Consider the following 144,179-nt stretch of genomic DNA (forward strand, 5'->3'; position numbering starts at 1 on the left):
TGCTCAAAGCTGGAGGCATCCTGTTAGATTATAAATCTGAGCACTGTACAATCCACATCTGAAACCACAGCATTTATGAAACTAATGCAGGAGGGTCATAAGTTCAATTCCAGCCTAGCCTGCATCGTGAGAGCCTATCACTGAGAGAAAGAACAGGAAGTCCAATGGCTGAGAATACGCTGGGGCTACAGAACTCTGGCTCTTACTTTCTTTTTCCCCCTCTGCCTTCAAGCTTCTTGGGTTGGCTAAATGATTCAGTGGGCAAAGGTGCTCACTCTATAAAACTGGTGACCTGCTCTTGTCTCCCAGAAGGAGGGAACAAACCATAAAGTTGTCCTCTGAGCTCTACATCCATGCCATGTATGAGCACACACACACACACACACACACACACACACACACACACACACACACACACACGCACACACACACGCACACACACACACTCACACACACACCAATACAAAGTAAAATACAGAAACGACCAAGACTAAACTCAGTGGAGGAACATTTAATTAGCATGCACATAACCCTGGGATTCAGTTCCCAGCACTGATAAATAACTTTTTAAATGGGCACTTAACTAATTGAATATATATTACATGTCTACTCTGTGCTAGCCATTGAGAACAGAATATCATTATAGTCTATTGAAAACTTCCCCACCACTATGAAAGATAGTACATATTTATTTAGATAGATAGTCCAGTGTAGCCCAGGATAGCTTTGACCTTGGTATGTAGTCCAGGATGACCTTGAACTCCTGATCCTTCTGCCTCCACGTTCCAAGTGCTGGCTAGCATTAAAGAAAAGTGCTGCCACACTGTGCTTGTACAGAGTAGGGAAAGAACTCAAGGCATTATGGGTACTAGGTAGGCAGATGCTCCGGGCATTCTACCAACTGAACTACGCTCCCACCACCACCCCAGCCCATTTTAAAATTTTGTTTTAAAGATGGGGTCTTAGGTACTTCAAGCTGTGTTCAAACTCACCAAGTTGACCACAGTAGCCTTGAACTCTGATCCTCCTGCCTGCACATTTCAAGGCTGGGACTTGTATCACCAAGCCAGGGGTGTGTTTCGCTTTAAATGTCCTCTTGCCAAAATGAAAGGCACATTGCATCAGCTGCCTGGAGAGGATCTCCTGCCAGTCAAGACCCACTCTAGATAGAGAAAGCCCCTAAAAATAGCCACCCATGTGCAGACTTAACAGGTGATTGGCTCTGAGCGGGGAGGAGAGCCTCTAGCCTGGGTGAAGGAGACAGAGAAGGACAGTGCCATTTCTAGCCTCCCTTCGACAATGGCTCTGCCCCTTAAGGTCCTGAGCCGGAGCCTGGCCAGTGCAGCCAAAGGAGACCATGGAGGGGCAGGAGGTAAGTGGGGCCAGGCCTGACTGTGATTTAGTAGCTTAGCCCTGTTCTCTTACCCCCTGCTTCCCCTCCCCTCCCTCTCCTGGCTTCCCTCTTCTGATCTACCAGGCACTGATGTTTCAGACCTCCAGGCCCAGTGACAGCTTTTGCCTATGACTCTGGTCTCACCTTCACTTTGCTCTCCCAGCCAACACCTGGCGCCTCCTGACCTTTGTGCTGGCTCTCCCCGGCGTAGCCCTCTGCTCCCTTAACTGCTGGATGCACGCTGGCCACCACGAGCGCCCAGAGTTCATCCCTTACCACCACCTCCGCATCCGAACCAAGGTATGCCAGAGGATGACTGAGTGGGAGCATGCAGGGGAATCCCAGGGGAGGACCTGCGGTGACCTGTCTGCCTTCTTTCCACAGCCCTTCTCCTGGGGGGATGGTAACCACACACTTTTCCACAATCCCCATGTCAACCCTTTGCCCACCGGCTATGAGGACATTTAAAGTCTCAGTGGACACACTCTTCCAACAATCTCCAAGTTGACCTTCTGCATACGGGCTCTGAGAGCCCCTGAGGTTCCAGTGGACAACTCCAAGTGCAATAAAGGTGTGGAACTTTGGTGTCCTCTGGCTCTTTGGGAACAGCATGGTGGAAGGGGCTGGTGGGCTCTGGGGTAGTTAGTATCTCAGTTCAGGTTATTTTTTATATAAGGATAATGTGATGTTTTCCTCCCTGCATTTTCATTTAATTTATTTTTTTTTTGGAATTTTTTGAACATTCATTTTATTTTTTAAAAATTCATACAAGCAACACGTTGAATACTGAGCATATTCCCCTCAGTCTGTATTGTGTGCTAATTCTTGTCCATATGTAAATGTATGCTAACCCCACCCCACCCCCCCCCACCCCCGCTCTTGCAAATATATATATATATTCAGCTGAAGTCTGACACCTGGACAAAAGCATAGAAATCTTCTAGCTCCGGAGGCATGGCATTGTGTCTGGGAAGGTTCCCAGACTAGCCCAGAGCTGTAGGGAACTTGTTCTCATGCTGGTAGATTCATAAGCAAAAGCAAGACCAATCTCTTCACTGTGGAGATGCACAGGAGTGTGGGTCCCTAGGACATAAGATACGGAGGAGTCTCATAGCCGTCTGCCTGGTCGGCTGGGGCGGGATCTGCGGGCTGACCATCCAGCATGTCTTTGTACTGACGTTTGAAGAAGCCAAGCTATAAAATGTAATAGAGTCAGAAAAACTGGGTGAGAGGGATGGGAAGAAAGTTGAGAAGTTGAAGATAAGAGAACCAAAAGAACTCTCAGCAGTGTGGCAGAGCGGTCGTGGGAACAGCTGTCACGCCTTGAGAAAGACCGTGTGCCAAGCAGTGGAAATGCACTGAACGCTGGGAGAAAGGCACGGGTTCGTTGTCAGGCAGATTTACACATAAGGCATGCCTCTATCACCCGAGCCTCTCTGCGGCGTGAGGCTTATTGTTATTTCAAAACGGAGAAACAGAAAGACCAAGCAAATGTAAGCGACAGGGACAAACACGTGGCCAAGCCTTCACCACAACCACGATCTGAGTTCTCACTGTGCATGGCAGAGCTGGTGGTGAACTCTAGTAGTGTTAGGGAAGTGATGTGAAAACAATTCACCTTGTACAGTGCCACTGTGATGAGAGCCAGTAACAGCAGACCTCCCATTGAGCTGCCCGCCAGGAGGAAGATGGGATCATAGACGACAGATTCTTCTAGCATTGTCTCTATCTGATTTGAAAGTCAGTGAGTGCCCATTCTTTCACAAGCCCCCCACACACCTTTATCCATCCCCCTCCTTTGCCAATACCCACGAATGCTTGATTGGGCATACGGAAGCATTCGTGCATTCTGAGTGCCTCAGGATCTTCACCCTCCATGCAGTTTGGCAAACCCCTCAGCCAACACCACAGACACGCATCCAGAGCCCCCTCACCAGCCTGGCTCCTGCCTGCCACAGCCACTACCTGGGCTCTCAGAAATGCCTCCTGTCCTGGCAGCTGGGAATACACAGACGTGTTGAATGTGATTTCACCCTCACTCGTGAGCAACACCTTTTTCTGCAATGTCTGCGAAAGAGAGGGTGGGGGCAGAGCTGGGAATTAGATCTCCTGAGACAAAGATGCCTCAGAGCCACCACGCACACATGGACCAGGGAAGGACCTTGGTCTGCTATTGGCCACAGACCTGACTGACCCAGCCGAAGCTGAGGTTGCCCTTTAGAATGAAGTCAAGCTCATCCTGGATGCCCAAGGAGGGAACGTCACAGCGGAGGTGCAGGCAGTCAGCAATGCAGCAGTCCTGGGGACAAGAGGGGAATAAAGCTGAGAAGGGGCCTTTACTTAGAAAGAAACAAAAAGATGAAATAAAAAATAACATTGAGTAGAGAGTATAAAATCTCAGGCTGATTGCACAACTCTGATTCATCAGTACATTCCTGTGCCCCCCCCCCACCCCAGTACATGGCTTTTCTCACCAGCACAGAACGTCTTTGAATCTGGGTCAGAAAGTCAGGACGCTGAGGAGGTTTCCTCTGCGACACACAGGAGACACCCTAGGAGTGGGGGAAATCTTGATAAGAGTATGGCATTATTTTAGAAAGGGATTCTGGAGAGAAAGATACTTCAGGCTGGTACCTGTGCTGGGCTCCTCAGAGTCACATCCCACACAGCCATACCATTCAGAAAGATGGGGACCCAGAAGTTAACACTGATGGCCAGCTTCAATAGACTCAGGTTATTCACCTGCAGGAATGGAGACCAGATACCGGTATGATCCCTAGAGCACCCCTATTTATTTCTTACCCCCAGTTCTCCAGTCTTCCCCATCTTGAGCTGAGACCAAATAGATTCTCTAGCATCTCACACGATATCGATGTTCGACTTCTCTCCTTCTCTCCCCATGGGAAGATGAAAAGTTGAAATGCTTGGTAGAATCTTCCTGCCTGGAGGAAACAGCGTTAGTGGAAAATCGCTCTGATGCTGTCTGTCTCCATTTGAACCACAGCTTGCTGCAGAGTACTGGGCCCAGCAGAGGATGCAGGGAAACAATGGTCTCCAAATGTATCAGCAGCCTCAGTACCAGCTTCCCCTCCCCTCCCCTCAGTGCCTTTGACAGGCATGGGAATTACCAGCTCTTCCCTGGTGTACTGACTTCTTTATACCCCCCAAGGATCTGTTCCAGCTCTTTCTTTGGCAGGAAATGTTCCTAAGGTCCAGCAATTTTCTCTTAGAGACCCAACATCTGCATGTTTTTTTTGTTTGTTTGTTTTTTTGTTTTTTGTACTGATGAACATTTCCCAGTGGTGAGAAAGCGTTTCTATGCCCCCTCTAGCAGATAGGAAGTGGCCCCAGGAACTACTACAAAGTCTTCTGCCAGAATAAATAAGCCTACGGGAGACCTTCGAAGTGAAGGCTGGATTACTTGGGACAAATGGAGTGAGACCTGTCTCTGATGGCAGATAATGAAGCAGATACAGTCGAGTTGGGGCAGGCGAACACTTGTGAAAGGAAACAACCTAGGGACTCAAGCCAAGAGGGGCCCTAAATGCCGACAGGTTTCTATCTACCAGTTCCTCATTTTTCTTTCTTCTCTATTTATGACATACGCTCAAACCATAGCCCAGACCAGCCTTAAGTTTACAGCAATCTTCACAGCAATCTTTCTACGCCTGCCTTCCAAACGCAAAGGTTGCTTATCCGTGGCTTTCAGTAGACATTTTCTATGTTACAGAAGAGGGTAGAGAGGGGCACAAGAGGAGTAGGAGGGGAGAGGAAGGGAGTAGACTGTGTAAATACATTACTCCTGTATGAAACTATCAAAAATAAAAATTTAAGTTAAATAACGAGGAACATAGTTACTTTTGAAAATGTATTGCCAAATACCACTGTTCATGTGAACAAAAAGTTTCACCCTCAAAAGTCTTTTCACAGGGTGTTTGGATAGTCCTGAGGATTTTAACAGTTAAGTCATGGCCCTTCTCAACGCTTGATGTCTCCGATCTCAATAGAATTAAGCAGGAAGGGCATGGTGGTGCCTGTCTGTAATCCCAGCACTTGGGAGGCAGAAGCAAGTGGCAGGCAGGCAGATCTCTGTGAGTTTGAGGCCAGCCTGGTCTACGTAGTGAGTTCCAGGACAGCCAGGGCCACACAGTGAGGCCCCGTTTTAAACTATAAGAAGGGCTGACACGCTTCACCAGCACCAGAAGCCAGAGCATCTTCCCAGAACTGCAGAGCCCGACAGTTCCACACTATCAACTAGACACTTACCAGCAGGAGGAGACTGAGGATGTGGCCATCTGGTGGGCACTTGCTTAGCAAGCACCAGGACCCAGGTTCAGTTCTCAGAGCCGAGGCACTGCTGAAGAATTACCCAAGCTCGTGCCTCACACCCCCCACTTCCCACTCAACAAAGTAGCCTGAAGAGCGTGTTAGAGTCCTGCAGGGGCTGCAGCGGTGTCCAGCAAACCTGAGGTCTCTGTAACCTTCCGGAGGTTTTTTTTTTTTTCCTGTGCCTCTCAAACCTCTTTGGGCTCTGCTTCCCTTTTCTTACTTTAAAGTCTCCAGCCCCAAACCTCTTTTCTTCGAGAAACAATTATTCCACACATATTTGTTTATCTGGGGGAAGGCGTGTGACACTATGTCCATTTAATGTTCTCTACCGTGTGGGTCCCAGGCTTGGCAGTGACTTCACCTTCTGAGCCATTTCCCCAAACTCAAACTTCTTGTCAAAGCTGAGTAGAGCACCCAGCCTTCCTCAGTCTTGAGAGGTGTGTAACACATACACACAGGCACAAACTCTTTCTGGAAGAAGTCCCTGGGCACACCTGCTTGCTTTGGACCATATAAACAGCCCTGTTACACAGGGAGGCCTTGTCGGAGACATTCAGTGCGGCCTACCCAGTGAATACAGGCGCAGGTTATTAAAGCTCTTGATTTTTTTATTGGTAAAAATAGAGATAACAATATGGTTATCCAGAGTATAAAGTAAAATTAGTAATAGTAAGAAGAATAAGAAGTAAATCTTCCAAAACCCCACTATAACCAAAAAATGCTTGAAATATTCCTAGTACATTTAACTGTAAGCTGTGTTTTCCTAGGAGGAAAGATGAGATTCATACATGTAATCCACGGGTCATGTCACTGAAAATGACATATTTGATCCTGACACCCCTCTAGTTCTACCATACACCCAGCAGCCACAGAGCAAGCCCTACTCATGGGACTCAGCCCGACAGCTCCCCACTTCAGAGTAACAGTCCACTGTGGAAAGTCCCTTGTTGCTTCTGGCTTGCCCTGCCCCTGAGTTCACCAACTCACCTTCAAATCCCATAGCTGCAGCTTTGTATTCTCCCACTTACCCTCCTCTGACCTTGCTTGGACTCTGTGTGGTGACAGACCTATCCTGTTAGGACAAGCTCCCAGCACGCAGGGCCCAGAAAAGCCTTGCCCTCGATCTCATAGCTTCACTCAGAGTCTAGGGAAGCTTCGTGAGAAAGGAAGAGTGAGTACTGGAGGAAGGGGTGGAATTAAACAACCGCAATGAAGCGTGCCGTGTGCCAGCAGCAGACCGGTGTGCCAGAGGGTTATACAGCTTTTCACGGTGTGCTATACAGATTATAGATAAAGATGCTTAGATAGGTCAAAATAGAGTTAGAGATAGAGGATATGGATATGGATAGATTTATGTCTGTAAACCCACACAAGAATTCTCGAGGGAGGAAGATGGGAAAGTTTGAGTGTGTTCTCCAAGGGTTCTTGTGTTGGGAGCTTGGCCCTCAGGTGATGATGCTGGGAAGGTTGAGACTTTTATGAGGGGAGGACGTAGGGAGAAGTGGGCCGGCTGGCACCTCCTTTGCTTTGTCTCCCTATCCTAGCTGTGTCACCCTCTAGCTCACTGTTCTGCCATGCCCTCTGTCATCTGTGGTCCAGGGGACTCTGGTCAAATTTGGCACTGTGCTTCTTAGACTGTCACCCTCCAGACTGTGAGATAAAACAAAACAAAACAAAACAAAACAAAACAAAACAAAAAAAAAACCTCTTCTTTACAAGGATCCTGTCTCAGTCACCATCATGAAACAGGCTGATTCAGAAACCTACTACACAAACAGCCAGCCAAGAGATCCCATGCTTGGCGGGCACAAGGGAAGGGCAAAGGGTTCTTACCTGCTGATGACGGTATAGACAGTGTACTTCACTGGGAGCTCCAGCTGGAAGGCAGTCTTGTTGGTTTCAGGCTTATTATTCTCACTGGGAAAAGGAGTGGAGGATAACTGTGAAGGAATCCAGGAAGCAGATACCCAGCTGGAGACTAAAACTGGGGTAGGGATGACATACTATAGTTCTCCCGGGCTCACCTGCTTGCACTGGCCCTCAGAAGCAACCTGTCTCCCAGGAAGGCCTTGTAGGAGACATCAAAAGTGATCATGAAGGTGCTCTGAGGGGAGAGAAAAGAAGACGTGGAAATGGAGAGGCTCACGGGAGAGTAAGGGAGTCCAGTGCTGAGGATCAGGGTTGGGGGGCAGACAGCACTGACCTTTGCACCTTCTTGGAAGATGGGGTGGTTGATGCTACAGATGCTGCTCCTCAGGCTCTCCTGGCCCGTGGGCTCAGCCTCGCAGGCCAAGCGGAGTGGGTACTGATGAGCTTGCTTACAGGAGAGGAGATGAATTCGAGATACTGTGTTAGTTACTTTCCTGTTGCTATGCTAAAAAAAAAAAAAACATGGCCAAGGCAACGTAAATAGAGAAGAGTTTACTTGGTACGGTTCCAGAAGGAAGCAAGTCCACCACCTAGGGGAGGTATGACAGGAAACAGCAGGCATGGTGGCCAGAGCACAACCTGAGGGCTCACACCTTCAACCACAGTATAAGGCTGCAAGGGTAAGCTGCAAGCAGCCAAAAGCTTTTCCTCTTGACACTAACCCAGCAGTGGCGTACTTTGTTCAGCAAGGCTGCAGCCGCTAACCTCCCAGACAGAGCCACAACTGAGGACCAAGTATTAAAACTCCTAAGACTATGAGGCGGGGCATTGCTCATCCAAACCAGCACAGTTAGCCATATGTGTGTATATAGGACTAGCATATGACAGCGGAGCATTGGGAGACAACAGATTTCTCAATAAGTGACACCAAGGAAAATCATCCCATATTGAAAAATAAAACTACATAAAGAAAAATGAAATTGGATCCCTACCTTATTTATGCATTAAAATAAACTCTAAGACTTATCTGTACAAAAGTAAAATTATAAAGATTTTTAAAGGGAATAGAGATTTTTATAACTTCACTCATGCATGTTAGGCACGTTCTCTATCACTAAACTACATCCCTTCCCTGGGAAACACTTTTTAAAGTTTAAATAACCTTTTATTACATGTTTATCCCACACGTGTGTATGTGTGTGTGCTTGTGTGTGTTTGTGTGCGTGTGTGTGTGTGTGTGTGTGTGTGTGTGTGTGTGACTCAGAAGTTTTGAGGCTTGAGCTCAGGTCATCAATTTTGGTGGTGAGTACCCTTAGTCACCTTTTCTGGGCTGGGGATGTTATAAAGTTGTTTCATGCTTGATTCCTAGAACCTTATCAATTGGGCATGATGGCACACGTCTATAACCCTCGAATTCAGAAGTTCAAGGTTAGCCTGGAACCAAGACACCTTGTCGTCACTGAGTTCCTGATCGGAGTTGTCAGGAACCAGGAGACAGAGTGTCTGTCAAAGGGGGTGGCAGTGACCCTTGGTGTATAAGTCTGGGAGAAAGTATGGACGTGCAGAGGGGAGCAAAGAGCAAAGGCCTAAGGCCTATGGGCAGGTGGGAAGACACACACTGGGACCTTGAGATGTGGCAATATTTCCTAAACAAGATTCATATGCAAAAATACTAAGAATAAAGGAAAAGACCAATAGACTTGAATTCTAGTTGAATTAAGACATGCTTTATAGAGCTAAGACATGATGCAGAGACTGAGATGCTTCACTAGCACATCACCAGAGCAGGACCATTAGAGCATGTAAAGGTCCCTTGTGAATCAGTGTTTGAGACTGGGTCTCTCTAGCTAGTCTGGAATGGCCTAGAACTCACTATGTAGACCAGGCTAGCCTCAAACTCACAGGGATCCCTTTGCCTCTGCCACCCAAGAGTTCTGCCATTAAAGGTGATTGTCACACACCCAGGGTGTTGTCATTGTCATTTTTAATAAACAGGATCTCACTATGTAGCTCTGATTGGCCTGGAACTCATTATGTAAACTAGACTGATTCAAACTCACCGAAATCTGCCTGTCTCCGCCTCACAAGTACTGGAATTAAGGCATGTGCCACTGTGCTGGCCAGATTTTTAAATACAGGAAAGAACAGGAAAAAAAATGTAGATAGACACATCCCAAAGAAAAGACCCAAAGGACCATAAAAGTTCCACAACATTTCTAGAATATTCCAAACAAAAACTACAAGGAGATATGAGATTACATCGATGGTTATAAAGTCTGATAGACAGACAGGCACGGGTGCCCTCACGTGCTGCTCAGAGCATAAATAGGTTTAAAAAAAAGCTATAGAATCCATGTGTGATATAAACCTTCCAAAATATAACCCGTTGTACACCAGGACACCAGTTCAAAAACAGTCATGGCTCAAACCAGGAAAGCAACTATCAGCTGTAGAATGAATAAACTGGGCATCGGTCTCATACAGCAGTAAAACTGTTTACTGTTGCATTAGGGTTTGAATGGCACCCATTTGTATGCTTTGTCCTCAGTGACGTGTCTGTGTGGGGAGTTGGAAACGCTGGGGGAATACAGCCTAGCTGGATAATACAGGTTATTCTGAACAGGTCTTCTTCTTCTTTTTTTTTCTTTTTAATATTTATTTGGAAGGAGGGTGCCCTGCCACACATACAGAGGTCAGAAGACAACTTTCAGGAGTCAGTTCGAGCCACTATGTTGTTTCTAGGGATCAATTTCATATCATTAGTCTTCGGTTCAAGCTCCCTTACCCACCAAAATATATTACTGTCCCTATAAGCCTATTAATATCTGTTTTTTTAATTAAACTTTGTGTGTGTTCACATATGTGTGAGTGAAGCCCCATGGTTACTCAGTTGCTCTTCACCTTACTTTATTAGGTGTGGTTTCTTATTGAACCTGAGGCTTCGCCACTCTGAACAGTCCTGAGGCATATAGCATCCTGTCTGAGCTCTGTTTCTTCTTTGCGGCTGAGGCATAATTGACTCCCTTACACCACAGAGGCCATTTTGCAGCCACTGTGCCTCCCCTACCACGAACAGACCCTTCTGTGACGGGTGCTAATCTTGATTGTCAACTTGATAACATCTGGAATCTACTAAACCCTAAGCTGATGGGTGTATCTGTGGTAGGCTTTTCTTAATATGATGGAGGTAGGAAGTCTCACCCTACATCTGGGACAAACCTCTAGTGGCAGTTGACAGAAAAGGACATTGAAGAAGGAAACCTTGCTCTTTGTCTGCTTGCCCTCACTCCAATGTAACAGGCCCTGAGATCTCAGCACAACTGACACCATGTTAGAGGCAGCATTCTGACCTTCAAACCCAGCACATAGGCTCCGACACTGGCTGAAACCAGACCAAAGGACTAATCTATCAAAGACCTGGTCCAGTTTAGTTTCAGGATCCAGAAAGGTCTTTAAATGCACTAGCCTTGCTCTATGCCTCCTGTGCTTTGCTTCTTTGCTAACTGTTCTTGCTGACCAAAGTGTGTTAGCCAGGATGTTGGTTTTGTTCACAAAAGACAGAAAAACAGTAAACCTCAGGGCTGCATAATTTTGGCAAGTTCTCTGTGCAGAGGCATATTTGGCTCACAGTTTAGAAGGTGTGTCAGTCAGGGCTCTGTAAAGAAATGGAACTGATGTGATGAATATATTTTAAACTATATTGTATTAGGCTACCCTAGAGTGTTGTCTGGGAAATCCAGCAACGGCTGACTCAGGACAATGGGGCAGAGAATAGGGGCGTTTCAGTCATGAAGATGACATCTCGGCAGTCTCAATCTGGTGCTGGTGTCCCAAGGTCATCTATCCTGGTGCTGGGGCTAGTACTTAGCCCATCTTTTTTGGGGGGGATTCCAGCACAGACTGGAGACCAGCAGCTCCCCAATAGATGCTAACTAGTGCTGTGAGGTAGTTCCACCAGAGACCATACTGACACTCTGAAAGCTGAATAGAAAGTCTGTCCTGTTGACCGGTGGCTGCACAGAGAACTTGGCAGGTATTTGGACACAGCACTGTAGCTTACCACAAGCTGCATGTGGCAACATGAGTGAATCTCATAAACAGTGCAGAAGGAAGGGGTGAAGATACAGAAGAACACGTATACCATTTACGTAAAGTATGAGCACTGGCAAAACTGAACAGCATGATTTACAGACACACTCATGGATGGCAGGCAAATCTACAAAAACCTGGAAGTGATTAACAGGAAGTTAAAAATATGATTATCTTACGAGAGAGAATGGGGTTAGGGATAGGGAAAGATACAGAGTTGGGAGCTTTGAGAATGCTGGCAGTTTTCTGCTTTTGTCTAGGTACTAATTTATGGATGTTTGCTCAGTATTGTTTATTAATGGATACATAGGTTTAATATACATTTGTCTATGATGCTATTTGATACCACATACATGGCAGAAGAATTATAAAACAGGAGATCATAGGGCAGGAGAGAAACATTTTGGTTTGAAAATGGCCTAAGGACCCAAGATTTCGTGTGTGAAGTTTTTGTGTGTGAGTAGTGAATTTAATCACTACTGTGAGGTATTAAGAAGGTAGAAACTTAACCAGACTGTGACATTCAAAAGTGGAGCCTTTGGGACATGATTAAAATTAGACAAGGTCATTAATGTGGAACCCCACGGCAGAAGAGGAAAGACCCCGCCGGTCTTTGCCACATCGCTCCCTGAACTGGCATGAGACTCTGCCTTGAGACCACCACCAGATGCATCTCTTAGGTTTGCACTTCCAGAACCATAAGCCCAAATAATCATCTTTTAATATTTCTTTTCAAAATAATTCTTTAGAACGTACTCAGCCAATGGTATTTTGGTATCAGGAACAGAAAAGGCCAAAACTGTCTAGTCGAGTCCAGGGGACCGACTTACCTGGATTCCTGTTACCCGTCGATAAGACAGCCCTGCTGGGTAGTAGAACTTGACTAAAGTTCCATAGCTGTCCTCACCCTCATTCCACACAGTTGCTGTCACTGTGAGCTCTGGGGAGCTTCCCACCACCAAGACCTGCAGGCTGAGGAGAGAAAGGCAAGCCTGAAGGCAAGCTGAAAATTGAATCAGGGGCAGAGGCAAGATGGCAGGAACTTTTGAACCATGCGCCAATAGTATTCCAATAGAATTCCTTTTCTTAGGAAGTCAGGGATCGCAAGCACTTCATCACATGAAAGGAAACTGCACTCACCCTGAGAAGTTAAAGTTGACACCCAGGTCCCCCTCACACAGGAGTTCCCGCTTACAGTTCTTCTCAAACGGCAGCTGAAACAAAATGGTTTGGTCCTTTTTCCCCCAAGTCTAGATGAGTCTCTCTGAGCACCTCATCGGACAGTTAGCATGCCTGTCCTCCCGTGACTCTCATAGACACTAGCAAGGAGTAGACATAGGCTGCAGTCTGGAATGGGAAAAACAACACAGGATCTAGACTTCACCACAAGGTTGAGCTGGATCAAGTCCACGGTGCACCACAGGTGCTACTCAGCGGACATTTCTAAATGCCTATAATAGACAGGAGTTTTCCACTACGTGGAAGTTTGGGGAAGTAAAACCTTCAGGTGACTTAGATATGGCTACAATGCTCAAGAAATGGGGGTTCCAATGCAGACGCGGATCATTTCGGTCCCTAGTGACACCACGTTGAAATGGGGTAGTCATAGTGAACTTGGGGGCAGGAGAAAAGGTGGGAGGCAGGAGACACCAAGTGTGATCAGGAGCTGAGGTTGACACTTAACTTCAGACAGGGAGAAGGAAGTGTTTCTTCAAAGGAGAATTATAGCAGACAAAGTCTCCAAGCAAAGTCTGAGAGAGAAGAGGCAGTGTGTAGAATGTGTTTATGTCTTATGCAAGGGTACAAGCTCTGCTGGGCCTGAGAAGTTGAGGGGACATTTTGGGTTTGTTGCCAGTGGTGGACAATGAGGATCTATTATGAATTGTTAAAGCAATATGGAGACACAATGTAGCCATCCTGTCCCTGGGACTCCATTGAAAGCTACTCACAGAAGCTGTTATGTGGTCTTGTGAGCCCACAGCCAGCACAGGACGAAGGTTTCTGGATGAAGTAGAGTCTTCTGCCAGGGAAAAGTTGAGGCGCAGGATGATAGGGCTCACTGCATCTTCCACACAGTCCTGAGAAAGAAGTAACTTTGAGGAACCAGCATCCGTCTTCCCCTTCATCGTGGGCTCCAGACAGCCCCACATCCAGGCTGAGCAGCCAAGCTTTCCTCCCAGCTGTGCTCTCTCTGGCGTCACTGCCCTCCCTCTTCCCATGTCACACACTAGGGAGCAGGGACTGACAAGCTAGTCTTGGTTTCTCCCCAACCAATCACTGACCCCTGGCTTTCCCTAAACCCAAATCCTCACTGGCAAAAGCAGCTTCATTGTTTCGCAGTGATCACCAAGCCCCAGAGTCTTCCTTCCAGTCAAAGTGAAGTTCTTAGTCTTATCAAAAATGGCACGAGAAATCAGACGGCCTGGATCCAACACTAGATCATACCTGACAGAACTTTGGACATCACCTGAAATAAAGGGGAAAGGAAAAATGTAAAAACCAACTAGAACCAGAACATCCTGTTTATGTTTATTTGTTTAGATAGATAGATAGATAGATAGATAGATAGATAGATAGATAGATAGATAGATAGATGGATGGATGGATGGATAGATGGATGGATAGATAGATACATGGGTGGGTAGATAGATGGATGGGTGGATGCATAAATGGATGGATAGATAGATAGATGATAGATAGATAGATAGATAGATAGATAGATAGATGATACATAGATAGATACATAGATAGACAGACAGACAGATACATGGGTGGGTAGATAGATAGATGGGTGAATAGATGGATAGATGGATGCATAAATGGATGGATAGATTGATGGATGGATGGATAGATAGATAGATAGATAGATAGATAGATAGATAGATAGATGGTTAGATAGATGGTTAGATGGATGTGTGGGTTGGTGGGTGGATGGATAGATGGATGGGTGAATGGATGGACAGATGGACAGAGATAGATAGATAGATAGATAGATAGATAGATAGATAGATGACAGACAGTTGGACAGATAGACAGACTGATTGTCCCTTCACTCACGAATCTCAATCTAATAAAGGAGCTAAGCACATGGTCCATGAATGAAGTGTGGGAAAAAGAATGTTCCTAAAGTTTGATACAGGGAAGGTTATGCTGGTACATTCATGAAAGCACATGGAGGAAGAGGGTAGACCGAGACAGAAGATTCAAGGAGGGACCAAAGCTGGGACAGAACTCCAGGAAAGAATTTGGGTTTCTACAACTTAAGACAAAGCAGTTTAAGGGAGTTAAGGGTTAGGGTGAGAAGCCTAGTTTTACATTTTGAGATCAAGTTTAATTTCTCGTTGGACAGTGGGGAGACAGTATAAGAATAGGTGTGAGGACTGCTGAGAAAGTCTGCTTTGGTGGACCTAACCAAAGGCCTGGATGCATGAAGAAAGTGAGGGAAAGGTCTCAGACATGATTCAGGCAACTAAGGAAAGGGTTGAGAGATTTGTGTGTCTGGGCTTGCTCTGTCCTGAACATAGCCTTAGAAGCTTCTAACAGGGTGATGCTGGACCCACTTTTAGGTAAACACTTACCTAACAGGTCAGGTGAACCTTTTTGGACAGTAAAACAGACAATGGCCTCTCCAGCTTCGAGAACAGTGGGAGTCCTTTTCCAGCACCGGTACACAGCTTTTGCCACCTCCATGGGGGCAAATCTTACGGAGATCCCCACTTTTAGCAAAGGCAGACTCCTGGGGATGTAAATGATGGTAAAGACATGAGAAAGGACCAGCACACTGGACACAGCGGGTAAGGGTGGCAGGTGGCAGGTGAGGGACTTCTCACCTAAGCAGCAGCACGTGCCCCTGGGCTCCCACAGCCAGGTCCACCAGGCCATCCTGTGTAAGGTCTTGACCCCCACTTAATGACTGCCCAAAATATTGGAGTCTCAGGGAGAGCTGGGAGCCAGTGACCCTCTGATCAAGAAGGGAAAGGAAAATAAAAACCAACTGATGGCGGTATCCAGGAATTGAGAGAATAAGAAAAGAAGGTCCTGGAGTTAAAGCAAGTGATGGTGGTGGTGGGGTCCTAAGAGATGCTCAGAAAAAGAGAAGGGGACCCTCCTACAAGTCCAGTTTGTCCTGAGGGAATACCCAGTAATAATATAGGACTACAGCCATCGGATTAAAATAGATTTATTCATCACTTGTACAGACATCCAGAAAATATTTGGTCTTGGAGTACTTAACACACTCACTGTATTATCTTTAAAGGAAGGAATTGGCTTCCCCAGTTTTATTTCCCAGGAAAACAAAACAAACAAAAAGGCAAAACCACTAACGCTTGCCCAATGTACGTCACTCGTTTAGACAAAGAACACACAGCAAATGACTCAAGACTTCGATGTCAAGCTTAGTCTTTTACAAAGTTGTCCACGACAGAGTGGAGGTTGTGCCAACACAAGAATGCTTAGTACTTAGTTCAGGGAAACAGACTACTAAGAAACCAAGGAAGGCAGCAGTGCTCTTGCCAAAAGCCAGAGGCTGAATTTAAGCAACCCAAGACATGGAGAAGGAGAAGGATCTAGAGCTGGCTGACAACATGGCCTCACCTGGCTGGGCGAGGGAGCGATGTCCTGTCTTGAGGCTCCATGGAATATGTAGACAGCACCTCCGTTTTCCTCCTCTCCCGGTGCACCAATAGCCACATCTGCCAGGCTGTCCCCATTCACGTCCCCTAACACTGTCAAAGCTGCCCCAAAGCGGCCCCAAGGATGGCCCTGCTCCCCATGGAGGGTGGCCTCACACTGCCACCTGCTCCTCTGCAGAGCAAAGGCAGTGTCAGGCCCAACCTGGGCAGACCCCCACCCATACCCAGATGCCACCAGCCAGGATCCTCACCCACTTACCACACCAGGCATGGGGCACACTGATACCTTCCCCCCTCGGGTCTGCTCATAGTAATGGGGGGCTCCGATCAAGACCAGGTCAGTGCTGCCATCTCTATCCATGTCCACAGAACAGAGAGAGGCCCCAAAGTAGGAGCCGATCTGGGGGCCGAGCCTGAAGTCATCTAAAGATGCTGGGCCTGGTCCCTCCTCTCTCCCAGCACCACACACCCTCCATAGGCCCCAAAGCCCTGCCATGTCCTCCACCTTGGCCACACTGCCCACTCTCACACTCCATTCCAGCTTCTTCCGTACCAACCTGTGTCCCTCTGACTTCAGACTTGGGCCTCCAATCCCTGGATTCCTGGGTAAAGATGGCAACCTTCCCCGTGTGCTGGTGGCGAGGAGCCCCCAGGATCAGGCTGTGGACCCCCTTCCAAAAGGCCAGTGCAGTGGAGTAACCTGAGGGACCCAGACCTCAGCACCAAGGCTTCTGTCTTCAGGCAGCTCGCCCCGCCCCGCCCCGCCCCGCCCGCCCCTCCCATAGCTGCCTCTTACCCAGGTAAGAATCTCTCATGTCCACATTGTCCTGAGACATGTTGATGAAGGTGGGTTTCATATTTGGTGGATATAAGAAGGCACCTCCAGACCAGCTGAAGCTTCCCACAGCCCCCAGAACCGGTCCATCCTGAGAGGAAAGGATCCCAGGGCTGAGCAGGCTGGGACAGGCTGGAACAGGATGCTTTTCTAATCCAGAGAAGCCTGTTCCAAACACCTCTCATCTTTTTCTTCCTTAGTTTCCACTGCCAGTGTCTGCCCTTTAACTCCCTGATACATTGCCCTTGTCAGCCATTTCCTTTCTGCCTCTCCTGCCTCCTGGCTTCATGAAATGTGTTCTACCTTCTCCCATCCTGGCATCAGGCCTGCTCACACCCAATATGTAGGTACCATTGTGCTGGGAAACCACCACCTGTCCCCTTGGAATGTCACCTGAGTCCTTTCACAGTGGAACCAAGCTCTTTATCTGTGTTCCCAAACATAGGGGCCCTTCTTCCTCACCACCCCTCTTCCTCTCTCTGCTCCCCTACGACAAGGTCTACCCCAGCTTCAGAGCAATACCTTATCCTCCCCAGCATTCCTTATTTACACCTTTAAACTTTTGATCATAGGGAACTTAGAAACATAAAAACACTGAAAGAAGCGTTTAATGACCTTCCAAGCACCTTTGAAATAGCTCCCATGAGAAGGTCAAAACCAACCTGGTTTCATTTCTGCCATACTCTGCTCAGCCCGAAATTATTAGAAGAAAATCTCTTTAGGTGCTCTGGGTGTACTTCCTCTTTCAAACAAGTCCTGTTGCCCCGCTAGCTCCCTGATCCATGTGGTCTGGTCCCTCCCGCTCTCCAGCTGCTCACTGCCCCTTACCCACTGTGCTCCTGCTCTGTCCACACTGCCTTTTTTTCTCTCTGTGTAGCCCAACACTTTGACTTCTGCCCCAGAACCTTTTCAGTTGCTTTCCGCTCTGAGTGCAGAAACTCTGAGCGTTTCCCAGAGCTGGCCCTTTCTCAGCTCTCAGTGTCATCTGAGCATCTTTATTTTTCAATCCCAATACATAATTCAGTCTGGGAATTCTCCCTGTGTGCTCTCTACCCACTAGAATGTGTGTGAAAGAACTTTGGCTGTCTCCTGCTCTCTGTTATTCCCAGATTGCAGGGAGCAATGATCCATCAAAGAGCCTATGGGCAAATCTACCTCTGGGCCTTATCCCACCCCACAGATGGCCCAGAATTAATGCCCATTTATCAGGCACACATTCCACCCACCATTGTGAGAGCCGAACTGAAACCTTCTTGTGACATCTCATGCTGAAAGGAACTACTTGACGTCGATTGGGTTCCTGTGGGTAAACATGTAACTTAGATTCTCCAAAGCAATGACAGCATGAGAAGTCAGAACAGAAAGAAAATGGGTTTGGGGCCCGAGCTCTACAGAGCAAATGTGGGGTAGCAAAATCTTCAGCTCCAAAGCGGGACCTCATTTCCACTTACCCTCAATGGCAAAGATTTTCTCCTGAAGTTGCCTCTGGATGCTGTGAAGTGCTACAAAGTTGCCCACCTTGAACACGTGGTCCTGTGGAGGCGTGGAGCCAATGGTGTTCAGCTCCTGCAGGGCAGTGGGTTCCCGGAAGGCATCTCCCACCTGCAACAGAGTGGCTTCTAAACAGCAGAAGCCACCTGGACCTTAACTGGGAAAGAGAAGGCAGGGTCTATGAACCCAAGAAAAAAAGAGACTGTACCCCAATAGCATAACGAATGATGCCGGCTTTCTCTGCATCGGGGATGACGTCACTGTACTCCAGGGGGTCTCTGTATTTCTGTCCATCTGTGATGACAATTAGGATCTTCTTGGTACTTTTACGGGCTCCGTTCTTGCTATGAAATAGTTCATTCCTGTCAGATAATAAAACGAAATGATCATCGAGACATAATTGACTCTGGAAAGACAGCTTGCAAAGGCTTCCCTTCTTCTAAATATGTTAGGAAGCCCAGGTCAGGTCAGGCATGGTGTGAAAATTATTCAGAGTTGTCAGTGGTGGCACAGGTGAGCAATCTAAGCCTTTGGAGGCCGAGGCTGGAGGGGAGTAAGTTCCAGGCCAGGCTAGACTACCATAGTGAGTTATGGAACACACACACACACACACACACACACACACACACAAAATTACACACACCCTAACTCAACTACCTATCCCCTTTACTCTTAACAACTCCATTACCACCACCCCCCAAAAATCAGGGGAAAGAAAGGAAAAGAGAAAGGATTCCCTTTTGGAATGCTATAATAGGAACAAAGACTAATAATAAAGGTATTTTATATTAGATATTTACTAAAACCTATACCAGTGAGCTTATTCCTAGGAGGCAATATGGTTTGGAGCAGACGCTTAGGAGTCAGACATGCTTTGTATGTGGTACTTAACCTCTCTGACCCTCTGATTCTCTCCAAGCAAAATAACAGTAGCTGTGCCATAAACTGTTCTCCAAAACTAGTTCCAAATAGTTCTTCCACAGAAAACCTGGCCTGCCCTGTGGCTCACATTCATTCTTCTCAATATAGGGGCTTATTTTGCATGGACAGGCAAGCTCTCTTATCAAAGATCTAGATTCATAGCCATAGTTTTGAGCCAGAGCAAGACCGGCTACTCTGCTAGATGTGGGAGGAACAGCCCACGGAAAGAGACCACATGTAGACATAGATCCAGCTATTCCACATGAGCCCTTTCTCCCCAGTCCTTCACGAACACCAGGTATACGAAGGAGGTCTCTGGGTTCTGGCTACATGAAAGAACATCTGCAGAACCTCATCTGGATTGGGAAAAAGTATATGCATTTTTGAAGCCACCAGATTTGGTAACTGAGACAAATAGTGCCTGGTCACTGGGAAGATTACATGACAGTGAAGGTGGAGGAGTGTCCGACAGGTGGCAGCTCTAAACAAAATGTTTAAAATGTAACGGTGAAGCCCCCACGCTCTAAGCCAGAGCACACCAAGAACACTCGACAAAAACAAGTACCCAACATTGGGAAGGGGATTCAGCAAATCGTAATTCCACTTCTTCAGCTCCTTTGTTGAAAAGTAGAAGTCAAAACCATAGCACAGCATGGAACATTCTCTACATTTAGATTTCCTTTAAAGACAGACGAAATCTCATTTTGCCCTGTTGTAATCATGCACCATTTGTGTGCAGAAAGGCAACTGATCAAATTTAGGCTGTGGCAGGCAGGTGGGATTTACTGATTCATTTAAATGTACCACTCCCTGTTTCTAATATATGGCAGAATGCCTCGAGGGATTAGGGTAACCCTTAAGTTCCTGTAATGCTGTTGCCGTTGTTTTGGGCTATGAGTTGTCATGATGTCTTATGTTGGGCTGAGTTGGATCTCAGTATCGGCCCAGGATGATCTTAATCTTTTGATCCTCCTGTGTCCACCTCCAGGATGAGGGAGGCGTCACTGCCTACTAAACACTCCACTGACTAAGCCTCCTTACTGGGCTTCCCATTCTGTCCTATGGGAAAGAATGGATGAGGGAAGGAGGAGGAGGAAGGGGAGGAAGGAGAGAAGAAATTTAACTCAGCACCGGACAGAACCAAACACTAGCCAAGTTTAAGGCTAGGATGAGCCTGGATCTGGGATCCAGGCTGCTGGAGAAAGACAGTGCATCCTGGCATATGGTAAGCACCCCAAAGTTGTGAACCACACTGTCTCTTTGCCTCATATAATTTCCCTCCCCAGGTCCTACCAGTGGGAAAGCACTGAGTGCTTAAGGGAAGGTTCTAAGAGGGGTGGACTGTGTGGCTTTAAACCTCTTGCATTTTTAATCTTATATTCAAGGTACAAGAGTCACCACATAGGAGAGTGAGTACATTTAGCCAGAGGATCTCTTGTTTGGGACAATTCTTATTGTACCACCCAGGGGTGTGCAGGGATCCCAGGGGTGTGCAGGAAACCAAGGGTCCTAAACACTCAGACTCACAGGAGACCCACACCCTCTGCCAGACCCCATGGGAGTTCTATAGTGACAACCTGGCCCCAGTGCTGACCAGACACAGAAGGAGCACACCAAGGTCTCTCAAACCAGGTAAAGGAAAAATAACTGCAAAGGAGTCTGGTCTCACATCTGGGAACTGGGCTCTGAAAAGGATTCTGGCTACACCCCGTTCTCTCCCCAAAATTCCCCCAGAGCCTCCTGTGACCTCTAGAGAAGAAGGAAGAACTTGGTGTTGACTCAGTGTTGAGAAGTGATTTGGAGGCCACGTCTGAGGCAGCAGCAAGGCAGGAGGGACTCACACCACTCTTTGGATGCCTGTGGCTGTGTAGGTTAGGCCTTGAAGCTGGACAATGGGGTCCACCAGGCTCTGAGGGCTTGGGCTCCTCTGGAATTTGCTGAAGGTGAAATGGGTCTTTAGGATGTTTGAGTATTGCATCAGGGAGAACTGCAAAAGCCAGCAGAAGCCCCAGGTTCAGGACTCCCCAAGGTGCCCTCCCTCCTTCATCCCTCCCTTCCCTCCCTTCTCCTTTGTTCTTATGTCTTCTGTGAGGCGCACGCTCGTGCGTGTGTGTGTGTGTGTGTGTGTGGTATGTGTATGTATAGGGTGTGTGTGTGCTTATATGTGTGATGTATGTGATATATGTGGCATGTGTGGTGTGTGTGTATGGTATGTGCGTGCATGATGTGTGGTGTATGTGTATGGTATGAGTGTGTATGATGTGTGTGTGGTGTGTGGTATGGATAGTGTGGGGTGTGTGTGTGTGTTATGTATGTATATGGTGTGTGTGATATGGGATATGTGTATGGTATGTATGGTGTGTGTGTATGGTGTATATATGTGTATGGTGTATATGTGTGAGTACAGTGTGTGTGTGTGTGTTATGTATGTATATGGTGTGTGTGATATGGGGTATGTGTATGGTATGTATGGTGTGTGTGTGTATGGTGTATACATGTGTGTACAATGTGTAATGTGGTGTGTGTGTGTGTGTGTGTGTGTGTGTGTGTGTGTGTGTATGTGTGTTATGTCATGATGTGCATCTGGAGGTCAGAGAAAAACATTCAGAAGTTGCTGCTGTCCTTCCACTACAGGTCCTCAGGGTTGGCAACAAGTGTTTTTACCCACTGAGCCATCTTGTCAGTGGCCCTGTGTTATTTTCAATTAAGCCTTTTCTCTTGGAAAAAAAAATTTGGATTTATGATTCATTCCCCATGCACTTTAAGATAAAGATATCATTGATTATGTTGAAAACACAATTAGGAAAACTTCACTCACTTGATTGAATTATCTTCAGTGAGGTTTCAGAGTTAAATTGTTAATTTGTTTTTAAAATTCTTCTGCTGTTGTGTTTGTTTGTTAAATTGGCTGCACTCCCTTTCCCCCTTCCTCTCCCTCCCTCCTCCCCCCTCTCTGAGTGTGTTTTCTGGAAAAGGTCATGTTATATTGTCCAGTTGAAGTTGAACTCACATGACCCTGCTGCCCCAATCTCCCAGCGCTGGGATTACAGGCATGTACTGGGATTACAGGCATGCACTGGGATTACAGGCATGCACTGGGATTACAGGCATGCACTGGGATTACAGGCATGCACTGGGATTACAGGCATGCACTGGGATTACAGGCATGTACTGGGATTACAGGCATGCACTGGGATTACAGGCATGTACTGGGATTACAGGCATGCACTGGGATTACAGGCATGCACCGTCATGCTCAGCATTTTCAAAGTTTTTAAAAAGTATGGACATGTGGATACACATTAAAGGCCACAGGAGAAGCTCTTGGGTTAGAGCTTAAATGAGCACTGTATTGGCACACTGCCCTTGTCTTAGCCCTGCATGATCTCTTCCACTTGATTTCCTCCCCCACCAGCTGTGCTGGGCCCCCTTCCTGCATCTGTGTCACCCTTCCACAGGCCACAGTGTCCAGGATTCACCAAGGTGCTGGTGCTCGCAAACTGGCTCATCAAAGCTTTGACAAAGTTCTTCATCTGGGTAAAGTCACTTTTATCAATGCTGCCAGAACCATCGATCAGGAAAGCAATGTCCATCTCTTGTCCTGGACACTCTGCAGTGAAGAGAGAAGAGTCAACTGTCTGTCTCCTGGGGCCCTCAAATAGCTTCTTACTCAGCAAAGAAAGGAGCCCGACTCTGCAATCATTCACTCAAATCTTCATTAGATAATGCTCTCTCGGTGTTATAAAGCGCAGGGGGAAAGGTGGTTCAGGGTTACACTCTGGCACCGAAGTGTCTGCCCCTGAACCCCAGCTTTGCCACTTCCAAGCTGATGAATTTGAGCAAGTTGCTTAATTTCTCTGGACATCAGCTTCCCTATCTCTAAGATGAGGATAATAATAGTAAGTGTGTACCCCATTAGACTATTGCAGCAACAAACATCTACATTAGTACAGGGTACAGCCTTCTGTAATGATCCGGCTGTTGTCCCTACAATCGCATGTGCCAGGAGTTCTCAAGGCTCACAGAACGCACCAGCAAAGAATAATGGGTAAGCTGCCAGGTTCCTCCCCTTCCAGTACTAAGGCATTCATTTCCAGCTACATGGAGCTGGCCAGCAACAGCTCTCACTGTCCCAAGAGTCCCTCTGGACAGGTGTGTTGCTAGGGTTACGCCCTATATATCGGGTCAACTAGTGTTCAAGATCCCAGGTCCTAGAAGCATCTGTAAGTACCCTATCACTGTTTACCTTGCGGTTGTGTGACAGACTTTTCCAGATGTAACACAGAATTAACCCCAGAATGGGAACCCACAACAGACCAAAGTAACAATTGTATCGAAGTCCAGGTTAGAGTTACTAAAGAGTCCCTGACAGGAGCCAGCACATGAAAGCCGCAGGCTTAGAGGCTCTCTGAATACCTTGCAGGCAGCTCATGAGCCTCTCACCCCTTCCTGAAAAGAATGCTTCCGTGGCAAGGAAAGTGCTAACCAGTACTTGCCTTCCCCCCAGACTGCCCTGTTTACCAGCATTGCTCTCAAGAACATCCTCAAAAAGAATCTGTTTCTGGGAAGATCTGGCCTCCCCGAGGTCACATAGTAAGAGAAAAGGCGTGCCACATGCATGTACATAAGCAAGGCCTTTCAGATTGTCCCCTCGTTCACGCTGAGCTATGGGCTATGAGCCATGGGTTATGTGCAAGACCCTGGTATTGCCTCCACTAACACCTACATCCTGTGTTAGGCACGGGGTAGTGAGCAAGCTGACCAGCACAGTCCTGAGCTGTCACACCCAGGCCTCAAAGCTACAACTTGCCTCCTACATGCCATCAGAGTGAAAAGGCTTTTCCTCTCTCTGCTCTCCCATCACTCCCTTCTTCTCTGCTCCTCTCACCAGAACCTCAAGGGTGCTGAGAGAAATGGAGGATCACCACTTCCCTTTCTGCAGTGACCACAGTCTTGGGTATTCCCTCTTCTGTGGGCCTAGAGACGTCTGGTATGTGTGATGATGGGGACAACAGCAAACTGTCACAGAGTGCCACCAGACCCTGTATTCGTCACTTAATATACGTATTAATCAATCTTATTGTTGCAGTAAATGAATGTCGTCTACACTACTGCATTACCCCACACACACCTGAGTAGCCATTGTCCTGTATTTCTGCTCAAGCTTTCAGCCCTATGATAAAATAACCATCCTTGGTTTCTATCAGGTTTATGGAAAGTTCTGCCAGATGTCTCCTCTGCTTCTTTACCCTCCCCCTTTTCCTTATTTATTTATTCACTTTACATCATGTTCGAAGCCCTCATCTCCCTCCTCTCTTCCCAGTCCCACCATCACAAATCTCTTCCCCCATTCCCCCTTCCCCATCACCTCAGAGAAGGGGAAGCCCCCTGGGTACCAACCAGCTCTGAGGTATCAAGTTGTAACAGAACTAAATGAATCCTCTCCAGCAGCAAAAGCCTGAACAGAGCTGATCATCTCACAAAGCAACAAACCAACAGGTGAAGGTTGGCTGAGCTCTGTGGCATCTTTCTACCAGTGGGGCCTCTCTGATCATGGTTTTCTCACCAGTTAAACCTACCCACCAGCCATTAGACTCATAGAGAGGCAACTAGAAGATAACCCCACCCCCACTGCCAGGACCTAGTGCTTCCTGGTCCCAGATGGTAGACAGTAGACCCTAGTTCTTTCTACCAAACCTACCTCTCTTGTACCTAGTTTATGTTCCTATGTTCTTGGCAGCCAACTTTGTGACATTCAGGGATATCAGTGAATAGATAGTAACCTCTGTGGGCTGGTGTCATTGCTGCTGCTCTACTGTGGACTAAACCTTCACTCTTGGTGGCTTCATGACCTCTGCAGTCTAAAGCATTGCTCTCCCTGAGCATTCTATATGGTCCCTGGTTTCCGTTCAGAAGTTAGAGACGAGGCAGTTTATCTGTACCCTCACCTCAACGTAAATAGAAAGGTGCTTGACAGAATATTACTAATAAGGATTATCCCCACCCCCACCCCACTAAGAGAAAGTTGGAGAGTCCGGGCGACTTAGTCAGGAGCCATCGACACTGTCTTCCCTGTGGAAAACCAAGAAGTGTCTAGATACCTGTAGAAACTATGGGACCTTCACACCCTGCTTGTCCAGCACACAAGCTCTCCTCCAATCCAGTCACAACCACCTGGGGGTTCCTGTCCCCTTTGTCAGCCAAAATGTGCTCCCATCCACCTCTTGGGCTTACCAAGGCTCCTCCTAAGCCACAGCCCTCCAGAAGAGAGCAGGCCTTACTCTCTAACTGTAGGGTACCAGCTCTGCTCCCCAGAAGCTTCATCTTCAACAAGCCCACCTGGCATGGTAGCAGGGACTGCCCGGAGGAACTGCAAGCTGGAGCCTAGAAGGAGGCAGGAGCCTTTTGCATACATGTTCTTCGCACAAGCTCTCTGTGCAGTTGGACCACAAGCCTAGAAACAGAGGCCACCTCTGTGAGAATTGCTTCCAGGGCATATCCTTCCTCCCCAACTCCTGTCCCTTCCCCCAGCTTCCATCCGTCGATGCCATGACCCAGAGAACTCACCAGCAACTGGGAGTTATTGGTGGCAGTCACCAGAGACAGGCCCAGGGACATGTTCACTGCGTCTAGAGGACCTGAGAAGGCAGATACACGTAGTCACACTCAACCACCCAACTTCATCGAGGGGGAATAGTCTTAGCTGGAATCTGCTAAGAGGAGCACATTAGGAGATCTGGGGACCCTGATACCTGGGGTAATCACTCACTGTGCAGTAAGATGGGCTGGCACATGCCAGGGGCAGGTGCACAGTCATACAACTGTCCTGTTTGGTTGACTGCCACCGCCTCCAGAGGGGCTCCCACCACGAGTCTAGAGGAACAATCACAATCCACGGTCAGAGTAGGAACAGGGGTGCACTGAGTACAAGGAACTATCTTGCCATGAGGAAGTAAGACTTTGTGGGGAAAGTCTGGGCTTCTAAAGAAGCCATTTAGAAACCAATCCTGTGTTTTATCCACACGCATGTAAGGGATGCTTCCTGGCTTGTTTTATTCTGTGGACAATTTAACACAATTATATCAGAATCTGTATCTAATTCTCATCATAGAAATGTAAATAGTTTACTTGTAAAACACCCCAAGGGATTTTTTTTAATTGGAAATATTTTATCACTAACAACAATCGACCCACACAAGAAAAATCATCAAATATTGGTTTCTTTTCAATGGCCAAGAAAGCCTTCAGTCAATGGGCTTCTAAAGGGTCCTTCTCTCAAGAGTGGTTTGTTACAGAATTCTGTGTGTCATCTATAATTTAGGGGAATTCAAGAGTTTCCTGAGGAAAACCCACCAGGTGACTCCAGGGTGTGGCCCAAGGACACAAAGGAAGAGCAAACTTGACTCTTCTTTGCTGAACTCGTGCTTTCTATAGAAACTCAGCCTTTTGAGTGAGCCCATGATGTCTGTTTATTTGTTTGTTTTAAGTCAGGACAAGCACAGCTCTGTAACAATCAGAAAATTACCAATCGAGCCGAAAAACAGACTTCCGGTGATAGATGCAAGGACAAAATGGCTACCTTTGGGTATTGGTGTCTAGCATGAGGAGGGTGGGTCTGCTAGGACAGGACTGCAGGACAGGACTGCAGGACAGGACTGCATGCTGATCTAAACAACAGCTGTGCTGGCAAAAGTATCATTTAGTTGGACCCTTTAGATTCCTACACCACTGTTAGATTTTTAAACAAAGAGAAAAAAAAACCCAACCCAGAATCTAGAGTCTGTAGCTGTTTTTTTTTTTTTTTTTTTCTCTCCCCAGATTGCCAGCTGGCTGAAGAGGTGGTTATGTGTTCAGGGATCTCTGTGGCTTCCTGTTGGCTCACTGACAGGACCTCTGTGGCAGGGCCTGGAATTCCCTGCCTGGGTTTCCTTCCTTCCTCCCTGGCTTCCCACACTTCGATTATGACCATGTCACATGTGACTTGAAGTCCTTCAGTCCTCATTTCTGGGACAAGAGACCAGGAGCTCCCCAGGTGGGTGGGGTCACCTCTGTAATCTGTGGCTGTCAATGCAAAATAAAAAATATGGGGCTTCCTGGGTTTGGAACTATGTTTCTCCTGTCTCTTAGTCTTTTGATAGTTTCTAAGCACCCCTCCCCCAATTCTTCAAGCTCTCAATACTTTGGGGGTAACTTCATCAACCTTAACCACACCCAGCTCATGCCAGCACAGTGACCACTAGGCAGAAAGTGTCTCTACAGAGAGACGCTGAGAGCTACTCGGGTTTTGTGGGTAGTAGAACAGTAAACTGCAAGCAGACCGAGTGTGGTTACACTGGCCACACACAGAGATAGGCTCCTGTTCAGGGGCAGGTCTTAGCTACACTTTTATGGCCCCTTCTGGACCCATTAACAATAAATGAAAGTGTCAGGAGTGAGACATGGAAGGACTTCTCTCTTACCCAAGGTGCATCTCTCCCAGTTACCACGAGCAGCTGCCCTGCCTACATGACCTGAAAGGAGTTGGCATAAGAGAACAGGCAGGGCCTTCTTACCGAGATCCACCAAACTGTACCACAGTCTGTCCAAAGCTGGGGGCATCTTCTCTGAACACAATGGGCTTCTCCACATCCAGGTTAGACCCATGACAGGAAGCCAAGACTGGAGAAAACAGTAGAAAGCCATCGTAGCCAAATCCCCAGTAGTCTCCTGGTCCCCTGATACTCTACCCCACTCTAGTGTTAGATGTCACCTGCACAAGAGAAGCACCCCATCTCCTCCCACTATACCTCCACTGTGGTTCCAGGCTAGCCATTTGGGTGGTCCTCATCCTTCTCCCTCCCTCAAAAATAGCCAAACCCAGACCAATGAGATGTCTCAGCTGCCACCGAGCCTGATGACCTGAATTCAATCCCTGGGATTGCCCCCATATAGGAAGGAGTGAACTAATTCGTGTAAATTGTCCTCTCACCCTCACCTACACGCTGTTGCCACACTCCTGAACTCTCGAAGCAATACATGCACACAAAACAAATAAAGACATAACACTTAAAGAAAAAACCAGTAACAAAACCCATCAGATGTGGTAGCTCATGCCTCTAATCTCAGCACTTGGGAGGCAGTGGCATGAAGACACTATAAATGTTATGCTGGCCTGGTCAACATAGTGGGTCTCAGGCCAGCCAGGGAGATATGCAAGACCCTGTCTCAAAGAAACAAAACAATGAACAAAGCCACTTCAGATGACAATAGTTCAGGCAAATGTCCCCTCCAAGCTATTTCAAAGGCCATCGGGATCTGGAATTAGGCCATCTACTGTGTCTGCTCTAGAATGCCTCGCTCCCCCTTTTAGGGCTGAAGATTGAATTAGAGCTTTGGCTAGGCTGTTCCCCAGTTCCCCTCAACATTGCAGCCACTTGCTGGTGTGTGCCGGATTTCAGCACACTGTCTGGATCCTTAAGTCACGTCCCTTTTCTGATGACTAAGCCCAAAGCCTCAATGGGTCTCTTTCCTTTAGAGAGCCTTTCTGCTCCCTCATATTCATAAGCAACCATCTTTCTTTCCTGCCCCGCTAGAATTCCCAACTGTCTCGGGATTCTGGAGTCTACAAAGTCAGGAACAAGGACACTCCAAAATGGTTATTTGTCTGAGTAGGTGGCAGAGAGATATTTGAACTTGGAGTTCAGATGTTTAGAGAGCTGGACCCAGTAAATACATGCTCCTTTCTAGCCAGACTGAATCCCTCCTGGGAAGATGAAGTCAGCAGGCACCATGAAACAGGGAAACCACAGAGCTATTTCTAAGGGTGCATCCATGAGCAGACCCAGTACCCATACCTAACTTCTCTAAAGAGAAGCTGCAAACCGAGCTTCTGCATGAATCTGATTCTTAAATGATACATGAATGTGGTTCCAATATAGATTTCAAATTGTGGGCTATTCTCTTGATAGCAGTGGGACCTGCCTAATGGAAGTCAAGACTTGGAGAACACTCAGGTCCTGGGAGGGGGAATCCAACCTTGTCTCCTCCCTGGTGGCGTCTGCATCCTTTCCTTTATACATCTGTATATGAACCTCAGCCATTTGCTCTGCACACAGGCTCTTCTCACAAAGGCAAGTTACCTGTCCTCCTTTTGATGCAGGACCCTGCCCTTTCCTTGACTCTCCCTAAGAACTTTTGGAGATGACCAACAGTGCCCAGTTAACCTGCCAGGCAGAGACGACCCAGAGACCCTCTTCCCCACTGTAAAGCTTACCCCAGCCACACAGGAGGATCACGACTCCACCGGCCATCACTGAGAAGTGCACTGGGAAGTAGAGAGCTGTAGAGCCTCCAGGGTGCTAAACCTCCTTGGGGGTAATAAAATAATGACTCAGGACCTCAAGTGGTGGGAGGAGGGACTCAGTAGGGGAAAGGGCTTTGGTTAACAGAACAGATGTGCAGGGCAGAGGCAAAAGACACCACACAAAGAAATGCTCAATGCTTTCCCACTCATTACCTATTGGAAGCTTGCTTCTCCTGGAGACTAGACTCTTCCAGCTGTAGTTAGTCAGGTGATTAGTGGGATTTGGTACTAAAGGGGTGTGGGTCTCTGGGACTTCGGTGTTTTCTAAGGCTGCATAAGAGTACATCGGGAAGAAACTGAACAGCCAGCCATAGAGGTTGTGCAGCACATGAATGGGAACAGAAGACCTTGGGGGCTACCCAGAGAGTCAAAGGTCAAGCATAGGGGCTGGAGAGGTCTACCCTGGGTCTGGGTGTTGGCTAAAAAACACCCTGCATACAGAGTTGTGATTGTACAGCTTGGTGTTCTTGTCGAAGTCCCTAATGGTGAAAATCAGGGTGTGTCTGACTATACTGCCTGTTCTTGGGACCTTTTTCCTCCTACTAGGTTGCCTCGTCCAGCCTTGGTATAGGGTTTGTGCCTAGTCTTATTGTAACTTGTTATGTCATGTTTGGTGGATATCCCTGGGAGGCCTGTTCTTTTCCGAAGAGGAGGGGTAGATCTGGGGGAAAAGGGATGAGGTAGGAGGGACAGGGAAGAGTGATGAGGGAAACTGTCATCAAGATGCAATATATAAGAGAAGAACAAATAAATTAAGGAAAGAAACAGAGTCTGACTCAGAAAAGCACATAGCTATGTGCACAAGAAGGGAAGACGTTGAGCGTGTACTCTGATGACCTTGAGGACAGAATAGTCTGCAGCCATGTAGGGGTCGGGTGACAGACCCAGGGTTAGCTGCAGAGATAAAGAGCAGGAAAACCTAACCACTGCACCTGAGAGCAGCCTCCTCTGGTGACACAGGAGGGCTGAATTTTACCTTTCTATCCCAACATTTGTTACATTTAGCAATCAACTCTTAACGTTTCGACATTTATAAACAGGGGAGGAGCCTGCCAGGTCGAGAAAAGTATGCCAGGATACTGACTATTTAACTTTATTCTTTTTAATTTTCAGCCGCTTGAGCTGCTCTACAAGCAAGCATCAATGATCATTTTACAAAAACATAGGGGAATGTCGTCTACGGAGAAGGTTGGGACCAGACTTGGATAACGAAAGCACATGATAAGGTTTATGCCTGTACCATACCTTGTGTTTTGTGTTCATGGTTGACAGTTACTTACGCGTCAGATATAAACAGTATAAAAATGGTTTTCCTTTAGGTTGATTTTTGCTTTGTTTTGCTCTGCTGGAGATTGACCCCAAATCCTCAGGAGTCTGAGACAAGTATGCTCTAACAGAGTATACACACAGCCCCTAAGATCTCTTCCCTTTTTAAGATTTAATTTTATCTACTATCATTATGTGTGTTGAAGGGGTGCGCCTGCTGTTGCACACCTGTGGAGATTAGAGGACAATTGTGGTGTCAGGTCTTTTCATCCACACTTGTGTAGGTCCTAGGGATTGAATTCAGGTCATTGGGTTTGCACAGCATACCCACCCCCACCTTCTCAGGCATCTCACTGGCCTCCTGAAATCATTTCCTAAACAAGAAACGCTACCTTAGTTTGCTTGAACTGATATTTAACAGCCAGAATATGGACTATTTAACTGTGTGGATGATTCCCTTGTAGGGGACCAGAACAAGAACTGTGATTGATGACCATGAGGCTCCTTCTGGTCAAAGCATAAAGCGTCCCTTCTCACGTTAAGTCTTTACTACAACAGCTGAAGCTCACCATCAGCTCTGTGGGTCGCTGAATTTCTGTCCTTGGAACTATGAAATATTTTTCATTATCGACCCTACCCCCTGTCTTGAGACTACGTCTCAGTATGCAGCCCCGACTGGCCTGGAATGTGCTATGTAAACCAGGCTGGCCTCAAACTCACACAGATCCATCTGTCTCTGCCTTGCAAGTAACCAGGCTAAGGTGTGCACCACCATGCCTGGTCAATATTTTCTTTAATGTGAAGATAGAAAAGCCCTTAATCTGCTCCTTTGATGCCACATCTTTTGGCAACAGTCTGGAATGGTGCTCACTTCACACATGGTCCTTGATTCTGAACTTCCTTCTAAAACTGTGCTTGGGGCCACCATTTTGCTGATTTCATCAACTGTACAATCGTCCAACTTCGCCTTGGTTCTAGTATCACTTGTCTCAGCAAAAGTGTTTTGTTCGCTCTCATATTTAAAGAACAAGAGTGTCTTAGGGTTCCTAAGGCTGTGATAAGGCATCAAAAGCAGCTCAGGGAGGAAAGTGTTGGTTTCAGTTTACAGTTCCACATCTCATTCCTTCCCGGAGAGAGTCAGAGCCAGAACTGTGGACAGGAAGCTGGAAGCAGAGGTCATGCAGGGGTGATGGTTACTGGCCCACTCCTTATGGTTTGCTTAGACTGCTTTCTTGTACAACTCAGGGTCCTCTGCCCAGGAGCAACACCACCTATAGAGAGATGACTTCCCCCACATCAATCAGTAATCAAAGAAATTCACCATAGACTTGTCCATAGGCCAGTCTGGTAAGGACTTCTCAATTGTGGTTCCCTCTTCCAGGTGAGCCTAAGTTATGTCAAGATGACAAAAAAAAAAAAAAAAAAAAAAAAAAAAAAAAAAAACTTAGGAGTGGAATGTAATATTCACATACTCTCAGATAACACAAATGCAGTGAAAATATCTCCCTCCAGAACCAGGAGTCTGACTCCCACGGCAGTTCCAGTGTTATCCCCAAACTCAGCATCCTCAGGGTACCATAGCTTCAAAAGCCACAAGCCCTAGCAAGGCAAGTAGTCCATACCTGTAATTCCAACCCTCAGGAAGCTGAGGCAGGAAGATAGAGAACCCAAGGCCAGCCTGAGTTACACAGAAGATTGTTACAGAGAAAGCAAGTGCTGGATCTCTTGGTAAAGCACTTGCCTGGCATGTGAGAAGTCCTGAGTTCAATTTCCAATACACAGGAATTGTTTTATCTTGTTCTTTTTCCTCTGCTTTTCTTTTTCGAGACACAGTTTCTCTGTGTAGCCCTGGCTACCCTGGAACCCACTCTGTAGACCAAGCTGGCCTCCTCCTGACTGCTAGAATAAAGCCCAGCCACGGAACTAGTTTTAATACTGCTAATTTACAACATATTTTAACACAACATATTTAATAACCTTTAGGAGAATTTTTGCAACCTTTCACCAATGCTAGCCATGCCTGTCCGGGCAATGGAAAGTCTGACTCATAAGTTCCCCATAGCTGAAAAATCAGCTGTGATTGACAGGAGACCTGATTTTTCAGCCCCAGCTAACTAGAAACCGCAGGCTTGTAATTTAAATATATCCCACAACAGAAAAACACAAAACCAAAAAGGGCAAATAACATGTAGTTCCACTTGCTTTAAATAATAAAGATTCTGTGTAGGCTCAGCAGACAAACGCCCTGAGACAGAATTCAGGCAATTGGTCCTTTAATGACACCAGCCACTTGCAGCAAGAGAGACAGGAATGTGGAGAGTTAGCATCAGCAAGAACTCAGAACAACACACAGTCCTGATGCGTACACACTTCAGAAAGCAAAGGGCTTGTGAGCTCAGCAGATTAGGGGAGGGATTAAATAAAACAACAGGTAGGACTTGAGAGGATTCATGTTGTTATTCCACCCTACCTTGAGACTGATATATGCTGGGACCTGAGAGAGGTTCTAGACAAGGTATGGCTGATCTCTGCCCTGGAACAGGCCTTTGTGATCTAAAACTACTGATACAATTTCTATAAAAAAGGAAAATGAATATAGAATGGTGGTTGTCAACCTGGAGGTTATGACCCTTCTAGGGGTCACATATCAGATATCCTGCATACCAGATGTTTACATTATGATTCGTAACAGTAGCAAAATTATAGTTATGAAGTAGCAATGAAATGATTTTATGATGGGGCCACCACAACATGAGGAATTGTACTAAAGGGTTTTGGCATTAGGGCGGCTGAGAATCACTGCTGTGGAGCAATAGAAGACACATTAGTTGCCTGGATATATAGAATTAGGAGCAAGAGATTAAAGGACTGGAATCATATAAAATATTAGAGTTGTATCTTTACCTTACACCATACAGAAAACTTGGTTCAAGGCAGATCAAAGATTTAAACATCACAAACTAAGCTTTTGAAAAGCTCAGAAGTTTCTCAGAATTGCAGAAGTAACAATGATTTTGTGGCTAATACAAGAAAAATATGACAAAAAAAGAAAAGAAAAACTAGATAAATTAGAGCAAATCAAAACTAAAAATCTACACTTTACAAGAATCAACAGAGGGGAATGTTTGCAGACTTTATACGTGATGAAGTTTTTATATGTAGAATATTTAAAGAAGCCCTAATAACTCAACAATTTAGCAAAAATAACCTGACTCAAAAATAGACAAATGGTCAAACAGTGGTGATATATACTTTTAACTCCAGCACTCAGGAGGCAGAGGCAGATGGATCTCTAAGTTTGAGGCCAGTCTGGTCTACAGAGTTCTAGGATAACTAGGAAACCCTTCTACACACACACACACACACACACACACACACACACACACACACACCTCAAAAACAAAAACAAAAAACAAATAAAGCCTAAAGCCTTAATTTGAGGGGAGGTGCCTACTCTCACTGCAACTTGATATGCCATGTTTGGTTGACATCCCTGGGAAGCCTGTCACTGAATAGAAATGAAGGAAGAGTGAGTGAGTCAGAAGAGGAGAAGAAGGGCTGGGAGGGGAGGAGAGAGGAGAAACTACAGTCAGAATGTAATATATGAAAGAAAAATAAATAATTTTTTAGATGGACAAATGACATTTCTCCAAAGAAAATATACAAGTAGCCAACAAGCATGCAGAGAGATATTCATCCTGATGAATCACTAGAGAAACACAGATGAGAACCATAGTGTTGTGTATCCGGTTTACTTGGAGACAGCAATTGAAGCAGAAGAAACAGAGGCAGCAAGTAGAACTCCTGTAATGTTCAAAGCAGGTTTAACACAGAGCTCAATAATTCTGCTTCTTGATACATTTATATAGTCCATACCCACAACAGCACCAGCAGCATACAATGGGTTAACCGATACATGCTCCAGTCTCGCCATGTCTCAGTAGGTATCTGAGTGAGTTGAAGTCGGCATACCACAAAGACATCTCACATTCATGCTAACTGCGGCTCTCTGCACAGCAGCCAAGACACAGAACTGTGGTTGATGAGCAGGTGAGAGCAGACACAAGATAAGGCAAGGCCTGTGATTGGGCAGTGAAAAAGTAAGGTGAGGACAGAGTTTTGGAAAGGAGGAGAGAAGCAAGATGGAAAAGGACAGAGATGACCCATCTCTGTGTGGCTCTAAATAGCTGCAGGTAGTTATAAATATCTTATAAGGGATGGTTTATTATAGGACAATTTGTTTGATCTAGGTGGGCAGGTTATATCGTATCAATTGTCTCTGAGTTTGTTGTTTGGACATTTTATGGAGTGAGAATTTACTGATACAAATCTGATTGATAGATTACAAGTTTCTAGAGTTTTGCTTTTGTCAGGCTACTGAGAATTGTGACAATAACCACAGAGAGCATCGAGAGGGTAGCCCGCTGCTGGGACTCGAGAGTAGCTGTCAGCAGAGAGCCAAGACAGCTGTCCTTGCTGGCAACAGAGAGCCAGAAGGGTATCCGCTGCCAGGGACAGAGAGTAGCAGTGGGTAGCATCGCAATTACAGGGAATATGAGCAGAGTTTATGGCAGAGAGAGTCGCAGGAGGGTGACTGTCGCGTCCAACTCGACCGGCAAGGAAGACACGACACTCCGGATTCTTCTCAACAGCCTTTATTCAGGAACACCTTGATGCTGAGTACGGGAACCCGGAGCGCTGAGCGCTGAGCGCTCTCTCTATATATCTCCCTCTAAGGGGGAAGGATGATTTGTCCCTCAGGGATTGGCGGAGCGGGGATCACCAAATTAGCATAGCGCCGCCTAATGCCAAGAACAGTATTGCACACTCGTAGTACATTTGTTTACCACAGTGCAAGCTGGATGTCGGTGCCATCTTAACGGGCGCGGTCGGGAAACCGCTCCCTACAGGTGACCGACCACTACGATCCAGACAATAGCGAGGGTTGGTGGCTCACTTTTAGAAACTTAATGCAACATAGAACTGTTGGGGTACATTGTGTGAAGGTGTGTCTCTGTCTGTTCAATTGGTAATTCTACACCAGCAGAGAGCTAAATACTAGCTGGTTCTTGGTATTGTTACTTTTATGACCCATAACTGGTCTCATATTTCATAAATATTTGTTCCTTCCTCACCTATACAAGGCCACCTAGAATTGTATCTGATTGACTTCAGTAGATATCTGGCAGTCAATAGCTGGGCAGGAAATGGAAGGTTGATCTTCCAGACAGAGACAGGAAGAAGAAATCAGAGGCAGGAAGTGGACCAATGGACCACAGTGGAGCAGAAAGATAGACCTGGTCATGTTGCAAGACATAGGCCAGGATTAATCATAATAGAGTACTTAGAAGACTGCCCAGCTAAGGCCTAAGCTTTAAGACCCTAATAAACTTCTGTGTCATTATTTATATCTCTGATGGTTTGAGAAAGAACCACTCTACAGAACCAGCTAAGATGTCCATCAGAGGATGGATGGACAAAGACCATGTGGTACATATGCACACGGTGGAGTCTTATTCTGCCTTAAAGAAAAGCAAAATTATGTCATTTGCTGGAAATGAGGAGAACTGGAAACTATCAGTCAAGCAACATAAGCCAAACTCAGAAAGATAAATGTTTCATGTTTTTCTCTCCTATGTGGAACTGCATGTAACCTAGGATGGCCTCAAACTTGCTATTTAGCCAAGGATGGCCCTGAACCCCTGATCTCTTGATATATAAAATGAAAATAGAAGAGGAACTTCAATTAGGGAAGAAGAGAAACTTTGGGGAAAAGGAGAGAGAAACAAGAGCTGGTAAAGGGAGGAAGGAACAGCAGCATATGTGGTTCTTTCATATGTGGTATCTGGGTGTAAAATATTTACATCTATGAGTCATAAAATCGGAGCTGAGGAAGGTGGCCGGTGGAAACGAGAAGTGGGTGAGAGGGCAGCAGGGTGAGTGTGGGCAAAGTGCAGTTCTATACATTTGTGATAATATCATCATGAAACAGCTGCCTTCTATACTACCTAAGATAGTAATAAAATAAAACATAGAGCCAAACTAACCAAGTCCCCCATTTTGTAATCCCAAGTGGCCATCTTTTCTTTGACATTCTTTTGAAAAGCAATCTGCTACTTGTTTATCTCTCCACAAAAACACTGAAAATGAGACTATCCAACAGCCACCATTTTCCCCTCTCCCACATTTCAGCACGACAGAAAGCTTTGAGCGGATTCAGACTTCAGCATGAAGTAACACGAACGCCAGCCACTGCTATTGGATTGAGACGATGTCAAGCCTTTGTTGGCCTAGGATGTTGTCTTCTTCTTCTTTGTAATCACTGCACCATCAGCTCAGCTACATTCCTTCTGCCAGAAACAGCTTCCTATTTAACTTGTTTTTATTGTGTATTTGCTGTGTGTGGGTGTTTGAGCACATGCGCACGTGGCCACACAATTGTATGCATGTGTTCATGTTAGGAAAGTACACATATGTTCATGTACACAGAGGTCTTAGGTGCTGTCCCTCAGAAACCATTCATCATTTTCCGAGTCATGGTCTCCCACTGGGACATGAAGGTCACTAAGGTCGGCCCACCTGGCCAACAAACCCAAGGCACCCTCTGAGTCCCTGTGCCTTAACACTGGGATTATATGACGCCTGGGTTTGTAGATGATGGTAGGAATTAAACTCCAAGGCATCTGCCCAGGTCTCTCTAGTTATCAGGCTACAAACATCAGATGAGTACCTTCTTAGAACTCCACATAAAAAGAGGAAAAAATTAATATTGACCTAGAGGATATGAATATATATATACATATATATGTGTGTATATATATACATATATGTGTGTGTATGTATATATATATATATATATATATATATATATATACACACACACAAATAAATTACCTCTGATAAGGGGGTAAGAGGAGAAATTGCTCTTCTTGCCTATGGTTAAGTTTTTGAGACTAATTGCCTAGAACTACAGTAGCTCTTGTAACCATAGGGACTGGTGAGGACAGAGGCTCACAAAAAAAAGGTGGTTGAAAAGTTGGAAACAGGACTAGAGAGGTGGCTCAGTGGTTAAGACCACTGGTTGTTCTTCCAGAGGATACAAGTTCAATTCCCAGCACCCACACGGCAGCTCACGATCTCCTATAGTCCCAGCTCCAGGGAATCTGACACCCTTTTCTGGCTTCTGTGTTCATACGTGGTGCAAACCATACATGCAGGCAAACAAGGCAAACACAGAAAATAACCAACGTTTTAAATGTTTTTAAAGTTAAAATAATGTGAGTTTGTGTGTGTGTGTGTGTGTGTGTGTGTGTGTGAGAGAGAGAGAGAGAGAGAGAGAGAGAGAGAGACAGAGAGAGAGACAGAGACAGAGACAGAGAGAGACAGAGGGTGATAGGGTTTCCAGTGTTGCCCAACCTGGCTCACAGACCCTGAGCTCAAGCAACCTTTCTGCCTCAGCCTCCCACATGTCTGGAACCACAGGCACCTGGGGCATAGACAGACCTCTGTGTGAAACAATTATGTTCTTCCCCACTTTCCTGTCTGCCACTTGTAGCTACAAACAACCTTCCTAAGCATGGGGTGTGAGACTTTTCCTACTTTTTTTGCTAGAGAAACATCTCTACTCTTGGCTGCTACAGCTTTGTGGTTATGTCCTAGCTCAGGGGCTAAGTTTTGTGTTACTCTGTTTTAACATGTTTCTGATCCTTTCCTGAGAGGACATGTCTCTTATTTTGAAATGACTCAAAAGTTTTACAACTTTGTGCTACAGTTTCAGAATGGGCAAAGGTGCCACAGTATACACACAGGCATAAGATGAAAACTTAAAGCAGTTTTAATTTGCATTTTCCTGGTGACTAAGGATGCTGAGCATTTAAGTGTTTCTCAGCCATACGAGTTTCAGCTTCGGAAATTCTCTGCTTAGTTCTGCACCCTATTTTCTGTTGTTTTTACTTTTTATACACTGTAGACACTAACCCTCTGTCAGGTGTGTGATTGTAAAGAACTGTTCCCATTCTGCAGGCTGTCACTTTGCCCAAATGATGGTGTTCTTTCATATGGAGCTGTTCAGTTTCCTGCGACCCCATTTAGAGATTGTGGTCTTGGCGCCTATGCTTTGGTTAGCTGTTCACAAAGTCAGTGAGCTCAAACCTGCTCCCCACTTTTTGTTCTAACAAACTCGGGGTGTGCGGTCTTATGTTCAAGTCTATTTTGGAGTTTAGTCTTGGGCAGGAAGTAAATAGAAATTTATTTGCATTTTCCTATGTGCAGCCATCCATTTTGAACAGCATAATGTGTTGAAGATGCTGCCTTTTCTCCTGTGTATTTTTGGTGCCCGTATATGTGTAGACTTATGTCTAGGTCTTCAATCCAATCACACTGATTGACACACCTTTTTTCATGCCAGCACCAGGCTGTTTTTATTACCATAGCTCTGTAATATGACTTGAAACCAGAGGCAGTGGTATTTTGGTAGTTCTTTTGTTATTTGGGATTGTTTCAGTTACCCTGGTGTGTATGTGTTTTTATATGAAGTTAAAGGCTGATTTTTACATTTCGGTGAAGAATAATGTAGTAATTGTAGTGGGGATTTCATTGAATCTGTAGATTGCTTTAGTAGAATGGCCATTTCCACTGTACTAATCCTACTGATCCATGAATATTGCTGATTCATCTTCTGATATTTTCTTCACTTTTTTTATAAATTTAACTTTTTGTTGATTATTTATGAGTTTCACATCATGCTCCCCAATCCCACTCATCTCCCCATCCCCTTTGTACCTTGAAACCTTCCCCCCCCAAAAAAAATCTCACTGTGGAAGCTGTAGTGTGTCGCAGTGTGTCCCACAGTATACCCTTTTGTCCACACTTCTACCCTTGCAAATGTTCATTGCAATGAGTCGTTGGTCTGGTTCCAGGGCTCTGGCTTTTGCTACTCTATCAATACTAGACCCTCATCAGGACTTCTCTCAGATATCCTGTTGTTGCAGCTTTGGATCTGTAGGACCAGCCCCTTCAAATGCTCTGGCAGTTCATAGATGAAATAGATATTGGGGTGGTCCAACTCAAAGCCCTGAATCTTGGCATGGGTGGGAGTTGAGCTGGTCAGCCCACCAGCTCTCCCACACCCACACCACCAGGGCAGGCTCTCTAACACTGCCCCAGCTAACTCATCTAATGTGGAAGCCAGGAAGGGGCAGAGCCAGCTCTCCTGCTCCCATGCCATCAGGGCCACCTCTATTGTGCTGCAACAGGTGAGGGGAAGGGCCAGCTCTCCTGCTCTCATGACTATGGGACCAGCTATCCTGTTTGCCTTAAGTGGGAAGGGGCAAAGGGTGACAGAGCAGCTTTCATTTTTTATTTTTATATTTATATTCATACAAGTCTTTTATTTGATTGGTTGTTTGTTTGGCTTGGTTGGGTTTTTTTTTAGTGTTTGATGTTTGTTTGTTTGTTGTTTGGGGGTTGTTTTTTTTTTTTCTTAGTTTAGATTCGTTTTAGGCTGTTTCAAAAAGTACTAAATCTCTGATTTCTTTCTCAGTCTGTTTGTCATTTGCATATAGGAAGGCTACTGACTTTGATGTGTTGATTTTGTATCCTCCTACTTGCTGAAAGTGTTCAACAGATGTAGAAGATTCCTGCTGGAGTTTTTAGGGTCTGTGAGTATAAAAACATATCATCTGCAAATAAAGATACTTTAATACCTCCCTTTTCTGTTTGTAGCCCTTTGGTCATATTCAGTTGTCTTACTGTTATAGTTAAAACTATAGTTTTTACTTATTGAATAAGTATGGAGAGGGTAAACATCCTTGTCTTGTTCCTGACTTTGAGATGTTTAGGTTGATATTGACTGTGTGGTCTCACTGTAAGCCACCTTTATTGTGCTGAGGCACGCCCCCGGTAACCCCAGTCTCTCCAGCACTTTTATCATGAAGGGATGTTGAATTTGTGTCAAAGACGTTTAAGGAATCTAATGAGGAGATCATGTTTTATCTTGTGCTTAATTGTGCTATTGATTACATTTATTGATTTCTGTATGGTGAAACATGTCTACATCTCTGGGATGATGTGGTGAATAATCTTTTTGATGTACTCTTGGAATCAGGTTGCACATATTTTATTAAGAGTTTTCACATCTATATTTATGGGGATATTGGTCTATAAATTTCTCTTTTGTCAGGTCTTTGTGTTGTTTTGGTATCAGAGAAAAATGACTTTGTAAAAAAGAATTAAGGAATGCTCAGTTTCTATTCTGTGGAATAATTTGAGGAATATTGGCATTCATTCTTGTTTGAAAGTCTACTAGAATTCTGTGTTGAATCCATCTGGTCTTGAACATTGACTTTGAATTACTGCTACTATTTTACTAGAGGTTATATATGGGTCTGTTTAAGTTACTTATCTGATCTTGATGTAATTTTGATAGGTTATATACATCAAAAATGTATCCATTTTTTTCATGTTTTCCAACAGCATGTTAAAGTATGTGTTTGTGAGTCTGGGTTTCCATGGTGTCTGACATATTCCACATATCCTCCTGTTCATCTCATTGATTTGAATCTTTTCTCTTTTTCTTTTCTTTAATTTGGCTAAGAATTTGTCAATTGTGGGGCGCTGCCTGCACATTCTCCATTACAAGATGGCGCTGACATCCGGCTGGAGTTAGCAGTAAACAAGCCATGTGCGCACGTGCTGGGTAACTTTCCACTCCTTGAGCTCTGCCTCTCCCGTGGCGTCATAGGGCCTGATGAGTTTCAACCAATCAGGGGGCTCCGCGTCCAAAGCAAGGACTGATCCCTTTATAAGGGGACGGGCTAGATAGTTCGGGTCGTCTCGTTGGTCTCGTTGGTCTCGTCATCTTGTTCGTCTTGTTCGTCTTCTTGGTCTTCTTTGTCTTCTTCGTCACGTGTAGCAAGTGCTGGTTCTCGAGAGTATTAAAGTTTACCGCAGAAGGATCCTATTTCGTGTGCCGCGTCGTTCTTGCAGGCGAGACGGTTGCGCGGGACAGTCAATCTTAGTGATTTTCTCAAAAAAAAAAAACTAACTTGTCTGTTTCCTTGATTCTTTTAAATTTTTTTCTATTTTACTTATTTCAGCCATGTGTTTGGTTATTTCTTTCTGTCTACGCTTCTTAATTTTATTTCTACTTATTGTCTAGAGCTTTCAGGTATGCTGTTAAGTAACTAATGTGAGATTTCTCCATATTTTTGATGCAGGCACTCAGTGCTATGAACTTGCCCCTTAGAGTAGCCTTCATTGTATCCCATGGGCTTGGATATGTTGTATTTTTATTTTCATTTAATTCTTAAAAGGTTTTAATTTCCTTTTTAATTACTGTTCTTATCAATTTCTATTGAGTAGTGAGTTGTTCAGTTTCTGTGAGTTTGCATACTCTATTGTTTCTGTTGTTAATGTCTAGCTTTAATTTATGGTGGTCAGATATGATGTGGATATTGTTTCAATTTTCTTTTATCTGTTGAGACTTGTTTTGTGTGCAAGTATGTGGTCAATCTTGGAGAAAGTTCCATGAGCTGCTGAGAAGAAAATATATCCCTTTGTGTTTAAGTGACATGTAGACGTGTTTTGATTTATGATGATATTTAACTTCAGCATTTCTCTGTTTAGTTTTTTGAGTTTACTGGTAAGTATGAGGCATTAAGTCACCACTATGACTATGTGAATGTCAGTATGTGATGATAGCTGTAGTACTGTTTCTTATATGAACTTGGGTACTCTTGTGAATAATGTTTAGAAACGTAATATTCTGTGATTTTTCTCCTCAACTATGATGTAATGTCTTTCCTCATCTCTGGATTATTTTTAGCTTACAGTCTAATTTGACATATAAATTAAATTAAAACACCTGCTTCCTTCTTGAGGCTATTTGTTTGAAATACCCTGAAGTAATGTCTACCCTTGATTATGAAGTCTATTTCTTAGATGTGGCAGAAAAAAATGGATTCTGTTTTCTTTCTTTTTTTAATTTTATTTAATCTTTTTTTACACTCCAGATTTTATGCTCCTCCTGGTCCACCCTCTGTTTCACATAACATACACTCCCCCCATCTCCATGAAGATGTCCCCAATCCCCCAACCCCACCTCATGAGACCTCCCCACTCCCTGGGGCCTCCAGTGTCTTGAGGGTTAGATGCATCTTCTCTAACTGAACCTAGACCCGGCAGTCCTCTGCTGTATATGTGTTGGGGCCTCATATCAGCTGGTGTATGCTGCCTGGTTGGTGGTCCAGTGTCTGAGAGATCTCAGGAGTTCAGGTTAATTAAGACTACTGGTCCTCCTTCAGGGTTGCTCTCTTTCTCAGCTTCTTCCAGCATTTCCCTAATTCAACCACAGGGGTCAGCAGCTTCTGTCCACTGGTTGGATGTAAATATCTGCATTTGACTCTTTCAGCTGCTTGTTGGGTCTTTCAAAGGGCAGTCATGATAGGCCCCTTTTTATAAGCACACCATAGCATCAGTAATAGTGTCAGGCCTTGGGGCCTCCCCTTAGCTGGATCCCACTTTGGGCCTGTCACTGGACCTCCTCTTCCTCGGGCTTTTCTTCATTTTGGTCCCTGCAGTTCTTTCAGACAGGAACAATTATGAGTCAGAGTTTTTGACTGTAGGATAGCAACCCCATCTCTAACTTGATGCACTCTCTTTTTTACCAGAGATGGGCTCCACAAGTTTCCTCTCCCCACTGTAGGCCATTTCATCTAAGATCCCTTTGACTCCTGAGAGTTTCTTACCTCCCAGGTCTCTGGTACATTCTGGAGCTCCACCCCTACCTCCTAAGGTTGCCTGTTTCCATTCTTTCTGTTGGTCTTCAGGGCTTCAGTCCTTTCATCCAATACCTGATCATGTTCCCCTCTTCCACTCCCTGTCTCCTTTCCCACCCAGATCCCTCCCTCTCCCCCCCCCCCAGTGTGGTTACTCTCTTCTCTCTCCCAGTGGGATTGAGGCATCCTCATTTGAGCCCTTCGGCTTGTTAACCTTTTTGAGTTCTATGGTTTGTATCCCAAGTATTCTGTACTTTTTTTTTTGCTAATATTCACTTCGTGAGTACATACCATGCATGTCCTTTTGGGTCTGAGTTACCTCACTCAGAATGATATTTTCTAGTTCCATCCATTTGCCTGCAAAACTCAGGATGTCCTCATTCTTAATAGCTGAGTAGTATTCCATTGTGTAAATGAACAACATTTTCTGTATCCATTCTTCCATTGTGGAACATCTGGGTTGTGTCCAACTTCTGGCTATAACAAACAAGGCTGCTATGAACATAGTGGAACATGTGCCCCTGTGGTGGGGCACCTTTTGGGTATATGCCTAAGAGTGGTAGAGCTGGATCTTCAGGTAGATCTACTTCCAATTTTCTGAGGAATCCCCAGATTGATTTCCAGAGTGTTTGTATCAGTTTGCAATCCCACAAGCAATGGAGGAGTGTTCCCCTTTGTCTACATCCTTACCAACATGTGTTGTCACCTGAGGTTTTGGTCTTAGCCATTCTGGTTGTGGAATCTCATGGATTGTTTTGATTTGCATTTCTCTGATCACTAAGGACTTTGAGCATTTCTTTAAGTGCTTCTCAGCCATTTAAGATTCCTCTGTTGTGAATTCTCTGTTTAGTTCTATACTCCATTTTTTGACTGGGTTGTTTATTGGGGAGAGGGGCTAGTTTCTTGCATTCTTTAGATATTTTGGATATTATCCCTCTATTGGAATGGAATTAGTAAAGATTTTAGAGTCTTAGAAGACAAGGTGGAAGCTGGGTGTGGTGACACATGTCTTTAATTCCAGTACTTGGGAGACAGAGGTAGTCCAGAACTATATATTAAAAAATGATAGTCTGACTAACAAATAAATAAATAAATAATAAAAGACAAAGTGTGCAGCACCTGGGGTGTGACACCTGTTTTCCTTTGACCTCCACATCCAGGTGTATACATGTATGTGTTTACATGTGCACATATACACATACACACATCAGAAACACACATGCACATACACTAAACAAACAAACAAACAAATAAATAATCCCAGCTTTGACTAAGCACACAAGTGGGGGGAAAATCCAGAAGGGATTAAGAAATTATGAAAAGAGGTAAAATCTTTTCTTATTTTGCCACGGTGTGAAGAGAGACTGTTTTCGTGCAAGCCTGATAGAGAACAGGTGAGAAGAATCGGCAGATTGCAGACAACACAACTGAATCATATGGCCCAACTGTGCCTGAGGCTAAAAGTCCCCCGTGGATAGATCAGTAAGTCTTGTCTTCTCCCTTTTCTGCATGAAGACATATTTTTAGGTTTTATTTTGCTATATGCATTTAAAAGCAACCTTCCGACTAAAATGTTTAAGAGTTCAAGGTTGAAAAATAACATCTCAAGCTTTACCTGAAATATGAGGAAATAATCACCTATGCTCACTGAGTGGGGAACTTGATTATATCTGTGTCTACATATCACAGTGCCTGATACGATGTCTGCTACACAATGAATGGCATGTGCAGAAGCCATTATTATGGACTTCAGATATGATTCCACTGTAGTAACTAGGGAGATAAATCAGCTCTACATTATTTGCTATTGAAAGAGTTCAAAGACTAAATTGTGGATCTTAATACAGGATGGGCACTTTTCTCAGCATTTTTGCATTAATTCATTTAACCCACACAGAGCCTATGGAATAGGCATGTTATTATTCCAATTTATCCTCATTTTCTGAGATACTTGGAGGTTAAACAATTTCTCCAGGGTCACGCCACTTGCTAGTAATCGAGAGACTGCAGTTGCCAATTTGTCCGATTGACTGTGTCCTTTGCCTTACAGAAGCTTTCCAGTTTCATAAGGTCCCATTAAATTTCCTAAACAGAACTCCATTGGCTTATGCTATGAGATCAAGAATTAATAAATGGATTCTGTTTTCTAATGCAATCTGTTAGTCTGGGTCTTTTTATTGAGTTATCAATGAGAAGTGCTTCTTGATTCCTGTTATTCTGTTGCTATAGTATAAATTTCCCCCTCTTTTGATGTATTGTTCTGGAATTATTTATTCCTTGTGCCTTCTTGGGTATAGTTAACCTCTTCAGAATGAAGTTTTTTTTTTCCTAATACCTTCTGTAGAGTTGCACTTCTAGATGGATAGTACTTAAATTTGGTTTTATTATGGAATGTTTTTCTTTCTCTATCAGTTATGATTGATAATTTTCTGAATATATTAGAATGAGATGGCATCTGTGGTCTCTCAAAGTTTTTAGACCAAATTTCCAGGCCCTTCTAGACTTTAAAACCTCCACTGAGAAGTCAGGTGTTACACTAATAGGTCTGCCTTTATGTGTGACTTGATCTTTTCTTCTCATACATTTTAATACCCTTTCTTTGTTCTGTACATGCAATGCTTCAAGTATTATGCATGATGGGGGATTTCTTTTTCCGACCTGTCTATTTGGTATCCTTCTTGTACTTTGATAGGTATCTCCTTCTTTAGGTTGGGAAGTTTTTCTTCTATGATTTTGTTAAAAATATTTTCTGTACCTTTGACCTGGGTTTCTTCTGTCTATCACTCTTGTCTATAAATTGGGTCTTTTCAGAGTGCCTCAGGTTTCCTAACTATTTTATGCCTGAATTTTTAAAAATTTAGCACTTTCTTTGGCTGATCTATCAATTTCTTCTACCTTGTCTTTAGGACCTGAGATTCTCTCAGGAGCCATCTAGGAGAGGTTAAGGCTAGAGGGTGACTTTCCTGGAGGTGGCCCGTTGTTTTTGCATAGCTTACAATGTGTGAACTCTGAGAAGCAAGGTCCCAAGAGATTTTGTCTCAGGATTGCTTTTTGCAGCTGACATGCCTTTTCCTGTCAATATTATGTACTCTGATTCCTGGGCATTAACCTACCCTATTGGGCAGATTTCATGCAGATCAAGAAAAAGATGAACTTTCATGAATTAATGCTGTTTAGATGAATTAATGATTTTATAAAATTTCTGATTTAATTCAAATAATTTTAAGATATAGTTTTAATTGTTTTTCCATAAAGTTATAATAAAGTTAGAATCAAGAACAGGATGTGCCCCTCCTCATAGAGTAGTAAACAAAGGCTGCATAATAAGGAATTCAATGAGCTTTCACAGTTACACTAAAAAGAGAAATAAGTTTGGGACAAATCTGTGATCAAGAAAAAGCATTCAATCTAGGTCAGGTCCAAGGATGAAGCCACAGGTGTGCACTATGATAAAGCGAGGCCATATTGCTTTGAACTTATAATGAGCTTATAAAATGAAACATTACTTTAAACTTACCTATCAATGTCTTTCTGTAACTCCCCTTTTGTGCAACATTTTATCTATGAGGTAATTTTCTAAAGAACTTTTATCCAAGAATCTATAAGAAGGCCAGAGTAAAGGAATAAAGGGGTGGCATCTGGGGCTCTGCCCCATCCACCCAACAAATGCATGTGTGTGGCTTGGGGGGTTCTGTCTCATTCACCAAATGTATATATGTATATGTCTGTTTGTCTATACATATGTATACAGGTATTTGTGTATGTATGTAAGTATGCATGAACAGTTGTGGAGCTGATAAGACAGGTGGCCGGGCCTGACAAGTGTGTGTGTGTGTGTGTGTGTGTGTGTGTGAGAGAGAGAGAGAGAGAGAGAGAGAGAGAGAGAGAGAGAGAGAGAGAGAGAGACTGTGCATGTGTCTATGCATATTGCCTTTGTAAAAGATTTTAATTGTTTTCCTTTCTTTCTGGTCCACGGAGAGACCAGAATAAGTTAATAAGTTCTAATCCTCTCACCTGGTCAAGAAGAGGTCCTTGGGCTAGAGACAAGAGAAACCAGCAGCTTATTGAAGCATAAACTGTAGGAGAGCGACAGAGTAAAAACCAGCACCTATCAGCACAGTAAAAAAGAGTTAAGTTTACAGAGGCCGTGAGCTTCTGGCCCCCAGAAGAGAAAGTTACAAAGTCACAGACCATCTGTCTCTGGCCTTCATCCAACTCTGTGTCCCATCTCAGTGATGCTGGGAAGAGCCAGGCAGGATTCCCTCTCCCAAGTCTTGTCATCTGTTGGTGAGGCTTACCTCTGAGGTCTTTGTTTGACATCCCAAGTTTTTATTTTGAGTTTTATTGCAATTTGGGTTTTCTTTAGTGACTCTTTTGCTTGTCAAATTCTACTTTCATGCCTTGAAATGTTTTTACCATTTCATTCAGCCGTCTGTGTTTTACAGTATTTGTTGAGAGATTTATCCTTATCCTTTTAAAGGTCCTTGGATATATTTATAATTGGTATTTTGAAGTCATTGTCTTGTGCTTCAGTTATATTGCATTTCCCAGGACCTACTGTAATGGGGTTACTGGATTCTGGTGGAGGCATATTGTCTTAGCTGTTCTTTGTCGTTATTGGTGTGTGTGTGTGTGTGTGTGTGTGTGTGTGTGTGTGTGTTACTAGTGTGAGGGTCTCTGTGACCACCAAGGTCAGCAGAGTAATGATCTTTATGATACAAGAAGGAAATACAGTTCAACACAATTCAGTAGCTTGCGTTGGTTCAATCTTTTAGAGCCTGACACCCAATCGTCTATTTTAGGCTTACATTTGTAAGTACAGTGTGCTTTTGAAAAATGTTTCCTGGTGTAACAGTCTCATGTACACAATGAGGAAATATTATAACTAAACTTTTCTCAAAGTTTACATGTCACTACCTCCATGGAGACAGGTTCTATAGATGGGCTACATCTGTTAAGAGCCTCAGGGAGGAGCGGGTATGCTCTCCATAATACAGATAATGCAAAGGTCACCGAGATCTGTGACCCACCTTTAGTGCTGCCTGTGGTCACTTGAGAGAGCCAAATGTGACCTGGTCATAAAAGTAAAGCAGAGGTCAGCAGGCTATTGGCCACCTCTATTCCCAGCAGAAAACAGACTATATATACATCTCTTCCTTTTAAGGGACAACCCTGTGTGTTCAACATTCATGGTTTCCCTAGGCTTCTCTGTGAGGAACCACAAGGACCTTTATGGTGTCAACAGTCTAAGTATCTGGAATTATGATCTTCGGGGTGTTTCTTGGTGTTGCTCTCATGTCTTGTCTTTGCTGGTCCGGTGATCTGTTCTTTGGTTAGTGTTACCCAGTCTGGATTCTTAGCAAGTGTGGTGGCTTTGGTGTCCCTGGTGGAGCGAGCCTCTGTGGAAAAGAGCTATGGTGACAGGTCCATACCAAGAGGCAGAGTTTCTAGGGAGAGGAGGTGTGGTGGGAGGTGAGGCTCATGCAAACAGACTGCATTAGCAGAAGGCAAATCTGGAGAGGCCAGAATGAAAGTGCTAGAAGGGCCCTGGGTCTGCACAGAGAGGACTCTCCAGCGAGCAGACTTGGGATGGGAGGAGGGGCTCCTGCAAGCAGGCTGTCACAGAAGGAAGAGCAAGTCTGAACAGAAATTAATGGGGGACAGGAGAGATAGTGAGGACCTCCTTCCTGAGGCCCAGTCTGGTGGGGCCACTGAGAGTCCCTGGCAGAAAGTGTCTCTGGGAATCAGCAACTGACACACAGGATTGGAGATGGGCTGGAAGGGAAGGCTGAAGAGTCATGGGAAAGAACTGTTCTATGTCTGTACCACGAGGCAGAGTGACCAGGGCTCTTCTTATCAGTTATTATTCCTTGTCACCTACTGAATTTCAGTTTGCTTTGGTTTTGTTTTCCAATTTCTTTTTTTTTTTCTTAAGATTTTTTTTTTATTTTATTTTCTATATATGAGTCTTTCACCCGCTTGAGTGTCTGTGTACCACATGCATGCCTAGAGCCTGCAAAGGCCAGAAAAGATCATCTGGTCACCTGGAAATTGAGCTATAGACAATTGTATAGTGTCATGTGGGTGCTGGGAACCAAACTCAGATCCTCTGAAAGAGCAGCAAATGCTCTTAACCACTGAGCTATATCCCTCTGCCTTATTTTTACAAACCCATGGGTATATCAAGCCATTTATTTTCGATCTCTCTGTTTTTTTAATGTACAAGTTTAACATTGTAAACTTCTCTCTGAGAAATGCTCTTACTGTGTCTCGGAGAGGCTGTTGCACTGTGCTTGCATTTCCGTTTTGTTCCAGGATTTTTAAAAAAATCTTTCCGGGACTAGAGAGATGACTCAGCAGTTAAGAGACCTTGTTGCTCTTCCAGATGATCCAAGGTCAGTTCCCAGCACCCATATCAGGTGGCCCTTAGCCATTTACAACCGCAGTTCCAGGAGATTCAATGACATCTTCTGGCACCGGCACATCTGGTATACACAGACATATGTACAAGTAAAAATAAATGTAAACATGAGAATCTTTCCTAATGTCTTCTTCAACCCATTCACCATTCAGAAATGTGTTATTTCATTGCTGTACACTTTGGTAATTTTTCACTCTTGGTTTTAACTTCTATTGCATTGTGGTCTAATAGAACACACAAACTTGTCTCAGTGTTTTGTGTCTTCTTTAAACCCCTTGAAATTATTTGATATTGTTCATGATTTTTCTTTAAGCTCTGTATTTTAGAGTTTATCTGGGTAATTCTCGTTGGAGAACATCTCTATTAACACTAGTGAGGTTGGGTGAGGATATCCTGTCTTGATCTTTCTTACAGTTTCTGTTGTTGCAATGAACCCCGGCCACATTAGATGTCTTTCTTGGATAGGGCATCTAGTGTAAGATTCTAGCCTGCCTTGGGCTGGGCTGGTACAGAAGCCGAGAGACTAGATCTAGGTCTGGGACAACAACTGCGTGAGCTGCTTGACGGGAGTGAGGCTTCAAGTGTAGAGATAACACAAGAAAGAGCATTGGGGGCTGAGGAACTCGGCAGACAAAGTTGGTGGGCAAGCTGCACAAGCCAGGCCTTCCAATGTGAAGAAGGTTTGGGGTACACCAGGGGCCGCTGCATTACACCTCGATTCTACCCATCTCTTCATCCTCCTAGTCACCCACCCAACCAGCCAATCCCACGAGTCCCCTCACACTTTCGTGTGCTTTTGCTTTGTCTTTTGCTCTTGCTTTGTAACCCACTTGGTTTAAACCAAGGCAAGTGCATGGGTGTGTGTCATGGAGCCATCCACTGATGCCTGAAGACAATGGCCTCTCTTCCAGCAGCCTTGCAATGCCATTAGGTGGGGCAGGACACCTTCTCTGTGACTGAGTATTTACTACGTCAGTTTTGTGCAGGCCCTACGAAGACAATTGCAGCTGTTCTCGAAAGCCATGAGATGGCCTTTCACAACCCTCCTCTCTCCTGCTCAACTCTTACATCCTTTCCACTCCTTCTTCTGAGATGTTCCCTGAGCCTTAGGAAGGGTGATGTAAGCGTCCTGTTTAATGCTGAGCACTCTTCAGTCTCCTGGTCTTAGCAGCGAAATCAGCCACAAGTCTATGTTATTCACATCTGCTGCAAAGACAGGCTGAGGACAGGAAAGAAAAATGTTTCCTTATATAATGCTAATCCTCAAATGCCCCTAGACTCAGGACAGCATCTGAGAGAACAGCGGAAAAAGCAGTTAAACAGTTTGAACAAAGACACACTTCATTTGTGGGGAAAGCCATTCCTGGGAGTCATAAAATGGCTTACTTCCCCATGAGTTGTTAGTCAAAGAGCTCCCTGCTGTCCCAAAGCCATATAATTTATTGCCACTGCGTTAATTGCATGTTGGAACTCAATGGGATAGCACAGGAAGGCTGTAAGACCTGGGAAACCAGGCTGGAACTGAGTTACAAACTCCCTCATTTGCTTTCTTGACAAGACTTGGGTAGAATAGTTTCTTTGGTCTTAAATCCATACTCTATCTTAGGCAAACAGATGTTTGTTTATATCTTCCCCTAAAATGTTACCCAGCAAAGTGGCATGGGCCTTTTCTGACCTTGAGCTGTGCTAGAGCAATGTCCCTCCTAAGACAATAGGACAGTTCTTCCCAACTAGCAACACTGATGCTAGAATCCAATCCCGTCAACTACATTGCCCAGATGTTTCCTTGCTAATTCGGTTTGAGAAAGCTGGGGTTGGGCGTTTCCAAGAAAAGCTACAACCTGATGTTCACAATACTTTTCTAGAACCGAGGATAACACAGAAACACAGAGCATCCCAGGCTATCTGAAGCTCACCTCTTCGAGATGGAACTCAATTCTAACATCCTGAAAGTAGGTGGGAGGCACTTTATTCTTCATCATAGAAAGTTTATTAGTGTCCAGTGAAGCAAGGGAGCCCTGAGATGCCTGTGTATTCCTAGGTAAAGTCCTACAGAAGTTTCTTGTGCTGTAGCAGAGACCCTGTGTCCCAAGTTCTAGGTAAAGTTTTCGCCAGACAATGACCCTTCCCAAATAAGGCACAAAGCAAGGCTGGCCTGGTCCCAGCATTCCTGCTGCAGAACTGGGCTGACTTGGAGGACAGTACAAGATCTGGGACACCTCTCAGAAGGGCAGGTTCGAAGAAGATGAAGGGGAGGTCTCACTGGGCAACCTGGGGCTCTGGGGTCCCATTTTCTGAGACAAACTGTCCATTTGCTTCCTTCAACATTTCCTTGTACTGACGTTTGAAGAAACCAGCCTGTGGGAAGGAAGAAGAAAATCAGCATGAAGTGAGCAGAAGAAAGAAGAGAGGAACTGCTTGAGTAAAGCACTCGCTGACAAGTGTGAGACCTGGAGGTCAGATCTCCAGAACCCACACAAAGGCTGGATAGGCATGGTGCCCCTCCTGTAAGCCCAGAACTCAGCAGGTGAAGACAAAGGATCTCTGGAGCAAGGTGGATAGCTAGAATAGTCAAATTCATGATCTCTGAGTTCAAGTGAGAGGCCCTGCTCCAATATATAAAGTAGAAAGCGATGAAGACAGACTCAGACAGCCTTCACATGGACACATGTATATGTGCATGTGTTCCCACAAACTCATGTGTGCCTACACACACATGTATGTATGCACACATTCATGGACATCACACACACACACACACACACATGCAAATGAGAGAGAAAGAAATAACTAAAGGAGAAGAAGGAAAAGCATTTTTGGAGTGTCTACTACTTTCAAATAACCTAGTACATTCTGTATCATTTAGATGTGGGCAAAATTATGTGGCTTACATCACCCTTGCTCTGATAAATACCAAGACCCAGACCAGCCCCTGGGGCTTGTGTCCATATGCATCCCTGCCTGGGCTTATACGAGGTTCTTCTGTAAAGGGACAATACAGACAAGTAGAGGAGAATAGAAAGAAAAGGAGAGAGATGTGCAGGCGTCTTAGAGACGGGAGGCACAAACTTGAGAGAAAACTGGGTGGAGGGGTTTCCTCACACAACATGAACTGGGGACAGTGGACCCCAGACACCAGCATGAGCTCTTGCTCATCCTGTAGAAGGAACAGGGTCAAATCCTGCTGGAAGACGGACAAACCGCTCACCTTGTAAAGTAGGGCCGTGATGAGAGCAAGCAACAGCAGACCTCCCACTGAGCTGCCCACAATGAGAGGGAGTGGGTTGTGAACTTTATACCTCTCCAGCATCGTCTTCATCTGGTGGAGATGGACCCATTAGAAAGCCTCGTGTCTCAAGCTGTCTCACACTCTCCCCAGAATCCCAGCTTTTAGTATTCTCTTCCTCTTCCTTGCCAATGCACTGTTCCAAGCATTATTGAGCTATAGAACCATTCATGCATTCTGAGTGTCTCGGGACCTTCATTCATTCTCCCTCCAGGATGGCAAACCCCTCGGCTAACACTACAGACTAAACATCTGGAGCCCCCTCACCAGCCTGGCTCCTGCCTGCCACAGTCACTACCTGGGCTCTCAGAAATGCCTCCTGTCCTGGCAGCTGGGAATACACAGACGTGTTGAATGTAATTTCAGCCTCACTCGTGAGCAACACCTTTTTCTGCAATGTCTGCAAAAGAGAGGGTGGGGGCAGAGCTGGGAATTAGATCTGAGGGCAGCTTAGGGTTCAAGAACTGCCCTGACCCAAGGATGCCCCAGAGCCATCAGTCACACACGGACCAGGACATGGCCACACACCTGACTGACCCAGTTGAAGCTGAGGTTGCCCTTCAGAATGAAGTCAAGCTCATCCTGGATACCCAAGGAGGGGATGTCACAGCGGAGGTGCAGGCAGTCAGCAATGGAGCAGTCCTGGGATCAGAGATATAGTATCAAACCAAAGTATGTCTGGGTAGGAGACAGCATTAATCTATAGAACTTGACAGATGCATGTAGGCGTAAATAGAGCTGGCTATTCAGCAGGTGCCATTTGACATTCAGAACATGAGCTCTCAAGTCCTCTGATGCATAGCTTAATGTTCTTAAATATTCCAGTTTTCCTCACCAGCACAGGACTCTTCTGCATGTGAGTCAGGAGGTCAAGTTGTATTGGCTTAAGTCTATTCTGGTAGCATTGGATGAACGGGTTCTAGAAGGCAAATAGAGAACCCGACTTTAAGCTGCAGCATCAGGGACTCATAAGTAACACAGGTTGTGAGTACGACAAGGGCATCAGGCAAGGAACCATAGGTGGTCGCATACCTGAGGGTGGGAGACCATCACTGTCCACACAGCTTCTCCCTTCAGCTCTACGGGCACCCAAAAGTTGATGCTGACTGGTATGTCTCTCTGTCCCAGATTATTCACCTGTACAGAAGGCACCGATAGCAGAGCCTGTGCCAGGCTCCTCTGTCCCTTGCTCCCAAGTCCCCACACTTGCCTGGTATCTATGTTCGACCACACTGGCCTTCTTCTTTTCTGAGGTTGTGAAGTTAAGATACTTGGTAAATTGGTCGTGGCTGGAGAGAGAAGAGTCATAAAGTCGTACCTGGCCTCCTGAGGAGGGTCTGGAACTAGCATGATGATACAGTAATCAGTTGGACATGGGATAGCATGGAATTGGGTTGCAGGGATGGTTTAAAAGACAGTTTTGGGAGTAGAAGCAGCTTCAGGGTAGGTGAAAGGAACCATGCAGGAACCAGCCAGCCAGAGGACATAGCTGGGGAAAGACTGGGTTGAGGTGTAGGGAAAAGACCTAAGAGCCAAGCCACTGACTCGCTGGAATAGCAGCGACCACTGCCTGCCCCATTTCTACACTTGAGCTATCAGTCTCATCCTTCCTGCACATGTGGGACACAGCAGGTTTTGTTGACCACGTGTTCTGTGTAAGTTTGACTCCTAGGCCCCTACATTTAGGCCCTTTCCCCAACTTTTCTTGCCTTTTATCACCCCAAACCTTTGAAGGATCCAATTAACTCTTCCATAGGTCTCAATGTAACAAAACTTCATGAGACATACTTGGGCCAAGCCTGGAAGTACAGTGGCCACAAGGTCCCTCACATACCAGCTAATTCTACCTCTGTGTCTGACTGCTCCATTCCCCATGTACATAGCCTTTGCCTATATACACCAAGTTCTAACCCACAACTCCTACTCTTGGGGCAGGCTAGCTGGGCACAAGGGAAAAGAGGGGAAACCTGCATGGTTACTTGATATACCTCCAGAGCCTTGTGCCTGCTCAAACAGTAAACAAGACCATCCCAAGCCAACTAGAACTAACATGACTGACTGACAGGGATCATCACCAACTTTTCTTCATTAAATGACATCTCTGTGTCATTAACATACAAGATTAGCTGTCCCCATCATGCATCTGAAGACAGAGCCATATAGGGATAGAAAGGGTGAGTAAACCCTACAAGGGGGGTTTCCTCCACTGCAGTTGGCCAATTAGACAAGCTCTCTGCAATGCCGGGTGACACCACTGTTTCATGAGAAGCTCCCACTCAAATGTGTGCTTCTCTATAGCAAGCCCTCTTCTCAATTCCTTACATCTCTTGTATCTGAATTCTCTCTGGTGGTGACCTGGAAGCATTGGGTAGAAGTCTCAATCAGCTTTGTCGTTTAGACAAAGAGACCCTACCCAGCCTTCATCCAATGACAACACTCTTAGGTGTCATGTCTCCACTACTCAAAGAACTCCTCCCAAATGTTCACAGCTGCCCTGGGGACCTCTCTAAGTATGATTAACCTGTAGGACCACGTAGGTCTACAAGTGGTGTGTCCTATCTGTGGTTCTCTGCAGAATGCCATGAAATCACCATTGTATACATACATAGAGCATGCATCTTTCTACCTGGAGAACCCCAAACATGCAGAGCAATCAAAGTATGAAATACCAGCAAAGAGACCCTCGAATTAGGCAGGTCCCATAACAGACTGGATTAATTACACACAGGAGCTCAACAAATGTTTGTTCTGTCAAATGAATTCATAGAAAGCAGCTACGGGCTGTGCCAGACAGGGAGCAAACACTGAGAAGGTGTCTGATGACTATTCTCTATCCCCTAGTCTCAGTACCTCCTCCCATCTTCCTCAGTCCCCCTCAGGCCCTATCCGCTATGCCGCTCCTCTGATGTTCATCCTCCTCAGGTATATCTTTTATCCTAATTTCTACAAAGGGTGGAAAGGAGTGGTTCTCAACCTTCCTGATGCTGCGACCCTTTAATACAGTTCTTCATGCTGTGGTGACCCCCAACCATAAAATTATTCTGTTGCTACTTCATAACTGTAATTTTTCTGCTGTTATGAATTGTAATGTAGACATCTGATATGTATGATATTCAACCTCTGTGGGAGTCGTGGCCCACAGGTTGAGAATCTCTGCCCAATGAGCTGTATCTGTTTCTTATGGAAAAAGAACAGTTTTACACAAATGCCAATAGACCCACCAATGTTTTGATGTCCCTCCTTGAAAGGACCTCTGTCCTGTTTTAGGAACCCACTGATATAGTTTCATCTTGAAGCCCCTCACCCCCTCCCTACATTTAGGCTTCTCACTCTGAGTGGCACAGTCAGGAGGTAGCAGAGCCTTTGGAGGGTAGATCCTGCTGGGAATTTTCTAGATCAGTGAGGGAGTGCCCCAAAGGATACTATAAAACCATAATTCCATTTTTTTTTTTGCCTCCTTACCATGAGATAAAAACATCCATGACAGCCACTACATCACCACAGACCCAAAGCACTGGGCCAACTCTCCATGGACCAAAACTCCAAACTGTGAGCCTAAAGATGCCCTTTTTACTTATAAGTTGCTTCAAATTCTTGTAGTGACGAAAAGCTGACCGACATGCCCTGTCACCGAGGTTACAGAGCCAAAGGGCAGCCCTGGAACCTCGATCTCCAGTTAGGCTCTAAGACCCTCAAATGCAAGAGTGTGTCTCATACATCCTAGAGAACCCAAGGAAATCCTGTGGATTTTCAAAGCCTTTTGAGACCTGTAACCTGTAGTAAATATATGCTGTCATGATAATGACTTCACAATTAGTGCCAAAACCAGCCCATAACAAGCATCCATTGGTGAGCATGCTCAGTTGTCAGCGTCATCTCCCACCGGAAAGAAAGACAATGAAACCTAAAATATCCCAGATGATCAGTGGTGATCCTTACATACAATGTTTCTATGTGAAGAAGAACTACTCTGAAATCCAGGGACTGTACCTGCTGATCACAGTGTATACGGCATACTGTACTGGGAGCTCCAACTGGAAGGTGGTTTTTCCAGGCTTGGGTATACCATTTTCACTGGGAACAGAGGTAGAGCACAAGATGTGAGGATCCTAATGAGAAGGACACCCCCTGAGCGGGGCTGACCCAGCTTACCTGCTCACTCTGGCTCTTAGAAGCAGCCTGTCCCCTAGCTCAGCATTTGGGGAGACATCAAAAGTTACCAAGAAAGTCATCTGAGGAAGAAGGTGGTGAGGTCACTGAGGAGTGAGGGAGGAGGAGGGGCAGGGTGTGCAGGAGCCAGGCTGACCTGTGAACCTCCACGGAAAATGACGCGGCTGCTGCTGCAGCTGGTGCTCCAGATGCCCTGACTCCGGTCTAGGGTGCTGTCACACATGAGGTGCAGGGAGTGCCGCCCCTGCCGCGGCCACCTCTGGTTCTAGTTAAAAGCCAAAAGCACACAGGGGATAAGTGCTTGCTAGTGTTCCAGAGAGAGGGAGCTGAGGGCGGAGTGTTTGCGAATCCACATCTGGTCAAACTTCCGGTGGTGTAGGTCTAGTCACTAGAAACCTCGCCCTTCATTTCTTGTTGGGTTTCTATTCTTCTTGCTCTTGTCCTATATACCCTAGGCTATTCTAGAACTCACTAGATAGCCCAGCCTAGTCTCAGACTCAAGGTGATCCTCCTGCCTCAGGCCCCAAGTGTTAGGATTATAGGCATAAGCCTTGTTACTTATTTTTTTTTAAGATTTATTTATTGTATGTATGTAAGTACACTGGGTCAGACACTCAGAAGAAGGCATCAGATCCCATTACAGATGGCTGTGAGCCACCATGTAGTTGCTGGGATTTGAACTCAGAACCTCTGGAAGAGCAGTCAGTGCTCTTAACCACTGAGCCATCTCTCCAGCTGCCTTGTTACTTTTAAAGGCCTTTGCCTGTGGATAGTTTCAAACATACTCAGCAGAGAGGGTACACTATCAACCGCTGTCTCTGTCACTCAGCAGAGGTTACAGAGTTTTCCCATTGTTCCCACAAATACTCCCGTCTTTTCTTAATCATTTGAAGTACTTCCTACACATCATATTGTTTTACCCCAATATATTTCAACTCGACACCAACAAGGTTATTTTTAATACAGCCACAAGACCTATCAAGTCACATGCAACAGAACTAACAAAGACTGCCCGATATGGTGACAGTCATGCTCTGTTTTCCTGAGTTGTCTCTTAGCCGCTTTATTTTTAAACTGCTTTTGTTAAATATATATCTGACAAAGAGCCACATGCCACACTGGGTTATGTGCCTAGAAACACTGCCACTGCCCACACTCCAGGATCTGCTTTTCCTAGTTCGTTTTTCACAAGTAATTAAAATGTGCTCCCACTACCGGATGCTAGATCAAGAAATATTTGGCAGACCTGCAAAGCAAATAGGTGAGCCCAGTTCAACCTCCCATTCAAATAAACCAAGTGTAAAAAGATATTTGGGGGAGAATTGGGAAAATTTGATTATGCTTTTAAATGTCAAGAATATTTCAAGAATAGTTCACTTTGTTGGATGACATAGTGACTTTGGGGTCACCTTAGATGTTGATGCTGGTCAGAAGTCCAGAGTAAAATGAAGAGAAAGCAGTGGTCCAGTGTCTAATACTTGTTTGAAAGTATCTCAGCAGATAAAAGCAACCAGGTGTGATAATGTACACCTGTGACCCCAGCACTGGGAAGTTTGTTAAAGCAGGAGGTTCAGGAGTTCGGAACTAGCCTTGGCTACTTGGATTTGAAGGTAGTCTGGGCTAAATGAGACATTGGCTCAGAGACAGAGATATGGATGAAGCAAGAATTACAGTGTTGGTTGGCACTTTTGATGATGCTCTTGGGAAGTTTTGTTTAATGTTGACCACTTCAGTCAAAGTTTAAAATTGTTTTGACAATTAAACTTTTGAAAAAAAAATGTTTCTCTTTCTTTAAAACATGTTGTGGCCTCAGTTCTGTCTTCTAGTGGCCGCTCTCATCAGGTAGAACCGAGAGTCCGGGGCAGAAGCGACATGGTCCAAGCATCTGAAGCATTTCCCTCTGCCTTCACAGAAAAATAACTTTGGCAAGCCCCAAGCCAGAGTAACCAGTAAGTTCCATTGTTTTACAATATTTTTAAACATTTTCCCAGTTTGATGATACATGCCTACATTCTTAGCATTTTGGAGGGTGAGACAGAGGACCGTGGACTCAAGACCAATCTGGGCTCCATAGTGAGTTTTAAGCCAGCAGGTCTCTGTCTCGGGAAAAGAACAGCTATTACGTGCACACAGGACAAGAGGCCAAGGACAGAGACGGGGGATGGTCCGCCTCCGTTCTGACACCCGGAAGGCACATTAGGGAACCGGAGGCAATAGTCTAACAAGACATCTTGCATGTGTCAAGTCCTTTCACCATGTGGCTTCTGTGTCATTAGGCTTGGCGGCAAGTGCCCTAACCTTGCTGGCCCTGGCATTCACTTCTTATATTCTTCAAAATATGGTGCTAAAAGTAGAAGACCCAGACAGTACAACCCCACCATCCAGTTGAGACTGGCTAAGATCTCTCGACCCACCAGAGACTGTTAAGTAATGGCCACACGGCCTGAGTTTTCAACCTAGTACAGGTCCATACCATGCAACCCACTCACCTCTTTCTTCCAAAGGAATACTTGGCCTTCTGCAACTCGTCTAAAGGACAGACCCTCTGGGTACAGCAGAGTGACTGTGGTCCCATAGGAATCTTCCCCATCATTAGACACCGTCACATTTACATTTAGATCCAGGTCACTTCCCACCACCAGGGTCTTCAAGCTGGGTGTTGGGAAGAAAGAGACGATCCTGTGAATGAGGCTAGAAACAGTCTGGGCATAAAATGCGTGGTAGCGAGGTAAGAGATAGAAGCCCTGGTTCTGAGCCCCAGATGAGAGTATGAGTCAGTCAAAGGCAGGAGCCCCAGATCCTGGGAGGGAGGCTGGCCTCTGGAGAAGATCTAGGGGGTGAGAACTCACTCTGGGAAGCCAAATACAATGCCAAGGTCATCCTGGCAGATGTGGTCCGTTCCACAGTTCTTCTCAAAGGGAAGCTGAGAGAAGGAGAACACAGGAATTAGGTCTGGGGCCACAGGCTGCTCAAGCCACATCCACAGAGGGCAGCCTCTTCCCAGAGCCTAGGAAATGGCAAGCTTCCTACCAGAGCCTCTCTCTGTCTCTCTAGCTCCCTAATAACTCTCAGGCTTCAGCAAAATGGCTGGCACTGTTCTTATTTCCCCTTAAGGAAATTCACAGGCTCAGGTTGCTAAATCTCAGCATGGCCCAGCCTCAATTAGATGTCCCAGCTCCTCACCTTCCCCACATCCTTGGGGTTACACGTTCTATTCCCATAATGCATCTGAGGATGTCCTCCTCTTCAGAGACAGCCTGGCTTCAGATTCAGATGTGAATTACTTACTCATCAACCACATGAGAACAACCTTCCCATCCTCTGAGACAATAAGAAGGGATCCTCCCTCTACCGCATAGACCTGGACTCTCCTCGGAGCCCCATCATACTGATATCTCTTCATACTGTTGATAACTCCACTAATAAACATCTTACCTCAAAAGACAACCTGTCTTGGGGTCCCCCTTGAGCCCCCAACATCATGAATAACACTCACAGAGGCCGTGAAGTACGTTTGGTCATCTACAGCCAGCATGGGTTGGAGGTTTTGTAAGGAAGGGATGGGTACACCAACAAGAGAGAAGTTGAGGCGCAGAGTGATAGGGGTCACTGAGTCCTCCACACAGGCCTAAAGGAGAGGCATTTGAGGGGTGATTTTAAAGGTTGTTCCATGCATAGTTACTGGCAGTATCAAATCTCTGTATATGTAAAGGGGGTTGGAGCAGTCCTGTCTGTGGTCGATAAGTGCTTGTAGCTTTCACCAGGGCGGAAAGTCTCTGGTCCACCCTCCCCTCCCCCACACAGCTCTCTCACTTTCTTCAATGGCCCCTCATGGAACCTTTATTCCTTTATTCTCTTCTCTGGTTTGCTGTCTTTGTAGCGCTTATTCCTACCTGACATTCACTATCTAGAAATTTGTTTTGGGTCCCCCATCACCACTGGGGAACTCCCTAGGGGAAATGACTGTTTTGCCCCCTACTGTGGGCATGTCTCAGTGAACAGCCATCAGAATGTGCTCATTAAACACCTGCATGAATCAGCCTGAGGCCACACAGCAGTGCTGTTCTCTTCCCTAAAATCCATCTGGGTGACCCCTAGCGGCTGCTCCCAGACGTGCATTCATTCACTTATTGAGCTAACAGGTATTAAAGATCGCCTGCCCGCCAGACCTGAGACTAAGGACCCAGGAAAGCTCAGAACGTGCTGTGTTCTTTCCTTGCTGAGCTTGCTTCCAGTTTCCAAATGGCCTCTACCCACAACTATCCCCACAACCTATCTAGGTGCTCTCACCGGGAGAAGCAGCTTCACCCTTTCACAGTGCCTGTTCAGACCAAGGGTTTTAACTCGAGTCAGAGCTTGGGTCTTTGTCTCCCCGAAGATGGCCCGAGGACTCAGGCGGCCATGGTCTAGGGCCAGATCAAAGGTGACAATACTTTGGATGTCACCTGTAAGGGGAAGTGGAACACAAGGATGATGAAGAAGCCCTGGGTTAGAGGCTTCCCAAGGTCAGGGTCAAAAGGAAGAGACTCACGTAGTTGGGTCTTGGGGCTTTCATAAAGTTGAAGGCAGACAGTGGCATCACCCAGTGTCTGCTCAGCGGCCACCTGCTCCTGACACTCAAACACAGACCTGGAAATCTCTGCAGGTGTGAAGTGTATAGTTGATAACACTCTAAGAATCGGCCTGGTCCTGTTGGCAGAACACTGGGCTGAGACCACAGCCTGCAGGTAGGAAGAAAGGTCCTAGACTGAACCTAGGACGGATGGGAGTGTCTGAGGAAAGTGTGCTCACCTAAGCAGCAGCACGTGTCCCTTGGACCCCACAGCCAAGTCCACCAGTCCATCCAGGGTGAGGTCCTGACCCCCACTCAGTGACTGCCCAAAATATTGGAGCCTGGGGAAGAACCGGGATCCTGAAATCCTCTGTCCAGAAGAAAAGAGTCAGTCTGAATGAAAGAATATTATGGTTTAGCTGTGGCTCGTTTCCTAATTGAGAGTTACAGGCTTTTGCCAAATCATACCAGTCTATCAGTGTTACTGACGGCCTTGCCCTAGTGCTGACTAGTCTCTCTGCCAACCTGACACAAGCTAGACACATGTGGGAAGAAGGAAATGTAGAGAAAGTGCCTCAGTATAACTGGCCTGTAGGCAAGTCTGCAGTGCATTTAATGATAGACTGGGGTGGGGCAGCACAGCGTAGGTGGTTCTAAAAGGAAACAGGATGAGCAAGCCATGGAGAGCAAGCCAGTAAGCAGCACCCCTCCATAGTCTCTGCATCAGTTCCTGCCTCTAGGTTCTTACCCACAAAGTGGTGTGAACTGGATGCCCCTTTGGTAATTCTCCCTGAGGCACACACCTTTAGATCTCCTCCCATTGTTAGACCATCCTAACAATTATAAGAAGCTCAGCTTACCTTACCAACATAATAAGGTACTGGGCACTATACAGGAACATACATGCTCAGCCCTCTCAGGCCGGTCGGTGTGCCTAGTTCATTCTATTTCGATCACCATTTTATAGATGGGCAGAGAAGTGTGTACACTGGTCTCTTCTCTTGCCATTGTGACTAAATTCCTGACTAACCAACTAAAGGGGGAAGGATTTATTTGGCTCGTGGTCTTGGGTCACTATGACTGAGTCGGCGTGGGAGAGTAGTGCTATTTCACAGAACAGCAGCTAGAAAGAGGAAGAAAGAGAGGCCGGAGACGAGAGACGGAAAGACCCTGTAGCCATAATGTTTTTGTACACTGTGTAAAGTTTATCCTGTGTTAGTTAAACACTGATTTCTCCTCCCTCATATCTTTTTTCAATCTGGAAATGATATTGTAATATTTATACCAAGAATCTCCTGTCTGGGGTTTGTGTAAACAATCTTCACCATTTATTCTCTGCCTTGTCAATAAATGCTGATCACCCAGTGGCTGGGCAGAGGAGAGACTAGGGCAGGATGTCTGCCAGCCAGAGGAAGAAGGAAGGGAGAGAGGGAAATTCAGATCAGCCATGAGGAAGGAGTCCAGAGAGAGATCACAGAAACAAACCTGCAGCCCAAAGAGCCAGGCCAATAAGAAGAAGTAAATGCATTGGGGTAATTAATGGCTGGGAGGTAATCAGATTAACTTAGTAGTAGATTATCTAACTACTCAGCTATTGAGGTGCTTCTTGAAATAAATCTTGGTTTCTCAGAGTGGTTATTGGGGACTAGCTTAAGATAGAGAAATACAACTTCTAGATTAATACACTATTTGCATTCAAAATAATTCATCTTATAACTCAGTAATTTTTCTAATCTCTTTGTACCTGAATTCAATCTCATTTAGCAAGAGTGACCCTGCTGATGTCACACAGTCGCTAGCAAAATTACAGGGCTCTTCCATACGCTTTTCTACAGGATGGAACAACTGTTTTAAATATTCACACATTTAACACTTCCCCTCACAGCTCTGTGGCCTTTGAGTGTTCAGAGTTGTGATACCATGTCCATGATCAATTTTAGAACAAATTATCACCTATCACCTCGAATAGAGATCTGACACCTGTTAGAAGTCCCCCATGCTGTCATTTCCTCTTGTGCCCAAGTTTGTGTAACCAGTCAATTACCTGCTGTCTCTATAGGTTTTCCTATTACTTCTAACTGTTTTGGGTTTTTTTTTTTTTTTTTTTTTTTTTTTTTTGGTTTTTTGTTTTTGTTTTTGTTTTTTTACTTAGCATAGGATTTTGAGGCTCATGCCCATCGCCTGCTCATGGTGGAGTGACATGTCATTTCGTGGATAAACATCTAGTTTGTCTGCTCATAGGTAGATGGACATATGGGTTGCTTCTACATTTTGTCTATTAGTCATGAATAATGCTTCAAAAGGCATTCTATGTAGTTTGTATGAGGACATGTTTTCAGTTCTCCCGTGCTAGAAACCGTCTGATCATATGACAACTCTATTAATAATCTTCTCAGAAATTAACACATTGTTTCAAAATAGCCACATCATCTCACAGTCTCACTAGCAGGGCCTGTGAGTCTCACTAGTGGGCAGCTTGTCCTGGTGACTCGAGGCCCCCCTGATTCCAGCTGTGCTGATGAGGGTGAGGTTGCACTTCACAGTGGTGATGTGTCGGCACCTCGTGGGTAATGATGCTGAACATTCAGCATTTGGTGTGTCTGCTGGCCTTTGTTAAAAGTCATCTTCGGAGAAATGTCAGCGGAGATGCCAGCCTATTTGCCTGCTTTGACATTTGCCAAAAGAAAGCAGCTGTTCCTTCTAAGGGAACCTGGTTCCACTGTGTGGAGGGCTCCTGCCCAGGTAGCTGGCAGGGGCATGGATTACCAGGAGGGAACGAAATTGAAGAGTATTTAAGGAGATGAATGAGAAATTAGCATAGAAAGGAAGCGAGACCTAGAGCTGGTGAGCAGGAAGGAGCCACTGATGAACTTGAGGCCCAGAATCCCCCCTAGTCTACACTGAGCCGTGTGCTTACTAAGCCACATCTGTGAAAGAGGTTCCCTGCCTGACCCGTGTGCTAACATGGGTTGCCACAGGTGTGGTTGGTCTCAAGTCAAAGCAGAAGTTAAGTCGCCTCGAGTCTCAATTGTGTGGGCTTTACCTTCTGCGAAATGCTCAATGCTTAGCCAAGAAATAAATGAAGTCACGGAAGAGAACTGTTGTGAAAGAAATGAGAAACAAAGAGGAAGCTACTGTAGACTTGGGGGACAGTGACTGGGCCTCACCTGGCTGGGCGAGGGAGCAATGTCCTGTCTTGAGGCTCCATGGAATATGTAGACAGCACCTCCGTTTTCCTCCTCTCCCGGTGCACCAATAGCCACATCTGCCAGGCTGTCCCCATTCACGTCCCCTAACACTGTCAAAGCTGCCCCAAAACGGCCCCAAGGATGGCCCTGCTCCCCATGGAGGGTGGCCTCACACTGCCACCTGCTCCTCTGCAGAGCAAAGGCAGTGTCAGGCCCAACCTGGGCAGACCCCCACCCATACCCAGATGCCACCAGCCAGGATCCTCACCCACTTACCACACCAGGCATGGGGCACACTGATACCTTCCCCCCTCGGGTCTGCTCATAGTAATGGGGGGCTCCGATCAGGACCAGGTCAGTGCTGCCATCTCTATCCATGTCCACAGAACAGAGAGAGGCCCCAAAGTAGGAGCCGATCTGGGGGCCGAGCCTGAAGTCATCTAAAGATGCTGGGCCTGGTCCCTCCTCTCTCCCAGCACCACACACCCTCCATAGGCCCCAAAGCCCTGCCATGTCCTCCACCTTGGCCACACTGCCCACTCTCACACTCCATTCCGGCTTCTTCCGTACCAACCTGTGTCCCTCTGACTTCAGACTTGGGCCTCCAATCCCTGGATTCCTGGGTAAAGATGACAACCTTCCCCGTGTGCTGGTGGCGAGGGGCCCCCAGGATCAGGCTGTGGACCCCCTTCCAAAAGGCCAGTGCAGTGGAGTAACCTGAGGGGCCCAGACCTCAGCACCAAGGCTTCTGTCTTCAGGCAGCTCGCCCCGCCCCACCCCGCCCCGCCCCTCCCATAGCCTCTTACCCAGGTAAGAATCTCTCATGTCCACATTGTCCTGAGACATGTTGATGAAGGTGGGTTTCATATTTGGTGGATATAAGAAGGCACCTCCAGACCAGCTGAAGCTTCCCACAGCCCCCAGAACCGGTCCATCCTGAGAGGAAAGGATCCCAGGGCTGACCAAGATTCCAGCCTAATTCAAAGGAAGCCTGCCCCTGACTCCACACACCTAGTTAGCTAGTACTCTGCAGTGCCTTCCTGTCCACCACCAGCCTACATCACCGGCCTCGACAGGGATCAACTCACAGGCGTAAATACAGCACTGAAGCCCTCCTGGGACATCTCCAATTCAAAAGAACTGCTGCTTGGTGTCTCTGTACCTGGGGAAATCAGGATGCTTAGCTTTCAGGAAGAAAGACAACAACTCCCAGGTTCGAGGAAGTCTCTTAGGAGAATCTAAGATCAGTGACCAACAATTAAGAGCAGTGCCTAGCTCACGAGGGTCTAAGTTCAAATAAGAGTAGCCCTATGCCTAATGATTCCTGAGGCACATAGCTTCATTGCTGACTTACCCTCAATGGCAAAGATCTTCTCCTTCAGCTGATTCTGAATATCCTTCAAGGCATCAAAGTTCTCCACGCTGAATATGTATTCATGGGAAGGCTTCGATGCAATGTCCTTTAATTCTTCCCTGGACTGTTCACTGTAAAAAGCCTGTCCTACCTGTCCCCAGTGAAGACAAACCCCAGTGAGAATGAAAATTCTCATAGGTCTACATATATCATGTTACTACTGAGTCTGAGAACTCCCCTGTGGGTCCATGTTTTGAGCAACTTGTGTGGTGGAGCTTGGCTGGCCAAAGTAGGGTATAAACTTTTGAATGTTATCCTCCAACCATCCCCATTCTCTCTGACCTCCTTTCTGGTCCTTCACATGTGAACTGCTATGACATCATACTCCCACCACCATGAACTCCGCCTTTCCTTCTCCTCCATCATAGACTAAGACCCTCCAAGACTGCACATCAAAATAAATGATTCTACCCCAGAAGACGAAGAGCGTAAGGGCCGGAGGGTCAGGAGAGCACTAGGAGGCACTGTCTCCTGGACAGGCATGCCTGTTGCATTTATGAACTTTATACCAGCTGTGGTTACCATTACAAGACGCACATAAGAACAGGCCAGCCCAAAGTCTCACACAGATGGGAGACATGGCATCCAAGCCCCATCCCACAGAGCTATTTATATTCCATACCTGGCAGGGCCGAGTCACCCTCCTTTGAGTGTGGTTATTAGTGAGGTTTCCAGTGCTCTGTCATATGACGGAGCCACAGCTATGCGCATAGAGCAATGCTGTTGGACTCGGTAGGTTGTTTTTTTTAAACACACAACGTTAGGAAGGGAGGTTTGGGGGACACGGGATGGGGAGAGAAATAGGAAATGGAAGGAGTATATGATCACATCTCATTGCATACCTTTGTGAAACTCTCAAGGAATGAAAAATAAAAGCTATCGCTCCCGTAAGTGTTACCACGATGAAGCAAACGTGGCTAAGGCGTTACATGAACCATCACCCACCGAATGATCTTCAGTCGGCCTCAGAAATTCTGTCTAAATGAGGCTCAAATGGCATTAGGGAGTAGAAGCAAGGAGGTCACAGGTCTCCAGGCTGAAGGAGCCTTTCTCTGGCTCCAAATATATATCTAAGGCAGCAAGAGATAAGAAACCTTGTTTTTGCCCTTTAGAGGAAGTTTCTTCAAGAGGAAGTTACAGGAGGAAGTGGTAGACAACCATCTTTGTGTCCTACCCCAATTGCATAACGAATGATGCCTGCAGCCTCTACCATTGGGATGACATCATTATAATTCAAGTTGTCCCCTGTTTTACTCCCATCAGTGATGACAATGAGGACCCTGGTGGCATCTTTCCGAGCTCCACTTCGGGCAGTGAACAGTTCTGTTCTATCAAGCAAAAAGAAAGTGCGGAGACCTATGGATAAAACTACACTGACTTCTGTGGACTGTGAAATGGGGAAATAGCCTCTCCTGTAGAAGGCCCCACTCCCACTCAGAAACCCCAAGTGACAAGGGTGTCAATGGGCTACATTTTAGGTTTCCCATTTATCTCTTGGAAAGGAAAACGAGGCCCAAAGGGAACCCCAGATGTTCTGGGAAAGGAAAGGGAAGTCTGGACTCACAGGGCATGCTTGATTGCCGAGGCTGTATGTGTTGACCCTGACAGCTTCACTACAGAATCCAACAGGCTTAGAGGGCTTGATGTGGAGATGAAGTCATTGAAAGTAAAATGTATCCAGAAGTGATGGGAGAACTGCATCAGAGAGAACTAAGAAAAGCACATGCAAGTAAAGACTAAGATTCCCCAGAGTTCCTCAAACCTACCCAGCGAGCCTTCCCAGCAAGCCCAGCGAACCTTCCCAGCAAGCCCAGCGAACCTTCCCAGTAGGCCCTGTGTGCCTTCCCAGAAGGCCCTGGGCCTCGCATTTCGGCAGGAACTCACCCGTGTTCCAGGTCGCTGAAGCTGGCTCAACACAGCTTTAACAAAGTCCAGTATTTTTTTAAAATTTGTGGAAGAGATGCTACCGGAGCCATCAATCAAAAACACGATGTCCTGGTCTGGCCGTGGACACTCTAGGAAAGGATGTTGCTCTGACCCTCTGAGGGACACTCACAAGATCTCCTGGCCACAAAACTCACTTTCCCAGTTCCCTGACAGTCACAGCCCAGTCCCACTGTCTGTGTCCCGATTCTCAATTCCTCTGCCCTCTAATGTGGACAAGGCCTTCAAGTCTCACAAAGAGGCTACAACTGTGATCTAACCTAAGCCATCCCAGAGATAACAAAAATGCAAGCATCTCCTGCCCCAGTAGCAAGAGACAGAGAGCTTTCTTCCTCCACACAGACTCTTCAGTTCCTCCCCAGAGGCCAGCAACAGTCTCTCCCCATAACAACCAGCTCAGAAAGGACCATAGTCTGGGGCCAGTTCCTGTCCTTACTGGTTAGTGCTATGCTGTATTTTCGTTGGTATTTTCAATGTCATCCCTGGTAAGAGCCACACACTACCTTTGTCTTGTTCTTAGTTTCAGTGTGGGTTGCCCTTCAGAGCAATATTAGAATTTTCATTCAAATCAAAATTTTCCAGTGCAAGGAATGGACTCTACCATCTGGACTGGCAGCAGCGTGGATGTTCTTAACTACAGAGGTCTTTGTCTTCCCACAAGTGGTTATGAAAGCACCCAAGAAGATAAGACCCACTAACCAAGTCCTCCGTGGATATGCCTACCACTCTTCCCAGCCTTCCCTTTCTGCGTCTCTCTCAAAAGACAGAAACAAGCATTCTGACATTTCTGTTGCGAGAGTCTAAATCCAGAGGATCTGTGTAAGAGATGCCCATCCATTTCCCTGAGCGTCTCAGAGTGAGCACAAGACCAGAAAACAGCCTCAGTCTGCTGCGGAAAAGCCCACACTCCTTCACCTCATCCTTTATCTCTAACAACACCAGAGAAGCCAAGCCCCATGTCTTGACCTGGTAAACACACACACACACACACACACACACACACACACACACACACATGCATAGAGAACACATATGCATCCAACTCAGACTACACCTTCATCAGCAAGTCCCAGACGGTTGCACTAACCAGTCGCTGGAGAATTAATCCCCTTCACTTTCGTTGTAATAGTAATAGCAGCTTCTCTCATCAGCACTGTCTTGTCAGGCCAGAAACTGTACCAAATGGCTCACCTTGTAGTGCTTGCAAAGTTTCACCCATTACTAGTCACATTTGACATATGTCAAACCCAAAATTCCAAGACAATAACAGACTAGGTATCGGGACCAGCAGTGTCTTTCCAGCTGTGACCATCTGGAGATGTATTTTCTGGATTTTCTCTTCCTCCCTCCCTTTTGGAAAAGAGTGTGACCCACTGAAACCAAGACGCATGTGCATGGAGTACCCCAAAGGAGCTGGTGACTTGCTTACCCTGCTGTGCAGTTGGAAGGAGCTGGTGACTTGCTTACCCTGCTGTGCAGTTGGAAGGAGCTGGTGACTTGCTTACCCTGCTGTGCAGTTGGGAAGTTCTGGTTCTGCGTGAATGATGAGCTCAGAAGAAAGCAGAGCCCTGTCAAGTATGTATTCTCTCTGCATATGTGATGCACAGTAGGACCACAAGCCTTGGGACAGAGGATAATGATGAATGGAGCTTGTTCTGTTGGTCTACTCTCCATCCCCTGCATCCTCGCCCAGCATCCCTGGGTCCCTATTCCTCCATTCAAGACCTTCCTGTAAGAACAAGAGCACTCACCAACAGCCGGGAAGGGTTGGTGGCAGCAGCGAGAGACAGGCCCAGGGACATGTTCACAGCCTCTGGGGGCACTGTGGAGATAGACATATGTATAGTCACCCTTGAGGACAGAAAGTGTTATATAAGAGGTCTCATCTCCCACCATCTGGCTAACAGAAAGGCCCCATGGGTAAAGCAGACATCAGATTATAGGGGAGCTGCAGCATTGTGGGGGTACAATGGGTAGGCCCAGGAGCATGTCCGAGGCTGAGTTTATAGACAGCTGCAGCTGCCAACTCCTGGGCTCTACACAGGCTACACAGCCTAAGATCTAAACAGTAGGCCTGAGGCAGGGCTGAGACTCACCCTGAAGGTAGATGGGCTCACACCTGCCTGTGAGATAGCCACATTTGTAGAGGCCACCTATTTGGTTGATGGCTTTTATTTCCTTTGGCGCTCCGACCACCACCCTGTGAGGAGATAGAGAACACTACAGTTAGGAGCCACCGAGCAGAGAGCTGACTCCACACCTGCAAAGTGGAGGTTCCATTTAAATTCTGGACAGGTGGCGTTTTGTTTTGCTTTCTACTTTATTCTCTCCTAATAGGAGCCCTCCATTTTTGGCATCTAAGTCTTTAGTAAACATATGTCAGAAGGACAACTCCTTGTGAGTTTACAATGAAGTCCGAAGGAACCACCCCTATGGTTTGCAGCTCATAGTGCCTGCATTTAATAAGCACTAATAATGTTATCTGAAATTATTCTAAAGGCCTGTTTTCAGGAAAACGTTCATACGAATAAAATTGCCACATCCCATAAAGAAAAAGTATGCAGATGATACCACTGGGGTGTGGGGGTGGGGAGGGACAGGGATCTTCATAGCTACCACCAAGTGCTCACCAGGAGCCGGCATACTGGACCACACTGTGTCCGAACTCAGCACCATCCATGTGGAAATGTGTTGGCTTCTCCACATCCAAGTTGAAGCCAAGACAAGAAACAAATACTGGGGAAGCACAAGAAGCTTTAGAGAAGGTCCCCTCCCTCTTGACCACCTTCCTGCCCCCTCATCTCCCAGGCTCCTGAATCCCTTGACTCTCTTCCACACTGAACACTGCCCCCCAGAGCCCCTGGCCCTGGACTCCAGACTCATCTCTCCTTCACCTAGCTCATGAGTCGCTTTCCAGTGTTAAATTTCAGTTCTGTTTACACAAAGTGAGCATCAAAGTTTGAAGACACATTTTTTCCCATCTCTATCCATGGGGCTTTGATGAAGGAGAATCTAGGAAAACTTGGAAACCATAGAGGGTGTATGAGTACACCCGGCAATGTATGCGTTCTGCCTATTTGAGAAATCTGTGGGTTGTCAAGGCCAACTCACCTCACTCTTAGGATCTCTTGGGTTCTCCCCCAAATGGCTTCTTTGATATTCTCTCATTCCCCAAACTCCAGAACCAAAGCCCATGTCTCAGCTTCCCCCTAACATCAAGTCACTCTCCTTACCAGGATCCTGAGCTCTCAACCACAGCCTCCAGCTCATGGGCCTGGCTCATCAAGAACAAGTACCCTGTTTCTCTTCTCTGGGGCCCAGGCTCACCCATCAGCAGAAGAAAGGCTGTCCAGGTATGGCTCATGACTGGAGAACAGGAGCAGGCTCTGAGCAACTAGCAACTTGGAAACATCTACCGAATGACCAAAGAAGCAAGTGAGAAAAAAGGTGGTTTGGAGGCCAGAGACCAGGAGGGAAGTTGTCGTCGTGACTCAGAGAGGGGTGGGGAAATTTGAAATGAAATAGCTCGAGAGGGGACTGAGGCAGCCCACACCCTTCCACAGAAGAGTTACTCTACTTGAAATGACCTGATGACATATTTTTCTGGTTTCCCAATTCTTTCCTGGATAGATGTAAACTGTCTCATGCCTCTCAGCCTTTTGTGCAGGCAGAAGTTTCCCCTTGACCTTGAAGTGTGACTCAGCCACAGGAGGAGAGAGAACAGACACCATCCTACAGGTGGGAGCCTTCCACTTCTGGCCTGGACTTAGTCTGAGTAGAATAAGAATTAAGCATGAGATCCATGTGAGGAGCACAGACTGGCATTCATTCATTCGCTCAATCATTTATTCATTCAGTGGGTTAGTCAGTTCCCACCAGCCATACTACCTACCAATAGCTTCTCAGCTGGGGGTGGGCCTTCATACACCCCTCCCCCTCCCATGCTTACTCCTACACAGGTGACCATAGCTATGGCTTCATGAGGGCAAGAGCTATGCCATGCTCAGAAGACAGCCTCTAGCACACTCTCCCCACTCGCTAGCGCCTACATTCTTTCTGTTCCCTCTTCTGAAAATGTTCCCCGAGCCCTGTGGTTGGGGTGGGCAAGTGACTTAAGTGATTTCTTTAAGGCTAAGCACACAATAGTCATTTATTCTTAGCACTGAAACCAGTATGAATTTCTCACTAACCACTACCCATGGGAAAATAAAAGCAAGCTTCTGTGACCGAAAGCAGCACAAACCCATGGCAGAGTTCAGAGGTCAAGGGTGGGGTCCCATGAGTCCCTTTCCCTTCCTTAACTGATTGTAGATAGAGCCAGTCTTGTGTGGACCCCGTGCAGGCGACTGCAGTTGCTGAGTTAGCAATTGCAGGTTCTACCCCATCCAGGAAGAGCGTTCCACCATTCCTCCACGCTTCCCTCCCCACTTTTCTGCAGTGTGGCCTGATCCTCACAAGGGTGGCCTAAGTAATCGTTTTAGGGCCGTGCCTATGTCAATGGCTCATCCTGTGTCTTAGACACCCATGTGTCTCTGCACTCACCACAAGTTGGTTTTCTTTACTGTTCAGTGGGGCTGGAGAGACAGCAAAGATAAAATGCTTGCTGCACAAGAAGAAGACACGAGCTCCAGCATTCATACAAATGCTGGTTGGGCCTCGTGGTCCACCTGGATCCCAGTGCTTAGGAGGCTGAGAGCTGAATCACAAGAATAGCTAAGTCAGCAAGCTCTGAGTTCAAATCAGAGACGCTACTTCACTAGATAAGGTGAAAAGCAACCAAGAAAAACCATGGAATCTACTCTACATGCACACGTACACCACATGCACATGCAATATATATATATATTTCCATTTTAAAGAAAGAATAAATGAAATAACTACAGATTTTGTTGTTCAGATCTCTTTTTTCCCATTGTTTCCTTACTACAAAAAGTTACTAACAGCCAGATGCAGTGGTACAAGCTTGTAATCATAGCACTCAGGAGCCAGAAGCAGGTGGACCTATATGCATGTGAGACCAGTCAAATTTACATGGTGAGTTCCAGGACAGCCATGACTATACAAGAAGATCTTGTCCAAAAAAAAAAAAAAAAAGACAATTACATAAAAACAATTATCAGGAAAAGACACTAAACAAACAAATAAAATAGATCAAAGTGTACCCAGACCACAAATAAATAAATAAATAAGCCAAAGTAAGCAGTTCACGTCTCTAGTCCCTCAAGATGCAGGAAGAGTTTAATTAAGAAAGAGCAAAGCTTGATCCACAGAATTAGGTCAGTAGATCATCATACTCTTCCTGTTTAAAGTTAACCAGCAGATGGGCACTTTCATGGGTGAGAATTTTAAATGTAGAGTGGGATCTCTTTGCCTACTATGTTTTGTCTAAAACAAGCCATGGTGTCCATTTCATTTGATACAGAATTTTATTTACTTGAAAATAAAAATAAAGTTTTTGAAAAAGATGGCTTAAGGCCAGAGACGGATGAGAGGAAAGAGTTGAGCAACGCTCCACTTTTTAATATTTATCTTTAGTTCTGATATAACCTCCCAATGTTTATTATCAGTTTCCTATTTTCAACCTTCTTTTAACTTAGATTTAGTATCTGAAACTCTTATTAGTTAATCAATAAATTATCATTTTCCTTACTTTTCCTTAGATGTTTTAAATCTTCTTGTTTTTTCCATTGAAAAATATTTTATATAGTACATTTAGATCATGCTTTTCCCCTCCCCCAATGCCTCCCAGATTGTCCCCAACTCTCCATCTACCCAATTCCAAGCCTTTTTTTCTCTTTAAAAACAAGCTAACAAAGAAAAAGCTAGAAACAAATGTCAAACATAGACACACACAAAAAAAATACACAAACAAAAGACACATAAGAGATTTTTTACCTCCCCCACCCCCAAAAAAGCAACTTGAGACAAAATATCAACAAAAAATATCATTGAGTTCATTTTGTTCTGGCCCTGTACTCCCCATGGGGCCAACCCTAAAGTGTGGTAAATATCCTTTGCCCACAGGTATCAACTGCAGATACCTTCTTGGTTAAGGTGTGAACCCCTCCATTTTCCTCTGTCAGCATTGGGATCCCATTTGCCTGGAACACAAATGCAGCAGCCCTGTTGTGTGGGGAAGAGTTTCCCTCAAGTCATCCAACACCTCTGGCTCTTACAGTCTTTCCACTTCCTCTTCCGCATAGATCCCTGAAGAGACTGTTTGATGAAAACACCCTATTTAGATGCCAAAGTTTCTTGCTTTCTCCATATTGTCTATAGATGTTACGTCTCTGAGGAGAGAGCTAGTAGTAGTGTTACATCTCTGAAGGAAAACGTACCCTGACAGTCATAAGGCAAGGACTACCACAAAGTCATACCACACAGCAGACTTCACACAGAGACTGTGTCTCAGGGAGTTCCAAATCCAATGAAAGAATGGTTGGGGAAAAGCAAACAAACAAGCCAGTGGTTGGTTACTACTAGGACAGTTGTGCCGCTGTTCAACCAGCATATCTTTTAGGCAGGTCACCTTTGTAGGTTGCAGGGTTTGTGGCTGAGTTGATGGTTGTCTTCTTTTCCGGTAGCACGGAGTACCTTCTCGAACCATGGACTCTAGTCAGTAGGAGTGAAGCCTCCAGTTATGCACCAGCTCAACCTTCCCATCTTGATGAGATATGTGCACACTGTTTTCGACAGCAGAGCTTACCATCAGTTTGTGGAGAGAAACCTTAGCAACAGCCTGAGGTTCCTGGCAGTTTCCTTGGTGACCCTTTAGTGACTCAGCGAGATGGGGTCTGTCACTGGAGATGTTACTTAATGGTGAAAAGGCTCTACTCGGGGCTTCATCTCCCACATCATTAAATAGCTCCATTTATATTTTTTTATTTATGTATATACTTCAGGAAGCTGCAACAACTGTAGGTTCCCATAGGGCACCTCAAGCAGCTGAGTGTTAGTCGGCCCTCACATATCCCTTTCCTAGCTCTTCCCTCTTCCCCTCCCCACTTAACCCTTTCATTACTGTTTCCCCCACCTCTCCCTAACAATATATTCTATGTTCCCTTCCTTGGGAAATCCCTCCCCCACTAGTTCTTACTAGGTGCCTAACCTCTGTGGTTATATGAATTGCAGCAATGCATATCAAAGACTTAAAAGTTAACATTCACATACTAAAGAAAGCAAACAGTATTCATCTTCTGGGGTTTCGGCTAACTCACTCGGGATGATTTTTTTTCCCTAGCACCATCTATGGACCAGAAAATTAAATAATTCCATTTTTTACCAGGTGACAAATATTCAGTTGTGTAAATGTACCTAACATCAAGGCTTGTTTCCAGCTTCTGGTTATTATGAACAAGGCAGCAATGGGCATGGATGGGCAAGTGCTTCTGCAGTAAGATGTAGAATCCTTTGAGTATATACCCAGAGTGGTGGAGCAGAATCTTAGGTTGACCTGTTCCTGAGGAACCTCCACTCTGGTCTCTGTGAGTCCACAGAGGACTCACACATATGTGCCCCGGTCAGCAGTGGCCAAGTCTGCTTTCCCAGCATCCTCCTCATCCCCATGAACTGTCATTCATTTTACTGATCCTGCCCATTCTAACTGGGGTAAGATGAAATCTCTAAGGAGTTTTCATGTGCATTCTCCTAATGGCTAAGGGCGTTGAACATTTCCTTGAATGTTTCCCAACCATTTGTGTTTCATTGTTTGGAAAGTCTCTTCTTAGTCTGTACCCCACTTTTAAACTGTCATTTTTTTTTCTTGGTATCTGGTGTTTTTTAGTCCTTCGTAGCTTTTAAACACTAACCTTCTGTTAGAAGAGTAACATCTAACAGAGGTAAAAAAAACTTTTCCGGTTACGTAGCCTGTAGTTGGTAAAGAACTTTTCCAATTCTGAAGCCTGTCACTTTGCCTAATGATGGTGCCGTTCCAAACCCTTTGTGTCTCGTGAGGTCCCATTAACGGTTTTCTCAGTGCCTATGCTCTCAGAAACCTGTTCAGGACATCTTTTCCTGTGCCAATGAGCTCAAGCCTGTTCCCCACTTTCCTTCTGTCAGATTCAGGGTACCACTCTGATCCTTGATCCACTTGGAGCTGTGTGCAGGGCGACGAATGGGATCCGTTTACATTCTGCACGGCACCCCTGTCTGAGCAGTACCATTTGTTGAAGATGCTTTTATTTCTCCAATTTTGGCTTCTTTGTATAAAAAAAAAAAAAAGGAGTCCACAGGTATAGAGACTTATATCTGGTTCTTCAAGTCGATTTATCAGTGGGTCTGTTTCTATGCCAACACCATGCTGTTCTGATTACCAAAGCGCTGTAGTCCAGCTTGAAATCAAGGATGGTGACACCTCCATTTGTTCTTTTACTACTCAGGGGTGCTTTAGCTCTCCTGGGGGGTTGCATTTCTATATGAATCTGAAAACTGTCCTTTCAATTTCTGTGATGAGTTGTATTGGAATTTTGATGAGGATTGTATTGAATCTATAGATTGCTTCTAGTAGGATGAACATGGTCAACATACTCCAGCAATCTGAGCATGGGAGAGCCTTTCTTCTTTTGGTGTTGTCTTAATATTCTTATTGTACAGACATTTCACTTACATGGTTAGAGTTACCCCAGTGGAATGCTGTAAGTGAGGCTTGATGGGCTATCCTAGTAAGAATATGGAAGACTTTGCTGCTGATGGTAATATGAACTGTGTAGACCTGGCCCAAAAAGATTTTAGTATGTGGCATAGAGACTATTTTTGTGGTATTTTGGTGAAGAATGTGGCTGCTTTTTGCCCTTGTCTGAAGAGTCTACCTGGGGCTAAGGAAAAGAGATTTATATCAATTGCATTAACAAAGGAAGTCTCAGAAAAGCCTGGGAGAGACTTTGTTCTCTGGTTAAGTCTCATGAAGAGCATTTTGAACCAGAGTAAGAAGCTTAGAAAGAAAAAATACAAAATATATGGTATCACAGGGCACCTGGACCTTCCAAATCACCTTCCGGGTGACATAGTAAGCTTGTTTCCATCTCTTAGTACCTACCAAGTCACCTAAGGAAGACACACCCAATCTATACACCAACCACACCTGACTTCATCTCCTCAAAAAGTAAGCCCCTCCCTTCCTGCCACATCTGGAACATGCTGACCAGGTACCCAGCCCATGACTTTCTTCTTGCATGTCAATAAACATTATGAAATTCACACTTTTCTTTTATATAAAATAAAGGTCAGCCAACTTGGACAAGATGATGTGCATCTAAAGTTGCAACTACTTAGGAGGATGAGGCAGAAAGAAGCTCAGTTTCCTCCATAAGTGAAGCTTAAATGTTAATAAATAAGAAGTGGTAGTCACTTACTTGGCCTAATATAAAGTTAGAAAAGGTGCTTTCACGGATAAGGGTGTGGCTACCACATTCACAAAGGTTCGAGAAATGGACACTGGGGTTCCCTTTGAGGATGGAGGCTATCTAAAAATAGCAATCAAACTTTTCCTGTGTGTTCTTGTTATCTAGTGCTAGCAATTACTCAGCAGTGTCCTCACAGGCTTTTCCAGGGCCTTGACACCCATGTAGAAATAGTGCAGAAATGCCCCTTCTACTCTGGATGATACTCAGGTATGCATTATCACTGTCTCTCAGGTGTGCAATATTCAGTCTCCCAGGTGTTCAGTATTCACTGTCTCCCAGGTGTGTATTATTCACTGTCTCCCAGGTGTGCATTATTCACTCTCTCCCAGGTATGTATTATCACTGTCTCCCAGGTGTGTATTATCACTGTCTCCCAGGTGTGTATTATCACTGTCTCCCAGATGTGTATTATCACTGTCTCCCAGGTGTGTATTATCACTGTCTCCCAGGTGTGCATTATTCACTCTCTCCCAGGTGTGTATTATTCACTGTCTCCCAGGTGTGTATTATTCACTGTCTCCCAGGTGTGTATTATCACTGTCTCCCAGGTGTGCATTATTCACTCTCTCCCAGGTGTGCATTATTCATTGTCTCTCGGGTGTGTATGACTCACTGTCTCCCAGCAGTTCCAGAGACACAGAACATTCCCCCTTGGTTGACAGCTGCCTTTCATTCCCCAGGTAGCTCCCTTTACCTGTGGGTATGTTGTGAATCCTTCTCTCAACTGAATTGTTTGATGGGTGTGGAAGCCAGAGGGAGGGTAACTGAGGATAAAGTCTAGGGCCTCATGCATGTTAAGCAAGTGCTCAACCACTAAGCTAAATCCCCAGTCCTTGTTTATTCATTTATTCTGTGGAGAAAACCCTGGCCTTGAAGTCACCGTTAGGCCAAACTGGTCTTGAGCTTATAATCTGCTGCCTCTGCCCCCTGAGTGGAAAGGGTTACAAATGAGCACCACCAAACTCATCTTCCTATCAAATTTTTATTTGGGGCTCACCTCAAGTAGAAGGCAAACTTCTAGAAATACATCTAATAAATTACTCTTATAGACATATATAAATTAGACATACCCAATTTATTAATTCAACATTGTTTATAATAGCAAATGACTGAAAATAATATGTCCAAAGAAGATTTCATTAAATGTTAAATACATTACAATCACAGGGAAATACCCTGAGCTACTTTATAACTTATATAAAATTATTTGAGCATATTAATAAAAAGACAATATTCATAACAGTTAAAAAGTGTATTAACACTTGTTTAAAACTTTTGTGTGTGTGTGTGTGTGTGTGTGTGTGTGTGTGTGTGTGTACAGGTACCTACAATATTTCTGAAGCAGATTCTAAACATACACCCTTGAATGTCCCTAAGGAGAGAATCCAACAGCTAGGAAGGAAGTCTTTCCACTGTACACCTTTTGAGTTGGTTTGATTTTTCTTTGCCGTGGTTTTCCATGTCATGTGCTGAGCCCAAGGCCTTGCATACACCAGACACACACTCACACTGCTGTGAGCTGCATCCTCCCCACACCCTGCCTTTTGCCATTCTTGAATATCTTTTAGTTTTTGTACTTTGACAGATAAATTGGTTCAGATGTTGAAATTAATAATAAAATTACAAATGACTACGTGGTAGGGATATCTCATTTTCCATTGAGCATCTCTGTTGGCTTGCCTGGTCTCTAGTCCAGGTCAGCTTCTCTTGTATTCTCATTATATACCTGGACCCTTGCAAGTCTGAAGCTCACACGTGCAAGGAAATATTACTTCCTTCAGAGAGGACAGCACAGCCTTTGCTATGCTTACCCACAAGGGTCCCATAGCCTTGCCCACAGGACCTATTAGCATCTTCTCTAAAATACTAGGAAACCCAAGAGCCGCCTTTCCTTCCAAGAGGACACATTTAAGGCAATAAATGTGTGAGCCACACATAACTCTCTGTCTCTCTCCCTCCGACACCCCCCATACACACACACACACACACACACACACACACACACACACACAGAAACTCCATTTTTGTATAAGACATCACGGCAACAGTCTTCTAAAGGACAGGCCTGTCCATCACGCTCGGTGTTGGTCTGACCGTCTAGACCTGCTTGCTGTTGGAGAAGTCACTCCATGGAGAAAAGGCCACTATTCAGGGGGGGCATCTTGGGGAGCAGCTTCGTTCATCATGTCCTTGTACTGCCGTTTGAAAAAGCCAAGCTATCGGGGCAAAGACACAGGGTGAGGCCACAGAATCCATGGATGCAGGTCAAGATCAGAAAAAAAACAAAAAGAAAGAGGGAGTGGGGGAGGCGGAGACAGACAGACAGACAGACAGACAAGATGACCAAGCATATGTCATAATGGACAAAGATTGATGGGGCAGAAGATAAAAAGGACCAGGGGAGATCAGGCAGAGAGAGAAACAGCATCAATGCTGGGGCTATGAAAAAACTATAAAAATAGAAGAAGCTTCATTCTTTATATGGTGATCACTGTAAACCAGGGGCCATCTTAGTTGCTCTACATGTATTGAGCTAATCTTCTTTGTAAAATGGGTGTTTGTGGTATTGTTTTACAACTGAAGAAACTCGGGCACTGAGTAAGTCATGACCCAAAGCTGCCTGGTTAGCAACAATACTGAGTCAACCCCAATGATGGAGCTGCTGAGGAGTTGGGGAGAGAAGACAGAGATAATCAAGAAGCACCTTGTACAGGCCAGCAGTGATGAGAGCCAAGAGCACCAGGCCTCCAATGGAGCTGCCCACAATGAGTGGTACAGGGTTGTGAACTTTATATGGCTCCACTTTGGTCTCTGTCTAGGGAAGAAAGAGAAGAACGGTACAGCAGAAGAGATACTCTTCAAACTTCTGGAAAGTTCCCTGAGCTCAAGGGTTAACCACTTCCAGCAATCCACACCACCAACCACAGGCCTCACTTCTTTCCCACTTGCTTCTCTTGCCAACCCAGAGAGGAGATCCAGCACCCCAGCTTCCTCCTCCCTCCAACAGCTCCCCCCTCCCCCCACTCCTGAGATGTGTACCTGAGCCTTCACAAAGGTCTCCTGCCCTGGAAGTAGGGCAAATGCAGAGTCGTTAAAGAGGATCTCAGCGGTGCTCACAAGCAGGAGGTGGTCGTGAGAAGTCTGTCGGGGAGAACAGAGTGGGAGCCAGGCCTGGCCACTGGACTATTATGGCTATACCCAGAGAGTCTCAAAATACAACATACCTTGATGTACCAGTCAAATGATAGTTTGCCCTTGAGGGTGACATTGAATATTTCCTGAGTGTTGAAGGATGGGAGGTCACACTGGATTCTCTTACAGACTGCAACAGAGCAGTTCTGGAAGAGGAAGGCCAAAGAAACATATGACTAAGACTGAGGAAGACCATGATGACTGTGTGTATGACCTTGAGGCTGGGGCCCACCATGTTCTTACCAGCACTGGGGTCCTTTCAAGCTCATCCTGGAACTTGGAGCGAGAAGGGAATTTCTGCTCGGTGTGACAGGCACTTGAGAGGTTCTGAGGAAAGACAGACAAGAGAAGAGAGACAAGAGTACTAGACTCTGGTCATGCCCAGCAGGGTAACAGCCTTGGCCAAAGAGAGAGTCAGAAGAGATGAGAAATAATTCTTAGGAAAACCGGAACTTTGAGACCAAGCTGGACTCACCTGGGAGAAGGTGACGTGGGGCTGATCCCATATGGTCACCTTGTTGAGCTGGACAGGAATCCAGAAGACCACACTGACAGGGAGGCTCCTCTGGCCCAGGTTGTTGAACTACATCAGAAAGGAGGGAGTGAGGGCTCTAGCCTTATGGTCTGGCTAGCTCTTGGAATTGGCTCCTCATTTTCTACAGCCCAGGACCACTGAAAAAGGCCTAAGCATCCTGCTCTTCAGAGAGATGGGAACATGTAAACAAATGTCAACCATACTCTTCAACCAAACTAGCTCATCCTAAGTTCTAGGTCTGCCACAGGCCAGGTATGAGACTTTAGACATAGTTCATGAGTCTCTCTGACCCTCAGTTTCTTTATCTATCAACAAGGGACAGCAAGAATGTTCAGGGGCCTGATAGACTGAGAGAGAAAGAGAGAGTATGCATCTGATACATCTGTGTGTTTGTGTATTTGAAGGGGAGTGCACGTATATAGTATGAGTGCATGTGTGTGCATGTATGGGTGTGAGTGTGTGTGTGGGCATTCATGGGGAGGGGATGTAGAGCAAACTTGAAACTGCGCCTGACACACGAGAAACTCAGCATTCGTGCTTCCTGCGATTGCTTTCTGTTTTCTCTTTACATCAAATTCCATTCTCAGCATCCTTGCAGGACCCAGGCTTGCCATGCTCCTCACCTGGTACTGATGCTGTATGACCTTACTGGTCATCTCTGAAGCTGTGAAGTTGAGATATTTGATAGAACTCTCATCACTAAAAGAAAAAGGAGGGGACAATAGGTGATGTATGATGAAGGTGTCCTGAGAAGGGATTAATATATAATATAGAGATTAGGAAGGTGGTAATGCATCCCTCGAATGCAATGTCTATCAAACACTGAGCATGTGCACACACAAACACACACACACACACACACACACACACACACACACACACACACACACCATTCCACCACACAGGCACATGTCCATACACACAACACACAGCAGCGTAGGAACACGAAGACAAAGCTGGTGGTGCCCAGCCTGAAGGGGGCTATCGGGGTGGAGCAGCACCTGGTGACAACCATGTAGACGGCATACTTCACAAACAGCTCCAACTGAAACTCAGTTTTGTGGGTCCTGGACATGTTGTTCTCACTGAAAGGAAAGTAGTTCTTATCCACCTCTAAGAACTGAGAAACGGTCCTCCCATCTCCCCTCCCTCACCTTCTTCATTCTTCGGTCTCCAGGTCTACTATCCTTAACCCCACACAGCTCTCTACCTCATAGGGGTCAGAAAACAGCTTATAGGAGTTGCTTTGCTCTTTCCATCATGTGGGTCCCAGCGATTGAACCTGGGCCATCAGGCTTGGCAGCCTTACCTGCGGAGCCAACTCAGCAATTTCTATCTATGCTTATTACTGTTATAGGTGACGGATGGATTCATACACACCACAGCACGTATGTTATAGGGTAGAGGACAACTTTGTCGTCAGCTCTCCTTTCACCTTTACGTGGGGTCCCAGGGCAGGAATGCAAAGTGTCAGTCTTCACCCACTGAGCATCTCACAGGCCCATCCACACTGTTCTGAAGCCCAGATGCCTCCAAGCTCCAGGCCTTTCCAGATGGATGCTTCCTTCTGTCTTTATCCCTTTGCTTGACTTACTCACACTGTCAGTACTTCAGGAGTCTTCTCTCAACACTGAGCATTCCGACCACTACCACCACTCAACCCTTTTTTTCATACCATTACCAGTTTCCTTGCCTGTCTCCACTGCTGTCTCCTTCCTTACCACTGCCCCCAGAACTTAACATGGTGCCTAGCACATAGGTGTGTGCTCAATCAGTGCTTGTAGAACCAGCCAGTCATCAAAACAGAGAAGCAGTAGAGAGAAGAAAAGGATTCATCTGGATGAGGGGCTGGGCCTCAGACGGAGGGTGACTGTCATATGTGGGAACAGGTTACCTGGTCACAATGGCCTTGAGGAGCAGTTTGTTCCCAAGGGAGGCATCAGAGTCCACATCAAACGTGACATTAAACGTGAGCTGGCATCAGAGAATGGAGATGATGAGTAAAAATGGTAAGGAATAAACAGCACAATTGTTCAACAGCCACTGAATGAGAGAAATCAGACATGATCTACCCACACAAAAGAATATTGTTCAGAAATTTTAAAAGAAATAAAAAAAAGGAAAGAAAGGATCACAGGTAAGTGGTCCTTAAAAACATAGCAGCTGATGAAAGAAGCCAACCACACAGAGCCATGTGCTGGATGTGTCTGTGGATGGGGGATGCAGGAGAGGTGAGTCCATGCAGCCCCCAGAAGCTATTAGCAAGCTCTGAGAATACCTACAAGCCACTAGATTGCACACAGTGGGTGAGTTCATGGGATGCTTTTACATCTCAGTAAAGCTGGTTTATGGGTGAGAGAGAAGAAGTGATGAGAGAAAGGCAAGAACTGCATGTGAAGACAGCAGACAGAGGACAGCAGGGGATGGAGCTCTGACCTCGGAATTGGCAGGAAAGATGGGCTGGTTTATGTCCCAGGTGGTACTCTTCAGAACCCCATGCCCTTCAGAAGGGCTGGACTCAGGTATCACACGCCAAGGCTTCTTGGTGAGTTTATTCTGGAACCAAAGCAGACAAATGTAGTACTGTCAACTGCCAGCCATGGGGGTTGAGGAAAGCAGAGTCAAGAGACTGAAGAGGATTTGGCTACCTGGCTCGCTGACACCTTCCGGTATGACAAGCCAGATGGGTAGTAGATGGTAACCTTGGTCCCGTAGGAATCCTCGCCATCATTTCTCAGAGTCACACTCACATTAAAGTCCCGGGAGTCTCCCACCACCAAAGTGTCCAAGCTGTGAGAATAGCAAGACAGGCCATGAGACATCAAGGGCTTCCCTGAACCAAGTCTGTTTGGATGGAGAGAAGCTGCAAGCAGTTGGAGAGATAGGACTGTGAGCAGAGCAGACACTGGGAGCCTTGTGTGCCACAAATATCTCTGAAGGTTTGAGAGAATCAATAACAAAAGAAACTCACCCCATGGAACTCACGGTGATGCCGAGATCATCTTGGCAAATGCTGTCACTGCCACAGTTCTTCTCAAAGGGAAACTAGGAACGGAGCATGATCAAAGGGGGATAAAGGGAATGATTAAAGGAACAATAAAATAAAATGTCTAAATGAAATGGCATCAAATAGCCGTGTTTTAGCAAGTACTCTCTGTTCTATTCTCTACACTTGCAAAGACCCCCGACTGCACTACTCACCATAGCTGTGAAGAACCTCTGAGCATCCTCAGCCAGAACGGGCCGGAGGTCCCTAGAGGACTGCAGGGGCTCCCCAACCAGTGTATAATTAAGGCGCAGGATGATGGGACTCACTGAGTCGTCCACACAGTCCTAAGAGATAGTAGAGATAGAAGGATCTGCCTTCTTCAGTTTCCTAAGACCACCCCACCCTCAGCCAGGAGATCTGCCATTTGCTGTCTCACCGGTAAAATTAGCTTCAGGGTTTCACATTTCTGCATCAATCCAAAGGCCTGGATGCGCCTGCGAGTGTTGTTCTTTGTCTGGTCAAATATGGCACGGATACGTGAGCGGCCGGGATCTAAAGCCAGGTCATAAGTGACAGTGCTCTGGATATCTTGTGAAAGGAGAGGGCACCGTGATTAGGAACCAGGAGACAAATGTCTGTGGCGACAACTCTGCTCCAAGATTCGGGGTTATCTGCATATCACCTGACCCCTCTGCATCTTAATCCATTACTTTCAAAGTAAGAATAAGAACAATTATTCTTTATAAGTAATTTATTTATATCTCAAGGAGGAAGAATGGGAAGAAGAAGAGGAAAAAAGAAGAGGAAGAGAAGAAGGGGAGGAGAAAGGGGAAGAGAACGGGGAAGAAGAGGAAAGAGAAAGAGAGGAGGAAAAGGAAGAGAAGGAGATGGAGGAGGAGAAGGAAGAAGAGGAGGAGGAAAAAGAGGAGGAGGAAGAAGAAGAAGAGGAGGAGGAGGAGGAGGGAGAGGAGGAGAAGGAAGAAGAGGAAGAGATGGAAGAGGAGACAGAAGAAGAGGAGGAGGAAGAGGAGGAGGAGAAAGAAATCAGGTATTGCCCACTAAGTAAGTCCTTCAAAAGTTGTGGCTATTCTGTAAGATGTTAAAATTTTGATTTTGTTTTTGTTTCTATCAGAGTTAGTTATTGTTGTTTTGTCCTTTACCATTGTCATTGCCACTTTGGCTACTAATCTGGACATTCACAGCTTGGGAATAATGACCCAAGAGGGGTTTCTCTGTAGATTTCATGAAACCTTCTCCCTACTGCTCTCATCTCCAAAACAGACTGACTCTTCTGAATGTAAGAATGAAGCTGGAAAACTATCTTTTCTCCTCTTCTTGTTTCTCTCTAGGTCAGCCGCTGCTATTCTCTCACAAAAGCATCTTGTTGCTCTTTAAGAACATGGACAGGAGGCTGGAGAGGTGGCTCAGTGGTTAAGAGCACTGACTGCTCTTCCAGAGGTCCTGAGTTCAATTCCCAGCAACCACATGGTGGCTCACAACCATCTGTAATCGAATCTGATCCCTCTTCTGGTGCGTCTGAAGACAGCGACAATGTACTCGTGTATAATAAATAAATAAAGATTTTTTAAAAAGAACATGGACAGGGAAAGAAGGCAGATCATTAGCAACAGAAAATGCATTTAACTTGATCAATCCAACCTCCCAAATCAGTTCTCCCTCATTTGGAAATGAACCTGCTTGAAAATTGATGAAACAGGAAAATAACATGTTAAGCGAGCTAATGCAGGCTCAATAATAAACACCAAGTGTTCTCTCCTATGTGGACCCTAGCTCCTACTTTCTAATGGGATCCCACTTCTGACAGAAGTATGTATAGAAGAGGTGGGGCTAAAAAGATCAAGAAGTCCAGGCCATCTTCCTGAATTATATAACTAAGGTCAGCCATGAGACGTGGCCTTGAAAAAATAATTTTATTGTTGTTGTTGTTGTTGTATTTTATTATTATTATTATTATTATTATTATTATTATTATTATTATTATTATTATGTTAAGTAAAAACAGAGTTTTAGGTAAAGTCATAAAGTGTAACATAATCTATGTAAATTTTAAACATGCACAATAGCACTAGACATTGTGGGTAACTAGACAGATGCTTCCAGATGTAATAAAAATACAAAAACATGGACAGATATTCTTACATTTTAAAAAAGAGGATAAAAGAAGGAAGAAAGGACTGAAAGGGAGAGGGAGAGGAAGAGAGAGAAAAGGAGAAAGGAAAAGGGGGAGAGGGAGAAAGAGCCTACTTCCGACAGGGGGCGGGAGTGGTCTTGATTCTCTTTCTCTGGACAACGGACACAACGCAAAAGGACCAAGTCTCTGGTCACTTTTTTGGTAGAGTTTGGGGGGCTGTCCCACTCACTCTAGCCAGACTTTAAAACGCTGTCACTGCCAGTCAGAACTTTCTTCTGCTCGAAGACTGGGCAGACCAAGATAAGAACATTGTCCTGTAGACCGGGTTTCCCCCGGCACCTCTCACCTTGCAGCCGATCTTTGGTGTTCTTGCGGACACGGAGGCAGACTCTGACCTCCCCAGCATCCTTGTTTTTGGATACTTGTTCTTGACATGCAAACACACTCCTTGCTAGATTTTTGGGGTTGAATTCCATGTTTGCCTCCAGTCTCAGCACGGGCTGGGCTCTAGAGGGGCATCAGAGGGCCGTCAGGAATGAGCAGAGACGTTCCAGTGGGGGAAGGGCTGGTGCAATGGGAGGGCTTCTCACCTGAGCAGCAGAAGATGCCCCTGCGCCCCCACAGCCAGGTCAACCAAGCCATCCATTGTAAGATCTTTGCCCCCACTTAGAGACTGCCCGAAGTACTGGAGCCCGGGGGAGAAGCGGGCGCCAGTGATCCGCTGAGAGAGGGAAGAAGAGAGAAGATAGAGTTAGCCAAGGCACAGACTCTCTTTTATTGCCCATACTTTTTAAAGAATTCGGGTGACTTAAAACGTATCTTTTGCAGATAGCGATTACAGTCTCAAAATCCCATCCTCAGGATCTCTAACCAGCATCGTGTATGTAGGAGTTTGGTTTGGGGAAACCTGTAAACTCTGTATATTATTTTAAATATGCAAATAATTCCAGTGTACAATCCAGATTAAGGACTACAATTCTAAGTATAAGGAAAAATATTTTGATATAACTTGAAGTGATTGATCAATAATAAAATATTCTGATTTTTATTTTAGAAACCAAAAGGCTTCTGGAATAGAAAAGAGCAACCCTACAGTTCCTACTGTGTAGTTTACAATATTTAAGCTTTAAAGAAAAAAAACACTATTTGTTGCCTTTTTAAAAAAATTTTTAAAAAAGGATAGATACTGTTTGACTCATCTGTTCTTCATGTACAGAGACAGAAAAATGCAAACACTGAGTATTGATCTAACCCAAATTATCTCTTTTGTTACATTTATCTTCCTTGAGGGAGGGGGGCTTGCACACCACCAGGCTATTGTGGAGGCCAGAGGACTTCAGAAGTCAGTTCTCCACCACATGGGTCCTGGGAAGGGATCTCAGGTCACGGGGGTGTGTGTGAGAGGACAGTCTGAAGAAGTCACTTCTCTCCCACCATCATGAGGGTTCTGAAGGTGCAGACTCCAGGTGGCAGACTCAGTGGGAAAGCTTTTTCCTGTTGAGCCACCTTGTCAGCTCAGTATTTGATATCTAAATTTACCATGCTTGCTCATACCTAAAAATCCATTACTTGAGATCTATATGTCAGCACACACACACACACACACACACACACACACACACACACACACACATCTTTAAAAACAAAATGGTGGTTGGCAGTGATGATGCATGCCTTTAATCCCAGAGGCCAGCCTGGCCTACCAAGTGAGTACCAGGACAGCAAGGGCTGTTAGACAGAGAAACCCTGTCTTGAAAAGCGAATGAATGAATAAATAAATAAATAGGAAGAGGAAAAAAAGGTCTGTGTTTGTTGCCTATGGTCTAGCTGGGCAAATACTATAACAATGAGCCACACCCTTGGGACTTCCAGTATTGTTTTGGTGGGAGGATATTTGCTTTGAAATTACCTGTAATATAGCAAGTTAGGATTCCTGGCTTATTAGCTGTTCCCATTATGTGTCAACCTTAGTTTCAATCATATGAAAAAATATATAAACAACAATAAAAGCAAAATTGTGAGTGCACACACACATGTGCACATATAAAGTACCCTCTCCTTCCGTCTTCACCAGGCATGTAGCTTCCAAGAGGCTCCCTGGCTCACTCGCACACTAGCGGCGCTTAGTGGATTCAGTAGGGTTTGGGGCCGGGAACACACAAAGCTGGAGAGTGTCTCAGAGAAGAAAAGCACTGGCTGCTCTTCCAGCGGTCCTACAGCTCAAGATCGCCTGTAACTCCAATTTCAATCTCCTCTTCTGGCCTCCTCAGGCATTAGGCACAGCAGTGCGCAGACAAATGTGCAAACAAAACACCCATGTGCAGAAGATGAAGAGAAAGAGCATATGAAGTTGGAAGGAGAAAGCGGTATGAAAAAAATATAACAGGACCTTCAAACCCATACACACACACACACACACACACACACACACACACACACCTATAGTGGAACACAATTCACCCTTACTAAAAAGGGAAATTTGTCATTTGTGCCAATAGGAATGAACCTACAAGGTATTACTCTTCATAAAATAAGCCAGGCACAAAAGTCCAAATCACCCCACTACATGGAGCTAAGATCATCAAATCATACAAGCAAAGCCAAGTATGGCAGAGGAGACTCAGGGAGGAGGCAAAATGGAGGATCAGCAACCAGTGACGAGAAAGAGCAAGAGCAGGTCACCTGTGAGATGGTCCATTTCAAGTCTAATAAAAATCAAATATTTAAGTATTTTTAAGTACATTCTATAAAGAAATACAAGATTAGACCCAGAGACAAGGAGACCCCCGGTCTCACCTTGCTCAGAGACAACACAGCATGGGTGAGTGAGGCAGGCCTAGCTGCAAGGACCCACAGGCAGGGAACCCATGCAGCAGTGACAGTCACCAAGGAGGCACCAATTCTGGGGCCAGATTCAGGATTCAGGGTTACTTAATTCCAAGACCCAACACAATTGTATGGATGCAACACCTGTCAATTAAAAGGCCTATGGGCTATGTTCAGTGACACCTGATGAACCCACCCGGCTCTAAACCCACGGTCACAGAGATGGCCCTGGTTGACCTGGTTGACTGCAGTGAGACTCAAAGCAAAGCAAAACCACATGAGTGTGGCTTGTATGTGGGAATGAGGGCCAGCAGGAGACAAGGGCAGATGGGGTGAGGAAATTCAGAATATATTGTATGTACATATGAAAATATCAAAGAAGAGGCTTAATTTAAGGGCTGGGAAGGTGGCTCAGCACTTCAGAGCACTTGCTGCTCTTGCAGAGGACCTGGGTTTGATTCCTGGCACCTACATCAAACTCCAACCCCAGGGGATCCACTGCCCTCTGACATCTGTGGACATCAGCAGGTAGGTGGCGCACAGAAACTCAGGCAGGCAATACATGCATACAATAAATAAAAATAATAAATCTTTAAAATAAAATTTAATTTTAAAAATGTCCAAAATATGAAGAAAAGGGCTGGGTGTAGTGGTGCACACCTTTAATCCCAGCACTTTGGAGGTAGAAGCAGGTGAGTCTATATGAGTTTGAGGCCACCCTGGTCTGCATAGTACATTCCAGGCCAGCCAAGGCTAGATGGTGGGACCTTGTCTCCAAAAGGGGTCAGGGAAATAAGGTGAAGAAGTAATTGAAAAGAACATCCTTTCATTGGTCTCTGACCTCCACATCACCCACATGTGTGCGTGGACATACACACTCCTGTTCACATACACACACACACACACACACACACACACACAATGCACATGTGAAAACAGTACATACAGATTTTTAAGGTAGCAACAGCAGAATTTTAAGCTAAATCCAGATGTCTCATAAGTCCTTCAAAGTGTCCAACTGTATGGGTTTCCTGAGACATAGGATTTTCCAGTCCTAAAATTGGGGCAGATCTGGAGGGGGGGGCCAGAACTCCTAGGCACTCAGCAAGCACCGGGATTCTAGAGGGAGGAACAGCACAAGCAACAGCTGTTCCCAGACATCTCTCCATCTGGTCTAACTGCTGTTCTGCCCAGTACCCAGCAGTTACCATCCTCGTCCCTGCAGCTCCTCATCCACAGCCCCAGGCCTCAGCTGTAAAGCTGAGTGTGGGGAGCCGGAAGCACTGCCTACCATCACAGAGGATTCATCTGGACTGGGGATGCTCTGAGGCATTGTGAAAGGCCTGTTACTGTTATGAAGGAAAACTGATCCAGCAGTTAAAGCGGAGGCTCTCCATGATACACAAGTCGGGGCCATGCCAGGTCAGTGATGGCGTCTCACCTGGCTGTGAGTGGTGCTGATGCTGGCTACTGATGCTCCATGGAAAATGTAGACCGCACCCTGATTCTCCTGCTCTCCTGGGGCCCCGATGGCCACATCTGTCAGCTTGTCCCCATTCACATCTCCCAGCACTGTCAGTGCTGCCCCAAAGCGGCCCCAGGGATGGCCCTGATCACCTCGGAGAATAGCTTCACACTGCCACCGTGCTCTCTGCTAAACAGAAAGAGTGACAGAGCGAAAACCCTGGCAACCCTCCCCCTCACACCCATCCCCCCTAGGCCATTACTCACCCCCTTAGGCAAGGGACACACTGACACTTGGCCTCCTTGGGTCTTCTCATAGTAATGAGGGGCCCCAATGAGGATCAAGTCGGTATTGCCATCAACATCCATGTCCACAGAACAGAGGGAGGCCCCAAAATAAGAGCCGATCTGAAAGAGACAGGGCAAAGATCACAAGCCTACCTCTTTCCACCTAAGAAGAGTCCGGGAGCTTCCTGTCTATGAAAACATCCATAGCCAGATATGGTAGTGTATACCATCACTTAGAAGGCAGAGGCAGGAGGACCAGGAGTTCAAGGCCTACATAGGGATATATCTTAGGACTTGTCTGAAAGGAAGAGAAAGGAATATGAACATGACTACTGGGGGAAATCATTAAAAAATAGGATTTTCTACATGATTTGTGGTGGTTTGAACAAGAATGAGCCCAATAGGCTCATATATTTGAGTGTTTAGTCACTGGAGTTCTTTGATAAAATCAGGATTAGAAGGTGTGGTCTTGTTGGAGAAAGTGTTGTCACTGGAGATGGGTTTTGAAGTTTCTACTCATTCCCTTGAGACAGAGTTTCTCTGTGTAAACAGCCCTGGATACCCTGGAACTTGCTTTATAGACCAGACTAGCCTCAAACTCACAGAAATCTGCCTGCCTCTGCCTCCTGGGATTACAGGCATGTGCCACCACGACCTGGCAAGTTTTGAGGCTTTCAAAAGCCCACTCCTGGCCCAGTCTCTGTCTCTCTGTCTGTCTCTCTCCCTCTCTCCCTACCCCTCTCCTTCTCCCTCTCCCCCCCTTCTCCCCCCTCCAGCCTATGAATCAGGATGAAGCTCTCAGCTACTGCTCCAGTGACCTGTGTGCCACCATGCTTCCCCATAATGATAATGAACTAAACTTCTGAGACTGTAAGCCAGCCCCAATTAAATGCTTTCTGCTTTCTCTTATAAAAGTTCCCTGGGTCATGGTGTCTCTTCACAGCAACAGAAGGGTGACTAAGACATAACTCATGATACATTTTGAGAGAGAGCAAAGGAAGAAGAAAGAGGAAGAGGCAGAGGAGAGGAAGAGAGTATGTTAAGGGTGAAATGCCAGGCTCAGTGAATAACTACTTGTCCCATATCCGTGACGCTCTGGGTAGTTTAGTCCTTAATACTGAAAAGCTTTGCTACGCTGAAAGTTTTGTGTTGCCTACCAGTAAAAGATGTCATTTTCCTTATGCTCACTGTAAGCCCATAGCGTTCACCCATAGAACTGAGCCGTTTGCAGTCCACTATTCATTCATTCATTCATTCATTCATTCATTCATTCCACAAAGACTTGTTTGCTGAACACAAAACTGGGTAGCAGACAATGTGCCTTCAAGGACAGTCAGCATAACATCGTGGAGGAAAGAGTAAGGGACAGTTAAACAGGGATGTACTGCAGGCTAAGAGACATTCTGAAAAGTGAAAGTAGAGAGGAAGTCATGCTGTGACTCAGAACAATGGTCTTTTTCCCCCGTCTCCACAAGCATATGTGTGCACGAATGAGTGTACACATACACACACCCACAGGGTGGGGGTGGGGGGCTCACAGTTGTCCTCTTCCCCGGTGACAATCCTGGAAACCACTGCTGTGTTTTCTACTCCTGTGTCACAGTTGTCCTGTCTTAGGCTGCTATGAGGACGGCTTCCATAATACAGACTTTTTAGACCCCGTTTTTTAGACCCTGTTTTTTTTTTTTTTTTTTTTCACCTAGAATAATTCGCTGGAAGTCTCTCCATGGCGTTCGCATGCATTAGTAACTCAGTTCTACTACTGATGCGCATGCGCTCTGCTGCAAAGGCGCAGCACAGGCTGCCATTCCCTCCTCCAGCTGAGGGACTCTGGGTTGCCTCCAGTTGGGCATGGTTAGTGACAGATCAATGGCAAACATTTATACAAAGATTCCCATGTGAACATCTGTCTTTTTCTCCTCAGTGATGTTTGGCTCATACACTGGTGTATTGATGGAAAGTTAAATCTCATTAAAAATGAATGTGTCTTTAAAAATTATATTACTGGGCTGGAGAGATGGCTCAGTGGTTAAGAGCACCAACTGCTCTTCCAAAGGTCCTGAGTTCAACTCCCAGCAACCACATGGTGGCTAACAACCATCTGTAATGGGATCTGATGCCCTCTTCTGGTGTGTCTGAAAACAGCTACAGTGTGCTCACATAAAATAAAAAAATAAATCTTAAAAAAACAAATTATATTGACTACCTGAATGAGACCTATAGGTGTGGATTATTACCATAGCTTCAAAGCAAAGGAAGAAGAAAAGAAGCTACTCCAAGTCAATGATGACCACAAATGAGAAGGGTGTCACAGATTCCTGTCATACAAAATGGGCCACATGTCCTCCTGCCCCATTATCGTATCATGACAGAGAAGACAGTTCATCAAGAAAATCCTATGCAGCAGAACCTAGAGAGACCAGTGATTTGAATTGAGAGTGAAATCGGTAACTTTATAAAAGACTTCCAACAGAGAGAAAGCCCTGGCTCACTGCTCCATTCCACAGAGGGTCAAGGAGCATTGACTATTGGAATTGGGTGTAATAAACTCTCCTGTAGCACAGGTTGTCCATGAGCTCCTGAGCCTCTGAGTCTAAGGAGCTGGGATTACAGGCATGTGCCACCATGCCTGGCTTAAATATCAACTCTTAGTAAACTATCCTAAGCTTGAAAGGGAGAGAGTAGTTCCAAATTCATTTTATAAAGCTAGAATTACACTAATACTGAAGTCAGTCAAGTACACAGCAAGAAGAAAACACAGGCTGACACCCCTTGTGAACACAGCTGCAAAAAATTCTAAACAAAGTGTTAGCGGAGTGAATCCAACAGCACATTTGTAAAAGCTAGCCTGGGACTGGTGGCATAGATAAGAGGTAGTGGTGAATTTGCCTAGCATTCACAGAGCTGCCTAATATTGCAAAGGAGGGAAGAGAAAGAGAGTAAGAAAAGCAGGGAGGTAAAGAGGACGATAAGGGAAGGGAGGAAGAAGGGATGGTAGAGGGAAAATTATGTATTACCCATGACGCTGATGTATCACATCTCTAGACTAAATCAAACACTGTGTGATCACTTCAGGACACACAAGAAGGCCATTTTATAAAATTCAACATTTCTCTATGATTAAAAGAACTAGAAATAAGTTGAAAATTTAAACTGTCTCCTGTACAGTCCGAACGACACTGTTGCTCAACACAGCATGGGATGCCCCACGCAGAGAAATTAAGCACGAATCAGAAATGAGGACCTGCAGGCCAGACAGGAGGAAGTAAAACTAGAAGTAGACATTCTTCTAGATTCTACCAGAAATGCTGATAGCTATTTACAGTAGCTATCCAAAAAATTGATAGATCTGGGGCTGGAGTAGAGCCTCCGCTGTTCTTCCAGAGCTCAGTTCCCAGCACCCACAGTGGATGATTCACAACCTGTAACTCTAGTTCCATGGTAACTGGTGCCTTCCTCTGCTTCGTGGGCACCTGAGCACATTTACACAAACACACACCATCAATAAAAATAAGAATAATTATTTGTTTAACAATAGGTCTGGAGATACAGCTCAGAAGATAAAGTGCTCACTCAGCAAGGACGAAGCCCCAGCATCATAAATGGAGGCCAGTGGTACACACTCTAATCCCAGCACATGGAAGAGAGAAGCAAGAGAATGGAAAGTTCATGGTTATCCTTAGCTACATAGAAAATTCAAAGCCAACCTGGGTTACTCGAGATATTATCAAAAAAATGGAAAAACCAAGGCATGATTTTAACCACAGAATGAAGAATGGTTGGAATTAAAAAAAAATACAAAATGTTGAGAAGAGATTTACAAACACAAAAAAAAAAAAAAAAAAAATGGAGGAAATCCCATGTTTGTGAATTAGAAGAATTAGTCTACGTTGATATATAATAGAAGTTTTCATTTTTAAGATATTCTTTTAAATCCTAAAATTTATAGGCAATCAAAAAAACAAACATTTAAACAATCTTGAGCAAAAAAGGAGCAAGATGGAGGTAAGTGGTGCAGGTATGTAAGTAGTAGCCCTATGCCATGCCTGGGATAGGAGCCCCCCTATCAAAGGGCTCATGCATCAAGAACAAACCAGGCTTTATCCTGACTCAGTACACACACAGAAACATATACACACAGACACATACAAACACAGACACATACACACACAGACACACACACACAGAGATACACAGACAAATACACAGACACACACACATAGACACATACAGACACATATACAAACAGACACACACACATAGACACACACAGAGACACATACAGACACACACACACACACACACACACACACACAAAGCTGCTGTGATCAAGCACAGCATGGTATCAGAATATACATAAACAATAAGCCAAGGGAATGAATGCAGACACCCACATTCTCACAGGTAACAGGACTGGCACACATGGCACTGGTCTGTGCTAGAATCTCTCAGTTCCTGGATGTCTCTGTATCCATGCTTCACACACTCCACACTCACCTGGCTGCCCTTGATATCAGTGTGGGGCTCCCAGGCACTAAAACTCTGCCTGAACATCACCACCAGGCCAATATGTTGATATCGAGGTGCCCCTAAAACCAAGCTTTGGATTCGGTTCCTCAAGATGACAGCGGAGGCATAACCTAAAAGGAATGCTTTAATAGGCCAAGTGTCTCCATGGAGACCTGGCCCTCCTTCCCACAGTAGGGCCATTCTCAAGTAGGGGAATAGAGCACCCCATGCTTGATGTGCTGGGGCAACCACTATGAACATAGCTAAAAGTAAATGTTTTAAAAACAATCTCTACAGAAAAGAGCCAGTAACATCCATGTTAGCTAAGTGATGTCACGCCTGTCCTCCTCACTTACCCAAGTAAGCATCATTCATGTTGGAATCCACTCTGGTTGTGTTGATAAAGGTGACTTTGTCCTTCGCTGTATACAGGAAGGCTCCTCCTGCCCAGTCAAAGCTCCCCACGGAGCCCAGCAAGGGACCATTCTGGGGGAAGGAACACAACAGGACTGAGAGAAGGAAGAGAGGACAACCAAAAAGCCTCCCATGACAACCTGCCACAGTGAAAAGCCCCAAACCTCGAGCCTCTATAGACTCTCCTCTGGGACATATGGAAGCATGACCTATCCAAAAAAAAAAAAAAAAAAAGGCTATAGCTGATGAGCTAAGGCAGGATTAGAAGGTAGGCCAACTGGCAGGGAGAGAGAGAAGAATTCTGGGAGAGTCAGGCTGGAAAGATTCGCCCTGAACCTTGGAGGAGATGGTTGCACGAGACTGAAGGAGAGACGACTAACCATGTAGAAGACATAGAATAGTTTATCAGGTTAATCAGTAACTGAGCTGTCAGGGAACAAGCTGAAGCTTATGGCCTAAGCATTTATTAGTATATAAGTAAGCTTCAGAGTCGTTATTTCTGGGAACAAAGAGACCAGATGGAAAAGCATGCAGCTACACACGTCTTCTTTCATTTGTGACACACACACACACACACACACACACACACACACATACACTGGTTTGACGCAGGACCACTCACAGAGGTAATGGCAGCACTGAAGCCTTCTTGAGACATCTCATGCTCAAAGGAGCTAGTACTTCCTGTCTGAGTGCCTGGAAGGAAGAAAACTTTCTTTGTTAAAGCAAGCAGAAAATCGTAGACCAAATACCCAAAACCTCAAATGCAGTCGTTACAGGACAAAGGGAGGCTCTGGTGTTGAACTAGACACATACACCTCACGGGATGGCAGTCCTTCAGCTACTGCCTCCTTTTCTCAAAAAAGAATGGGGCCCTCAAGGTATTTAACCTTCCAACTTTTTCACAGAAGCCATAGATCCAGATTACGTATGAAATGCCCTAATTTGGTCAGGTGTTGTAACACATACATGTAATCCCAACACTTGAGAAGTTAAGCCAAGAAGGTTACCAAGAGTTCAAGGTCAGCCTGGGCTACAAGGTAAGACTCTATCTCAAAAATATGTCCCTTTAAAAAAAGAAATTCTCTAGTTTGTAAATGCATTCAATAAACCTTTGTTGGAAATTTCTCTTTGGCACACACTATGCTAGGCAGAGGAGACATGTTAGTCAGTCAAATGGTGCTCATAGCACACATACATTTTTGGTAAAAGATTGTGTAGGATTTGAATCCACTGTGCTACAGTTTAATCATCCTATAGCCTAGATCTGATAATTAGAAACAAAAATCTAGCTTTGCTTATTTCAAAGGGATAGAGTAAATCAGACCCAAATAGCTGGACATGAGCTCACACTGGGGCTCGGGTGCTGAGTAGGAACCACTGGTCTGCACTGGGCTGGCTCACCCTCAATTGCAAAGATCTTTTCCTGAAGCTGGTTCTGAATGGTCTTCAGAGCTTCGAAGTTGTCCACTTGGAACACGTGATCACCAGCTGGCTTTGATGCGATGGTGTTAAGCTCTTTGCGGGACTCAGGTTTGCGGAAGGCGTTTCCCACCTGTTGCCAAGGAGCCAAAGCTACATTATACATTCTCTGATGGTAGCAGTGTCATGTAGAAAGAAGCTAAAGCTTTTTCTGTCCGATGAATTGTTCAGCAGAAGGTTGCTTGGAGCAGGGCTGTTGGGGACAGTTAGGCAGTTTGTACATAGTGTGGGAAGCAATTTGGTCTCCAGTTGGTCATCCATGTGTTCTGCCATTTCTCCTGGCAGGGGGCTGACATCTCCCCAGCAAGAGAGATACCTTTTATTATTATTACTTTGCTTATAAGTCCATCTTTCTTTTTCTCTCTTTCTTTCTGTGTGTGTATGTGTGTCAGTGTCTGATTTGTGTGTCTATGTGTGTGTGTCTGTGTGTGTGTGTGTGAGTGTGTAGGTATGTGTGCGTGCATGCACATGTCTGTGGCCAGAGTTGTCAGATTCCTTGGAAATAGAGTTACAAGCTGTGATGAGCCATCTAACATGGGTGTTGGGAACTGAACTCTGGTCCTCTGGAAAAGCAATAAGTGCTCTCACTAAGCCATCTCTCCAGCCCCAAGAGAATCATTTTTATATGGGCAGGTCCTTCCTACATGCCACACTATCAGTTTGTAATAGCTTTTCCTATGTTATCCAAGCATGATTATACTGGTGATCCTAACATTTTACCTCTGTCCGGACCCAAGCCTTTTCCCCAAAGTTTCCCACCCATCTACCCCCCACTCACTGTCTCTGTGTCAGCCCACGATTGTTACCAAATGTGATGCAAATAGAAGCTTGTTTAAAAAAAGAAAACTGCAATATCTACTCCCTCTCTCCTCTGCCTTCATCATGAAAGTAGGTGAGGCCACTGGAAAATGAGACCCAGGGAGCAGTAGAGCCAAGTTACCCAACTTGTTCCCAGCAAGGCCATCTTCCCAGCAGACAAACATAAATCATCCAGAAATGGAGAGAGCAAAGGCAAGCTCAGCAGATCTGCCCCCAGCCTGCAGCTAATACCAGACATGTAAGTGAGCCTTGCTGAGACCAGGAAAACAACCTGACAAACAAAAAAACCCTGAACTTATAAATCCCTGAACTTTGAGTCATCTGGTACTAATACAGCACTATTGTGGCACAGATATTTGGCAGTTATGTACATGGCCTAGCAATGGCCCTGGCCTTCCTTTAATTTTACCAATATTTGCATATTGAAGACAAAACAGATCAGTAGAAAAATCTCCAATCTCCACAGAAGTACCAAGCCCAATATCTGTATTTCCTACCCCAATGACATAACGAATGATCCCTGCTTCGTCTGCCTCAGGGATGACATCCTCATAATTCAAAGGATCACCATATTTTTCTCCATCTGTGATGACAACTAGGATCTTCGCAGCATTCTCCCGGGCCCCATTGGTTTTCTGAAACAGTTCTCTCCTATGCAGAGAATGGCGGGGACATGAATGGGCAGAGATATTGTTAGCATCCGGCCTGAGACAGCAGCAGTCAGAATCACAAATCCTGAACCTGGCTGTCTAGGTGAGGCTGTCTCTCCCCTGAGTTTGATTGGTTTCGTTGTTGTTTTTTATGTTTTGAACACAAAGTCTTGCTGGGCCTCAAACAGGTGATCTCCCTGCCTCTATCTCCTGAATTACAGTTTTGCACCACCATATGTGGGTTCCTTGTTACTGTTAAATATAGAAAATATGTAAAGAAATAGACCTCCTTAGTCCATAACCAAATCTCACCCATAGGACTATACAAGCTTTCTACCTCATGTTCCTACACACATGGGGTGGGGGAGTGAGAAAGGGGTACAGGGTATCATACCTCAGCAGCTACCCACCCAACAGGGTCTCTCACTGGCCTGGAGCTCAGTTGTTATGCTGGGCTATTATCCCTGGGCACTGAGCTCCAGGGATCCTGCAGTCTAGGCCTCCCTGGCATGAGGATTACAAGTGAACTGCCACCATCTGGCTTTTCTACATGGGTTCTGGAGCTGGAACTCGTGTCTTTATGTTTGCGCTGCAAGCACTTTGTTAACTTTCTTATTCAGACCCTCATCTTCTTACACTCCTGCCTAACCCCACACTCACTTCTGTGTACGTACCAAAACAATCTTTAAAACAACACGGACAGAATGGCCCTGCCTACTTAAAACCTTCAGCGGATCCACACTCCATATAAGATTGGGATGTTGGCTTGAATTCAACTTCTTTGTATTTTGTCTTTTTGTTATTTTCGTTTGGTTTTCCTTTTTCTTACACTGCTGAGGATCACTCCCAGGGCCTTACACTGGTTAGGCAAGCACTCTACCCAGAGCCACATACCCAGCAAAAGCTCAATCCACCTTTCCAGCCATGTTTTTATTGCCTTTTTTAACTGTTCATTTTAACTGAAACCTGTGTTCACATGAACATCCCTCAAATATTTTTTGCCCTCTCAACAATATTTCACCCCATACATGTCTAAACAATTCTTCAGATTCTTCACCATCCAACTAAAAGTTCCGTCACCTCCTTCTATCAAAGGCGAGGGTGAAGGGACTCACACTACTTTACGGATCCCTGTCGCGGTTTTTGTCCACCCCTTCAGCTGCCTTATGGGTCTCACGTGCGATTCTGGGCTAGGGTTTTTCTTGAAGTCATTGAAGGTGAAGTGAGTCCGGAAGTCGTCAGAGTATTGCATCAAAGAGAACTAGGAACAGAGCAGCAGCTACCATTACACCTCAAAAGCGCCATCTCATCCCCATCCCCCCATCCCCCAGTCCCCCATCCCCCCATTCTCCCAATCCCCCATCCCCCCACCCCATACCCCCAACCCCCTCACCCCCCTGCAAGATGTACACATATTTTGACAATACTAGACTTCAGCTAGAATAGCGTGTGGGTTTCATTCCCTAGGACAACCCCTATCAATCAGTCAGGGCCACCTGTGTGACAAAATAATGCTGAAACTGTATCGAGCACAGCAGAAAAGAGTGTGGTGAGGTAACACAATCATCTACAATTTTCCAAATCCCACATTTTTTATCACCTGGTTGTCATGAGTTTGTCAGCCTATGTAGGGCTACCCACCAGCCCTCACCAAGGTTTTAGACTTTTTGAACTGGGCCATCACAGTTGAGACAAAATCCTTCATCTTCTGAAAGTCGCTGCTGGTGATGCTACCGGAGCCATCGATCAAGAAGGCAATGTCACTCTCCTGCTGAGGACATCCTGGGCAAGAGAGAAAAAGAATACAAATTAGTTAAGTAATTAGAAATGCCATCTTTGAATGTCAGCTCGCAACTGGACAATAGTGGGGAGGTAAAAAAAAATAATCCTGACATTGTACCAAAGAAAAATTAAAGATGGACAGATCTCTTGCACATCAGCAAGATGGGTGATCAGATCAAGCCCTTGGTAGCCAGCACAACTGAAACCAACCGCATTTGGATGAAAGTGACTAGGGAGGGTTCCTGAGTGTATCGAGGGAGTAGAGGCAATCTTAGAGAGCCAAGAAATCCAGGCTGACCACAAAGAGTCTACACCTGGTCACCAAAGCCAAAATCAGTGCCAAACCTGTAGAGGCTTCTCCCTATAACAGGAAGCTAGGGGAAAAGAGCACCAGCATCTCTCACCACCTTAGCTACCTACAGTCCTCACCAGAGAGGACCTCTGCAGCCCTCCTGGGCACCAAGCCCAGCAATGGGAGCTGCCTGGGACCCACATGGCTATGTTCCCCAGGAAAGCCAACACTGCATCTGCCCCCACAACACATACACATTGTTAATACATGTCCTAGTCCAGGATGAATACTCGTGGTACCTTTCTAGCATTGGTGTTTACTAGGTACCTATCTAACAACAATGTACTTTCTGGAGTCAGGTTACTGTGGAGCAGGTTACTGTGCATACGGTACTGTATAATCCTGGACTGTATTGCTGTGAGGGGACACCATGGCCAAGTCAGTTTATGAAAGGAAGCACTTACACTGGATGCTTCCTTACAGTTTTAGAGGGTTAATCTTATGTGTTCTATTTTAGGAACGCTCCCCCTCAAGCCAGACTGGGAAGAGGGTCACTGAATGCCTTTGCCCCTCGTTCCCCATGTGACCATATTGAATAACCTTTCTTTTTCTTCTTTGCACTATTAATTCAGCTCTTTCAGGTAGCTCATTGAAGACAGCTAGATGGATGAACCTAGCTTGCTGGGGCACAAGCTGAGTCTGGTAACACCTATACTCTGTGGCCTGCAGACTGTATGGGTTCTGACTCCTAAGGCCAGAGGGCACATGAAATCTTGCTCCTACCCATGACATCCTGACTGCACAAACCAACTCCTGAGGTCAGAAGCTGCATGAAACGCTACTGCTGCTGCTGCTGCCATCTACAATACCCTGACCTTCACACCCTGCAGACCCAGACTCCTAAAGTCAGAGCCATGTGAAACCACGCACCCAGCATGCAGCTCACTAACACACATGAACCCTGAACCAGGAGGAATACCATGGTGCATGCACCAGTCCAAATATTCAATTTGTGTGCTGTAGCTAGGAAGAGTCAGCAAACAAAACCACTACAGATGTGGCAGTCCCAACACAATAGCACAATCAAGACATGAAAAACCAAGACAGCATATCCCCACCTAAATTACCAGCTACAAAGTAGTGACCTCTGATGAGAGTCATTTTGATGAAAATATAAACAACAAATTCGAAAAAGAATAACATGTTCATGGATTTCAAAGAAAACATGAATAAACTCATCAAACTTTGAATTCTCAAAGAAAGCACAAATAGTTGAATGAATTAAGAAAGTCAATTCTGGGGATGGAAATGGGACCCAAAAAAGCAATGCCAGATAGAAACAAACAGATGATGATAGAAAAAAAAAAAACTTACTTAAGAAAAAACAAAAACCTCAATAGAAAGCCCCTCCCACCAGGGATTGTGTTTCACAGAGTACCAAGGCTTGAAGAAAAAGTAGTGTGGGGCTAGAGAGATGGCTCAGTGGTTAAGTACTGGCTGCTATCTCAGAGGTCCTGAGTTCAATTCTCAGCAACCACATGGTGGCTCACAACCATCTATAAAGGGTTTTAATGCTCTCTCCTGGCCTGCGGGGATACATGAGTACACATGACATAAATAAATGTACATAAATAAAAATCTTAAAAGAAAAAGTAGTGTAATTGAATCATTCAGTCAAAAAATGGTAATTTTTAAAAGCATGTAGACAGAATACATGAAATCTTTAAGACTCCATTTTAAAAAAACTACAATTATGAACTTAGAAAAGAAAAGTTCTATTCTAGAGGCATAGAAATATAGTTTTAATAAAATCATAGAAGAAAATTTCCCAACTCTAGGGAAAACATACCTATTTAGGTACAAGAGGCAGACAGAACACCACATAGGCAGGACTGTAAAGAAAATTCCCCACATCATACAACAATGAAAAACACTAAATATGCAAAGCAAAACAAGTGTACTGAAAACCTCTGAGAAAGGCTGATGGCACTCAAAGACTGGCCCATCAAAATAGCAGCTGACTTTTAAAAAATGTATTTATTATATATAAGTACACTGTGGCTGTCTTCAGACACACCAGAAGAGGGCATCAGATCCCATTACAGATGGTTGTGAGCTACCATGTGGTTGCTGGGAATTGAACTCAGGACCTCTGGAAGAGCATTCAGTGCTCTTAACCACTGAGCCATCTCTCCAGCTCCGTGTATGTTTTTACTAGCATAGGAATCCCCCATGCTAAATCCTGAGCTACGGAAAAGAACTGTCACTGCAGGTCAGGGTACTTATGCAGTTACACTGACCCAGGATGGCAAGCCTGGTCACAAAGCAGACAGAGCAGTTACAACATGGCCTTTGTCACCTTTCTAACTGCCTTTTCTATCTGAGGAACAAAGCCCCAGGATTATACGCCTATAATCTGAGGAGGAGGAGGAGGAGGAGGAGGGAAAGGAGGCAGAACTGCTATGGAGTTTAAGACCAGCCTGGACTATACACAGAGACCCTGCCTTGGACAAACCAAACCAAACACAAGGACACCTACCCTGACAAAGTAAAAAATAAAACCAAGACCCTCTTCGTCCAGCTTCAAGCCCCTTGGTCTGCACCACTGCTTTAAGAGTCTTGGAGGGGATGGGAGGGTATTTGGGCTAATTGCCCACCTAACATTAAACACCAAGATAGAAGGCAGGGTAACTCCTTCCTCCACAGCTTGCACTGATTTCAGTGACAGGCAGCCACCGTGAACTATCATCTGTTTCCTTGGAGCTGGGCTGTGTTAAATGTCATCAATGCTCACACACTCTACTGTGCTTCTCCTGGTCCCTTCCTTCAGTTTTTGAGGGCAGAAAATAATCTTCTCTGAAGATACTTGAAGTCTGTCTCGGAGAGCTCATCTTGAAACATGGGCAAGCAAAGATTAACGATAAGACAGACAACACAGTGACTGAGGAGCATCTGGGGAGATTTGGTGTCCTTTGCCTGGAAGACTTCATCCATGAGATCGCCTTCCCTGGGAAGCATTTCCAGGAGATCTCTACATTCCTGTGCCCTTCCCACCTTTCTGTGGTCATGCTACCAAGAATAGAAAGGGCTTCCTCAAGGAGATGGGTTCACCTGGTTACCGGGGTAACCGCATCAATCAGCTCATCCTGCAGCTCAGCTAGAGCAGGAGCAGGTTCTTCAAAAGCACTGGAAGTGTTTTTGTTGTTTGAAATTATCAGTTATCTTCAGCTGACTTTTTAGTTTCACCTCATTTAATTTAATTTCAGCTGGAAAGACTGAAACCCAGAAGGACTTGGAATGATGAATGCATGTGAAGTTCTGAAACACCACAGCTGCCAACCCAGGCTGATATACTCCGAAAAACTGCCATCGTTGAAGAAGAAAGAAAAACTTAGCCACCATTTTAAAGAAGCCACTAAAGCTGGATCTGAAAAGATCCCCAGAGAGTGAACATCTGAGAGACTCCTGGAGAAAGAAAAGAAATCTTAGGATAGCTGGTGAGTGAGTGGGGACTAAGGAAACACCAAACACTCAAAGCAAACAAGCAGGTGCCTTGGTCAGGGTGTCTCTTCACAGCAGAACAGTGTCCATGACAGTCTCCCTCCACTCTGAAGATGCTTTGAGCACCTGATCCCCTCCTTCTCCCAAGTGTGAGGATCACAGGTATAAGCCACTATACCTAGCTGAGCTGGACTTTTTTTTTTTTGTATTAAACGACTTTATTCTGCAAAACAAAGATAAATGTAAAGATTTTAAACATTTTTTGCTTAAAATTATACATTTTTGTCAGTACTGTTTTTTCAGACATTAAAATAAATTTTACATAAAACCATGTGAATATGTTTTTTAGTCAGTACTTGATTTTTTTCAAGGGCTTGACAGTATGCATTGAAAACGTACTAGTTGCAATAAGCGTAAAGTACATGCAAAACAAAACGCAACATGGAAATAGTCAAAGTCTTCTTGTTTTGTGAATATATGTATATTTTTTGTTTTCTTTATTTCTTGGACTTCATACAGTCTGTGAGTTGTTTCTGGGGGAGTGCAAGCCTCTGGGGTTAGCATCCCACTATCAGTGACTGCATATTATGTCTGTTCTTTTGTGACTGGGTTATCTCACTCAGGATGATCTTCTCTAGATGCAGCCATTTTCTTAAGAATTTGGTTAAGTCATTGTTTCTGGTGGCTGATGAGCTGGACTTTTTAAACTTACTCCAGGGATTAGAAATAGAGGTAATGAGACGTTAATCTCTAGAACAAATTCTGTTATGTCTCTCCCTGTGTGACTCTCTCCCTCCTTCCCACCCTTCATCCCTGCCCCCCATCTATTCATCTACCTCTCTATTATAAGAATTTTGGTTTCTTTAAAAGACACAGATAAGAATGATTTTGCTTCCCGGGTGTAGAATATGGAACCGCTTCAGAGTGTCCATGCTGGCAGCTCTGATTTCCCTCAGGCTCTCTCAGAGGCGTGGTTTTTGACAGCTGCAGATAGTTTCTGCAATTGTGTGACCTTTGGAATTCTGGGGATTTTTCAGAGGGTGTGTAAATACTAGGGCCCCAAGTAGTCATGTGCAAAGAAGAAATTCGATATTCTGAGGGTGAAGATCGAACTTGCCCCAAGGAGCTCGACACCCCATCAGCAGGAAAAGGTTTAAAAATAACGTTGCTCTGTTTTTGACCCCAGACTTTATTCAGAGATATCTTTCCTTTCCTCTCTGTCCTTTTCTTTCTCTTGTCCTGTGTTAGGAGGTTGACAGGGTTAAATAAAAGGGTGGAGAGGGGTGTAAGAAGACTCCATACAGTAGCCAATGCTGGCTTTGCTTCCCATGTCTACCTTCCTTGTTACCCCTCCTATCGCACCCCAATTTCTCCTTCACAGAAGGGCCACAGAGCCAGGGAAAGACAGCTTCAAACGATGACTTTATGTTTATTTTTATTTTCTATTTTTTAAGACAGAGTCCTGCTATGTAGCCCAGACTAGCCAAAAACCCAGGATACCTCTGCCTCCGTCTCCTGGTGCTGGCATCAAGGAAGTACTACCATGAATGACTTGAAAGTTGATATTTAATCCAAAACGCTAGTAATGGATTATCAGTTGGAATTTGAGAAAAAAACATCCCCAGCGTAATGGCTCTGAGGACATCTTAGAAAATTCCTTGGAGAGAGAGGCAGTGGGAAGCTCTGAAGCAAGGTGGCTAAGGTAGAATGGGTGGGAAGTTAGAGCAGGGACTACCTGTCAACAACACCAAAGACTATGCTTGGGAGACCCCCGATACTCCAAGGACAATGATTGGGACATCTGTAGAGCCAAGTGACTTAATCTCCTCCTCCCTGAAGTGAGTGGATAATGCAGTCACCTTAACTTCTCTCCAAGAGACCCAAGGTTTCTAATCTGCCTCTACCCAGACCCCCAGTATACCACTACAGCATGAGCAGCTGCCATCTCAGTCCATCCTCAAGTCTCTGCCATAAAGAACCTACCTCTGAGAGCCTCCGGAAACTGTTGAGGTGGCCTCAGCAGGTTGGAGCCGAATAAGTAGCACAATCCATTCACGTAAGTGTTCTCCTTGCAGTTTTGGTGCACCGTGGGGCCACAAGCCTGGGGGACAGAGTAGGTGTCAAAGGGCTGCCCCTGCCTCCTGGCCCCCCATCACAGCCCCTCCACCCTACACATGACCTCCAACCCAGCATCTCCTGCTCTCCCATCTCTCCTCTCAAGACCCTCTTCTGGTCAAGGGCAACTCACCAGCAGTTGTGGAGGGACGGTAGTAGCAGCCAGGGACAGACCCAAGGACATATTCACAGCCTCTGGAGGTACTGAGAAGACAGATGTATGTACAATGATCCTTGGGGTCAGAGGAGACGTGAGGCAGTCAGGCAGGGACATGGCAGGGGTGCATGTCCGTGGTCACTGTCTTACTCACAAGAGCCAAACACAGAGGCCAGTCAATAGATGACTGGATAAATGAACTGCGGTCTGCACAATGGAGTCCTATCCAGCCACAGTGAAGAATGAAGTTATGCCACTTGCAGAGAAGCAGATGGAATTAAGATAAGATTTAAAGTGTGGGGGACTATTTGGAGTACGGGCCAGCAGGAAGAGGCAGGGGAGATTGGAGAGGGTAAAGAGGACAAAAGGATTGAAATATATCATACACTTGTATCAAAATGGCAGCCAAGCGTGGTGAGTAATACCTTTAATCCCAGTGGGTAGGAGGCAGAGGCAAAAAAATCTCTCTAGGCCAACCTGGTCTACATAGCAAGTTTCAGGCCTGCCAGGGCTACACAGTAAGACCATGTCTCACAAAAACAAAACCAACCAAACAAACAAACAAACAAAAAACCTAAAGGATGAAAGAGAAACTGTCATAATGAAAGGCGGTTTCAGAAATGGGGTGTGGCACTGTTGGTGGAGTGCAGCCAACCATGCACAAAGCTTCAGGCTGGTGTGGTGCCAGCACTTGGGAGTGGAGCAGGAGGATCAGAAGTTCAAGGCCATTGCCACCTACATAGCAAGTCTATGGCCAGAGACCTTGCAGAGAGGTTAGGGGTACAGAAAAAGAAGGGGAGAGTAGGGAGGGGAAGGGAGAGGAAGGGCAATCATTCTCTCATATGGCATGTGCCACTGTGTCTGTCTGTCATAGGAAAGTCACTCTATGACCATGAGAGCTCTAGGACCTGTATGATGCTCACACGCATCCTCACCCTAGTCCTAGAGAAACAAACAGAAGCATCCCTGAAGTTCATTAGCCAAATGGCTCAGCAGTTAAGGGTACTGTCTGCTCTTCTAGAACCTGGGTTTGATTCCCAGCACCTACACAGTGGCTCATAACTGTCTGTAACTCCAGTTCCAGGGACCTTGACACTCACTTGAGGCCTCCCTGGACACCAGACATGCATATGGTACATATATATACATGAAGGCAAATATTCACACATAACTAAAAAAAAAAAAAAAAAGATTTTTTTTTAAAGAGAAATTTATTGCCCAGACAGCCTACCTAAATCAATGAGCTCCTGTTTCAAAATAAGGCAGAGAATGGTCAAAACCAACACTGATGTTGACTATGTCCTCCACTACTGGGCATATGCACCTGCAAGCACATGTGTACAAGCACCAACACACATACAAAATGCTTAAATGTTATTTATTCTAGCAAAAGAGTCACTTTAGTCTGGGAGACAGAGGCTAGACTGTGTAAGAGGGTATAGCAGGGTTGCCTAAGGGGTCTATAGACAAGCCAGAGGCTAGGGAGCCAGATATTCCCTGCCCCACCAAAGATGGACAGGATACAGGTATGCTTGACAAACCAGGGGTGTTCACAGGAAGACTCCGTGCAGAAGCCAGAGGGAGAGATGAGACTCACCTTGCAGGGGAATGGGGTCACACCGGTTTGTGCTGTAGTCACACTGGTAGAGGACACCTGTCTGGTTAACAGCCTTTGCCTCCTGGGGGGCTGCAACAACCAGTCTGTAGAGAGGGGATAAGAAAGGATGCTCTGAATGTAGGGAGAGGAGGCCTTACTTCTCTCTCTCTCTCTCTCTCTCTCTCTCTCTCTCTCTCTCTCTCTCTCTCTCTCTCTCTCTCTGCCTTCAAGAGGGAAGTAAAGTTCCTGAATTCCCATAAATAGGAGAAATAATTATTTTTAAAAAATGTAATCTTAGAATGGGAAAGCCCTTTCTAAGAATGACACAAAACTCTGAGATAATTTTAAAAACTGGCTTTAGGAAAAAAATTCCTGTGAAGTTAGGATGTAAAAGGGGTGGGATGACAGGGAAGAATGGGAAAGCGGGGGCTAAGAGGTAGGTTTGCTCAAATCACATTACATACACCTATGAAATTCCCAGACAATAAAAAATTAATATTTAAACCACATAACCATTTTAAATAGATATACAAAAATTAAAAACAAATTAAAATCAGAGTCAAAAGATAAATGACAAACTGGGAAAGAAAGGCTTGCAGCTTACACCCCAGATGGCCTTCCTCTGGTCTGTGGGTGCGTGTAAACCAGGAAGGGGAGGAGTGGAAGATGGGGGGTGGGGGGAGCATCAACAGAAAAAGCAGTCTCTGTGGAGCAAGTCTTCTGGGCCCAGAATGGCCCTTGTCATCTCGAACTACCAGCAGCTGTTATTATCCAGAAGAGACCAGAAAGAGATTAATCGCATCAATGTTTGTCTGACGAGGAGGGAGGAGCTCAAAAGCTGTTGATGACTGTCAGGGAGACAGATTTTTTTGTAAGCTGCTGGTGCTCCTGTGGGTAACTGCTTATCTCTGCTATGGAAGCTATAGCAGCTAAAGTCATTGGCTCACAGAGATAGACCTGCACAGAATCATTCTTCAGGCTGTTGCTGGCACCCAGTCTGGAGGGAACATACATTTGTTCATACCTCCCATAATAAAAGAAAGCCAGCTGGTGAGACGGCTCTAATGCTCAAGGGCACTTGTCACACAACTGTAATGACCTGAGTTCAATCCCTAGGACCCATAGTGGAAGAAGAGGACTGATTCTCAATAGTTATCCTCTGACCTGTCTTACACACACACATGCATATACATTAATGCGCGCGCACGAGCACTCGTGCATACACACACACACCCAAGCATGTGCACACACTGTAGATGCATACACTATTAGATCATGGGTCTGTCCCTGATCACTCTTAGAAGGCCAGATCTCACAGTCTAAAGAAATCAGACCACATCCCCCTGAAGCTCCCTCCGTGGGACAGAGGAAAAAGCATGTGGTTTTACAATTAATTTATGTCCTACCTCGTACCTGTTACCCGCTCCTGCTCATCACATGTACTACCCCACACTAAATTATGAGGTGCAGAAATTTCTGTCATCTCCTGAAAAGTTGTAAAAGTTGTGGTAGTTTGAATATGCCTGGCCCAGGGAGTGGCACTATTAGAAAGTGTGGCCTTGTTGGAGGAAGTGTGTCACTTTAGGGGTGGGCTTTGAGACCTCCTCCTAGATACTTGGGAAACAGTCTTCTCCTGACTCCCTTCAGATCAAGATTTAGAACTCTTGGCTTCTTCTCCAGGACCGTGTCTGCCTGGACGCTGCCATGCTTCCTGCCTTGATGAGAATGGACTGACCCTTTGAACATGTAAAACCTTAGCAGTAAGACCCTAAGAAAGACAAAAGGCATTTTCCTTTGACTCCCAGGACTTCTCACAGCTTCCCTCTGGGTTTTCTCTCCTACCTGTCAGCCTGTCAGGACACCTATCACTCTCTTACTTTGACCTCTCCCTCCCCCTCCCTCCCTCCCCCTCCCTCCCTCCTTCTTCCAGTGCTGCCCTCTTAAGTAGCTTCCCTTTCCTCTCTCTCCTCATGACAGTTGGGAACATCCTATTCTGTGAAATCTTTCTCTGAGTCATCCCTTGTCTGCCACTCAATTAGACATCACTTTCAAACATGGCTGCTTCTTTCTACAAACTAACTTGACCTTCACTGTTTGAGATTAAGAGCCTGAACCACACCACAACTAGAAACGGAATTTTTCAGTAAATAACACAATCTTGGTGTTCACAGTGTGATCAAGTATCCTCTCTCTCTCTCTCTCTCTCTCTCTCTCTCTCTCTCTCTCTTCCTCCCTCCCTCCCTCCCTCTCTCATTTTTTGAGTCAGGGTCTCACTGTGTCGCTCTAGCTGACCTGGGACTTATAATGTAGACCAGGCTGGCCTCAAACTCACACAGATGTTCCTGTCTCTGCTTCCTGAGTACAGGGATCAAAAGTGTGTGCCATCACACCAGACTAGGATTTTTTTTAATTGTATGTGTGTATCTCTGTGTAGGCATGTATGCATGTGTGTTTAGCATTCCTGGAAGTTGGAGATACCAGATCCCTCTGGCCACTCCTTTTTTTCTATCCAACAAACATAATAATGGTGATGATGATGATGATGATGATGATGATGATGGTGATGATAATGATAATAATTTCATCATTTTTAAAGGGACCAGAGAAATAACAGTCAAGAGTACTGACTGATCTTCCAGAGGACCCAGCATTCATACAGCAGAGGACAATGAATCAGGAAGGTCTAAGAGAGGAATAATTAAGGCAAGAGATAACTAACAATAAAAACCTTTAGAAAGAAAGCATATGGAAACCAGCTACTAAAGAAGCTTCCTAAGATGTATATACCATATGTCTATACACACACATACACACACACTTGTGTGCATGTAACTCATGTGCATAGACCCCCACATAGATACACCTGCCCATACAAATTTCAAAATCTTATATACGTATACATGCATACCTATATACATACATATATATACATATATATTTAATCTATAAGGAGTTACCCTGTAATCAATGAGGAATTCCTTTCCCAGACACTATGAGCTATCAAAGGCCCAAGTATCATCCGTGACTCCAGCTCAAGGTGACCTACCGCCCTCTTCTGGTGCCTACAGGAACTGCATGTGTGTATGCAGACACTCATACAATTAAAATGAAAATAAATTAAAATCTCAAATCTTTTGAGAAAAAAAAATGGTAACATTCAACATCCTCATCCATCAAAGAAATGCAAATTAAAATTGTTTTGAGATTTCATCTTATCCCAGGCAGAATGAGTAAGTTTGTTTTTTGGTTTTTGTTTGTTTTTTGGTTTTTGTTGGTTTTTTTTTTTTTTTTTTTTTTTAATTACACCAAATACTGATGTGAGAAAAGGGTGGTTGGTGGGAGTGAGAACTGATACAGCCACTGTAAAAATTAGTGCAGAGGTTCCTCAAAAAGATCAAAATGCGTCTACCACAAGATACCACTAGACCATATTTGGGAATATACCCAAGAGGCACTATTTCCCTCTACAAAGAACCTACTTGTCCACAGTCAAGTTCACTGTTGTGGTCACAATAGGTAGGAAATAGGAACAACCTAGATGTGCCTCAAGTAATGGATAATGAAAATGTGGTACATGTGCATGATATAGTAATTCACCTATAAAGAAAAATGAAGCCAGTAGGTAGCAGATGGAGCTAGAATTCATCATTTCAAGTAAGGTAACCTAGACCCAGAAGGACAAGTGCCACATGTTCTCACTCACATGTAGGTGCTGCCTCTGGATCTTTGTATGTGTGCTTAAACTGGAGTAGCCATAGAAGTCGGGAAGGTAATTAGGGATCGTGGAGGGACAGTTTCAAGGGAGAAGGCATACAAGAGGAGTATGCAGAGGGAAAGAGGATAATGGGGCAGGAGGGCAGAGAGAGGAAAGAGTATGGGAAGGGGTAAATATAAATAACAATAAAATAAAACCCCTTTTTAAAACAACAGTATGGAAACCAACTAATATACATCGTGCGTGCATGCGTGTATATATGCACATACACATGAAATTCATGAAATTTATATAAAGTTACCCTATAATGAGGGGAAATTTTCCTCACCCAGATACCATGGGCTATTAAAGAAAAAGCTTTGATATAGAGTGCCTCTTTTGAGTTGTTGATCAGTGGGGTCCCATAAACTGCCCCCCTAAACATTACAGGCTGTTGCCGTTGCTCTTGGTCACACTCCTAAATTTGATGGTCATAACTTATTGCTTAAGAAAATACATACTTGAGTCAGACAATATGGAGAAATCAAGTTGGTCCCAAACTGGAAACGTCAACCCTACATACTGGCTAGCTTGCATGGAGCTGAAAGGCTCAATGCATATTGCCAGTGGGTGATTTAGTCAAAAGCTGTACACAGCTGTGAACCTTTTGCCCACAATAAGGACTGGCCCAGCAGGATATCCAAGTTTACTGGTGTGCTAGTGGCATGAACATTGTGGGAGTGTGCTTGTTAGTGTTTGTCATCTTGACACAAACCTACACACATGGGGAAAGGATGCTCTCAATAAAGGAGTTACCCCCATCACATTGGTCTATAAAGGCATTTTCTTGATTAGTGGTTAATGTGAGATCCCTGTGATCTGTGCCCTGCCCTGAGCAGGTGGCTTAGGCTCCCATGAGAAAGTAAGCTAAGCAAGCCAATCAACAGTGTTCCTCCAGGTTTCTGCTTCAGTTCCTGCTTCCAAGTTCCTGTCTGCAGATTCCTGCCTTAGTGGACTGTAACCCAGAATTTGCAATTCAAATAAACCTTTTCCTCCCTGGGTTGCTTTAGGTCATGGTGTTCTATCAGAGCAATAGAAACCTGAAATGGGGAGTAACAGCCACTTTCTACTGGCATTAAAGGTTCCACCTATGTCCACAAGACAAAAATAATGTTTGGTCATGTTAACTGGGTAAAGATTCCTGTAGCTAGGTAGTCATAGGCCTGAAAGGAGAACCTACTGCAACTGGTCTACTGAGTGGACAAAGCATTAAACTTCTTTCTAAGTACTGAACATTACGCCCTTAGTGCATCTCTCAGTCCTCATGAGATGAGCTCCAATTTTAAGTAGATGGTGATTAGCAGAGACCCACAACTAGTCCATACATACAGAATAAGAGACTGGGCATGCTCAGCTCTAAATGAGACAGCTCTGCCACACACTTCCTCTCAAGGCTCAGGGATCATTACAGAACAGGAAATGGAAAGTTTGTGACAGCTGGAAGCAATGGATGGTGGCAGTGAGCCCGAATTTTCTATATCTGATAGAGCCACTGCTTAGTCACAGCCTCTGTGACTGCAGACACAATAGGTCTTCATTCTGAAGAGAATACTCTCAGCATGGTCCCATGGTGAACCCCAGCTAACATTTCTCGAAAGGACAGTGTTTTAGGCCTTGTGAACTGTACTCCTCATCACTTACCTTCATTCTGAGTAGCAAATGAGCAGGGTCGTGTTCTACAAACTTTCTTTTCATAACCTGAAAGTAGGCCATGACTTGAACAAAAGGCATGCTACAGACTGAGGGTGGAGAGCTAGGCGGCAGTGAGGAGGGAGGTAAAAAGGCAAATAAAAATCTCTCCTGGAGAACCATAAGAAGCCAACTGTCAGAATCCCTGCCTAGGAAGGGATACAGGGAGTAAGAAGAACTTTTTGCTCTCAGCGTTCTTGGATCTTGTGAATTTGGACCCCTGGAACCTCACTACTGAGTCAAAAAAAGGAAAAAGAAAATTCAGTTGTGAGGGTGGGGGTGTGGCTCAGCGGTAGAGCATCTGCAAGCCTTAAATTCCATCCCCATCAAAGAAAAGAAACAAGAGGCTGGAGAGATGGCTCAGTGGTTAAGAGCACTGACTGTTCTTCCAGAGGTCCTGAGTTCAAACCCAGCTACCACATGGTAGCTCACAACCATCTGTAATGGGGTCTGATGCCCTCTTCTGGTGTGTCTGAAGACAGCAACAAGTGTACTTATATATAATAAATAAATAAATCCTTTTTTTAAAAAAAGAAGGAAAAGGAAAAATAAAAGAAAAGAATGCTTAATAAGGAAACTCTTCTTTCCCCTAGCTTTTAGAGAAGCTCAGAGACACTGGGCTTCCCCTGAGGACTTTACCGGGTATCGCCAAGCTGGACCACACTCTGTCCAAAGCCTCTTGCATTTTCTTGGAAGGTTATGGGATTTTCAGTGTCCAGATTGAAGCCATGACACAAGGCTAGGACTGAAAAGATAACAAGGAATTAAGAGTCAATGCAAAGGAACCAATACAGTTAAGAGAACAACACACATTTCCACCCGTGACCATTCCTGTCCACATTCTCTGAAGCTCTGACAGTCTGGGCAGAGGTCCACACAGTGTGGGATCTGTCAGTTAAGTTTTTGAGACAGTATTGTATATAGCTCAGCCTGGCCTGGAACACTACAGTATAACTTGGATAACTTAGACCTCCTGGTCTTCCTTGTCTCCCATTCTACCTCCTAAATGCAGGGGTGCAGGGGTGGGCCCCCATACCACAATCCATTCACTTTTTCTACAGAGGACCAGCTGGTTAAGCCAAACCCAGCACTGGGGATTCAGAGGTAAAAGTCTCAACAGTGAATTCCAGACCAGCCAGACAGCATAGTAAGACCATGGAGAAAAAGAAGGTGGTGGTGTTTCAAAACAAGGTTTCTTTGTATAGTCCTGGCTATCCTCGAACTATGTCTGTGAACCAGGCTGGCCTCAGACTCTTAGAGACCCACCTGTCTCTGCCTCCCCGGCTTTTCAAGACAGTGTCTCCCACATCCTAGGCTGGTTCTGAACTTGTGTAGCTGAAGATCATCTTAAACTCCTGATTTTCCTGCCTCTACACTACCATGTCCAGTTTCTCTGGTGCTAGGGATAAAACTGAGAACTTTGTACACACTAGGTAAACCCCCGGTCTCACCTCTACCGAGTTTTCATCAAAGAATTTCAAACTGTAACCAATGATCACAATTTGTGTGGTACAGGTTTACCCATGGGGTGAATGAGATTCTTAAGGAGCGACACTTAACTGGGAGTAGTTAGTGTCCTCCATCATTGATGGAGGAGAGATGTTCGCCTTTGAAGACAGGTAGCAACCACATTCAACTCACAGGCCAAGTGCGCTGATTCAAGCTCATGGGCCTCTAAGTGCCCACGATGGGGTATGACCTTTCTGAGCCCGCAATGGCCTCTTCCCCCACTGTCACAACCACAAAGATTTACACAACAAAGGCCTCAGTTAGAAATTTTCCTTCCTATGCAAGTTTCAAGTAGTTCCTTCCCTTCTTGACCCACTCCCTACAAGAACAGGCATAAAAGGAAACAAACTAGTTTGATTATCAGTCATTCAACAAACATTCACACCAGGTTCCTATTATTCTAAGTAAGGCTAAGTAGAAGTGGTATGCAGGGCACAGGAGGAAAGGCACCTCCGTGCTCCTTGGTGCCACTCCTTCAGCTCTCTGGACCTCGGTAGCCTTGTCTATCAGGGACAGACTCTCGTCTGCCTCTGCTTTTTCTTTTGGAATCACTGATCCCTCCCTAAAGCCTTTGCCTCTCTCCACCTAGCTCCTTCCTATTCCCTGACCTTTCTCGCCACTCACAGATCCAAAAGATTCCCCCCTTGTCCCCTTTTGATGCCCCCTCTGACTTCCACTGCACGACATGCACCCAGGTAAAACACACACACACACACACACATAAGATTTTCTTTTTCAAAGAAATAGCCAAGAATTGGGCCAGCAAGGTGGCTGGTTAGTAAAAGTGTTTGCCATTAAGTACCAACTGCCTGAGTTCAATCCTCAGTATCCACATTCCCTAAATCCATTTGCCTATGACCTTCCTCTCTACCCATAGGCCCAAAAGATTCCCTCCTTTCCATTCTGAGGACCTCTCAACCCCTTCTCCCTACCCCGGGATCCCCCAAGACCCCAACTTACCTGTTACCAGAAGAACTTTAAAAGTCATGACTGAACGGAACAAGATCCTGGATAATATGTGAACTGTGGGGTTAGGACCACAGACACTTTGAGGAAGCCACTAATGCCAGGAGGGGTAAAAATAGAGAAGTAAGAGACCAAAGCTGTGAGAGATTCAAAGAGGGCGGAGGCTCTGCACACACCCAGCCCTTTTCTAGCTTTTCTCAGGGACATTGTAGCCTGCTCTTCCTTGGCACCCTGTTTCTTGGCCCAAACCAACAAGGTTACCACCCAAAGGTACCACTTGACACTTATTTACTTCTGGGATATTATAGGGGGGAAGCTAGGTAGTAGGCTCAGTGTTTAGGACCATGCTGGTCTCCCAGGGGACCCACATCTTGTTCCCAGTACACACATGGAGGCTTGAAACTGTCTATTACTCCAGTCCCAGGGGATCTGATGCTCCCTTTAAAAAGTAGTCAAGAGTTGATCCAGCCAGATGACTCGATCGTTAAAGGTCGTTAAAGGTGCTCACCGCTGAGCACCAACCACCTGAGTTTGATCCCAAGTATCTATGTGGTTGAAAAAAAGAACTTCGAAATGTCCTCTGACCTCTACATTCACACTGTGGTACATGCCCACACACACACCCAAAGAAGAAAGAAACCATAACCATGGTCACATCCGAGACATAGTTTGGTGTTCTATATATTTCATGAAAGTATTTTGAAAACAGACCTTGAAGTTATTATGCACAAAGAAACTAAAGGACATATTGGGAGATATTTAATCATCCCTGCCTTGTTGGATATGGAATCTACTCTAGGTTCTTGATCTTAAAGACAGTGGTTTCTCATACTTACCTGGCAGGGGAGACAGTATGATCAGGAAGGTAGTTTTCCCAGGTGAGGCTCACCCATTGCACTTGGGGTGTGCTGACCCCTGTGATTTCTCCAAATCTCGAATGCTCGACTGCATGATTTGTGATACAGGGACTGTGTCCACGTTATCTCTTGGCCAAGAAAAAAAAAATGTCTTTACTCTTTAGGGGATTTAGTCTTTTGTCTTGTTTACATCTATATATTTATTTGGTGTGGGGTGGTGTGAATGCCTGTGTGGTTCACTGTGTACAAATGAAGGTCAGAGTGCAGGTCGCTGGGGTCAGCTTTCTTCCACCATGTAGGTCTCAGGGATTAAACTCAGGTCATCAGGCTTGGGGGACACCCCCTTTACCCACTGTCTCACGGACCTCGTCCCCTCTTCTTGAAACATACTACCAACGTGTTGTCCAAGCTGATCTTGACCTCACTATTTAGGTGATCCACCTGCCTCCCAGCCGTAGATCTACAGACATGCACTGCCACGCCTAGCTTCCTTCTCTCCTTCTTGAAACATTTTCTATTATTGCTAAGTCATATTTTTCAATAGCCGGATGAAAACAGATGTTTGCCTGCTGGAAAATAAATAAAATTCTATATACTTTGTTTCAAAGTTATTACACACACACACACACACACACACACACACACACACACACACACGGTGTGGAACAAGTGGGACCATGCCACCAGACAGAAGAACTGGTAAGGCTAAGGGAATTTGAAACCTGTGCATCTCAAATTGAGTGCAGTAGGAGTGGAGTCAGCTCTTACCTAACTCTACTTGCTCTGGAACATGTAACCAGGCCGCCCCACTGAGGACAATGGCAATCAGCCACATAGCATAAAAACCTGGAATTCTCCGTGCTAAAGAGGTGTCTAGGTAGGCCCCGAGTGTTCAGCCAATGAGCTTCCCTTCCTGGACAATCCTTCCCACAAAAGGTATTTAATCCCTGGTTCACCCTGAGTAAGGGGTATGCATTCACAGCGGCCATCTAATAAAGCAGTTTGAACAAGCAAGGACCATTTCTTCATCAAGGATGGAGGTATGGGGGGGGGTAAAAGCCATGCCTAAATCTCCTGGAGAAGAGGAAAAGGCCTTCTCTCTCCCAGCCCACTCACTTGGAATCAAACTGGGTTCCACCTCCCCCTCCCTCCCGCCCCCCACCCAGGCTCTACCATCCTCTTCCTGTCTGGCTGGGGATGTTCTGAGGAGGGGTGTGGCCCGGGGACCCTGTTCTGGACTCCCAGCAGTATGCCGGCAGACAAGGAGACTGGGGACCACAGCTATTGTCCCAGACGCTACTGTTTCCCACTCCTGGGAAGACACGGACTGAGGAACTCAGTTAGGGACTTTGTTCTGCCTCACCTGAGTGAACAGCATTCTCGCCGCGCTCCAGGCAAGGCAGCCGTGCAGCCGGGCTCAGTGAGTTAACTGCCTGCTCCACAAGTGTAAAGGCCTGAGTTGGAATCCCCTGAACCCAGGTAGAAGTTGGGCATGGTAAAACTCCCTTACCCAGCACTGAGGATAGACACGGGCAGACCCCTGGTACCCACTGGCCAACCCGTCTAGCAGATCAATGAGTTTCCACATTCAGTGAAGACTCTGTTTCAAAAAGTAAAGTGAAGAATGACAGAGAAAGACATCTGACAACTCCAACCTCTGGCCTAAGCATGAATACACATGCATGTATGTGCACACGCACACATATATGTAGACACCCATACAAAATACATACACACACCACATACACACAAAAAAATTAAAATGTAACGTGGCACATATCTATACTCTCAGTGTTCAGAGTCTGATACAGGAAGATTACTATGAATCCAAGGCCTACCTGAAATATAAATTAAGGTATATCTCAAAAAATGTGTGTGTGTGTGTGTGTGTGTGTGTGTGTGTGTCCCAGTGGGTGGCCTGACACCATGCTCATATGGAAAACACTAATTAAACACTCAGGATTATTTCTAGCAAAGGACATGTTGTCAATTGAGTGCCTTAGTTTGGGGGACTATTGCTATAATGAAATACCATGACCAAAAGCAACTTGGAGAGGAAAGTGTTTGTCAGAACAGGAACTCAAACAGGGCTGGAACCTGGAGGCAGCAGCTGTTGCAGAGGCCGTAGAGGGGAACTGCTTTCTGGGTTGGCTTGCTCCTCATGGCTTGCTCAGCCTGCTTTCTTATAGAACCCAGAACTACAGGCCCAGATGGCACCACCCACAATGGGGCTGGGCCCTCCCCCATTAATCACTAAAAGAAGAAAATACCTTACAGCCATGTCTCATGGAAACATTTCTCAATTGAGGCTTCCTCTTCTCCGATGTCTCTAGCTACCATCCAGGCCCAGATCCAGCGCTTTGAGTTGGTCTACCCCAACACCACTCCATGTATGAGCTGCTGAATCATGTTACAAATCTGGTCCTGCAGAACCAGAGCATGGCTCACCATGACTCTGGGCAATGTTGGGGCTCAGGAATCGCCAAACCAAACAAACACTGATCTCAGTTAAGCAAGAATAGTTGAACACATACTTTAATGGACATCCAGGAAAACGCGCGCGCACGTGCGCGCGCACATGCTCGCAAGTGCACACAAAAACACACACACACACACACACAAAGACTCCGGAACCTAAATGCAGTACTAGTCTGCTCTCAGGGTAAAAGTTTTTATATGAGAAACCAGGTTCAAAACCTAAAAACCAGGTTTTAAGGGCAAGGAAGGGAACAGTTGGCTTGCTGGACAAAATATTATCAGCTAACCTTTAAGCTGATTTCAGAACATTGAGATAACAGAGCATGCATATTATAATCATAATGTTTTGGCTTATTAGTAGCATTCTTCAGTGTCAGCCACAAAAACCATAGTGAACTTATATATAGGTGTAGGAAGGGCTGCCCAGTGGTCAGCTCTGACTCAAGGTATTTTAGACAACAATTCATATTGACCTTTGATTCGATGGGTCCTATGTAAAGCTTTGTGGAATTTCTTAAGATCAGTAAACCTCATACTGAACACTCAGAACAGACAGGACAAAACCGGGAGTGGTCAGAGTGTCCTTGAGCCACGTCACGTCTCTGTGTCAGTGACTGGCAGGCATGTTACAGCAACAATATGAAATAGCTGGCAGGCGTGGGACAAAATGGCTGCAGCTACTGAAGGGGTGGAGGGAGGTGGTCAGACCACAGCTGTCAACAGCAGGATGCTTGAGAAGAGTCCCAGTGATGGTCCAGTTCTGATGGTGTGTCACCCAGAACCAGAAGAATACTCATTGCAATGAACATTTGCATGTAAAGCTATTTGGGGAAACACACACACACACACACACACACACACACACTGTGTGACACACTGCAGCTTCCGGTATGAATGAATGTGTGATGAAGAGATGGGAAAGACAGAAGAACAGAACAGTGCAAGTGAGGTAGAGAGAGGCGGAACTAGAGAGACCAGAGCTGTGACAGGTGTGAGAGAAAGCTGTGGTCAATAGAGGAGCATCTTGTTGCCCAATAGGGTCAGCAGGGTGGCCTGCAGCAGCTTGGAGCCTACACAGACTCCCCTCCTAACACATTGCCCAGTCACACGATCGTTCTTACTCTGTGCAGCACAGGATGTCTAAGATGAAGAGTGATTCATTTCCTGGATCGGACCTCCTCAAAAGATGCCCATAAACTGTACTTCCCCTGGTGGTCATGTTGGTGTCAGTGGTCCATTCTATTGCCCCAAGCTATGATGAAGCTCCAAGGTCTTGTTGATGCCCATGGTCTTTGATGTTGCCAAGGGCCATGTTTTGGTCTATGGTCCTGCCCTGAGCTGCCCTTCCTCCAGAGGCTCTTCCCTATATGATCCTACCATTTTGGTTACCTGCCCCTTTCTGTATCCTTCCACTCTTGGCTGCTTTACCTGGTCCCCCATCTCTCCAATCTCTCCCCCACCCAACATGGTCTGCCTCAGTCTGGTGATGTCATTCTGGACTCTCCCAGATGTCCCTGCCTCTGGCTGTGCTCTCCACATGTAAACAACAAATCTCCTCCTCCACCAAACCCAGGAGCAATCATGTGCCTTCCTTTTTATTTCTTTTTTTCCTTCAGTTAGCGACACACCAGAGCAGACTGGAAAAACAGTGAACCGGGAACGTTCTGCTATCAAACTTGCCAGAACTTTTTTCAAAAAAGAAGGAAAGAGAGAAAAAAAAGAAAGGAAGGAAGGAAGGAAGGAAGGAAGAAAGAAAGAAAGAAAGAAAGAAAGAAAGAAAGAAAGAAAGAAAGAGAAAGAAGGAGGGAAGGAGGAAGGGAGGGAGGGAGAAAAAAGGAAGACAAGAAAAACAGCTGGAGCCATGGCTTGGAGGTTAAGAGACTGACGTTGCAGAAGCCCCCTGCTTGGTCTGACTTCCACAAGTGTGTACACTCATATGCACACACCCACATGAAGACACACATATAACACAACTTAAAATAAAAATGGGATGGGGCATGGTGGTACATGCCTTTAATCCCATCACTGGGGAGGCAGAGGCAGGCATCTCAGTGAGTTTTCAAAGTGAGCTCCAGGACAGCCAGGGCTATGTAGAGAGGCCCTGTCTCAAAAACCTAAAATAATAATGATAATAAGAATAACAACAAATAAATAAAATAATAATAGTAACTCTAAAAGAAAGAAAAAAGAAATAACTTCTAGATACGGCAGCACATAGGCCAACGATCCCAGCATTCTGAAGATGAAGGCAGAGAATCAGAAGTTCAAGGTCATCCTTAACGACATCACTGATATGAAGGCCAGCCTGAGATACTAGGCCAACCCTGGTGAAATAAAAATGAAAGAAAACCAGCAAGATGGCTCAGTGGGTAAAAGCCTGACATCTCCAGTACGATCCACATGGCTGAAAGAGGTAGCTGACTCCCAGAGTTGTCCTCTATCTTCATTTATACATCCCGGCACTACTAGGCACACACTCATACACACACACACACACACACACACACACATACATACACACACACATACATACACACACATACATACATACATTCACATACACACACATACATACACACATACACATATGTACATAAACATACATGTACACACATTTATGTACACATGTGTGCACACACATGTACACACATATATACATACACCTGTGTGCACACACATACACACAGAGAGACAAATAAAATACAAATGAATGTATCAAAATTTTATAAAAAAAAAAAGAGTGGGAGACCTGACACTACCATCAAAAATAATGCATTTATCCCAGAGAGAAGCAAGAAGCCCATGTTTGGCCCTACCTCCCTCATCAACCACTGCCCTGGTTTCGCTTCCACTTTTCATAACTTCTCCAAACAGTTGTCTATATCCGCTGTGTGTCCTTCTCCCTAAAACCCCTTCCAAGCACGCGAACCCCAGGCTAGTCCCTTCCCTACTGAAGCAGTTTCAGGGGTTCCCAGGCCAACTTGGCTTACTGTTCCCATCCTTATCTTTAGTGATTTTGACACTTCCTCACTACTTCCTGTGACCAGTTTGTTTAGTTGGCATCTGAAACCCCACAGCCCTGTCTCTGCTACCTCCCTTCCTCCTTCTGCACTTCTTTGGCCAATGCTTTCCCAGTAGAGGAACTCAGAGCTCGGTCCTTTTACCTTTTTTGTAGAAGTTGTAGTTGTTATGGTTGCTATTGTTGTTGTTGCTGTGCTGTAGTTGTAAAGGTAGTTGTAGTAGAGGTAGTTAGGTAGTTGTTGCTGTTGTTGGTGTTGTAGTAACAGTAGTAATTATAGTTGTTGTAATTGTTGTCATTGTAACAGTTGCTGTGGTTGTAGCTGTGATTTGAGGCAGGCTTTCACTATGTAGCCCCAGCTGTCCTGGAACTTAATATCTAAAACCAGGCTAGCCTCAAGCTCCCAGAGATCTACACACTTCTGCCTCCCAAGTACTGGCAGTTCATATGTATGTATACATGTGTGTGTTCATAGATGTATGTGTACGTTCATATGTTGATGTGTGTGTGGCCTTGTTTCATCGCCAATCACTACCAATTTGACCTACCTTCTTAATCGCTTTCTGTGGATCAGCACATATAACAAGGCCACACACCACTGAGCGCCTGAATTATTTGACCAGCAAAGATGCACCTGATCGTTCTTAGGTTCCAATGGTTTGTTATTTACACAAACAGCCAAAGCTCCTCTTGGTCTTTATCTTGCAAATCATAAAGGATGACAGACAGAAAGCTGCGCAATAATCCCAGCACTTGGAGGACTAAGGCAGGAAATCAAGAGTTTGAGGACAAACTGGGCTCCATTTCCTGCTCCTCTGTGATTTAAGAAGCGTGGTTTTCAAAATTACACACAACACAGCCCCAACAGATACATCTACAAAACAACTCCCACACCTCTTAATTGATGACTGGGAGACAGAAAAACTGTGAGAGTTAGAGGGTCGATCCCAAGGCTTCAGCATGTAGAGGCAGTGACCAGCAGGTACTGTAGTAGAACCAGTGCATCTGCTTCCAGGCTCGAGCAGCGCCATGCTGGTCATGTGCCTCCCGAGACGCGTCAGCGACAGGCAGGCCCGTGACCCCTTAAGGAGGTATTAAAAGCTGCACTATCATGCATTCATATATAAGAATGGCAGCCAAACTTTGTAACATGAAAGCAATGCACTTGGTATTAATTTTAGAGAGAGTTGAACTCATACCTGATCAACTATGGCAAATGAATGTTACTCATATTTCCGGTTTTGGAAAGGTAAAATATGTATGTGTGACTGACTACTGATACCTTCTCAGCCTTTCTTGTTACTACTGCTTTAACGGGAGAAACAACTAAAAACGTTGTCTACATTGTCTTTCTATGCTAGGTATTCCAAACCAGATTAAAACAGATAACGGCACTTTCTACTGCAGCCAAGCATTTGAGACTTTCTGTCAACAATTTAATATTACCCATGTTATTGGAATTCCTTATAATCCTCAGGGACCGGGTATTGTGAAACAGGCCCATGGAACTTTAAAACAATATCTTCGTAAACTAAAAAAAGGGAGAATTATGTCCCTGTACACTACAAATTTATCTAAATCTTTAAAAATTTGGATGCCAAGAAACTCTTGGCTGAGTGTTTATGGCACCCTACATACCACTCGGCATACTTAGGCTTAGGATACACTTACTGTCATATGGTATGGTCCTGATTAGGTATTAATATGGGGAAGAGGGCATGTTGGTGGGTTTCCCCCACAGGGTGCTGAAGAAACATGGTAGCTGCCAGAGTGATTGGTGAGACAGGACAAACATGCTGGGACAAAGAATGATGTTGACCATGAGCTTGCCAAGTGCCCTGACAATGGTGACAGGGAAGCTGTATTGGGCCTATGTTCCTGACCTACCACTGATACATCCAGCAGTGTGGTCCAAACCGGAGATTCTTTGCTTGGATCTCCCTGGACAGATGAGCCAATTTATAAGAAGATCATGACTTTCAATGTATTTGGTGATGGGATTTCTGTTTGCTTTGTAAAGAATACTACAAATAATGATGTATTTCTCTGCCTCCTTAAAACTGGGATTTTTTTACTAACTGGTCATGTTAAAAATTATTTTTTATACCATATTTAATGTAAGTTGTGTGGATTGCACACTTTCTAATTGTGTTGGTGTGTTGAAATCTGGCATGTCTGTTATGGTGATCTATCAATCAGCTTTTGTTTTATTGCCTGTGAGTATTGCAGGACTGTGGTATTCTGAAAAAGGCTTGCAAATACTGGAAGAAGTGAGTCAGACTTTAAGCAGAAGCAAGAGGGTACTGGGCTTGGTTATTGCTGGTATAGCTGCTTTGATTACATTAACAGCTAACACCACTGCTTCTGCAGCTGCTTTGACACAGGAAGTTAGGACAGATACTTTTGTTAAACATTTAGCAAAAAAAAAAAAAAAAAAGTTACTAATGCTCTGAGTATTCATGAAGATTCCAATAGATACCTAGAAAAACAAATTGTTGCTCTTACTGACACTATTCAAACTTTGGAGAGGAGGTTTAGAATTTAAGAATAAGAAGTCATCTTGAGTGTCATGCTGAATACCCGTAGAAAATTCAAAGACACTTGCAGGGTATTTGGCATAATTCTAATACCTCTCTGGATAGTTTAACCTGAGATCATGAATTTAAGGAATACAAAACTCAAAGTAAACTCAGTCCAGAAATGTGTGACATTCCTTTTATCTTGATCATCCTGATTCATGGCTTAAGGTCAATATTTTTATCTTGGTCAAGCTTCAATAATGGCTTATTTAAGGCTGGAGAGATGGCTCAGCAGTGGTTAAGAGGTCCTGAGTTCAATTCCTAGCAACCACATGGTGGCTCACAACCATCTGTAATGGGATTCAAGGCACTCTTCTGGTGTGCCTGAGGACAGCTACAGTGTACTCATATAAATAAAAATCTTTTTTAAAATGGCTTATATAGCCTTATCATGTTAGCCTTCCTTGTCCTGGAAATATTTTATTCCTGACCATTGTGATAAAACTTACCTTTAACAATATCAACATGTTGGCAGCCAAAATACATGGCTTGAAACTAAAAATAGATCCCCAGACAGAGTTTTTAATCTAACAGGCTGGTGGCTAAAGGCCAGTAATTTCTGTACAGTGCCTTCCCAACCTAAGACAGAAGCACATTGTTGTTTTGTTCATGTATATTCCAGGACAAGTAAGGAATGCATTCTGTCAGGATAACCTAAGACAGGCGTAGTCTTGTTTATGAAATCAAAAGGGAGGAGATGTTAAGAGCTTTTGATGCCACTTTTAGAAATTTGGCATTTGTCACTGAGCTCAGATAAGGAAATAGGCTCAGATAAGAACATTAGAAACAGTGACTTTGGGGCTTTGTTTATTTGCTGAGTTACTACATTATGTGATCTCTTTCTTTACTTCTTTACTTAATTACTATCTTGTATGATCTCCTTGTTTACTACTTCACTTGATTAGTTTGTCTTTGATCTAAGAACTGACCATATTTTTTTGGATGTACTAGAATGACATAAAAGCAGGTTGAAGAACTATAACCTTGTTATAGCTGTGTTATAATTTTGTCTTCTTGTTTTTCTTCTTTTTCAATCCTCACTCCCTCCCTTGAGACCCTGTTGACTGAGCTGGCTTGGTCAGAAGGTACTGAGAAGATTGATGTTCTCTCTTTGTAGAACACTGATGGATGGTTTGACTATCTATATAATATAACATTAGGAAAGAAAATAAGAAACAATACACAGCCCTTCAGCAAAATATTTCAGCCATGTGTTTGTTAAGATGAGACCTAACTGTGTAACTCTGGCTATCTTGGAACTTACTGTACAGACCAGGCTGACCTCAAACTCGAAAAAATCCACCTGCCTCCACCTCCTGAGTATTAGGATCATAGGTGTGTTGCACAAGGCTTGGCTATTTCAGCTTTTCAACAGCAACTCTGGGCCACTCTCAGGCATGAGACAATAAAACCAATTTGATACCATGGGGAAGATACAACCCTTGTATCATAGTTTTGACAAATAATATTTTAGCACATCATTTTTTTAACTTATTAGACTCTACTTCAGGGGATAGTAGGTTGGATTTTTAGTTTTGGTTTGGTTTTTTTTTGTTGTTTGGGTTTTGGGGGGCTTGTTTTTTTTTGTTGTTGTTGTTGTTTTTTGGGGGGGTTTTGGTTTTGGGTTTTGTTTTTTTTTTTTTTTTTTTTTTTTTTTTTTTTTTTGGAGTCATGGTCTCATGCAGCCCAGATTGGTTTCTAACTTAAAAGGTAGCCAAGGATGACTTTGAACTTCTGATCCTCTTTCCTCAGCCTCCCTAGAACTGAGAGTATAGACTTGTGCACTAACAAAGTTTTGTTGCTTTGTAACAAATGCTTTTGCAAGGATCAACTTATATGATATGTAGGGAAAGCTTAACACAACACCTGATGTTGTAGCATGGCCCAAACAAACACAGGGCAACTTTCATTAGCTGAGAGTGGTAGTTAGGTAGTTTACTGCTGTGAAGAGACACCATGACCATGGCAACTCTTATAAAGGAAAATATTTAATTGGGGCTGGCTTACAGGGTCAGAGGTTTAATTCACTGTTCCTCACTGCTGGAAGCATGGCAGCATACGGCCAGCTCCAAGTTCTATATTGGAACTGACAGGCAGCAGGAAGAGAACGAGCCACTGGGCCTGGCTTGAGCATCTGAAACCCTAAAGCCCACCCCCAGTGACACATTTCTTCCACAAGGCCACACCTAATCCTTTCAGATACTACCACTCTCTATGAGCCCATGGGGTCTATTTTCACTCAAACCAGGGATGGATCAACTTTGTCCTCTCCCCATCTCATCTCATTGGCCAGAATTTAGTCATGTGACCATATATAACTGTCAAGGAGGCTGGAAAATTCAGTCTTTATTCTAAGTAGCCATGTTGTCTAGTTAAAATTGAGTGTATTGCTGGGGGAAAAAAAGAAGAAGAAGAAAAGGAAAAGAAAACCCATTCCTGGAACTCAACTAGCTCCAGCCACATCCTTCCTTTTGTTACACCAGATACGTGAAAGAAACCGCTTGCCGATGTGAGGAGGAGCCTTAGATCCCATTGGCCCAAGCCTGTAGCACAGCATCCCAGTTATATCCAATCCAAGGCTCTGAAAGCCAGCTGCATGGGCCTTGGAGGCTGGGAGAAAGCTGCAGGTGTGGAAGTTCCTCCAGAAAATGTATGATGGCTTTAATAGTGGGAAGTCGATGGAAACTGAGGCTGGTTAAGCATACCCATAATCTCAGCCCAATACCAGCCTGAGCTACATGGCATTGGGTCCCAAAAAAACCAAGGCTAATCTCACTCAGCGTCTGTGGCTCCTTGTTAAAGTATTTTTTATTCTCCTGTGGTAAATGTTGTCTCCAAGGTTTACTGCCTCTGTCTGCTAACCCAGACCTAGTCCTGGAAGCTTCTAGCCTCTCACACATTCTAATCTAGGCCTAGAATGTTTTCAGCCTGAGACTTAATGCTAAATAAGCTCACCCCTTCCTAGTTTTTTCTGACCTCTGGCTGGCTAGTTCAGTTCAGCTGTTCCGGCTCAAAACTCCCCAATCTGACTAATTCAATAGAGTCTCCCTCTCCCACGCTCCTCTTCCTCCCACGCCCCTCTTCTAGATTGTTCTGCTCGGCCTCATACTAACTTTAGCAATCTTTTCTAATCTTCCAGCTTCTTCTCATTCTCTGGTTCGTTCTGTCTTCACCTGTGTCTAGCTTGTTCTCTCTCTGAAATCTGTCTCTCTATATAACAGTCCCAGGAAAACTGCCTTCTTCTTCCTCTCTCTGCATAGTCCCCCAAGTAGCTTCCCTTTTCTCTCTCATGAGAGTTTCACAATCCTATTCTGCCCAATCAATTTTCTCTGATTTGTCACTTTGTCTGGCACTCAATTTAACACCACTTTAAAACATGGCTGCTTCCTGCTACGAACACTCCTTCATTGTTTGGGATTAAAGATGTGTGCTAAGGATTCACACCTAGAAATAGGGTTTTTTTCAGTAAATACAATCTTGGGGTTCACAGTGTGATCCAATATCCTGTAGCAGCTCCTCTCAGCACTTCTCACCCCGTCCCCCCTAAATCTCTGCAGTCTAGAGGCTGAACTTTGTTCCTCTTCCCCCAGCTTCCGGCTCCTACTCCAATCTGCCATTTTGGCTGCATGCTCTCTTGGTTCCGATGTGCTTTCTTTGCTCCTTCTCTCTCCTCGTCCTTTCTTGCTCTCTCTCTCTCTCCTGCAATTCCTCTCATAGCCCAGTCTAGTTTGCTGGCCAAGCTCGGCCTGGACTCTTCCAGATGGTTCTAGCTATGATTTCCCTCATGTCTATAACAAAAGCCTTCTCAGCCATACCTAGAAACACTCAAGTCCTCATTTTCATTCACATAGGAAGACTTTGTTGAAAAGAGGGGTCAGTTGGAGAGATGGCTCAGTGGTTAAGATCACTGACCACTCTTCCAGAGGTCCTGAGTTCAATTCCCAGCAACCACATGGTGGCTCACAACCATCTGTAATGAGATCTGATGCCCTTTTCTGGTGTGTCTGAAGACAGCTACAGTGTATTCATATAAATAAAATAAATAAATCTTTTTTTAAAAAATACCAAAAACCTAGTTTTTACCAATCAAAAAGCTAAGAATGTCATCAGACAGCATGTGAAGCCAATAGCAGCTTTCCCTGCTGTTCTTTAATCCGCCCACTTAGTGTTTCTGACAATGCAATTTTAAAGTATCTTGACTTCTGTTTGATTTTGTTTTGTTTTGTTTTGTTTCTATAAAAATTTCATAAAAGTATTTCCATGTTGGAACAAAGAATTTGGAATAAACTAAATATGTGTTCCCAGGTTATAGTTAATCCATATTTGATTTTGGAATAAACTAGCTCTTACCCTTTTGAGGTGAGAATTGTGTTTTGGTTTGTTTGTTTGTTTGTTTTCCTGACAAGAGAGAACATAAATTGGGTGTCGTAGTGTAATCCTGTAATCCTTGAGTTTTGTAGGTAGAAACAGGAATTTCAGAAGTTCAAGGGCAGCCTCAGCTACATAGCAAGTTCATAGACAGCCTAGATTACATGAGTGTTAAAAACAAAAAGAACTATAGGCCATCACCAGGTAAGGGTCATAAATCTTCCTGCTTTTCTTAATAATTTCTCAAGTGCTCCTTTTCTTCTATCTTCTAATCACGTTTTCTGGAGCACCTTGGGCTTTCCCCCAGCATTTTGGGCATCCTTCCTCCCTCTTTAAAGCCTCTTCCCCACCACAAGGTTCCTTATCCATCCTGGGGCAGATATTCGTGACGGCATTGTTTTTTTTTTTCCTTTCTGCCTTCCATCCTTCTTTACGCAGCAGCTGATGTTTACAGTCTGCCTGCCTTGGGATTTTTCTAATCATCCCTAATAAAACTGTTTCCACTTGAAAAAGGAAGGGGAGGACAAAGAGGAGGATGGAGAAGGGAGAGAAAGGAAACAAAAGAAAAGGGAAGAGGAGAGGGGACAGGGAAGCAGAGAGGAGGGGAGGGGAGGGGGGAAGGAGGGGAAGGGAGGGAAGGGGAAAGGAGGAGAGGGGAAGGAAACAAGAAAATGAAAGGCAAGAAGAGGAGAGGAAAGGAGAGAGCAGAGAGAAGAGGTTTGTTGTGTGACTGAGACAGGTGGCACAGGTGGCACAGGTAGCGGGCAGGTGCTACCTCAGAGCAGGAAGTGTGCCCTGCCTCTGCCCAAGGTTCTGTACTAGGCCTGCTAAGCTTGGTATCAGCGGAGGGGATGAGACACGTGGCATTTTTTCTTTGTTTTTGACCGTTTACTTTTGCATTGCTCAGGATGGGCTCCAAGTCCTTGTTCGAACCAGGTGAGGGCTCGTCAACCAGGTTTTGTTCCTGTTGGAAACAAGCAAAAGAAACTTATCCTAAGTGCACCCATTTCGTTTTCAGACTCTATTTAACCATAGGGAGAAACTAAATCCCAGGTCCCAGGCTATAGGGGAGCTGGGGACTTCCCTATAGCTGAACAGCTTCTGTTGTAAACAGTTGTCCAAGTCCAGACATTTCAGGGACAACTTCTCTGTCTTGCTAGTGGGGCCAAACAAGTTCATGTTCCCAGGCCTAGGAATGAACACCTGTCCCATTTCTCCAAATGTTGTAATTGTCTGCTAACCAGTAAAGACTATGGAAATTGCTGCTCTCTGGATCAAGGTGCATAGGCTATAAAACTATATAACCAATTGCCTGATTTACCCTAGTTGACTGCATGCAGCTTGCCCACTCTTTTGTTCCCTTATCTTTCTAAACTTCCAGGTCAAAGTTCCAGAGAGGGCCTGACTGCGAAAGCTGAGCTGAGGACCCAGAAGCCAGGTACTGTGGACACAGCCCCGTCTCCAACGGATATTCACTTGCTTAAACCATAATGTCAAAATACAACTGGATAACACTGCAGTTTCCTACGCAACCCCCTTCTGGGGCCAAGGTTCAGATCCTGACGTGGCAGCCTCCCTGAGCGCTCAGAAAATACAGCTTTCATTTTTTAACTTCTGTCTCTGAAGTGAGTTTTCTCGGCTTTCACCCTGAACCCAACACTTCCCAGCTCCATGACGCGACTTTGATTTTTTTGTTGGCCACTGTGATTCCTTCATCTGTGTTCAATTTCTCCCACCCCAGAGATTCTTGGTTTCCACTTGAAAGACTGAGGTTTGGAAACTCTGGTGTTACTTCTGAGATTCTCAAGAGAAAACCCAATCCACAATTTTGAGCCAAATTTGAGGCAAGCTTTAACTAAGTACTAACCAGAAAAAAAAAAAAACGGACACAGTTCACATCCACCCCTGATTCCCAATGAGTGGTGACAAGACACAGGTCATATGGGCTTTTCCAGGACAAAACCATTCAGCCAAAATCATGGGTATTTCCCATGTGGCTTTATTATTTTCCAAGAACTACACTCCCAGCATTTCAGGAAGTTACCTGGTCTTTGGGCAGGTGGGACGTCAGGTTGAAACTGACTCTTGCACTAACTCTAAGGTGGGACCTGTAAAGTGGTACAATAGCCCAGTTCATAATCATTGTGACTTACGCCATTGGCTCAAGCAGAGGCAGGAAACCAAAATATGTTCAGAGACAAGGATTTTTTTTTTCTTGTGCAAATACAAAGCAAAGCCTTAGCTCTCTGGAGCAAGAAGGTCAGAAATTCAAATCCTTGCCCACAGTTGTTTTTGAGGATAAGCTGAGTTACATAAAACCCTGTCTCAAAAAATAAACAAGCAAACATTGAAGAAAGCAGAGGACTTAACAGGGAAACTCACTAGTGCAAGGCCCTGGTTCCATCCCAAACACTGCCAGAAAGAAAGTTGGAGTGGATACGGTGGGAAGGGAGGTGATGTCACCATTTGATTTCAGGGATATTAGTTAAGAAAGCAATTTCTGTGGCTGCAGAGACAGCTCAGTGGTTAAGAGCACTGACTGCTCTTCCAGAGGTCCTGAGTTCAATTCCCAGCAACCACATGGTGGCTCACAACCATCTGTAATGGGATCTGATGCCCTCTTCTGGTGTGTCTGAAGACAGCGAGAATGTAATCACATACATTAAAAAAAAAAAAAAAAAAAAAAAAGGCAGCTTCTGTGGCCGAAGGAATGGCTTGGCAATTAAAAGCAGTTGCCTGGCCTTCCATGGAAGTAGGGATCAATTCCCAGGACACACATGGCTGCTCATGACCATCTGCAATACCACTTCCGAGAGATCTGCTGCCCTCCTCTGACCTCTACAGCACTGCACACATGACAAACAGCTCAACAGTTAGGAGTACATACAGCTCTTCCAAAGGACCTAAATCTGGCTCCCAGCACCAATGTAGAATAAGTCTAGCTCCAGGGGATCCAATGCCTCTGGCCTCTGTGGACACCTGCACTCATGCACACATACATACACACAAGTTAAAATAATACAAGTAAACCTTTAAAATAAAGAAAATATGGCTGGGCATGATAGCACCCAGGAAGCAGAGTCAGGCGGGTCTCTGTGAGTTCAAAGCCAGCATGCTCTACCTAGTGAACTCTAGGTCAGTCAAAGCCACATAGTAAAACCCTGTCTCAAAACCAATAGAAAAGGAAAGAAAAGAGAGAAAAGGCAAGAAAGGGGGTAGAGAGATGGTTTCGAGGTTAAGAGCATTGTTGTTACCCAGAGTGCCTAAGGTCTGTTCCCAGCACCTGTACTAAGTGACTCACCCAGGGGATTCTATACCCTCTTCTGACCGCCTTTGGCACCTGCACACATACATACACATTTTTTAAATTAAGCAACACATTGGCCTTTTATTGGCCTTTAATTTGCCACAGTGCCTTGGGAACTAACCCCTGTGGAGAACTGTACAATTTCTATACCTATACTCACTGTTGAATTTTTCTGAAGAGACCCTTGGGAGACTGACTTACCCCGGTGAAGGCCCACATACCCAAGAATACATGGCCAGGTCAAACAGAACTCAAAGTTGTGATTTTTGATTTTTTTTTTTTTAAGTTGGGTTTTTGGTTTGGTTTGGTGGGATTTGGTTTGCCTTTTGTTGTTTGATTTGGTTTTGGTTATTTTTGTTTTTTGAGACAGGTTTTCTCTGTGTAGCCCTAGCAGTCTTGGGAACTCACTCTGTAAACCAGGCTGACTTCAAATTCACAGACACCTCTCCCTCTGGAGCACCGGGATTAAAAGCTTGTGCCACCATCGCTGAGTGGTTTAGTTTAGTTTAGTTTTGTTTTAATGAAAACACAAAGTTGTGTGGTAGGGACTGTCACATAGATCTGAGAGGAGCTGGGTAGTGAATGTGATCAAAATACATTGTGTGAAATTCTCAAACAATTATGTTTTAAATTAATGAAGACCCGGCAGGGTAGCACATGCCTATAATCCTAACTTGAGAGGCTACAGCAAGAGTCCCAGCCATCTTGGACTACAGAGTGAGCAGAGGCGGGCCAGGCTGCACAGCAAGACCATGTCTCTAAAAAATAAAATATAAATAAATAAATTAAATAAATAAATAAAAGGATGACTGAATCCTGAGGGCAGAGACAAAAGCACAGCACAAGCCTTTGGCAACAACCTCCAACCACCTTCCCCAACCCTGTCCCCGGCTCCAATAGCACAGAACCCTAGCACTCAGCCCTCACACCCTCCACCAGGTCCCTCACCTTGGATTCCTGTCCCATCTTGTTTCTGTAAATTTATGCTGAGCCATTCCCTTGTATTCCAGACTTAACCTCTCTGTGATGCTTCGTATGTGCTCAGCCCAGAGAATGGCGCTATTAGAAGATGTGGCCCTGTTGGAGTAGGTGTGTCACTGTGGGCGTGGGCTTTAAGACCCTTGTCCTAGCTGCCTAAAAGCCAGTATTCTACTAACAGCCTTCAGATGAAGATGTAGAGCTCTCGGCTCCTCCTGCACCATGCCTGCCTGGATGCTGCCATGTTCCTGCCTTGATGATAATGGACTGAACCTCTGAATCTGTAAACCAGCCCCAATTAAATGTTGTCCATATAAGAGTTGCCTTGGTCATGGTGTCTGTTCACAGCAGGAAAACCCTAACTGAAACACTCTCCTTCCTCTACTGTGTGTCCTCCCAATTCAGACATTCTGGCCTCACATCTAAATTATTGTTCTTGGGAAATCCATCCTGTCCCTCAGGTCCTAAAGGTCCATGAAGCTGCTACCTACATACTCTGTCCTCAAAGCCACACTGTTCCTTCCAGACACCCTGGCTCAGACAGGGCCAGGCTCTGGCAACCAAGCCCCTCACAGCAGGAATGACTTAACTGCCTTAAAGGACACACCAGTGGTGGGGATGCCTAGCACTCCAGCCTGCGTTGCTCTGGAATCTTCTTCTTGGATCTGCTTTGGAAGAGACCAAATAATGCAACTAGATCTTGGGGAAACAATCTAAGCCAGTCCTTTCTCAATACAGAGGAATGGCTGTTCAGTGAGCGAAGATGCCTGGCCTCTCCAAAACCTACATCATCATGGACAATGGCCCAAATAGTCTCCTCCACTTAGAAGAAATTTTGTCAAAGTACTTCAAACTGTACTGGCTACTTATTACATCAAGTTAGCACAGCTAGAGTCACTTTGGAAGAGAGAACTTCAATTGAGTAAATGCTTTTACCGGCTTGGCCTGTGAGCATGCGTTTTCTTAATGGATGATCTGTTGAGGTTTGGTCTTTTGCTATGTATTATAATTCTAAATACTGAATCCCAAGTCCTGGCTTCCCCTAAGGATGAAAGAATTTTCACATAGACCCAAGTGGCTCTATGCGACTTGTCCCCCGAGTTATTTCTGATTGGTAAATAAAGATGCCTACAGCTTATAGCTTGGTAGAAGAAAGAGTTTGGGACTCCTGGGCTTGGGGTCTGAGGAGAACCACAAGGAGAGAGAAAAGGTGGAAAGAAGGAAGAATCCATAGGGTATGTGAGTCATGAAAACATGGCCATGAGGAACGGCCAAGTGAAGCTAAGAGCAGCCCAGTGGAACTGGCTAAATACATGCTCTTCAATAACTGCTCACAGTTAGTGACTTAGGATAATCAGATGTATTTGTCCCTGTAATTTTAACTCTTCAAAATCTATTTTTAATGATGGTTCTTAAATGCTTTAACCTCCCTTCTACCCCACCATCCACCAAGGGTAAAGGAAAAGAAAGGATACAGGGGTAGGGGGCCTGTTTAGAAAGGGTTCATTGAAGCAAATCCTATCTGCGTTGTCAAGAAATTAGCAGTTCAGTTCACAGGATTAAGCCGTGGCAGCTCAGTCCACCCACAAACACTTCACTAATATACCAAGCAGCACAGTTCAGTAGAGTCAGGATAGCAAACATGAATCAGCAGCGGTGGCCTCAGCCAAATTGGCACAAGTCAGCAGGAAAGATTAGGAACATCAGGGATCACAGAAGTTCTTTCCCATGCTTCTCTCAGTGAAGTGAAGACTTGAGACCAAGAAACTTGAAAAGCTCGCTATGCAAGCAAGCCCAGCCAAGCCTCCTTCACTGTCAGTTCATACTCCCTATTCGTACTCCCTCCAAACTTCAGACATCCTCCACAGGTCTTGCCTCACCATGGGCCTTGCCTCAGCACATGAGTAGCAAAACTCCACATGTCTGTATGAGCCATGTTACTCTGTCAATCAGCCAGAGTCCAAGGAAGTGGCAAGAAGCCACACTACCAGAATTTTTTTTTGGTGCCGTTTTCTCTATGGAGTCCCAACAAATGCACTTCAACCATGAAATGTAAGGCAGACCAATATATGCATATTGTTAGCATCCTTCATCATGCATTGTTACGGTAAAAATTAAAAAATGGTTCTGTTGCTATTCAGTCCTGAGGACTCACTTGGACCTCTGGGCTGTTAGTTACCAAGCCTGGTACCTGTACATCTTACCTCGAGAGGGCAACAGAGCTGGAACTGCTGGTTCTAGCTGCCTCTCAGCCCTTTCACACACTGTCCTCCACAACCTGGTAAAAACATGACTTAACAATCAATAACTTATCAAAATTCTTAATCCACAATTCCTCCACACGATAAGCTTACAACCAGTTGACCAAGATATAAACCACCTAGATAAGATAAATTGACCTATAGAAATTTATCCCTAGAAAGTACACATATCTACCCATGGCTACTCAGAGCCACGCAGAGATGGGTCATCCTCGTCTTCCATTTTGAATCTACCGCTTTCTCCTTCTCTCCTGCCTTACCAGAACTTTGTTTCTGCCCACTCTCTACTGTACAATCATGTATCACCTTGACATCAACCTACAATGCATACTTTCCCATGCTTGTGTTAGCAAAGCATCCTTTCACCTGTGTCTGCTTCAGCAAAACACCATCCAACACAACTGACTTTCCAAAGAAGACTTGCCACTTCATGTCTCCTTAAGTTTGTAAAATAGTTTACACCAAGAACTTCCAGTAGTCTCTGAGCTCCCGGGAGAGGCTTCTGCAACTGTAGGCATTGCCAAATCAGAAAACCTACTCTAGATGCTTTAAAGATTCATCCCTGTACTTCTGCTGCTCTACAACTATTTCTGGTACCAAAGTCTGTATTGGTCAGGGTTCTCTAAAGTGACAGAACTAAGAGAGAGAAAGGGGAGGAAATATATAATATATACACAGGCGTATGCATATACATATATACATATGTTGGTCCAACTAATCCAACAATGGCTGCCTATAAACAGAAGGTCAAAGAATCCAGTTCGTGAGGCTGAATGTCTCAGCTGGTCTTTTATATACACCAGAATCTCAAAGAAGTGAGCTCTAATGCCAATGAAGGATGAGCTTACCAGTGAGGTGAGAGCAACAGGCAAAAAGCCAGCTTCCTCTTTCTACATCCTTACATAGCTTCCTGCAGAAGGTGTGGCCCAGATTAGAGGTGGGTCTTCCCAGCTCAAAAGATCTGGATAAAAGGTGGTCTTCCTACCCCGAACATCCAGAACTTCCCACTTCAAATTAAGAAAACGTCCTCACAGGCATGCCCTCCATTTTGGAGGTTTTAGTTGATTCCAGATGTAATCGAGTAGACAACCAAGAATGGACATCACAGTTTGAGGCTATCCTGAGCTACATGAAATACTGTCTCCAAAAAACAAACAAACATAAAAAAAAGGAATAAAGAAAAGATTCCTTTGCAATATGGCTCCTACTATTTGCTTTACAAAATTTTGTGATGGTTTACAGGGGAAACTTAAGTGTTTTTACAGTGGGAGCTGTTCCTATCCATTTCCTGGTGGTGGGTAATGTGCCTGGGATACACAAGGCCCTGGGTTCACTTCCAGTACCATCACAGAAGGGGGGGAGGGAGAGCATATCCCTCTACCCCTGAGGTCTTAAGCAATTGAACGTGGGAAGCATGTGGGTGTCTCCTGACTCACAAGTTCCCTCTTAAGAAACTCACCTCCACCTCGGCCTTGCAAAATCCTGCATTCAAGTCCAGGCATGATACTGCATGCCTTTACTTTCTTGAGAGAAAGAGATAGTTGAATATCTAATGAGCTCCAGGCCAGCCTGGTCTCTATAGTGAGACTATAAGCTAACATATGCCTATAGTCCTAGCACTTAGCAGGTAGAGGCCAAAAGAATCCAGAGTCCTCAGCTACCTGCAACTACAAAGCAAGCTTGAGGCCAGCCGTCCCCCTCTTCCGTTTTTTTCTTTTGAGACAGGGTCTTATATAGATAAGACCTATCATATCCTATATGACTCAGTGATTAATAAGAGTGCTGGCTGCTCTTGCAGAGGATTGAATTCAGTTCCCAAACTGATATGGTGACTCACAAGCATCCATTAACTCCAGTCCCAAGGGATCACAGTGCCTTCTTCTGGCCTCTGTCACATGGTACCCATACATACACACAGGCAAATCCTCATTGACATAAAAGAAAACAAGCCAATCTATACAGTGAGGAAGGGGAGAAGGAACTTTAGAAACACTGAATTTTCCATGGGCGTTGAGTGACCTTGGTACAAGTGGCCCATGCTCAGGACTCTAGTGTCTGTCCTACCCCAGGAGCAAGAGTTCACAATGCAAAAAACAGTGTGGGTCATGCTGCTCCCCCAAACCACATATTTTTTAATGAAAACCCAACACTGACTATTGGATACCTCCATCCCAGTAGGCCAGGACACTCTCAGAGGCTCCCAAAACAACAGCAGCCGCTAGGCGGTATGATCCTGTTGCTAAAGATGCTACACACTTTGTATCCAGGACACGGATAAGAATCAGTGTAGACCTGAGCTGAAGCTTCCTCCTCAGCGGCTAGCTTTAACAGTTCCACAGGTAGGCTGCTGGGAGGGAAAACCATCAGTGGTCACCACTCTGATTAGATCTGAAGCCAAGGGAAATCCATGCCTGGTGTGCCTGGTACTATAAATCTACTCAGAAGCTTGTAGCTCAGGAAGTCACACCCAAACAGAGGATCTACAAATGTTTTGCTTAATGAATACTTATGGAACTTCTCGATAAATGTTTGTGTTTGTACCATATATTATTGATAAGAGTAGCTTCCTTTTTGCAGAGGGAGATAGTTAAGAGACTCATACCACATCAAAGTGCTGAAAATGAGTGAATCTTGAGTCCACACCCCTAAATGGGGCACCACCTATAACTCTCTGAAAGGTTTAGGATGAGGGAGAAAAAAGATCCCAAGAGATGGAGGCCCGGGAAGATGGCTGTATATCTCTGTCATCTAGACGTGCTGGTGTGATGGCTATTCTTGTTTGTCAACTTGACTAATCTAGAATGAACTACAATCCAGAAATGGAGGGTTCACCTGTGAGGGATTGTCTTCGTTTCAGTGAACCTATTTCTAGTTTAAACCTTTGATCTAGAAAGGCGCACAACTATGATCTGAATCTTGGGGTGAGAAGACACATGTTTAATCTGGACCACACCTTCTTCTGGAAGTCTACCTAAGGACATAGAAGAAGGAAGCTGTTGCCTTTTGTTTCCTTTGCACCACCAGGATAGCGAGTCCACTCTGCTGACATCGAAGCCCACTTCTTTGGGATTCCAGTGTATACTGAAGACCAACTGAGACACTTAGAATGTAGACTGAGCAATTGCTGGATTATTGGACTTTCCTTCACAGTTAGTCATTGCTGGACTGCAACCTGTAAGCCATTCCAACAAGTGTGTGTGTGTGTGTGTGTGTGTGTGTGTGTGTGTGTGTGTGTGTGTGAAAGAGAGAGAGAGACAGAGAGAGAGAGAGAGAGATGGTCTGACTCCCCCTAAAATAGCTGTAGCCATTTTGTCCCATGCCTGCCAGCTATTTCATATTGTTGCTGTAACATGCCTGCCAGTCACTGACACAGAGACGTGACGTGGCTCAAGGACACGCTGACCACTCCCGGTTTTGTCCTGTCTGTTCTGAGTGTTCTGTACGAAGTTTGCTAATCTTAAGAAATTCCACAAAGCTTTACATAGGACCCATCGAATCAAAGGTTAATATGAACTGTTGTCTAAAATACCTTGAGTCAGAGCTGACCACTGGGCAGCCCTTCCTGTACCAATGTGTGAGCTCACTGGGTTTTGTGGCTGACACTGGAGAATGCTACTAATAAGCCAAAAGTTATGATTATAATATGCATGCTCTGTTATCTCAATGTTCTGAAATTCCCCTGTTCTCCACCCATCCCCCACCCCTTACCTTACCGATCATCTTAAAGGTTAGCTGAGAATATTTGCTCTTTAAACTTCTGAAACTAGTTCTTCCTATAAAAAGCCTACCCTGAGAGCAGACTGGTGCCATAATTAGGTTTTTCCTTCTTGTGGACCTGGGTGTCCAGTATTATGGTGTGTGCTCAATAAACTATTCTTGTGAAACTAAGATTGGTGTGCCTATGGCTTGTGTGGCAATTTCCTAAACCTCAACATATACATACATATGTGTATATATGTGTGTATATATGTATGTGTGTATATATATGTGTATATATATGTGTATATATGTGTGTATGTATGTGTATATATATGTGTGTATATATGTATGTGTGTGTATGTGTGTGTGTATATATATGTGTATATATATGTGCGTATGTATGTGTATATATATATGTGTGTATATATGTATGTGTGTGTATGTGTGTGTGTATATATATGTGTGTATATGTGTGTATGCATGTGTATATATATGTGTGTATATATGTATGTGTGTATGTGTGTGTGTGTATATATATGTGTATATATGTGTGTATGTATGTGTATATATATGTGTGTATATATGTATGCGTGTATATATATGTGTATATATATGTGTATATATGTGTGTATGTATGTGTATATATATGTGTGTATATATGTATGTGTGTATGTGTGTATATATATGTGTATATATGTGTGTATGTATGTGTATATATATGTGTGTATATATGTATGTGTGTATGTGTGTGTGTATATATATGTGTATATATGTGTGTATGCATGTGTATATATATGTGTGTATATATGTATGTGTGTATGTGTGTGTGTGTATATATATGTGTATATATGTGTGTATGTATGTGTATATATGTGTGTATATATGTATGTGTGTGTATGTGTGTGTGTGTATATATATGTGTATATATGTGTGTATGCATGTGTATATATATGTGTGTATATATGTATGTGTGTGTATGTGTGTGTGTGTATATATATGGAGTCATTCTATTGAATAACATGAGTACATCACAGCTCCCGATGCCTAAATAAGAACAGCACAAAAAGACATGAAAGTGGGCAGAGGAATATTTGAGAAGGAAGTCAACATGAGTGAGGGAGAGAGGGAGTAGGGAGTGAATTTGATCACTTTTATGTGTGTACACACATTCAAAACAAACCAAGAGAAAGGGAAATAAGAGCAGAGGGTGCACTTCAGTGGCAATGGGCTTCCCTCTCAGCACTGCAAAAAGGAAAAAAAGAAAAAAAGACATTAAAATACCCGTTCTGCACCACTGCCGACCACCCCACCCAGCTAGACTTCCCACGTCCTTCTTCAGGATCTAACCAGGTGAGTCTCCTGCCGCCCCATCCAAGCCTTCCAGAACCTTCCACCATCCATATCACTGTATTTACTGCTGTCTGTTACACGCATGTCTTACTTTCTCCTGGTTGCCTTGGCTTATGAATTCTCTGCCTTGTGGATTTGAAAAGCCTTAGTCTAAGTGTCATCCTTCAGAAGGGATATTTATTCTCTAAAATGCCTGAGCCATGGCATGTGCTTTCCTGTTAATACCACGACCGTTGTGTGTGTGCACACATGCTGAGTGTTTATGTGGGTGTGTGGGCCACAGCAAGTGTGTAAGGTCATTGAACAATGGTCGAGCCAGTTCTGTCTCTTCACTTACACACAGCATAGTGGTTACTTTGCCATTGCTGTAGTAAAATATTATGGCCCAAAAGCTTTCAGGAGAAAAAGCTTATTTTTGGCTTTTGACTCCAGTGGGGTAGGGTCCATGAAGGGTCCAGAAGTTATGGAAACAGCAGGGGCAGGCATAGTGTCAGGAGCCATGTGTGACCACATTTTCATCTATACAGGGGTTCGAGGGCAGGGAGTGAGGAAGGCTTTAAAATCTCAAACCTTACACCCCCTAGCCCGCACCTCAGACAAACTTCCCTCAACATAGAGCCACCTCCCAAAGGTTCCAGAACCTCCTTAAACAGCGCCATCTGCTGGGGTCTAGGTGTATTTTAGAAATACATGGAAACTATTCATTCAAATTACAAGTGGGTTCTGGGGATTAAACTCAGGTCACCAGGCTTGTATGACAAGAGCTTTACCCACTTGATGACTCCTCTAAAAAGTATTTTCATTAAGAACATGTTTTATTTTTCAGATTATAATCAGATTAGAATCACATTCCTTTCCTTCCTCCAAATCCTCCTGTATACCCCTCCTAGCTCTCTTTCAATTCATGACCTTTTTTCATTAATTGTTGTTACATGTGTTGTTACACACACACACACACACACACACACACACACACACACACACATATACTGTTTAGTCCATATAGTGTTACTTGTATATACATATTCTCTCTTTTTAAAAAAGATTTACCTATTTATTTTATGTATATAAGTACTCTGTAGCTGTCATCAGACACACCAGAAGAGGGCATCAGATCTCATTACAGATGGTTGTGAGCCACCATGTGGTTGCTGGGAATTGAACTCAGGACCTCTGGAAGAGCAGTCAGTGCTCTTAACCACTGAGCCATCTCTTCAGCCCTGTATGTACATATTTAAGGATGATCATTTGGTATTGGAAAACTAATTGACTCACTCCTCCCTTGGGAAGACTATTTCTACAACTTTCAGTATGCCTTATGTGGTGTTTTGAATATGCTTGGTCCAAGAAGTGGCACTATTAGGAGGTGTGGACTTGTTGGAGTAGGTTGGAAGTGTGTCACTGTGAGGGTGGGCTTTGAGTGCCTCCTCCTAGCCACCTGACAGTCTCTCCTGGCTACAGTCATATCAAGATTCTACATATCAAGATTCTATCCTCAGCTCCTCCAGCACCAAGCCTGCTTGGACGGCCATTTTTCCTAACACAGTGATAATGGCAAACCTATAAGCCAGATCAATTAAATATTGTCCTTTATAAGAGTTGCCTTGGTCGTGGTGTCTCTTCACAGCAATGGAACTCTAACAAGACACTTCAGTTGCTTTGTTCTTTGTGTAGAGTTGAGGCCTTACATGCTTTCTCCCAACCATTTCTGCACATCTATTGTTGTTCAACTCATATTTAGCCAGCCATGTAGGTGAGAATGTGGGTGCAGCTTCTGACATTCCTGAGAGACACAATCTCACAGCAAACTCCCTGATCCTCTGGCTCTTACAATCTTTCTGCTGCCTCTTTCTAAAAGCTCCCTGAACCTTAAGTGTGGGAGTTATTTTGTAGATGCATCTGTTGGGACTGGGGTCCATAACTCTGCATTTTAATTGGCTATGGTTTTTGGTAGTGGTCTCCATATGTTGTGAAGAAAAATGTCCTTGATGAGGGATGAAGCTACACATGCCTGTGGGTATAAGGACAAATGTTTAGATTGTAATTAGGGATTATACCGGTTTAGTAAAGTAGTGGTTATAGGTTCACCAGCATTGAGTAGTTAGGTTTCCAGTATCAGGCATGGTCTCCCTTTTGTTAAGAGGGTCTTAATTCCAATTACAGAGTAGTTGGCTAACTCCAAGGAATGTTTGGCACTATACTGCACCTTAGTGTTATCTTACCATGCTGGTCATTGTTGTAGTTCATAGGTATCACAACAATAGAGGACTGTTGGCTGCT

At 44.9% G+C, this 144,179-nt stretch overlaps 4 protein-coding genes across 4 annotated transcripts; 1 reads left to right on the top strand and 3 right to left on the bottom strand.

Moving 5' to 3' along the window:
* The first annotated feature begins 1,213 nt into the window (after positions 1-1,213).
* COX6A2 (cytochrome c oxidase subunit 6A2) lies at positions 1,214-1,976 on the top strand. Its single transcript, XM_080913099.1, has 3 exons — positions 1,214-1,372; positions 1,557-1,693; positions 1,778-1,976. The coding sequence occupies exons 1-3, from the start codon at positions 1,300-1,302 to the stop codon at positions 1,859-1,861; spliced, it is 294 nt and encodes a 97-aa protein (XP_080769225.1). The 5' UTR covers positions 1,214-1,299; the 3' UTR covers positions 1,862-1,976.
* Positions 1,977-2,476: 500 nt separating this feature from the next.
* ITGAD (integrin subunit alpha D) lies at positions 2,477-29,850 on the bottom strand (the record flags this gene model as incomplete). The annotated part of the gene is given in 33 exon segments (XM_080912996.1): positions 2,477-2,587; positions 3,012-3,122; positions 3,359-3,460; positions 3,579-3,692; positions 3,868-3,945; positions 4,028-4,135; positions 4,257-4,335; positions 7,556-7,639; positions 7,747-7,826; positions 7,926-8,039; positions 12,511-12,652; positions 12,821-12,894; positions 13,630-13,758; positions 13,993-14,147; positions 15,259-15,416; positions 15,511-15,641; positions 16,277-16,486; positions 16,574-16,714; positions 16,872-17,014; positions 17,111-17,240; positions 18,376-18,449; positions 18,601-18,751; positions 18,849-19,002; positions 21,079-21,125; positions 21,128-21,161; positions 21,163-21,183; positions 21,403-21,548; positions 23,041-23,171; positions 25,901-26,015; positions 26,129-26,199; positions 26,331-26,434; positions 28,114-28,219; positions 29,814-29,850. Coding segments are annotated over 33 exon segments (3,585 nt in total).
* A 22,775-nt stretch (positions 29,851-52,625) lies between these two features.
* Positions 52,626-72,284, bottom strand: ITGAX (integrin subunit alpha X; the record flags this gene model as incomplete). The annotated part of the gene is made up of 30 exons (XM_080911702.1): positions 52,626-52,724; positions 53,575-53,685; positions 53,951-54,052; positions 54,181-54,294; positions 54,488-54,571; positions 54,685-54,789; positions 54,863-54,941; positions 57,643-57,726; positions 57,805-57,884; positions 57,959-58,087; positions 60,312-60,474; positions 60,672-60,745; positions 61,319-61,450; positions 62,113-62,267; positions 62,354-62,511; positions 62,614-62,744; positions 65,542-65,751; positions 65,839-65,979; positions 66,137-66,279; positions 66,369-66,498; positions 66,651-66,724; positions 66,917-67,067; positions 68,151-68,304; positions 68,541-68,686; positions 68,861-68,991; positions 70,426-70,540; positions 70,672-70,742; positions 71,017-71,120; positions 71,551-71,656; positions 72,248-72,284. 30 exons carry the CDS (start codon positions 72,282-72,284, stop codon positions 52,626-52,628), a joined length of 3,513 nt encoding a protein of 1,170 aa, XP_080767828.1.
* Positions 72,285-79,455: 7,171 nt separating this feature from the next.
* Positions 79,456-117,106, bottom strand: LOC308416662 (integrin alpha-M). Its single transcript, XM_080911701.1, has 30 exons — positions 116,998-117,106; positions 115,168-115,273; positions 109,086-109,189; positions 107,465-107,535; positions 107,200-107,317; positions 101,293-101,423; positions 100,757-100,902; positions 99,489-99,642; positions 98,095-98,245; positions 97,313-97,386; positions 96,633-96,762; positions 96,265-96,407; positions 91,747-91,887; positions 91,457-91,669; positions 87,780-87,910; positions 87,536-87,696; positions 85,474-85,625; positions 85,250-85,381; positions 85,020-85,093; positions 84,697-84,838; positions 84,485-84,604; positions 83,943-84,022; positions 83,050-83,133; positions 82,672-82,747; positions 81,989-82,096; positions 81,757-81,840; positions 81,546-81,659; positions 81,361-81,462; positions 81,026-81,136; positions 79,456-80,537 (listed from the first exon to the last, which is right to left on the bottom strand). Exons 1-30 carry the CDS (start codon positions 117,023-117,025, stop codon positions 80,466-80,468), a joined length of 3,453 nt encoding a protein of 1,150 aa, XP_080767827.1. The 5' UTR covers positions 117,026-117,106; the 3' UTR covers positions 79,456-80,465.
* Between the last annotated feature and the right edge of the window lie 27,073 nt (positions 117,107-144,179).

The sequence above is a fragment of the Micromys minutus genome (genome assembly GCF_963924665.1).
Source record: "Micromys minutus genome assembly, chromosome: 2".
NCBI classification, from domain to species: Eukaryota; Metazoa; Chordata; class Mammalia; order Rodentia; family Muridae; genus Micromys; species Micromys minutus.

Excerpts from the sequence above, each read along its gene's own strand:
- COX6A2 (XM_080913099.1), top strand. The coding sequence starts at position 1,300 with ATGGCTCTGCCCCTTAAGGTCCTGAGCCGGAGCCTGGCCAGTGCAGCC. Across the intron at positions 1,373-1,556 it reads AGACCATGGAGGGGCAGGAG|CCAACACCTGGCGCCTCCTG; the intron begins GTAAGTGGGGCC and ends TTGCTCTCCCAG. Across the intron at positions 1,694-1,777 it reads ACCTCCGCATCCGAACCAAG|CCCTTCTCCTGGGGGGATGG; the intron begins GTATGCCAGAGG and ends TTCTTTCCACAG.
- LOC308416662 (XM_080911701.1), bottom strand. The coding sequence starts at position 117,025 with ATGACTTTTAAAGTTCTTCTGGTAACAG. Across the intron at positions 100,903-101,292 it reads TCAAAAAGTCTAAAACCTTG|TTCTCTTTGATGCAATACTC; the intron begins GTGAGGGCTGGT and ends CTCTGTTCCTAG. Across the intron at positions 91,670-91,746 it reads TGTGTCCCTTGCCTAAGGGG|CAGAGAGCACGGTGGCAGTG; the intron begins GTGAGTAATGGC and ends CTTTCTGTTTAG.